The 144179-nt window shown below is 42.6% G+C and overlaps 2 protein-coding genes across 14 annotated transcripts in view; both read left to right on the top strand.

The window, feature by feature from the left end:
- The window catches only part of LOC126285452 (cytospin-A), a 1067624-nt gene extending 1040359 nt beyond the window's left edge, over positions 1-27265 (top strand). For 5 of the 13 annotated variants that reach the window (XM_049984846.1, XM_049984845.1, XM_049984842.1 and 2 more), the window contains 5 exons: positions 1683-1901; positions 12166-12414; positions 22970-23113; positions 24750-25024; positions 25111-27265. In XM_049984846.1, coding sequence (XP_049840803.1) covers positions 1683-1901; positions 12166-12414; positions 22970-23113; positions 24750-25024; positions 25111-25200 — 977 coding nt within the window. In that variant the 3' untranslated portion in view covers positions 25201-27265. The remainder of the gene's footprint in view (positions 1-1682; positions 1902-12165; positions 12415-22969; positions 23114-24749; positions 25025-25110) is intronic. The other 8 variants (XM_049984844.1, XM_049984841.1, XM_049984850.1 and 5 more) reach the window with 3 other exon arrangements.
- A 52089-nt stretch (positions 27266-79354) lies between these two features.
- LOC126284687 (uncharacterized) lies at positions 79355-140484 on the top strand. The gene is made up of 5 exons (XM_049983808.1): positions 79355-79418; positions 98464-98679; positions 124153-124313; positions 135575-135841; positions 139960-140484. Exons 2-5 carry the CDS (start codon positions 98475-98477, stop codon positions 140137-140139), a joined length of 813 nt encoding a protein of 270 aa, XP_049839765.1. The 5' UTR covers positions 79355-79418; positions 98464-98474; the 3' UTR covers positions 140140-140484.
- Positions 140485-144179: the final 3695 nt, after the last annotated feature.

Below are 144179 nucleotides of genomic sequence, written 5' to 3'. Positions count from 1 at the left end.
CAGTTTAGAAAAAAAGTGCCATGTACAACAAAAAAACACTGTGGACACACTAGCATCTGTTGACAGCAAAATGCGTCAAAGACAATGCAATACTTCTTAACAGGAGACTGCTTTCGATGTGGAGCCCACAAGATTGTGGGCCTCCCTTCGACGAGTCTGATGTTTCAACTGTTTACATTTCTAACACATTGCAGAAAAATTTTGTGAATGGTGGCTTTGGAAGTGATATTTTCAAAGTAAATTTCGTTTTACGCAAGATAAATTATGTTAAGTGTGAGAATGTGTAACAAATTTCTTGAAACTCATTCAAAACTCAGGTCTTCAAGGACCAACAACTTATAAAAATTTTGGGCCCAGAAAACCAGCCACCTATGGCATTATTTAAAATTTTAGTGGCAGATTTGTGTTTGATGTATCCTGTAGGGTAATACAGGCAAGGATCAAGCGTCAAGGTTAAATTTTCATATTCAATTTAGTTCTTTGAGTGCGGAGTGAGTTCTTTAGCAATTTCACACACAACTTGACTTTTCCACGTAAAAGTTGAACATGTATTCACCCAGGTAACCCATAAAATGTTCAGTGCACAGCAGTGAAATTTATAATTGTGGATGTCAGAAATATCCAACTCCTACTATTTAAGCTGTGGTCTAATCACACCCTCGGAAAGAAATGGCGAAAAATTTTTTGACGGCCTGTATTATATATGGGAGCTTTGCTTTTCTTGTAGCTACACTGTGTCTATATTACATTAAATCGGTTACTTTTCCTATCTGTGTGTTCACACTGCTTAACAGTGTTGTTGTATTGGCTGACTACACCACATGTGTATCTGCTGTCATTGATGGATGGAAAAAAAAAGAAGTAGAAGTAGTTCTGAGGTTCGATGCCGGTGTATGAAACCTTCACCATTCAAAGGACCAATAAATTTTACAGCTCTGAGGGAAAGTATACTGTCACTTAAGATGAAGAAAATATGCTTTCACATGGTGTATAGTGTATTTTCACCTGAGGAAAAGTGAATTTTTAACTGGGAAATCTGGTTTTTTCCCCTTCTGCATATACACCCTGAAATACCTTAGAGTACTTCTTTCTGGGTTGCACTCAGGTGACATGCCGAATATTACCTGAATTGGTTGGTCTTGGCTGAGACCATCTACTAGTCAGTAATGATATCCCACCTTTTTACTGAAAAAAGAAATATTGAGTTATGTGTCTGTTTAGTTGAGAACAGTGGTTTGTGGCTGTAACTTTTTTTGCGTTATCAAAATTCTAATTCCAAGGAAAATAAAAAGAATCGTGTGTATTGTATGAAGCATTCATAATTTTGGCGCTGCTATCTATGTTTAAACATTAGCTTAAGATGAATATTTGCGCAAACAAAGACATATTGTTGAATGCATTATCAACTTGAGAAAATTCTGTTCAGTTTTGTATATATTAGGTTAGCTCCTGTCCACACTAAAATTTTCAGTGGGTGACCTTTTAATTTTTCTCAGGAAGAGAGGTGGAACATGGGGTCATTAGTATGTGTGTTCTGTGTGTATTGCCTTTATCAGCGATTCATAGTGGCTTTAAATGGCTTTCTTGTGCATATTTAGTTGAGTGATTACATTAATTACAAAATTATATCTGTTGTCTTTATTGTTCTGAAATTTGTGCATTTCATACTGTGTGGATTACAGCAGCCACGCCAAAACCACCGACTTCAGCTACACTGGGAATTAGAGTGCCTACTTCAGCCATGCAAGAAACTGGCTGTCCGACATCTACTGTGACAAATAGTGTTCCACAGGAGATAACATTGAGAGGCAGGGAAATTGGAGTTTCTCGACAAGATAGCCAGATTTCTGTCAAATCTCTGATAGAGAGCATCGAGAATGCAACCAAACAGGCAAAAGGTGGTAAGATAACAATATTTTACACTGCCATTACTGTAAGCCTTTCATTGTTCTGTAGTGGTACAGAAATGCACTTATTGTTAAACATCAGTAGAAAGACTATGATGTATTAGTGGTATATTTCTAGTAGGACAGTGCAGCCTAAAATGGGCTCAGTTCCATATGGGACAATCTGATTTCAGGTTTGAAGTGCCAATGTCAGAATGATTTCGTCAAGGTGACCTAATTCATATCCAAGCTAACTTTGAGTTCAGTCACCTTGACTTTTAAAAGACATTAAACTCCAAATTTTATTCCATATTTCTTCACATGATTTTCTTCTACTTCCCTGTGACATGAATTTCCTTCCAATAAATCACACTTTTCTTTGTGTGTGTGTTTTACTTGTCCTCCTTCATTTGTATCAAATACTAATGCTGTTGTAGTTATTGCAATAAATATGAAGTGAATGAAATGCTCTGAAATAAAATTAGTGAATTAATTGGATTGTCGCCAATGAAGATGCAAGAACATGAAATGGGCTATTTCAACTTAAATCGCACAGATCATGTCAACTCGTGGTCATGAATTTCTCTGGAAAAATATATATATATTACATTTTACATCATGTGTGTTAAGAAATAAAGTATTTTCATTTTATCTTAATTTTTGTAAATGGTATGGCCTTTTGAGAAATGTATTTTTTGCAACTAACTCTTAAAACAGTAGAGAACAACAAAATATATATAACTAATAAACCAAAAGTACTGGAGGCCTGGCAGATATTTTGCGTTAAAGCACCCACTTAGTGCATTAAATTTAGTTGACATCCACACATTTATGGGCTTCCTTTAACTTACAAATTTAAGACGAACACATAAGGAAGTACAGTAGTGAGAGAGTGAAGTGTCTGAACTGTAAAAAAAAAAGACACAAGATGGTGGTGTTTAAGAAAAGTGAAAAACACTTCACAGTTGTTGGAAATCTGTCAGAGGTTTTGCACAAATTTCTTATTCCTCAAGCAACGGTATTAGCATCACATTCATTATGCAGGAATTTCTACATTCACTATGAAAAGAAATTTAGTGACAACCCACCTGAATATGAAACTGAAGAAGACAGTGGAGATGTTTATATTCCTGAGTGTATGAGAAGTTATAGATGGGTTGAATGTTAGTATTTCTACTGTAGCCCCTACTATGCCCTTTCTTAAATGTCCAAGAAAACTAAGAAGCACAAGAAGAATACAGTACGTAAAAAGAAAAGTGTAAGAAACTGACAAGTTTTACACAAGCAACAGCTTCAAAAGTTTATGAAGTGTGTAATGTAGATGCACTTGGTGCAGAACCTGAGAATAGTGGTATGTGGACAAAATGTGATTTGTGTTTCCAAAACCTAAATATTGCTATTTTGACAGCCAACTATACTGGAAAGGTACAGTTACTGAAATAGATACCAGGTAGCTACTCTAATCAGCAGATACAGAAATACATACACACTTCCTTACTTTATTTGATGTCAAAGGCTCATAAAATAAAGAACGAGAAAGGTATTTGGATTTGCCCAGATTCTTACTGTGCGCATCTGTTGCAAGATAATATGCTTACTGTTGCTCTGGGATGTTACCTAAGTGATGACAAAGATAGCAGCAGGCAAAGCCCTAACCAGGCTGATGTTACCTCTGTTAGTGAAAATGGTGAAAAAGGTAAAAAGATATGAGACAAGATCAATAAGAGAAGCATGTCTCCTAATGAAAAAGGAGAACCCCAGTTTAAAAACTGGTCTCGCAAAGCTCTAATTTTATGACCAAAATGAGTAAATTGCCAGCCAGTGAAGGAGTGTGCACATGGATTTATCCCACTAATAGTATACAGAGATGGACCTGATGCTTTGCTTCTGTGTATATGTCAAGAGCTGCATGATAAATGTTGATTGCAGGAGTGTGCAATGTGTCCTGGTACTGTTGAAGCACTACACCTTCAGGATATTGACAGTGATGTAACCTATGCATTGTTGAAGGGCAGAGGGTTGGCGAAGAAGACAGTAGAGCCAGAGAAGTTTGTTACGGAGGTTAGGCATTGTGTCATGAAAGGAATAGCTCACCATCACATCCGGAGGATTCAGAGACAGGCTGTAGCAGAAGTAAAATCACCCACATCCCAGAATACTACCACACTAGTTCTTCATTTCAACTTTCCTGACAACTGATCTTTGCAGAACGAATTTCAAACTTACCACTGGCACACATTATAGGTATCAATATTTACATGTGTTTCTCACTTCCTTGGAACATCTTACTGTTTTGCTATTGTCAGTGACGATCTCATTCGTGACAGTGCACATGTATGCTACTCTGTCAGCATGATAACTGATGACATAGCTTCTAGAGGCCATGCATTTCCTAAACGTGTGTGTGACTGATGGTGCATCATCTCATTTAAAAAGTCACTTTCAGCTTTATGAGCTTGATCAACACTGTAGGTCTCTGTAAACATCTTGCAATGAGATTTAATTTCCAGCATGAAGCTGTTGATGCTATAAGAGATGCTACTGTATTTGTGCACAGCACCTGTCACCTGCCACCCTACCTAAAACCTCTTTCCCCTGACTCACAACTTCTTCAGTTTCGAAGGCCAGACATACCAACAATTAAAGGGAACAGCCATGGGTACCAGGATGGCCCCCTCATATGCCAACCTATTTATGGGTCGCTTAGAGGAAGCCTTCTTAGTTACCCAGGCCTGCCAATTCAAAGTTTGGTACACATTTATTGATGACATCTTCATGATCTGGACTCAAAGTGAACAACTACTCCAGAATTTTCTCTCCAACCTCAACTCCTTTGCTTCCATCAGATTCACCTGGTTCTACTGCAAATCCCATGCCACTTTCCTTGACGTTGACCTCCATCTGTCCAATGGCCAGCTTCACACCTCCGTCCACATCAAACCCACCAACAAGCAACAGTACCTCCATTATGACAGCTGCCACCCATTCCATATCAAATGGTCCCTTCCCTACAGCCTAGGTCTTTGTGGCAAACGAATTTGCTCCAGTCCTGAATCCCTGAACCATTACACCAACAACCTGAAAACAGCTTTCGCATCCCGCAACTACCCTCCCAACCTGGTACAGAAGCAAATAACCAGGGCCACTTCCTCATCCCTTCAAATCCAGAACCTCCCACAGAAGAACCCCAAAATTGCCCCACTTGTGACAGGATACTTTCCAGGACTGAATCAGACTCTGAATGTGGCTCTCTAGCAGGGATACGACTTCCTCAAATCCTGTCCTGAAATGAGATCCATCCTTCATGAAATCCTCCCCACTCCACCAAGAGCGTCTTTCCGCCGTCCACCTAACCTTGGTAACCTCTTGGTTCATCCCTATGAAATCCCCAAACCACCTCCCCTATCCTCTGGCTCCTACCCTTGTAACTGCCCCCAGTGCAAAACCTGTCCCATGCACCCTCCCACCACCACCTACCACAGTCCTGTAACCCGGAAGGTGTACACGATCAAAGGCAGAGCCACGTGTGAAAGCACCCACGTGATTTACCAACTGACCTGCCTATGCTGTGAAGCTTTCTATCTGGGAATGACCAGCAACAAACTGCCCATTCGCATGAATGGACACAGGCAGACAGTGTTTGTTGGTCATGAAGATCACCCTGTGGCTAAACATGCCTTGGTGCACGGCCAGCACATCTTGGCACAGTGTTACACCGTCCGGATTATCTGGATACTTCTCACTAACACCAACCTATCAGAACTCTGGAGATGGGAAATTGCCCTTCAATATATCCTCTCTTCCTGTTGCCCACCAGGCCTCAACCTCCGCTAAATATAAGTTGCCCCCGCTCATACCTCACCTGTCATTCAACAACATCTTTGCCTTAGTACTTCCGCCTCGACTGACATCTCTGTCCAAACTCTTTGCCTTTACACGTGTCTGCTTGTGTCTGCATATGTGCAGAAGGATATGTGTGTGTGAGCGAGTGTATACCTGTCCCTTTTTCCCCCTAAGGGGATTGGAATGACTCCTTACCCTCTCCCTTACAACACGCATCCTTTCGTCTTTCCCTCTCCTTCCCTCCTTCCCTCTTTCCCGATGAAGCAACCATGGGTTGCGAAAGCTTGAATTTTGTGTGTGTTTGTTAGTGTCTCTATCAACATACCAACGCTTTCGTTTGGTAAGTTACATCATCTTTGTTTTTAGGCATATCAACATTAGTAACACACATGAAAGTCATAATTCTAAATGGAAGTACATTAAGGGAATTTTGTTTAAGAAAGAGAGAAGGGTGGTCTGCTGTGAAGCCTGTGGTAGGAATTCAGTTAAGCCACTACTGGGTTGCATCCCGGAGGGGCATGTACTTTGCAAGAATGGTTTTCCACGAAATGCAGCCTGTTACTGTATGTAAAATGCAGAGACCACAGCATACATTGTAGTGAGCCACTTCATTTCTTGTGTGTACAACAGCCAGTGGTGGGTGGAAAAGGTAATAACTGTCTCTCATGAGCTACAAGATACAGTTGTCTCCCTCATGCTCCTGCTAATGGTTGCAAATGGTCATCATGAAAAGATCAGTGTGCAGTTCTCATTTCCCAAGTAATGCTCCTGTTGGATCATCCTTGTCTGTGTGCAAATTCAGCTCTGCTATACAAATTCAATGACAAGGTTTATACACTCCGGGAAAAACCCGGAATTTTTTTCATCCGGGAGAAAACTGGAAAAGCCTTGGGGAATTTTTTTACAGTTCGGAAATTTTTCATTGTTTTAGACTTCAATTAAATTTTTGTAATGTTGACTGGTAAGAATTGATAAACAGCAAAATGTGTAATAAGGTTTATGACAAAGACTGTGGAATACTTCATAACAATAAACTGCTGCCGACGACCGTGATGTCACAGCTGTTTACATTAAGTTCATTTGAGCAGTTGCCTGTGGGCACACATGGATGCCCAGTTGAGTTTCATACGGACAGTACCTTCTTCTGCTTCCAGTTACTTGAAGTGTGGCTGTTAGCTGTATCAGTAGTAACAATAAGCAGTCAGGTGCTACCCATTAAAAATTTTTCTGGCACACCCAACCAGCCAGATCCATGCATGCGCATAGTAATCAGGGTTGCAGTGGGGAGAGGGTTAGTCTCCACGTAAGCAGTGTTTACGCTTGGTTTACAAGTCTCACATCAAATGAAAACAAAACTGTTTTCTTTGGTTGGGTACTGTCAAGTGAATTGAAATACATTCCCATAATTATAGAAGGCTAAAGTCCACATCATGTTGGAAGGCGGCCCAGTTTTCAGCCGTTCTGCACATCCCCCTCCATTAGCCACTAGCAGCCAATAATATTCATTCGCTTTCCTAGTGGCTAGCAGCGAGTTACAGCTAGACATCAAGAATCTCGCTCCTTCATGCTGCACTGTTGCCGTACTTCGCAACAACCAAGTTATTCATTCAGCTGTCAGTTTTTTGTATTCTCTTTTTTTTCTTGTAGCAGTATATGTGTGGAATGTGTATCAGTAAATGTTTAAGAGCAATAAAGAAAAAAAAGTGAAGCACTTATCAAGCAGACAAGGGGGAATATTTACTGCATTTATAACTTCTTCAAATGGGAACTTGAAAGCATTGACATTTGAAGACACAAGAACGGACTCCAGAACAATGTGGTGTCAGCAAGAAAAATGTAAGGGGAATTCTAAACGAAAGTGTCAGAGCTGTGTGAACCTTAGGAAAAGTTGGTTTCATGTTGCCTGTAAAGCATCGAAATCGCAAGAAACCTATAACACAAATAGATCGTTTCAACAACGATGTTTTAAAGTGCTCCATGTTAACGATGAATGTCCGACCTCACAAAAAGGTGGTACAGTTATGCAGGAGAAAATCGGCTACAATGGTAAGCACTTCGTCAATGTGAAGAAGTTTAAAATACGTTAGTTCATGATATGCTAAGAAGAGCATTTTTAGTTCAAAGAAGTGGCATAGGTGCAGCACAAACTACATCCCATATGAAGATTCACAATACAAGAGGATGATGTACTTACATAGTAATTGATGAAACGGGTCAATTAGAATCATTCCAGGAAGATCTGCTGGAAGATAAGGGATGGTACTGGCAATTCTAAAGTTTTCACAGGAATAGGTTGTCGGATAATTATTCTGCATGCTGACTCTCCTTCTGGTTTTGTTTCAGAGGGTAAACTTGTATTTACGTGTAAGAAACACGGCAGTGAATATTCGGAAATGAATGCTGTCAGTTTTGTGACATGATTCACAATTCTGGCATACTTTCTTTCAAAGTTGGAGGGAGGGAATGAAGTCTTTCAGCAGTGCAGTATTGAGTGTTACATTGTAGGCAATTTTAATTGATGGAAAGTCATAAAGAAGACCATGACAAAATACAATAACAATTTGTGAGTATCATCATAAAAAGAAAAATTGGTATACATATCCTACATCTCATTCCTGTTATAAAATGCTGTTAAACAAAATTAGGAATTGTTTTTGCCACTCGTGATATTGCGAAGTAATTATTTTGATTCAGAAATACATATTTTGCATGAACTTTACTTAAAATCAGTGATAAATCTAAATATTTTAAGTGTGCATGATTTTTTGACCTTGAGAGTAGATTTACATCTACCTAAAAATTTTCTCACACTTTTGTGCAGACAAGCATTGCTCACTGTGATTTACATTCTAAGTACAATGACCAACTCATGTACCATGAAATTCTTAGAACATTTTATAGAAAACAATTTCTAAATAAAAAAATCCAGGTTCTTTTAATTTTATGTACAAATATTTTGACAGTTCAAAAATTTCATCAATTAATGTCATAGCTGACAATTTCAGTCCTTCCATTTTATTATTTCTCAAGACAGTTAACATCCTGTGACTACTCATATTTTCAAAATATAATTTTGAAATTCGCAAAAGGTTACAAATTTATTTACTGCAAATAAATTCAGATCTCTTATCACTTTTGGTATGTTTATAACAATTTTTCAGTTTTTCCTTTTCATTTTCACAAGTACTGTCATTTAGAGAGGTCTGTAGTGTTTGAAAAAAATCATCAAAAAATCAAAATATTGCAGTTTTGGAGAGGTATAATGTGGAACTTCAACACACAGTTTCTTCAGCAAACTTTGAAATATTGATGATGTGACACATTCACTCTTGACCTGTATGAGATGAGATGAAGTTGCCCAAATCAGTAGAAGTGGTTTACACATGATAACGTGCAATGTATAGTTGATTGCATGTGCAGGCCTGGCCCAAACTTCCATTGTCATTGATGTTTCCACCTATTACTGCAAAATATTTGTTTCGTTGCAGGTTCAACATATCTGAATGCCTGACACGAATATAATTTCATGTCAGTATATCTTCATTGATTTCACACCCGTCACTGCATTTCGTTCGTTTAATACATTTAAATCATTTCATATACATACTTTCAAACAATAGAAAATCGGGATGGAATGTTACAATTATGAAAAGGAAAGTTGCTACTCACCATATAGTGGAGATCCTGAGTTGCAGATAGGCACAACAAAAAGACACTCGCAATTGTAGCTTTTGGCGATTAAGGGCTTTGCCAACAGCAGATAGACGCACGCCCCCCGCCCCCTCCCTCCTGCCCACCCCCGCTCCACACACACACACACACACACACACACACACACACACACACACACACACACACACACACACACGCACGCGCGAACACAACTCGGGCACACAACTGCACTCTCGGGCCACACAACTGCAGTCTCGGGCAACTGGCAGTGTGGTTTCAGTTGCCTGAGGCTGCAGGTGTGTGTGTGTGTGTGCGCGTGCGTGCGTGCGTGCGTGCGTGCGTGCTTTTTGTTATTCCTATCTGTGACTCAGCAGCTCTGCTATATGGTGAGTAGCAATTTTCCTGCTACATATATGTAGTTTGTGGCAGGGTGAACCTCATCCTCTACAGTCTATGTTCATCCAGTGATGGTCTCAGATACCACATAGTAGGATCTCTGGTGGTATAGTTGAGAAATTATAGATGGAAACAAATCAGTGACAATGAAATTTCTGGTTCGAGACAAATTTTCAGTTGTTACTGCATCGAAGTCAGGCATCAGTCAGTTAATATGAAAGTTATTTTTTGATATGAAACCATACCTGAAAAACATTCATGTTAAGTTTACAGTTATCATGTTGTATAAATGTACGAATGTTTTATTACTGAATTGGTTGTGTCGTTACATGTATAAAGTAAGGAATAAGTTGGCACAGTGTGTAGCATCTCCTTGGTCATTAAGCTACTTTCCCAACACCCACTCAGGGTTGCCACAAGTTCTGAAAATCAGGGAATATTGGGGAATCTAAAATGTGTCAGGGAAATTTGTACCCTGCTTCTCCCCTTTCTACCACTCCCCTCAGCTTGCAGTCAGTGCTACCACTTCTTGTTGCTAGCCTAGCAGCTGCTGATGAGAAACAGGGAGACATGAGGGGTGGTTTGTCTGGATCTGATTATTGGAGTTTTTTGAATCAGCAGCTGGAGACAGCAGTCGAGTGTGCGTTAGTTGTCTATGGGTGAGTGTGTGAATGTGTGTATGCTCTCATTTTATGACAAAGGCTATGACAAAAATTTAGTTGTGAGAGTGTGATTGTCTTTTGCGTGTGCCTGTCTGTGACTCGGTAATCATCTTTATGGTGATATGCTGCCTGTCCTCATTAGTATTGATTCTCAGATTATTTGTGCAAGTTATCTGTTGCATGGATTAACACTGTGGTCTCATTTCATAGACATGGTGTGCGTGACCGACTAGCTGGCCATATGAGTGAACTTTCAAAACTGCAGGCCACTTTCGTGGGTATCTAATAGATCAGGCCTGCTGTACTGAAGCCCATCATTTCCCACTAATTTGCAGCCTCTGGCTATCGTATCTAGTCTCGCCAATCTGCCCACAGCCTAGGTATGTGTATGTGTGGCGTAATGCAGTGAATTTTCGTGGTATATTCATGAAACCAGGACTGCTGTCCCCCTTGGCAGGCCATAGGTCACAGGTAATGGATTTCAGGAATTGCGAGAGTTACACCATAAGTACATTGTACAGAGCGGTGTTTTATAGATATTTTATTTATTCTAGTTATTTTGGGCGATAAGAAGAAGAAAATTGTACCAGTGGCTGGCACTTAGTACGCTACGTACTCACATATTTCTTGAAAGAAAAACTACACAGTACCTGTAAAATAATAGACATAACACAGTGGTTAAAAATGGACAATAAAGAACATAGTCTAACCAACATTTTATTGGCGGTCACCTATAGTGTTTGTTTACACAACTCTTACCTGCCTTATACACTTCTTTCAATGGGCCTACTTTTTTTTGTAAGGTTATTCCTGGAATCATTGAAGGTATTTTAAATCTGTTTTGGAACTCCAACAAAATGCGTATTTTTGTCACCAAATGTGTTTTGTTTTATTGAAAAATTAATGGCAGTGGTCTTATTGAAACATATATACCATTTGGCTTGCTTTCTCCATCTAAAAACAGTTCATTACAAAAGATGTTGATATTAGTGCTTCAGATTTTTGCACACATTCAGAAATACAGGTGTCCTTACATTTTTTGTCAACTTATGTCTTTAATTATCCTTGAGATCTCAAAATTTGTCAGGGAAAAATGATAAAATTTGCCTGGTAATCAGGGAATTTCACATGAGGAAACTTGCGACAACCCTGCCACTCTGTGTACATTAACTGATATTTTTCTCCTCTACTTCAAGATTGATTCTTGCTGTGTCATTCACCTTGAGATTCTCCACTTGGCTTCTCTAAAATAATTCATTATATGTGACAAATACTTAATGTATAATATTGTGTGTGTGTGTGTGTGTGTGTGTGTGTGTGTGTGTGTGTGTGTGTGTGTGTGTGTGTGTGTGTGTGAGTTTTTTTTTTTTTAAGACGTCTATGAGAAAATCAAACTGGGCCAGACAAAATCAACATTTGTCCACAATTTTCCAAGCTGTAGTGCAAAGAACTACTTCAAAACTAGTCCAAATTTTGTCCTGGGTCAATTCTAATGGTCTGCTAATATTCTTATGGAGTCAGTGATAGCACTGTTGTTTTAAATAATGTTAGACATATGTAATTGTGTCTGTCTGAGGACTAATAGCAAAGTGTAGATGTTGCTGCTACATTTTACCAGTTGTACCACATTTGAAGCAGTCATTTCATGTATAGCCACTGCAGTTGCATGTTTTTTCTTTTTAATGTAAAACTGATGAATTTCTCAGGTCCACGAAGCCGAAGTAGTTCGACATCTAGTCTAAGCAGCATAACAAGTGAAGTGAGGACTGCAACATCAACAGGCAATCCAAGTATGCCACAGACACCAAACTTCACTCGTAGGCATAATTCTGAAACAGATGCTGTGTTTTCTGTGAAGACGCCTCTTCGGGATCAACAACAGAGCAATAACCAAACTGTTGGAAACAATACAAACAATATGAAGGCTTCACAGAATAGGAGAAATCTAATCACTGGTGGGTAGCAGACCAACACTTTCAAGTCGTTATTTTTAGGTTATACTTCAAATGTGACTTGCTCATAAATTTCATTTCTGAAACTGCAACACAAATACATTCCACACAGAAAATTGTAGTTAGTTTCATCGAGAGCAATTTGTAGATGTGAATGTGTGTGACTTTTTATCAGAACGTGTCATTAAGTCTCTTAGAAAACTGTACTACCGCACAGTGCGGGTGCTAGCATGTCCACCACTGAGGCACAGGGGAATAGCAGATACACAGTTTCAAAACACTGAACTGAGAAAATACAGTTGTACACATGGCGTGCTTGTATTTTGTGAGAAATAATGTATTGCTTATCAGAATGTTTGCAGTGTTTGTCCTTGCAACCCATTATTGTAAACTGTGTTGTTCATCACGTAAAATCACTGAAACAGTAAAGTAACGTCTTTCTGTTTCTATCCTTCGCATGACTCTTATGCTCTGAGGTTATGTATCGCTGGTGTTGATTTCTTGCCATACGGTTGCTATGCAATAGTATGTGTATTACAGTTAACTCTAAACATTTTTTCTTTTTAGACAACACTTAGTTTGAAAGTGAAACTTGGTCAAAAAGCAGAAAAAGAAGAAGAAGAAGAAGAGATTGACAGTTTCAGTTGCAGATGTGGTCAGAACCGACTGCAGTGGACTTGTCCACGACATTGCCCCCACCAGAGAGCTTCCATCGTCTGAAATTTTTTGATTCAGAGCCCAATATTCCGGCAATCTTAGGATGGGAATGTGGGAATGAGTGCATGCCCCCCCCTCCCCCCCCCCCCCCACACACACACACACACATTAGCTTTCTTCACCTCTTATTTTGCTATTTTGTTACTGTCTCCCCACCCCGATGAGGTTCTTGACCCCTTCGTGCTCGTGTGGGTGTGGGCGTGCACATGCAAGCATGGGGCCCGATTCATTGCAGTACTATTTCTATTCTGTACTGCAGTTCCTGACCCCTCTAATTCCCCCACAAATTGTATCCTTTCCCAATCTTACAGCTTTTTACCTAATTCTTATCTTGGCATTCTCTCATGATCACCAGAATGTTTCCTAGATAAAACCTTATATTTAATCCTAACCAGTTTTGATATTTATTCTTTTCCAAATTTCAGTAAGTACAAATTGTGCAAGCAATGGCACTCAACATGGATCATGGGTATCTGTCTGGAAGTGATCAACCTGACACCCAGTTCTAGGAGAACTACGAGCCAGCCCCAGAAACTAATGTGGTAGCCAGCCTGTTGTGGTGTGGTCACCATGAAGCTGCACAGTTGTAGCCCCCTGACAGTGCAAGTATCTGTACCATTAACGTTCTAAAGGTACCACTAAGTAGGTGCCCGTCTCTATTGGGGCATTGGGTATCTGTGCAGCACTCACAATGACTTGCGGTTGTTGCCATGTCTGGGTGATTACAGTGGGGTGAACCACCCCCCTCTCCCTGCCCTCCAGTGAGAGTGAGTGTCACCAGACCAGTCTCCCATGTAGTGACTCAAACTGGCAGTTAGAAGACAGTATCTTCTAGCTGGAACTCTCAATTTGATGCTCATTAGCATAACCCCCAACTGTTCGTAGCTGTGCCGTGGGAGTAGGGAATACAGTGTCAACATGGAGAAACTATCTCACTACAGCATGTAGCCTGTGCTATAAGGACAGTGAGGCATTACTGATGACCAAGCTTTAGTTCTTCATCAAATGAAATGCAGGTATAAACAAGGTGGTGACAGCATTTCTAAAGACAAGGAGTGGCTCCCTTGTGATAGACAGCAAAACTGTGTACAGTTTTGAGCCTTACTTTTGTGGACTTCTCTGGGCAATATTCCACTTTATTTTACAATTCATGTAAGTTTAAACTAAACACAAGACATTATTTTTCACTGGGACTTGATATTACAGTCAGATAAAATATTATATTCCAACTTAGAATGATGGGGTTGCAATTCTTCCTCTGTATCCAGAAGGGGTTAAAGGATAATAGAGTTGACTTTGAAGCATTTTTCCAGTGTTCGATGAGAGCACACTTGCAGAAAAGGTGAAGATCGTGGTTCACTGCTGTGATGACAAACCTCATGTGCAAACCACCTGCATTATTTTGAGTGCTTCTGTTTCAAACACTGTCATCGTGATATCCCAGTGAACCTAGCTGTGTGAGTGTAATCACTATGACAGAATACCTTACATCCATCGAACAACTTCCATCAACAGCCATGAATGCCACCCCTCCAGCTCGCCCATGTGTACCATTTACAAGAAGGAACAGACAGTCCAAGAATACAACACCAAAAAAAGTATGAATGTTTTCAGTCTGTTGTATAAAGACCAGTTTAATGACAACCTTAGAGAGAAAAAAGAATATGTTGCCTATCCATATAACTTCAACCACTCACCACACTGCACTGCAACCCACTTTGGTGTGAGATAGTGACAGTTTTATCATCTCTTCCCTTAGCAATATTGTGCAGCCTGTAATCCCATCTTCGGTTGGTGAAGCATTTGTCTTCTGAAGTGTTGCATGTAGATGGATCATTTCGAAGGAACCCTCGTCCCAGAACCATGCAGACTCTTGAGTCAGACATCAGTGCAGGCTGTAGTGTTGCTAGCACATCTTCTGTTTTCAATCATAAATCAAAGAAATCTTCGCAGAGCTTGAAAACCTCCTTAAGATCAAAAGACAAGTTGCAAAAATTACTATAGTTGTATCCTGCAACTTGTATCTCCCTGTGAGATATGCATCTTTCTGTTAACCACTATCCTTAGACAAATTCCTACCATGCATAATGTAGGAGCTATGCCAGCCTTAGTGGATGTCCAATGAGGTCTGTGTGATCATTCAAACAGATGGTGGTAATGGATGCCCCTCCAATCATGCTTGAAAGTGGTGGCTGGCGGAGTGAAACTAGCATTGTATCACTATTGTTAGAGAGGGTGGAGACCCATCAATGGTGCTGGGTCATCAAATCGTGGGGTCTTTTGTTTACCTACCAGAGTGGTTGCCGTGAAGATGCTCCATTACTGGTCACTTGGTCAGATTGTAAGCAGCTTGCTTATATTAGTACGTGCTACTATATTTGTACATGTTTATTTGACTTTCATAGAGTATATGCACCACCTGGCACTCCACAGCTTGGAGGAGAATGGTGTACCCCACTGCACTGTGCTCAGTGCCCCCTTTTCCTTGTAGCTACGAACTGACTTGTGGATTCCATGAAGCTTATTTGATATTTTGGCTGTCCATTTCTTTGTATTTGACTTTATTTGATACAGCTCTCAATCTGTGACCCTCACAAGCATCAACTTCATGGAGTCATAAAAATGGCCTGGCCATTGCTTTCATTTTTCCTCCACTAAAACACAATCCCACTTCCTGTGGCAACTTTCCTGTAACAAACTGTTATGGCTACCCTGTAAACATAGGCTCAACTATAGTTGCACGTATAAATTGAATGTACTCAAATTTCTCTGTTGTACATATTGGGACGTGGATCACCCCACACTATTACTCGAACTTATTGTTCTAGTTTTACCACGACAGGTCTGTAGTTCAGCAGCACCATCACCATTGTGACTGTTAGACCAAGCTCCCTATTGTGGGGTTACTGATTGAATTCTGGAGACAGTATTATGTGAAGTTTGAACTAGTTTCCTTGTGGTTGTGGCATCACCATCACTCAACTAAGTTTTCACTGTCTGCCCATTCCTTAACCTGCCCTAATATGTTAGATTCTTTTTTTTGCTCAGGAACCCAGAACCCAGGACTCATAAACTGGGCTGGAAAACATCACTAGGTGTCTGTCTTTTCCTCTGTTTAACTGTATCATATCATTTCGCATGCACCTTCCTGATATGTACCTAAACTATGACAACAGATGGCTGTTAACTACAAATACAACCACAATGGAAGTATCGAATACATTCTCATGTTTTTATTACTTTGTTTTAGTGCTACTGGAGTGGGGATGAGATGGTTGAAGAGTTTGTCTCCCAGTGCTGAACCTGAGGGGTTCCTGCACTGCCTGCCCTATTTGCCAGCTCTTGTCTTTTTTGTTTTGCTTCATTTCAGTAGTCATTGCCTTTCTTATCTTCTCTATGCTTTCAGATCCTTCCCCTTCTACTTTCCACCAGTCTGGAGTGGTGGTGTTTATTACATCACTGTTTAATCCGTGCCACAATTTGGATGGGTATAGGGCATGGAGTTCTGTCTTGCCACCCGATGAGTGCCGAGGGCCCCTGTTTGCTCCCAAGCTTAAAAGTCGACCTGAACTGACATTCACCCATTATTGCTCCAAATATCTTCATTCTACATTTACAACGCACTATGGCAGTGTGACCAGTTGGACTTGACCTATAGCTAGCGACACTGCCCTTTGGGGTTTGTGTATCTCATTTGCCACCACCAGTGCGGTCTTCTTCACAGATGATTTCTCTCCATTCCACATTGAGAATTCTTCCTGAGATAAGTCAGACAGGATCACTGAGGGACTACAGACTACTCATTATTCAAATTATTGTGAACTACTTTTATTTTAGAAGGAAACCAGACTCTAAATCCACTCCTGTTGATGACACACTTAGAGAGTTGTCCAAAATGACAAATCACTAACATTGAATAGAATTTCATTAAAATGAAAATAGCAACATGTGCAAAAGATTCTGAAGTGATAAAGTTCACCTGCTGGTCAATTTTACCACAGCTTGTAAGCATTCTGATACTGAGATATAAACTGCTATATTGCAGGGTTCTGCCCGTGCTCATTTCAGTAGTTTAGCTGAATGCGATGTTGAATGTGCGGTTTCAACGACTGTTCTATTTTTCTCGTTTAGCTACACCATTTTGTTCAGGGTTGCAGTGTGGAGCAATCAGTAATTCTGTTCCTTTATTCATAAACAGTCAGTGAATTTCTTCATGTTAAATTCTTTGTGTCATTGTATCTAAATTGTTCAATGTTATATCTGTCTGTCTGAGCTTAATTTATGACTTATTTAAGTGCATCAGAATGTTCCAAAAAGAAAGTTCATCAAAAATTTGCTGAAATTGCCTTCAAAACAGTCATAATATTAAGTGTCTCTAAACGACACTCTTTTTATTGCTCCTTTCACATATGTGGTGTTTTATTTGTCAGCAACTGTATATAGGTTAACTTATACTTGCAAAGTATCATTGGGTTTGCAGCTGGATACTAAAATCAACTCGATTCAATATTTTGGCAGTCCTGTTGTTAGCCATCTTCAGAAGAACGCTGCTTCTGCTGCTGAGTCCCGCTGAGTCACATCAGGTTACCTTGTAATTTAAATAGTATTCTTTGCATCTTTTCTGATGTATCTCTCTTCTAAAATTAATCATGATAGCCTTTTATATTTCTATAAAGTTTCTTAAGTGTGTTTTTAAAGCTTTTTGTAATTTGACAGCCGAATCTTTTGTCATAAATTTTGCAGTGGTTTGGAGGGAGTCAGACAATTCACTTCATTATAATTTTTTGCACCAACAACATGCATGTTCACTCACTTGCATAAAAGGTATTAAAATTATTCATTCCATAACTGTACTATTCATTTATTTATCTAATTTCACTATCAACTGTGTGAAACCCTTGTAGACTTCTTGCCGCCTCAGTTCAGGGTAAAACCTCGAGCTTTCGACGACTATCTACATCGTCTTTATCAGGAGCAACTGACTCAAAACTGCTGTTGTGGTGGCCATATATAGCCCAAAGAAGATTTATAATTAATCAGTAATTACATCGTGCTGTTGCAGGGGATGTCAAAGTCTGCATTGATTGTGCCACCACTCCTGCTGGTAGCATACAGAGGGGGGGGGGGGGGGGCGGCAAGCGGAATAACATTGTTGTGGGTGGAGCTTGTATAGTACAAGTTTCTGAGTTCAGTGCTATCTGTGTTGTTGACTTGGCTTGATCTGTTTATCTGCAGTGATTGTTTTTGCTAGGGCAATTTTTTTCTCGTTTTGTTTTTTTATTGTGGCAAGTTTAAGTAAACAACATGCAGCTGCGAAATTTTGTTTTCTACTTGGTGAAAATGCTGCTGAAACTGCTCTAATGTCGGTAGTGCCTTACCAAGATGATACTACACAACATACTCAAGTTTACAGGTAGTTTGCTCAATTTAAAAATGGCAACATGTGGATTAATGACAAACCTCGCTCTGGACCTCCATCAACTGCACAAATCGACGAAAATATTGAAAAAATTAAAGAGCTGGTGCTCTCAGACTGAAGACAGATAATTCATCAATTGTCAGAGGTTAATTGGTTATCTTGGAGCTCAGTTCAGCGACACACTAAAATACACATGCACCACAGCCATCTCTGTTAGACAGTTTTTGTCTAAAAACGGCGTGGCTCTGATGCCCCACGTGCGTTACATGCCTGACATGTCTCCGTGCAGCTTTGTCTTATTTTCATACATAAAAAGGGCATGAAAGGACATTAATATGACAATTTTGAAGAAGTCAAGAAATAAAAGTGGGAGGAGCTGTCGGCCCATTTTAAAGATGACTAGAAAAAAGTTTCAAACAGTGGAAGCCATGGTGGGAAAAATGTGTTAGTCGTAATGGAGATTATTTTGAACGGGACAAGATTGTTATGTAAACAGTTTGAAAATATATAGCTCTCAGAGATTCTGGGCATCTGTGAACCACATGACGTAACATCCTCATTATTTTTTTCTTTTCCTAATTTTCAGTCTTTCAGCATTTCTTTATTCCTTCTCCGTGTTACTACTCCTTTGTTTCTCTTTTCTGTTCACAAAATACTATTGTTTACTTTGTGAGTTGGAGAGTGGGACAGATAGGTGCAGTTGGAGGTTAATCAGAGGGCGGGGGAGAGAGAAGGGGGTTAGCAGAAAAGGAGAGAAGTAAAAAGACTGTATGCATTGGTGGAATAGAGGGCTGTGTGTAGTGCTGGAATGGGAACAGGGAAGGGGCTAGATTGGTAAGGACGACGACTAATTAAGGTTGAGACCAGGAGGGTTATGGGGACGTAAGATATATTGCAGGGAGAGTTCCCACCTGTACAATTCAGAAAACCAGGTGTTGGTGGGAAGGATCTGTGTGACACGGTCTGTGAAGCATGCATTGAAATGAAGGCTATTCTAGTTGGCAGCGTCTTCAGCAACTGGGTGGTCCATTTGTTTCTTGGCCAGTTTGTTGGTGGCCAATAATGCAAACAGACAGCTTCTTAGTTATCGTGCCCAAGTAGAATGCAGCAAATGATGGCAGCTTAGCTTTCAGATCACATGACTGGTTTCATAGGTAGCCCTTGCCTTTAATGAGATAGGTGATATTTGTGACAGGACAAGAGCAGGTTGTGGTGGTGGTGGTGGTGGTGGTGGTGGTGGGAGGATATACAGGGCAGGTCTTGGATGTAGGTCTATTACAGGGTTGTGTGCCATGAGGCAGTGAGTTGGAAGCAGGGGCTGTGTAGGGATGGTCAAGGATGTTGTGTGGGTTCAGTGAGTGGTGGAATACCACTGTGGGAGGAATGGGAAAGATAGTGGGTTATTTCAGGGCATGATGAGAGGTAGTAGAAACTCTGTGGTGAATGTAATTCAGTTGCTCCAGTCATGAGTGGTAGCGACTCAAAAGAGGAGTGCTGCTATGTGGCCAGAGGGTTAGAGGCATGCAAATCTGTTTTTGTATTAGGTTGGGAGGGTAATTACTATTTGTAAAGGCTTAAGTGAGACTCTCGGTATATTTCGAGAGGCTCTGCTTTTCACTACATACAGCCAAAGGTGGATTTCTTGGTATGGATGGGTGGCAGCTGTTGAAGTGGAAGTATTGCTTGTGGTTTGTAGGTTCAATTTGGACAGAGGTACTGATGTAGCCACCTTCGAGGTGGAGTAACATCAAGGAAGGTGGCTTGATGCGTTGAGTAGGACAGGTGAAGTGAATGGGGGAGAAAGTGTTGACGTTCTGAAGGACTGTTGATAAGGTGCCTTCATCCTTGATCTACATCACATAGGTTTCATCAGTGAATCTGAACCCGGTGGGAGTTTCCAATTTGGGGTGTTTAGGAAGGATTCCTCTAGTTGACACACAAATAGATTGGCTTAGGTTGGTGTCATGGGTGCCCATAACTGTACCCTGGATTTTTTTGTGGGTAGTGCCTCCAGAGGAGAAGTAATTGTCGGTGAGGATAGGATTAGGAAGGAGGGGTTTGGTTTGGAATCAGTTGGGTGTTCAATAGCAGTATGGTCATGGGCTTTAAGGCTGTTAGAGTGAAGGGAGATGACATCAGTAGTGATGAGGAGGTCACCATGTGGTAAAGGGACAGGAACTGTGGAGAGGTGGAGGAAATGGTTGGTATCTTATATATAGGTTGTGAGTAATGGGCTGAAGATGTTGATCTATGAGAGCAAAGATTCTCTCAGTGGGGGCACAGTAACAGGCCACAATGGGGCACCTTTGTGGTTGGGTTTGTGGACTTCAGGAAGCATGTAGAAGGTAGGAGGGCGGTTAGTGGTACGGGTGACTAGAGAGGTGTACTTTGGAGAGAGGTTCTGGGATGGGCCTAAGGATTTGAGGAGAGTCTGGAGATACTGCTGGATTTCTGGAATTGGGTCATTGTGGCATGGTTTGTGGGTGGATGAATCTGACAGCTGGTGGAGTTCTTCTGCCAGATGATACGTGTGGTTCAAAACAACAGTAGTGGAGCCTTTGTCAGCAGGTAGGATTATAGAGTTGGTATAAGTTTTTGGGTGGTGGGTTGTGTATCTTTCTGTGGATGTACGGTTAGTCAGCATGTTCAGGGATTTGGGGAATGATAGTGAGGCAAAATTCGAGGTTAAGAAATTCTGGTAAGTTAACGGGAATTGATTTGGGGCCTGGGGAGGGGGGGAGGAATCACTGTTGGGTGTAGGAGTGAACAGAGTCGGGTAGGGTTCATCATCGGTTTTTTGGTTGAGCTTGATTGGTAGGGTTGATGGAGAAAACGTGTTGACACTGTAGGGATCGGAGGAGGAGAGAAGGTCTTCAACAAGACCTGCGTGATTTAATTTGAGGGTGGGGCAAAAGGTGAGGCCTTAATACTTCTGTGGGGCTAAAGCTTTTGGAGGAAAGGTTCATGCTTGTTTTTGGGGTCTGTTTAGGTCGTGGATTTCATGTGGTGGTGGAAGTGAGGGTGGGGTAAATGTAGTAGGTTTGTGAGACAGGGTTTGTTGACTAGGAGGGGATGTGGGGGAGGTTTGGAGGTTGTTGTAGATGTTGTGGAAGTGGTAGTCCAATGTGGGAGTAGGAAGTGAGCAGGTTGGAGAGTTTTTTGAGGTGGCGTAGTTAATGTTGTTCTAGTTCCTGGAGGTCAAGAGTTTGTGTGTGTTATGGGATCCAGGAATTTGGGATTGCATAGCAGGAGAATTTGGCAGATGGAGAGAAGGTATTGCAAGGAGACTTGGACCTGATTGATACAGTTTTGCAGGATTATGTTGATTGTGGGGTGGGGGCTAAGGGTTGGTGGAATCCGAACAGTTGGAGGTCATAGTCGAAGGAAGTGTGGCAGCCAGAGGTGGTTAATTTGATGGTAAGGCCATTTGGGTGGATTCCATGAGCCAAACTACAACGCAGGAACACTGTGGGGGACTGGGTTCTGGCTGGGAATAAGGGAATGTCTTTGTACTTTCTTTTTTACTTCTCTCCTTCTCTGCTAATCCTCTGCCCTCTTCACCACCCTCCATCTAACGTCCTGACTGCACCTAGCTGTTCCACTCTCCACCACACTCCTGTACGATCCCAGCAGCACTTTACCATCCTGCCACTCCTACCCTGCTACCATCCCCCTCCCCACCCCAGCCTCCTCCTTACCCCCAACTTGTTGCCTCTCCTTTAATGTCCTGCAGTTCAGTCTGGCTTCAGCTGCCAGAGACTGTGGTTATGTGTGTGCGAGTTGCATTTGCCCGAGTGTGTGCATGTGTGTATGATGTCTACTTTTGACAAAGACCTTGTTGGCGGAAAGCTAATTGTGTGACAGTATTTTTGTTGTGCCTTTCTGTGACTCTGCATCTCCTCTGTATGGTGGATGCTGATATACTTCTTTACCAGTGTACATAAAATTAACCATTTAAAACATTTTGTTTTTATGTTCATTAATTCATCATTTAGATCTAAAAGTAATGTATGCTTCTGTTGTGTTTCATTTGATTGCTTTAATTTTCTTTAAAATTATGTTTTGTTTGTTTTTAAGTGGTCTGGGCCCTGACTTCTTATAAAAAATTAAATTTCACCAGCAGTTTTATTAAATAACAGTGTACTTGTGGGATATGAAATTTTCTGTAAGAAACAAATTACAAAGTGCTTTTGTAAAACTCAAGATTGTTTCAGAATACAGTGGAATAGCAGGTTGTTTACAGTGTATCTCAACAAGTTTCTTTTATTACAACACAAATTGTTGTGTTATATTTTATGATCTGTTGTAGAACGTGTATTATACAGAAGGGATTTTGTTACATTTTGTTATATTTCTACTCAGCAAAATATACTGTTTTGCAATTCATTTATTTATTTTTTTACTTTTCTTTTTTATGTTTAGACAACACAAACAGCAAAGCAAATCTCTACAATGACAGCTTAAAGAATAACAAACCATTGGGAGATGTGGTACAAGCTAATCCAGTGTCAATCCTGGCCAACAAAACAATGGATTTTGTGAGGAAAAACAGTTGCAGTGATTTAAGTACGTTGGTTTCACATTTTATGTGTTAAATGCTAGTGCTCAATGTGAACAGGATAAAGGGTACCTCATTTTTAAAGATTTGTTACTTTGTAACAACTAGCAGAAAGTAGTTAAAAAATCCTTAATTTGTTTTAGTAAAATTACTTTTTAGTGATAAAAATAAGCTGTTGTGCTAAATAGGAGAATAACAGCCATGAATGGGCAAAAAATTCTACCTTACGTAGCCATATTTCCAGTTGTCTCTAGATCTTTCACTATTCATTTATCATCTATTAGTGAGCTGATAACGCTGCTTCTTCTTTTAAACACAGTTTGTGATGTCAGATAGAGGTTGCTTTAGGACCATTGCTGCTTGGAGTGAAGCAGTGACTGTTATGAAACATTTTCGTGATGCAGAAGAGGCTCATAATGCCAATGAAACTCATCTCCTCAATCAGCCGCCCCAAGCCAATATTCAGGGAATCAAAAAAATACCTGTTTGCTGCATCTATATATAATAGAAACTGTGCCAATTGTTAACCAGTTCTACTATATGTTTAAGAATAAAGTCTTTTCTCATTTATGATACATATTCCAGTGAAAACATTAATTTTACGAGCCAAAAATTGAGAAGGAACCTAGTGGGGATAAGATGTATGGGCACTGTGCTCTACAATGAATGAGCCCTATCACTTTGTGTAAATGGTAGTACATTTAGGAATAAAATTAAGAACAATTTCCTTAGATACTCCTTTTATTTAGCTGATGAATATCACAAGACCAATTTGTGTTAACAGATTGAATGCTTGTTATTGTAGTTTTTATTACTTTGAATGTTACCACTGTTACTAAATGGCAGTCTACAAGCCTGCCACCCAAGTTGCACAATTGTTGTTGGTCTGTGGTATATTATTTTATCATTCTACCTTATTTCATACCTTATCATATTTCGATGCCAAATTTTTGTATATCCATGTACATGTCTTGTCCTTCTTTACATTGTACAAAATATTTAAGTTCAACAAACTTTTGGTTAGCGACTTTCTTTTGCAAAATAATTTCATACAGTGTAGTTAAACAGTCTGCTGCATACAGTAGGGACAGTTAGTAATTATTTAAATTCTGAGACACTGCCAATGTCATGCATTACTTCCTAAATGAACTCTGGAAATCGAAATTGGTAGAAAAAGGGGATGAGAATAAAACTTATCTGGTAACAGGTAAAGTGTGAATACCAGGGAAAGGTGATACAGTAAGAGAATAAAATTTTGTAAAATGAATTGTTTTAGAATCTGAGGTAAGAAAATTTCTTGGAAATGAGTTATTATCTTTTTGTTCTATAGTGGAGTACAGTCTGGGGTGCATACCTGTGCCACATTAAACTTCACACTAATTTCCCTGATGTCATGAGTCTTTTACAGATAAATTGATCGATACATTTGTGTGTGGGTAGAGGGGTCCACTTAACCTTGTAAAGCAAAGGCAACCAATGAAACAATTGGCCTGCCTAGTAATTAGACTTTGCAGTGTGCAGTAGACGTGTTGTTCTTGAGACCTGAGTCTCTCTGTACCATGTATACATTTTAAATGCCACTTGGCAGCAACCATCAGCTTTAGTAGCTTTTTGTATATTTTACATTAGCAATTTATTTTACAGGTGAAAGAAAAGATCCTCTTTCAGCATTAACAAAAAATGGTGGCTCGAAGCGCAATGCTCTCCTGAAGTGGTGCCAGAATAAGACAGTTGGCTATAAAAACATTGATATCACAAATTTTAGCAGTTCATGGAATGATGGGCTAGCATTTTGTGCTATCCTTCATTCATACTTACCAGATAAGGTGCCTTATGACACATTGAATCCAAGTGAAAAAAGGAGAAATTTTTGTATAGCATTCGCAGCAGCTGAATCTGTTGGCATTCCTACAACATTGGTTAGTTGTGAAATATTTATTTATTTGCTGCCATATACTTCCACATATTATAATTATGAAATAATGCATGTACTTCATTTTTTCAGAATCTGTCCGAAATGATTCAGCTGGAACGACCAGACTGGCAGCAAATAATGGCTTATGTCACTGCCATTTATAAGCATTTTGAGACGTGAAATTAACTGAAATGCATCTTTTTATTGTTGTTCAGTGTTCTACAAAAGGAGATATTTTAATTCGTGATTTTATATATGAAGGCTCAAGAAGCATCTTTTCTGTTTTGGCTGTTGTATTAATGAATGTCTTGGACAGATTGAGAGATGTGACATTATCTGGTTTGAGGTGTTTCAGAAATTTGCTTCTTGTGAAATATTGAGAGAACAGAGTTACTAGTGACTATTAATTGATACTAATGTATTGTCCAAAGGTAACAAACAAGTAATTATTCACATTCCAAATGATTAATGCAGCTCAGAACAGTGTCTTCATATGTCAAATGCCTTCCCCCTCCCCAGAAATAAGGGAGCTTTGGACTTGAATCTGGATGTACAAAAGTGAGATTATTTCTCCTCTAGTGCTCCATAGTTAATGAAACTACTCTCTGATGATAGTGAACAAGTAGCTTAAAAAGCAGCAGTTAAGACATTCTTAGTAGATCTGTTCTGTTTGGTGAGTCTTATTAGAGAACACTCAGCATCACTGTTTTACTTAGTTTATTTATTGTGTACATTGAACGAGTGCAGCTGCTGATTGAAATGGATACAATATATTTTTAGGAACTGAATGTGTGTGTGTGTGTGTGTGTGTGTGTGTGTGTGTGTGTGTGTGTGTGTGTGAGAGAGAGAGAGAGAGAGAGAGAGAGAGAGAGAGAGAGAGAGAGAGAGAGAGAGAGAGAGAACCAGTGAGGTTTTAGTAATAGTAGCATAATATGACAGTAGAATCTTCATACATTCAAAAGCAGCTATATTTATATTATCTAGTCATAAAATTACTGCATTTTATAAATGACTTATATTATTGATGTCATTTTAACAGCAAGTGGTTTTTAAACTGTTTCCATAAATGTGTATGTAAATAATGTATTGTTGGATGTATTGATTTAAGAAATGAACTGATGAGAACTATTCAAAGAACTGGGAATTCTGTAAATTTTGATAAAGGCAATAACATAGGTGAAAATGATATTAAATCTGCTTCTGTGAGTAACATCATTTTTATTACTGAAGTGGAATATTATATCATTCTAAAACTGTTCCATATTTGTGTGTGCATCAGATTTGTGGCAACTTATCAGCCATTCTCTCGGAGCATTTTGTACATTTTGTAATGATTTGTAAGTGATGTACGATGAATGACTGATCAGTGTTCGGTTTATCATCGGTCTCATTCATGTAATTTTTATATATGAAAAATTATTTTGAAGGACTGTCTTGTAAAGTATCAGAACTTCATTTGTTTGTCTTGAGGGCTAGAAGTAGTTTATGTAACATGCTTCCATTTATCTGTGAACATACATTGTTCACTTTGATAAGAAGAAAACCATTGCTTTAGTGTACTAACTGAGAAATGATTCTCCACTCTGCATTGTTTTGCAGTTTCTTTGAGTTTCACAATAGGCGTTAATGTGTGTTGAACATGCCGTTCAATACTGTACACTTAATTTACTTCTGCCTGTAGGTAGTTTCTGCACGTTTTATGGCTTTTCAGTGAATGGAGCTTAAGCAGTAATATGTACAAGCAGTGCTATAATATGCTACAGGTTGTATACAGTAGGTGGAAGCAGCTTGCTCTTCTAAAACTGCCTGTAGTATTTCTTTTAGTCCAGAGATAAACAGATTTTTCTTCTGTTTGTAATGCTGGCTTGGATCTTTCATAATCCAATCTAAAGGAGCTGATAACTGCTCCCTTGCCCTCAAGAATGCCTGAAATGGATCACGTATGGAAAATGAAAAGATTTAAATATGTTGTAGCTGTTCGATTTTCAAAGATTTGTTGTGAGTTCCTAAACTACAGAAAGATATTTTATAGTAGTTTGTTTGTAATACATGTATTAAATTGTAAATATACTTGTTAGTCATATGTATTATACACAAATAAACATATACTGTAACAGTCATGATACAAAAACTGTTAAATGTGACTCCAATATTCCTTATCATGGAAATACTCTTCATTGAAGTCGTTAACGATGTCTTCAGTACCTCGAACTCCAAAGTTCCAAATAAAAATTGTTCACCTCTGCGTTTTGAATCTGGAAATCATTTCACAATTCAAGGGAATACTCTGAACAGAATCTTAGGCATTTATTTCGCTATGGTAATTGGGCAATCGAGAGATTGTTGCCTTTACAAGAAGATTTTGTTACACCAGTAAAATTTCTCTCTTTGAAAGCCTGAAAAGTATGGAGGCTGAAGTATTGCCTTACATACTACACCAAAACTGCTAGCAATATGACTATAGGGTACGAGGATTAGATGTCTATACAAATTATAAACATGTCTGCACGTATGTTCCACGTCTCCTCCTAAACCTCTGTACTGATTTCAACCAAATCTGGTACACATATCATCCACTGTCTGGAAAGAGTGACTGGTGGTAAGATCCACGCAAACAACTTGCACTGTGGCTATATAGATTACCATGTAGGTGGATATGTTCATTCTTCTCTAATTCTGCTGCTGCTACTGCTACAAAACCACATGTCCAAGTAAGGCAGTTAAATGTAGAAAAGGCAAATCAAAACCAGATAAATCCCCCTAGATGCTAAGGCTCACACGTTAGAACTCAACTTGTAGCTAGCACATGGCAAATGAGATTCATATTCACGAGAAGTTATTTGTGGGGTCACAGGATTACACTGGAAGATATCAGAAATACAGGAGCGAGTGTGATGTAACATTAAATTAGATTGTGCTGCTTCTGCAAGTACGAGGAATGTAATAATTGATAGTAGAGAAAAAGAAAATAATCTGATGGAAAATATGGAAAGGAATGGGAGAGTAAAAAACACATACACACAGTGAGTGTGTGTGTGTGTGTATGTGTGTGTGTGTTTTTCTTCATAATGATTATAACAAGGAAAGAAAAATTTAAAACAAAGAGAGGATGCATTAATGCATCCATCCATCCATAATGTCTGACCCACTTCACATGATGAACTTTCACATGCATTCCACCCATGTCAGTTTTCGCTACAAATTGTGATAAGTGCAGTATGCAAATTACACACTGTGTGCCTCTCAGCTTGGAGCCTCAAGTGTGGTTTGTATTGCTTGGTCCTTAAACTGGCCCTGGTTACATATCGATGTGTGGAATCAGCTGATGGAAACTAATTCTGTGCACTGTATTACAATCAGCTGTCACTATCTCATAGTGCACCCTTGGTCTAAGGGTAGAGTCTTTGATTAGTGATTAAAACGTTCTCGGTCCCAGGTTTGAAACCCATCACCACTTAAATTTTGAATAAAAATCATCAGCAGTGATGGCTGAAGTCTTCCAGCATAAGAAGTCACTGTTCTTCAGTCAACGGCTTTGTCAAAGGAGGTGGAAGAGTGGACAAAGATTCAAAGCCCTCCCTTGTCCTTGGGGTGGAAAACTGCCCCTAAAGGCAGAAAAATCAGCAATGATCAATGGCATAAGGATGAAGAAGGCAGTAGAAACCACTGCATTAAACACACACAACATGTATCCATAGGATATGTGGCCTATAATTGAAGAAGTGCTATGACGATCCCTCCATTGGCAAAAGATACCAGTTTGTTCCCCCCCATATGGAACTCTGGGAGGGGCCTGACAAGAGGGAAGTGACCATGAGAAAATGATTGAATAAACAGTGAAAGGATAATGTTCTGTGAGTCAGGGCATAGAATGTCAGAAGTCTGAATGTGGTAGGGGATCTAAAAAATCTGAAAAGGGAAATGCTAAGGGTCAAACTTGGCCATAGCTAGGGCTTAGTGAAGCGAAATGGGAAGAAAGTAAGGATTTCTGGTCAGATGAGTATAGAGAAATATCAACAGCAGCAGAAAATGGTACAATGGAAGTAAGATAAACTACAAATAGGAAGGTAGGGCAGAGAGTGAGTTACTATGAACAGTGAAGTGACAAGGTTTTTCTCATCAAAATCTGCAGCAAACCAACAACAACAACAACAGTATAAATGCCAATGTAGCAAGCCAAAGATGGAGAGAGAGAGAGAGAGAGAGAGAGAGAGAGAGAGAGAGAGAGAGAGAGAGAATGTGTGGGGACATTGAAAGGGTAATTCAGTATGTAAAGGGGAATGAAAATCTAATAGTCATGGGGGCTGGAATGCAGGTGTAGGGGAAGGAGTAGAAGACAGGGTTACAGGAGAATATGGGCTTCGTGCTAGGAATGAGAGACGAGAAAGACTATTGATTTCTGTAATAATAATACTGAATATTGTCTTAGAGAACTGCAAGAGAATGTATACTTGGAAAAGGCCAGGAGACACAGGAAGATTTCAATTAAGTTACATCATGGTCAGACAGAGCCTCCTAAATTAGATTCTGGATTGTAAGGCATACCCAGGGACAGATAGACTCAGATCACAATTTAGTAGTGATGAAGAGTAGGCTGAAGTGCAAAGAAAAGGGATATGGAAGTACCAAGGAATGAAGAGATATGCTTGAAGTTCTCTGAGGCTATGTATCAGTGGTCATCAAGCTGTTTTGCTTAACTGGACGTTGTAGGACAAAACCTCGGGCCGCATAGGTGTAGGGGGTTATAGTAGCCATTCAAATAGAACTTCAGTTTTTCCCAAATCATGGTTACCACTAACACATTTTGAATCTACATATTGTAAGGTATCACACCAAATATTTTTAAGTGAAAAAGAAAAATTACATGCTTTTTTTCAAAGATTTACCTAGTGACCAGTTTTCCATACCTAATCAGGTATTGTGGCCTGTGCCTTTGTAACAGGATCACAGGTTCGCATTTCGGATTGTCTAGGGGTCTTCACATTCTACCGTCTGAAGGAATACCAAGCGATTGCAGCTGACCATTTACTATTGGCTTTCATATTAGGCCAAATATAACACAACAGAGACGATTTTTAATAATATAACTTCAAAATTGTCATAAAGGGCAAGAGTGGTGGATGATATCTTTCTGGATAAAACAGATTAGAAGTCAGTTTTATTTGTTGTATTCTGGATGTTTTTTTGGAAGTAGCAAACTCTCATTAGGGTGAACACCTTACCTAACGAGTAATGTGGCCACTTTACCCGGTGCCCTGTTGCACTATTGATCCACAGAAGAACTAAAATAAATAATAAGGAATTGCATATATAGGCCAAACATCAATTTTGTAGAAAGAAAGCATTACTATAAATGAGTTATCTTATATCGGATTTGTGTTAGAACTAGTCTTCTCACTTCTCCACAAGCCAGCAGAGCAAAAACTATGCAATGGCCACTTCTCCCATCCTGGCCACTTCGCCCAATCTTCCCCCACCGATCTTACTATTAGTTGGTAACCTACAAAAACTAATATGTTTCCGAGACAATAATTGCAGCAGGAGACGTGATGATAAATGATTACAAGCTCTTGCGCATTCACGAATCCATGTTACTTCTGTTTGACATTTATACCATGGCAGCTGATTGCTGCTAGATGTGCACACTCCTTGAGTTGTCAGCATAGGGAGACGAACTGTGGAATATTTCCTCCTCTCACATCCGTTAACCCTGCAATGACCACACTACATACCACTCTGCCCCCGACGTAAGCCTCAAAATTTACTTGGCTCATGCTGGATTCACGAAGGTCAACTGAAATTAAACACATCTTAAAATATTACTGTCTCTCTAAGTATTTTTGTTATGTTATTAGACAAGAGAATACTCTTTTAAAAAGCTGTTGCAGTTAGTTGACGTTTTTGTGTTTGGCTGTTAGTTGCTTGATGCATTATATTACAAAATATGGCTGAGAGCTGTTAGCCACATGAATATTCAGTTTGAAGACCACTGCTATAGGTACTCCAACAATGAGTAGTTCATAGTGTGACGATGTTCCCTGCTTTCCTTTTTTGTTTGTTGTCCTCAGTGTCGACGTACTGGCTGAAAAAATATGGGGTGGAAGTGCAACTACTGTCTACTGTAAATGCTGTAGCAGACAGATGCACAGTTGCATTTCACAGTCGTCTATTTTCACTGTTCATAATCCCCAACATTACACAGTTACATGGCCAGTGCACTACCGTTTAACTTTCAGTAAGCCTCATTAATAGGTTGCAGCTGAACATTCACATACTGCTGCAATAGTTTACTGTTCAACATCTACGAGCAGTAAAAGCCTAACCACAAAGTTCACAGTTCTTGAAGAATAGAAAGGTACGTATGGAGCACACTCTGACACTGTCATTGTCTTAACACTTGGCCTAATTGTGTAACACTTCACAGTTAAGTTGAAGCATTGTTGTTCTACCCAACACAGGTTTCTCATCTGAAACTCGGCCGTGGACTGACTGTCTAGGAACCAAAAATTGGGCTCTTATATATCCTCACAATAATAGGCACTGAAACTGCCCATTGTTGGAAGTTAAATTTACAGAAATTACAATCAAAACTTAACTCATTAAATTAACTGAATACATCAAAAATTTGGTTCTTTAACAGTTTCTTCCACTACAAGATTTAGCCTGAATTATTTGCTTATATAATGAAATTAGCATATATAAGTACACAAAGGATACTTCGGATAAAACTGTTACTTACTTTGGAATTAAGAGCAGGCTTTGCTAATATGTTTACGAATATATCCAAATAGATCCTTTAAGAATACTGTTAGTTGTTCCTCCAAATGTTCATAATTAGGCAGAATTTGTATTTGTTTATAATTCATCAATAGAATTTAAGTTATGAAACAATTACTGAGTTCACCCTACAACAAGATACTAACTAGGTATAATTGAAATACATTAGAAAATCAATTACATACATAGAACTAACACACAAAATTAGATCTGGTGTTATATTCATTAAAACTGAGGGCGAACCTTTCTGTTTTATGAAAATGAAAATGGAGATTATACTTGGGTATGTTAATACACTCCTGGAAATGGAAAAAAGAACATATTGACACCGGTGTGTCAGACCCACCATACTTGCTCCGGACACTGCGAGAGGGCTGTACAAGCAATGATCACACGCACGGCACAGTGGACACACCAGGAACCGCGGTGTTGGCCGTCGAATGGCGCTAGCTGCGCAGCATTTGTGCACCGCCGCCGTCAGTGTCAGCCAGTTTGCCGTGGCATAAGGAGCTCCATCGCAGTCTTTAACACTGGTAGCATGCCGCGACAGCGTGGACGTGAACCGTATGTGCAGTTGACGGACTTTGAGCGAGGGCGTATAGTGGGCATGCGGGAGGCCGGGTGGACGTACCGCCGAATTGCTCAACACGTGGGGCGTGAGGTCTCCACAGTACATCGATGTTGTCGACAGTGGTCGGCGGAAGGTGCACGTGCCCGTCGACCTGGGACCGGACCGCAGCGACGCACGGATGCACGCCAAGACCGTAGGATCCTACGCAGTGCCGTAGGGGACCGCACCGCCACTTCCCAGCAAATTAGGGACACTGTTGCTCCTGGGGTATCGGCGAGGACCATTCGCAACCGTCTCCATGAAGCTGGGCTACGGTCCCGCACACCGTTAGGCCGTCTTCCGCTCACGCCCCAACATCGTATAGCCTGCCTCCTGTGGTGTCGCGACAGGCTTGAATGGAGGGACGAATGGAGACGTGTCGTCTTCAGCGATGAGAGTCACTTCTGCCTTGGTGCCAATGATGGTGGTATGCGTGTTTGGCGCCGTGCAGGTGAGCGCCACAATCAAGACTGCATACGACCGAGGCACACAGGGCCAACACCCGACATCATGGTGCGGGGAGCGATCTCCTACACTGGCCATACACCTCTGGTGATCGTCGAGGGGACACTGAATAGTGCACGGTACATCCAAACCATCATTGAACTCATCGTTCTACCATTCCTAGACCGGCAAGGGAACTTGCTGTTCCAACAGGACAATGCACGTCCGCATGTATCCCGTGCCACCCAACGTGCTCTAGAAGGTGTAAGTCAACTACCCTGGCCAGCAAGATCTCCCGATCTGTCCCCCATTGAGCATGTTTGGGACTGGATGAAGCGTCGTCTCACGCGGTCTGCACGTCCAGTACGAACGCTGGTCCAACTGAGGCGCCAGGTGGAAATGGCATGGCAAGCCGTTCCACAGGACTACATGCAGCATCTCTACGATTGTCTCCATGGGAGAATAGCAGCCTGCATTGCTGCAAAAGGTGGACATACACTGTACTAGTGCCGACATTGTACATGCTCTGTTGCCTGTGTCTATGTGCCTGTGGTTCTGTCAGTGTGATCATGTGATGTATCTGACCCCAGGAATGTGTCAATAAAGTTTCCCCTTCCTGGGACAATTAATTCACGGTGTTCTTATTTCAATTTCCAGGAGTGTAGTAATTAGTCAAAAATGAAAAAAAATATTAAGGAAGGAGATAGCAAAACAAGAGGGGAAATAAAATTATCCCAGCTTACTTCATCACAGTAGGCAGTTTGGTTGAGGAGAAATCAACATATCTAAAAAGGGCAATTGTAGAACCTGCAAAGAAAAACTTATGTACATAGAAGGTGACTGTTAAGCATCCATAGGTAACAGAAGAAATACTTCAATTGATTGATGAAAGAAGTGCAAAAGTACAAGTCACTTGGGAATGAAATAATCAGAAGTGCATGGAAGCTAAGGCAAAATGGCTGCATGAAATGAATGGGGCTTTTTTTTCCCCATTTCCAGTCAGCACTCTGTTCCTGCAGTTTGTTGGTTTTATTCAAGGTCACCTTGTATAATAAACAACTATGGGGGGTGCCACTCATTTTAAAACATACAATTCCAAGCAAAGTAGGTGTCAGGCACTGCCCTATTTTAAGAAAAATAACCATATCAGGTGGAAAGTACCAAATATGTTGAGCTGCTATCGGTTATGTTAAACAAGTAATTCACAGGCAAGTAAGTAATGAATTCTAAAGTGTGTCATCCAGGGAGAACTTGCCAGCATCAAAACAGACTTAACAAAAATGAGTGAAGCACAATGGTAGGAAACTCGGGGCAATCAAACCTTGCTACAGCGTAAGCTTGATCAACCCATCACGGAGTACATACATACATACATACAGAGAGACACAACTTGCTAGGAACTGTGCTGGAACTGGGCAAGGGATTAGAGCACTTCTAAGATAAGTTTCCACAGAAATAATGGATTAAAAGAATCCCATTGGTAAGTAAGACTGTGGGTCTTCCAGCCCCCCCCCCCCCTTCAGACAATCTAATACCTTCCTCATATAGATGTTCTTCAAAGCTCACGCTATAGTCTGCCATGTTATCCAGGTGCATAGTATGTAGGTGATGTCATTGATATCACTAAGACTCAACACCCAGATATCTTGCATGACTGCTGAAAAAAGAGGGTTTGGTAGCTTAATAAACTGAATCCACATACTTACCTGGCTACTGGCCACAATACGTTCCTGACTCTCGGGTACTTCACTCCCTTTGGGTAAGCTAAGAAGGGAACACACACACACACACACACACACACACACACACACACACACACACACACACACACACACACACACACACACAAAAAAAAAAAAACCCTCTAAAATGGCCTACATATAGTAATTGAGTTAAAATTGTGTCTTCTTTATGCCTTTGGTACTCATCTATGAACTCTTGTTGATTGTGGTGTACACACACTAAGTGAGAAATAAATGTAGAATTACTATTATTTTGGAAGACAAACCAATAGTTTATTTTTTTAAAGGGGTGGGGGGTGTGTGGGGATGGGGCATGTGCAAGTTCTCTTATGTTGCTGGACAGGTTGCTCCATTGTGGAATGCGTATAGGACAGGAGAATTTAGTGTTGAGTGTTGGTGATTTAAAGAGAGATTCAAAGTAGTTTGGAGACCAGTTTCTCATAAGTTTAGTAGATGCAGAAATTTTATGAATTAAAATAAACTTGTAGGGTTAGTGGTGAAGCATATTGGAATATTTTTACTTCCCCTCCTCCCCCCCCCCCCCCTGGGTCAGGGGTCATAAGAGGCGACTAACAGGAGTCTCACTCTTTTCATCCTTAATGTGATGGTCCCCTGTAGGTTTTTTACCTCCATTTTTAAAAATTTTCCGGAAGAGTGAGCCAGTTGGGTAATGGCGCCTTACATGGTGCATAGTGTCCACCGTGTGCTGGACTTCTCGCATCCTTTGCCGGCATGGATCTGCTCTTACGCTTGTTCTCCAGCTGTCGGATGAGGTCGCCCTCCTGGGTGTGTTTTCCTCCATTCTCTGTGCAGTATTGCTTTCTGCACTGTCGGCGATAATGGACTTCTTATCCTGTTATTGCCCTATATCCTGCACGGCAGCCAGTCCGTTGTGGTGGGGCCGCCTTGTACCAGGTTGGTCGTAGCCCCCAGATCACAATGGGATCACTCTGCTGATCCTGCGCCATTAACCCCCCCCCCCCCCCCCTACCCCCGCGCCAGAATGTTTGAGGAGTAGATGCCCATCCCGCTGGGGCATCAGGACTCCTGGCAATGGCCATCCTGCCAGGTGGCCTTTGCCGTGGCTGGGTGGCGCCCATGGGGAGGCCCCCTTGTCGGAGTGGGTGGCATCAGGGCGAATGACATGCCATGAAATTTAGTACATCTCTTGCTGGTGGTCAAACACCAGCAGTCTCTAAGCGATGAAGGTCTAGCTTCAAATGCTAAGAAATAAGATCCCAAATGATTCCCCCGCTGCCCCCCCCCCCCTCGTCCCCCTGGCCACACCATGGGAAGAACGCCAGGCTACAAACGGCAGTGAAGCATACTCGCCCCGGTACCTCTTATGTACAAGAGTTGATGGGGAATTTTTTTGTCAATGAAATCTCAGTTTGTTGTGGAGCATTAAGAGGACAAGTTTGGGGAGGTGGAGGGCTTGTCCAAAATGTGGTCAGGGTCGGTTTCGACCAAAACAGCATCCTCTGCCCAGTCACAGGCACTACTCGCCTGTGACAAGCTGGGTGGATGTTTCTGTTTCAGTCACACCCCATAAGAGCTTAAATATGGTCCAGGGTATTAGATTGCAATCAAAATTCCATGTGAAATATGACGATGAGCTGCGATCCAGTTTAGAGTGGCGAGGTGTCTGTTTCATCCAGCACGTCCACCAGGGTGCGAGGGATAATCAGATTGCCACTGGTGCCTTCATCTTGGCCTTTGAGTGTGACGTATTACCCGAGAAGTTCAAGGCGATGGTCTATCGCTGTGATGTAAAGACTTATATCCCTCCCCCAATGCGGTGTTTTAAGTGCTAGAAGTTCGCCCATATGTCTTTCCGCTGTAGTTCCATTGTCACCTGTCAGGATAGTAGACATCCTTCACATCCCAGTACTCCCTGTGCCCTGCCTCCCATCTGTGTCAAATGCGGAGAGCACCATTCGCCTTGTTCACCAGATTGCAGGATTCTCCAGAAAGAAAGAAAAATAATGGAATACAAGACCCTGGACCGACTGACCTACACTGAAGCTAAGAGAGAATATGACAGGCTACATCCTGTGCATATGACGTCAACCTACGCCGCCGCTATGACAACAGTTCTACAATCTTCCATTCCACCTCGTACAGCTCCCAGAACTGACAGACTCTACCTGCCCCTTGATGGTGGGGGGCACTTCCGTCCTTGTTGCCCCTGCAAAACCTACTTCAGTAGCAACACCCCACCCTCCCCAACCAATGGGGAAGTCAGTCCCCACTTCTCAGCCGGAGAAGCATAAGTCTTCTTCAGCTCATTTCGCCAGGAATGGATCCCTTGGGACACTCCCTTCCCAGGTTCCTACCAGTGGCAAAGCTGACACCTGCCAGTGGCTGAAGCAGTCACAGGTAGCTGGTCATAGGGCTTCACGGTCCTCCTCTGTTGCTGAGACTGAATCAGTGAAGGCCTGCCAGCCGCACAAACCTAAGGCGCAGTGAGAGAAACCTAAAATGAAAAAGATTGCCCAGAACAAAGGCACTTCACTGGCACCCACACCACCACTACCTACAAGCTCTGTGCCCGAGGATGACATGGAGATTCTGGCGTCCACTGACGACTTAGATCATACTGGGCCCTTGGACACAATGGATGTTAGTCGCACAGGTACTCATCTGGTGGCAGCAGGTGACCCTGAGGCATAGACTGCCTCATTGAGTGTTTCATGCCTTCCCAGTCTCCAGATCACGCAATCCTCCAGTGGAATTACGGCCGTTTTTTCCACCATCTGGCTGAACTATGGTAACTGTTAAGCGTTACACCTGCTGTCTGCATTGCCCTCCAAGAAACCTGGTTCCTGGCAATGCGGACCCCTGCCCTCCGCAGCTATAAGGGATATTAAAGGAACCGTAGTGACTATAATAGTGTGTCAGGTGGAGTTGGTGTCTATGTCCTGGACTCAGTATGTAGTGAACCTGTGCCCCTTGAAACCCCTCTTGAAGCTGTGGCAGTCAGGATAACGACGACGCAGGTAATAACTGCCTGCAATGTATGTCTTCCTCCAGATAGTGCAGGTATTGGCTGCACTGATTGATCAACTCCCTAAACCTTTCCTACCTTTGGGAGATCTTTAACTCGCATAACCCCTTGTGAGGTGGCGCCATGCTTACTGACCGAGGTAGGGAGATCGAAAATTTACCATCACAACTTGACCTCTGCCTCTTAATTACAGGTGCAACCACACATTTCAGTGTGGCACATGGCACATATTCGGCCATTGATCTCTCGGTTTGCAGTCCTGGCCTGCTCCCATCTACCCACTGGAGAGCACATGACAACCTGTGTGGTAGTGACCACTTTCCCATCTTCCTGTCACTCCCCTGGCATCACGCCCAAGTACACCTACCCAGATGAGCTTTAAACAAGGCAGACTGGGAAACCACCTCCTCTGCTGTCACCACTGTATCTTCCCCATGTGGTGCCATCGATGTTGTTGAGCAGGTCACTACAACGATCGTTTCTGAGGCAGAAAACGCGATCCGATGTTCTTTAGGGTGCACCCAGTGAAAGATAGTCCCTTTGTGGTTCCCAGAAATTGCTGAGGCAATGAAAGAGCGCCGGAAAGCTCTACAGTGACATATGCGACACCCTTCCCTTGAGCACCTAATAGCCTGTAAGTGGTTCTGTGCCCACATATGCCAGCTTATAAAAAGAAGAAAACAGGAATGTTGGGAGAGGTACGTGTCGACCATTGGGTGCCATACGTCACCTTCCCAAGTCTGGACAAAGACCAGACATGTTTTTGGGCACCAGACACCTAAAAGGTGTACCTGGAATTAACATCAATAGAGCATTATCTAGTGATGCACACGTGGTTGCTGAGCACTATGCTTGAGCGTCTGTGTCGCACCCTCAAACGGGGGATGGAAAGGTAAAGTCCTCTCGTTCACTACACACCACAATGAATCGTATAATGCCCTATTTACAAAGAGGGAGCTCCTCAACGCCCTTGCACATTGCCTGACACAGCTCCTGGGCCGGATCGGATCCACAGTCAGATGATTAAACATCTCTCGTCTGACTACAAGTGGCATCTCCTCATCATATTCAACCAGATCTGGAGTGATGTTGTCTTTCCATCACAATGGCGGGAAAGCAGCATCGTTCTGGTGCTGAAATCCAGTCAAAACCTGCTTGACGTGTAAAGCTACCGCCCCATCAACCTCACCAACTTCCTTTGTAAGCTGCTGGAACGTATGTTGTGTCGACGTTTGAGTTGGGTCATGGAGTCACGCAGCCTACTGGCTCCATGTCAGGGCGGCTTCTACCAGGGTCGCTCTACCACTGATAATCTTGGGCCCCTCGAGTCTGCCATCCAAACAGCTTTTTCCAGACACCAACATCTGGTTGCCATCTTTTTTGACTTACGTATAGTATCCAGCACTACGTGGCAACATCATATCCTTGCCACATTGTATGAGTGGGGTGTCTAGGGCCTGCTCCTGATTTTTATGGAAAACGTCCTGTTTCTCCATATTTTTCATGTCCAAGTCGGTGTTTCCCATAGTTTCCCCCGTATTCAGGAGAATGGCGTTCCGCAGGGCTCTGTGTTGAGTGTATCACTATTTTTAGTGACCATTAATGGTCTAGCAGCAGCTGTAGGGCCATCTGTCTCACCCCCTCTGTATTTCATTCTGCTCCACCAGTACTGGTGTTGCTGAGTGGCGCCTACAGGGAGTCATTCACAAGGCAGTCATGGGCTCTAGCTCTAGTTTCCAGTTTTCAGCCACGAAGTCGTGTGTCATGCATTTCTGTTGGCTTAGCACCGTTCATCGAGAACCAGTACTTTACTTTAATGACGATCCACTCACTGTAGTGCAGACGTATCGATTCTTATGACTGGTTTCGATACCCATTTTACTTGGCTATCTCACCTTCGTCAGCTTAAGTGGAAGTGCTGGCAGCACCTCAATGCCCTCTGCTGTCTGGACAACACCAACTGGGGTACAGATCACTCTACACTGCTGCAGCTCAGCAGAGCCCTTGCTCAATCCCGCCTTGACTATGGAAGTCAGGTTTATGGTTCAGCAGTGCCTTCAGTGTTGCGTTTACTCAACTCAGTGCACCACTGTGGCGTTTGCCTAGTGATGGGAGCTTTAAGAACGAGTCTGGTGACAAGTGTCCTGGTGGAGTCTGGAGTCCCTCCATTGTAGGTTAGGCATGCACAACCGTTTGCCAGTTATGTTACACACGTTCGTAGTTCTCCTGTGCATCCGAATTACCGCCTCCTATTCCCAACCATGGCAGTTGATCTCCTGCATCGGTGGCCCGTATCAAGGCTTACGATTGCGGTTCATGTCCGGTTTCTTCTCTCTGAACTAGAATCCTTTCTGTTACCAACTCCATGGTGTACACCTAGGCGGCAGATTCTCCTGGACCTTTTGCATGGCCCGAAGGACTCTGTTAACCCTATGGCTCTATGCTATCACTTCCTCTCGATTCTTGACATGTACCGGGGCCATGAAGTGGTTTACACTGATGGCTTGATGGCTGATGGTCACGTAGGCTTTGTGTATGTTCATGGAAGACGTATTGAACAGCACTCCTTGCCAGATGGCTGCAGTGTTTTCTCTGCAGAGCTGGTGGCCACATTTCGTGCCCTGGCGAGTCATTTCTCCTGTGTACTGACTCCTTGAACAGCCTACAAGCTAATGACCAGAGCTACTCTCGCCATCCACTGGTAGCACCCATTCAGGAGTCCATCTGTGCACTGGAACGGTCCTGTCATTCAGCAGTATATGTGTGGACACTTCAGAATCCCAGGCAACGAACATGCTGACAGGCTGGCCAAACAAACTATGCATAAACCACTTCTGGAGATGGGCATCTCCGTAAATGACCTGCATTCTGTCTTATGCTGTAGGATTTTTCGGCTTTGGGAGACAGATCGGCATAACAGTGTGCATAACAAACTGCATGGCATTAAGGAGACTATGAATGTGTGGATATCTTCCATGCGGTTGTCTCGCAGAGAATGTGTTGTCTTCTGCGGCTATTCATTGGCCATGCGTGGCTAAAAACATAGTTACTTCCTGCATCGTGAGGTCACACCTAGGTGTCGCTGTGGCTCACAAATGACGGTCTTCCACCTCTTGTTAGACCCTTGTTAGACTGTCCACTTTTAGCCGCTCTGTGATGTACTTTTAACTTTCCCAGCACCCTACATTTGTGTTGGGTGACAATGCCTCAACAGCAGCTTTAGTTTTACGTTGTTCCTGTGTGGTGGGTTATATAATTTGATGTAAGTTTTTGCGCATGTCCTTTGTCTCCGGGAAGACAACAGCATTGTGGTACTGGCAGCAGACAAAGGGAACTCCACTGTCATCTTGCAGCAGGTGTATTATGATGAGAAAGTACGCCAACTTCTGGAGGACCCTGCATACAGAATTCTGGAGTGTGACCCCACGGACAAGGTGGCCAAGAAGGCTAGTGCTCTCTTGAAGGAAACGGGGATGCCTGATAAGATCATCAGACAACTATGGGAAAAAGTGCCAGTGCCACCCACACTGTATGGTCTGCCTAAAATACACAAGGAGGGCGTGCCCCTACGTCCAATTGTCAGTAATATTGGGGCACCTACGTACATAACAGCCAAGTACTTGAAAGGTCTCCTGTCTCCGTATGTGGGGAAATGTATTCACCACATCCGCAACTTGGATTATTTCCTGCAATGTCTCAAGCAACTGCACATCACAGATTCGGACATCATGGTTAGTTTTGATGTGGTATCGCTGTTTACCAGGGTCCCTCTGAAGGACTCACTAGAACTGATTGCAGAGAAATTTGACGGTGCTCTGTTGAACCTGCTCAGTCATACACTGACATCCACTTATTCCCTGTACAGAAACCAATATTACGAGCAAACTGAAGGTGTAGCTATGGGCAGCCCACTGTCCCATGTGGTTGCCAACATGTTTATGGAGAGTTTTGAGGAGAGGGCATGGAGACAGCCACATTTAAACCCACATGCTTCTTTAGGTATGTGGATGACACCTTCGTGATCTGGCCACATGGGATGGACAGGCTCAATGAGTTTCTTGAACATCTTAACTCATGCCACCCTAATATCAAGTTCACCATGGAAATGGAGAAGAATGGCCAGCTGCCATTTCTGTATGTACTAATCCAGAGGAAAGCAGATGGATCAATTGGCCACAGTGTGTACCGAAAACCAACACACACTGATTTATATCTGCAGGCCAGTAGCTGTCACCACCCTGCACAGAAGAATGGGTTTCTGAAGACTTCGGTCCACAGAGCACGTGCCCTGTCAGAGAATCTACCTACAGAGATAGAACGTGTCAAAACAGTTTTCTCCAAGAATGGATACATGGACAGACAAATTGAGAGGGCACTCCAACCAGCCACTAGACCACAGATTCCTGAAGAAGACCAAGATGAAGCAAAGAAGGTGGCATATCTGCCCTATGCTGGCTGTATTTCTGCCAGAATCAGTAGGATCCTCCGTAAACACAATATCAAGTGTGTTTTCCGTCCAACCAACAAGATGCTGGGGCATGTCAAAGACAACCTGGGGTTACGAAAACCAGGGATTTACAACATACATTGTCAATGTGGCATGTCCTACATTGGCCAAATGACAAGAACTGTGGAGATCAGGTGCAAAGATCATCAGAGGCACACTAGATTAAGACAGGTGACTAAGTCAGCCATAGCTGAACACTGTCTAGAACTAGATCATGCCATGAAGTATGAGGATACCAAGATTCTAGCACAAACACCCAGATTTTGGGAGAGTGTTATAAGAGAATCGATAGAAATAAAAATGGCTGACGATCTTATGAACCGTGACACAGGGTACCAGCTAAGCAGAGCCTGGGATCTGGCTCTGGAATTGTTGAAGGAGGAATGGGGCCAGCTGCAACACTACACAAACAGAAGAACCAGAGACATGGAGATAGAAAACGAGCCCCTATTGGACTGCCAGGCGCACCAGACCAAAGATGGAACACCAAGAAGTGGGACTGGTGGGCGCGGACCGCAGAGGGAACATCCAGAGCTGCAGCGGACGAAAAACGGAGTGGCAACGCTCCAACAGGTCGTGGTGAGCGGATGCGGACTGCAGGCGGAACGCTTGGTACCCCAGACCGTAGACGAAACCCTCAGGAGTGGGTTTGGTGGGCGCGGACCCCAGAGGGAACACCTAAAACCGCATCGGACAGAAAATGGAGCACAAACACTCCAGCAGGTCGCAGAGAATGGGCGCGGAACACAGAGGAAGCGCCTGCGGCCCTTAGGTCGCAGAGAATGGGCGCGGAACACAGAGGAAGCGCCTGCAGCCCTTGGTGGAGGGGGAAGGCCATAGGCATAAATACTGGACGAGGTCCACTCGAGGAGCAGTCTCAGGTCACACCTGATGAAGGTTATGAGCTATGTGACCGAAATATCGTGCAAGTATGACTCTGATATCCGGCAGAACACCCGACAACCCAAGATGTCATTAGATCGCCGGGAAAGCCTGAAGAGTTACAATACTTGAGTTTGTCTAGCAGAATTTCATGATGTACACAATCAAAAGCCTTTGAGAGATCACAAAAAATCTCAATGGGTGGTGTTCTGTTATTCAGCTCATTCAAAATTTGATTGGTGAAAGTATATATGGCTTTTTCTGTTGAAAAACCTTTCGGGAAACCAAACTGACATTTTGTTAGTACTTCATTTTTACAGATATGTGAAGCTACTCATGAATATATTACTTTCTCAAAAATTTTGGATAAAGCTGTTAGAAGGGAGATTGGACGGTAATTGTTGACATCAGATCTATCCCCTTTTTTATGCAAAGGTATAACAATAGCATATTTCAATCTATCAGGGAAAATGCCCTGTTCCAGAGAGCTATTACACAGGTGGCTGAGAATCTTATTTATCTGTTGAGAACAAGCTTTTAGTATTTTGCTGGAAATGCCATCAATTCCATGTGAGTTTTTGCTTTTAAGCAAGTTTAGTATTTTCCTGATGTCAGAGGGAGAAGTGGGTGAGATTTCAATTGTATCAAATTGCATAGTTATGGCCTCTTCCATTAACAGCCTAGCATCTTCTAATGAACACCTGGATCCTACTATATCGACAACATTTAGAAAATGATCATTAAAAATATTTTCAACTTCTGACTTTTTGTTCGTAAAATTTTCATTCAATTTGATGGTAATACTGTCTTCCTGTGCTCTTGGTTGACCTGTTTCTCTTTTAATAATACTCCAAATTGTTTTAATTTTATTATCAGAGTTGCTGATTTCAGACATGATACACATACTTCTGGATTTTTTAATAACTTTTCTTAATGTAGCACAGTAGTTTTTATAATGTTTGATAGTTTCTGGATCACTACTCTTTCTTGCTGACAGATACATTTCCCTTTTCCAGTTACAAGATATTTTTATACCCTTAGTAATCGATGGTTTGTTACATGGTTTCTTTCGAGTATATTTAATTATTTTCTTGGGGAAGCAATTTTCAAATGCATTTACAAAAGAAATAAATTATATTTTAAATTGGCAGCAGGTTCACGGTCCAACTCATCCCAGTCTAACTACTATAGGCTTTCCCTGAAATTTGCAATTGTTGAATCATACTATTTTGGAGGACAGTTTAGTACTTCCGACTGGAGCTATGTCATATATTGTAACTAGCTGTGCACCATGATCAGAAAGACCATTCTCAACAGGCTGAGCATTTATCTGGTTAAACTTATCTTGGTCTGTAAAGAAGTTATCTATCACTGAGCTGCTATCCTTTACCACTCGAGTAGGAAAATCAATAACGGGTGTCAAATTGAAAGAACCGAGTAATACTTCAAGGTCATTTTTCCTATTACCCTCTTTCAGAGAATCTACATTGAAGTCCCCACAAATAATAATTTGCTTCCCCCTGTCTGACAGATAGCACAACAAGGAGTCCAAATTTTTCAGAAATAGATGAAAATTTCCCGATGGGTACCTATATACAGTTACAATTATAAATGTGCCTTTATTTAATTTAAGCTCACATGCACATGCTTCTATATGTTTCTCTACATAAAACTTTTTTATTTCTATACTTTTTTGCACAATGATAACTTTTAACATATATGGCAACTCCTCCTTTCTCCATGTTTTCTCTAATTACATGTGCAGATAGGTTATATCCACTTACATTTACCTTATCCATATCAGTAACAATGTGATGCTCAGACAGGCATAGTATATCTATTTCATATTCAGCTTCTAAATCTTCTAAACAAACCAGAAGCTCATCTATTTTATTCTTTAAACTCTCAATCTTTTGATGAAATATACTTGCATTATTTTTAATTATACTTTTATAGAGAACCTTTACTTATTCTAACATTTGCAGTAATATCCTGTCTGAGTTTCTCAATGTGCTTAGGCCTAGTTCCTGTACCAGTGGTCACATGGTGTTCAGAGAGGCAGATTATGTTAACTGGGTTGGATGACTTTAATTCATCAATACAATTACCTAGGACTGAGATGAAATTTCTGGTGATTGGTGAAAATTTATAATTGACAGCTGTCATTGGTGATCCAATGAGCTAGAATTGTGCTGTTTAATTTCTTTCCTAAACTGAAGATTTGTTTCAATCCTGACCTCTCGTAGAACTTGACGCCTTTCTGTCTTACCTATCCTAAAAAAGGTGCTGCTCCAATACCTGTAACTACTGGTATTTTACCATTCATGGCAGTGACTCCCCCCCCCCTCCCCTCCTTAAATTTCCTGCTATTACCCCAGCCAGTTTACCCTTCCCTTTCCTGTTGAGATGCAGGCCGTACCTGGTATAGTCCCACCTACTGAGAGAATCAACAGGAACCACACAAATATGAGCCTCCACACCCGACCCAAGCAGCCGTTCCAACTCCAAAATATCTCTTCCAACAGAAGAGTTCAAATGAGGCCCGTCATGGCGTCTCAGGACAGACTCAAATTCAACATTGGTGTGTTTCGATGCTGACGCAATCTTGACCAGGTCACACTCTATATTGTACTTAGGATCTCTGTCGATACTGTTCCCTGGCCCTCCCACAATAACCACAGTGTCTTCCCTGGTAAATCCTTTACAGACTGAACCTAAATCCTCTGTAACCTGATCCAGACTAGCACTTGGTTTGAAAAAAATTGTGACCTGGTATTCTGGTCCTAATGCCTCCTGCAGAAGTTGGCCTACACCTCTGGCATGAGAACTGCCTAACAACAAAACTTTCTTCCTTTTTGATGACTTTCCTACATTCTTTTTCAATTTCCTATTGAAAGTTTGTTGTGTCCTGTCTACACCTACACCTACATCCTATTCATGATTCCAAACTGTCAATCTTGGTCCACATCAGCCAGGTGGCAGTTGGTGTGACATTGCAACAGAAGAGCAATGGCGATTGGCATGCCTTGTCATTGTTTTCCTGCCTCTTGATGGAAACACAGTGCAAATGGAGCATTACAGACAGACTGTGAATTACCAGCCATTCATGCAGGAGTTAAATTCTTCAAAGAGTACCTGGAAAGCAAGCAATTTACAACTTATACAGTACATCCACAGCTTGTGGCATTCTTTCCCAAATGACAGACTTAGCATTGCCCCTTTGATGTCACATGACAGACATCGTAGCACAGTACTCCACAGATGTTAGACACACAAGTCGCATGAATTATGTTGGAGCTGATTATTTATCATGTAGGAGCACCAGTGTCAAGGCAGACTGCTGAGAGAAAATAGCAGTTGATCAAGATGAATACTCTGAATTGGCTTAGTTGTTGGCTAATCAGTCTCATGGTTTGGTGTTTGATAAAGTGGAGGGAAAAGAGATAGGACTTACCTTATGATGTGATACAAGGTAGGTTACATACTTACATTCCACTGAGACACAGGAAGAGATTTTTTGCACCTTTCATAATTTAGCACACCCAGGAACGAGGGCTTCAAATAAATTGCTGACACAAGGTCATATGGCCTGAAATTAGAAAGGATGCCCCCACTGGGCTCAATGTTGTTAACAGTGTCAGAAGAGTAAGGTCCATTTTATGTACTTAAATTTTGATTTGGTGGGACCTCTTCTTTGTTCTGAAAATTATAGCTACATTTTAACGATGGTGGATTGGTTTGCTTGTTGGCTAGAAGCATTTTTCCAGTATTTCAGCTGACACTGTGGATATGACACTATTGGTACACTAGTTTTCTCACTGTATTGTACCACAAATGATCATTTCTGACCATGGAAGATACTTTGAGGCTTGTCTGTTTCAAGAGCTGCTACAGATAAGCACTGCAGTCATGTTCAAACAACTAGTTGCCACCCAGCAAGCAATGCATTAGTTGAAAGATTTCATCAATCTCTGAAGACTGCATTAACGGCACATGACTCTCAGTGGATGAAAGCTTTGTCTTTGATGTTGTTAGGCCTTTGATCAGTGGTGAAGGAAAATCTAGGGTGTTCACCGGTAGTCTTGGTGTTTGGCTAACAAGTGTGCCCACGTGCTCATATACTGACTGACAAGTGTATAATCCTGCCTTCTGAGGAACAAATGTCCAATTTTGGTAAACAATTAAAAGAGAGAATGTCATGGCTCAATATGTATCCTCCACAACACCATGGCAACAAAGCATTTTTTGTACACAAGGATCTGACCACATTAGTTGTAGAACTACTGTAGAATATCACAAGTAAGTGTAGACTATGGTAGTTTTTGTAGGCAGTAAAAGTCATACCCACATTACCTAAAATTAGGTGTGTTGCATATCTACCAGGCACCACCTCATATCGATAACTTTGTTTATGAATGTGATCAGTGTATTGCTATATTGTCCTAGAAACTGGAAGTGGTGAACTGTCTAGAAACTGAGAGAGGATGTATAAAGGGCTGCATGACCTAGGAACATTTTTGTTCTATGTAGTCATCCTCCCACCTGTTACTTAAAAATAAGCAGTATTTATAGCAGAATTGAAGTTCAGTTCAGGTTTTATTCAAAAATTGTTTTGTATTGTGTAGCAGAGGTGCAGTAAAAATACAAATAATAATATAGATTTATCAAATAGAGTAGAAAATGCAATTTCCTTTTCAAACATTGCTTCAATACTTCATTAAACTCATGTAAAACAAATTTCTGTTACTCATAAACAACTTTCACATGCATCAATACATACAGGGAACTCTTACCTTTGATCACGATTAAGAACATTCTACATTAGTACAAAATAACAACAATAATTACATAGCTTTTTATGTTTGTGCATGTAAACTGCACTTGTATCAAAATTAATTCCTCTTTTTAATATAAAAGTGCAGAAGTTATGGAATCAACTAATTTTTATTACTTGTATAATACAATTTATATACTGTAATGACATAAAATACACAATGGGCTAACACTGAATGATGGGCAGTTCTAATTATGAGAACCACCAATCAACCAATCAAACAAATAAGGAGAAGTCATTGGCTCCCAGTTCCTTTCTTAGATATTCATTTATGTTTCTTTAGCTACCATTTACTACGTCATTTATCTACTGTACCAAAACTAATGACTCATAGTGTTGATAGAGCGCAACTCTAATGGAAGGCAATGACTCATTTTGTTGGATATGCTACTGACTCTAATGTTAGCTTTATATTTGCAACTGTGTGAATTTCATAAATGTTTAGAATTGAAAATAAAAGGTTTGCAAAATAAAGCCTCATCACATTGTTGACAGCAAGAAATATTACAGTCATGGAATATTGAGTTTTAGAATGAATGATCTAAGATCTCATTTTGCTGTGTCGTCTAATATTTTCAAAGGATTAAATACCTGTCACCTTGATTTAAATGACTGATAAGATCCAGAAGTTATACTTGGAGAGGGAATAGGTTTGATCACATAAGATCATGTTAATGTTTAGTTTCAGTGCAACTAAATGATGCTTATGATAATAACAATGATAATCGGACTTCGTAGAGAACACGAGAGTGCAGGCTTGACTTGTAGAAATGAAAATGTATAAACAATAATACATTGATGGTGTGGAATTGTTGTCACCAAACCAACCAATCCCAATGAATTTGACAGGCTGGAACATGTTTTATACAAGATCAGTGAAAAGGATCAAGTACATGGCTAAACAATGAAAACGTAGCCAAACTTATATCAGTTATTATTCAGGCAAGAGTGCAGACTGTAACAGATAGGTGACCTTACAATTTGGTGGTCAGAATGAGAGAGAGAAAGTGAGTGGTAACAAGAAGGAGAATTTCATATTTTGCATTTCTTAACAAATAACAGTAGGCCTACACACTTGTAAATAGGAAAAAAGATAGTAATTAATTACATAGAGAGAAATTCTGTTTCAATCTCATGATTCTATATCTGACATAGTTAAATATATTGATTCTGTACACTGCCCCCTGAATGGCAAAGAAAATGTCTGTTACATTTTGCATGTGTCATCACAGCAATTTGGGGCTCAATGTTTGGTAAAGTCTAATAATATTAGTGATTACAGCGCTGTAGTCAGTTGAATACATGGTAGCTTTTCTAGATAACTGATTTGTTTTGGATAAACAATGATTCATTATAATCAGTTATGGCTGACTATTGTGAAAGAATTGATTTGCTTTGTGTTGACTTTCAGGCAAGCCTTTTGATTCTAACAGATTGCTTAATGTTTTGGTAACAAAATATTAGACTTCATGACTTAATGTTGAAGTTTGTGTGCCCAAGACTATTATGGTGAGTATTTGTCCATGGGATTGCAGGCTATGTCCATTTCCTAAATCAGAGCAGAACGTCATATCCACCATTTTATTTGTTGATTAGTACTCTTGCATTGCGAACAAGTGGTGGAAGAAAGAACATCAAAAGGTATCACACCGTTTGAACATACAAATAGTGCCATAACAGTAAATGCAAAAGTGAATCCACATTTGGTAAAAGGAAAAACACCATGACATGTATCCAGGATTGACAGTACAGAACTGTAAAATAAGGCACACAAACATGAAAAAACGTCAGGCTACACAATGACTCAAACCACACAACTGACTGCAGACCACCAAATGGTAGGTAGAATACTGTGGATAAGACATCATAATGCCCTGCTGACACATTTGACGGAGTGCCAATGTGCCAATGCAATGACTGTGCTAATATTCACAACCAAGTGTCGCACAGCCCTTCGTATAAACACATGCTTATCTTGGAAAGTATGCATTTCTGCACTGATATTTAATGAACCGATTTTTCTTGTTTTTATGAGTACTATTACCTCTCAAAGTGTTCAACACTTTTTTATGTCTTCATAATTGTTTTTCTTTCCATTGTTTCTCACAGACAACATTGCAAGAACAACGTATCGTACAATATGTAGGATAAGTGCTCTGAAACAACGCTTACAATTTGTGTTTTACAGAAGTGAGTGTCAGAAATCAGGAGGTGTTGAAGATGGTGATGGCTGCATGATTTTGTTGATCATGATGATGAGGTACAATGGACTAGACCGTGGTCTAGGCAACGTTGTTAGTCATCTTGGTAATCAGGATCTGGACAGAGTTTGATGACAGGACAGCAGAAAAGTCATGCCATCATAGTTCAGGGTTCTACCTCATGACTCTATCAGACAGCCCTTGTCACTAGCTTACACACAACAGTTTTACAACAGAATCACAACTACCTAATGTACAACCTTCATCAGCTGTATGGAAAGAAAGTTCTTTGCCAATATACAAATAAATTTTTAGACAAATAAAAGTGACACATTAAACAGATATGAATTAGCATGGAGGGGGGGGGGGGGGGGGAATCTTTTTGTATAATTCCCGAAGAATCATTCAACGTTTAGCACAGAGTGATTTAAACCACCAATGCTGATAATGGATGAGTTCATAGAGCCAGAATCACTTTTCTAATTAATTTCCACAATAAGCACTACATACGTGTCACTGCAGAGCAGTTTCATAGTGTTTTAAATACACAGTTTAAATTAATAATGGTGGTGCATCAAGTATTCACAATGACAGTCAGGTCAACTGCCTGGTATGCAGATTGGTTTCCCATGCCACTGGGTTGCTGTGCTGGTTGCAATTCAACCAAATGAGTTTCTTAATGCAAGTGAATGTGTGTGTGAAATGGTCCAACATCACAACAAGAAAACTTCACCATGTTGCACTACACCAGAAGTGGACAGCAAATTGCTGAATTCATCTCAGTAAGTGCAAGAATCTTCATAGACCTTCCATCAGAATTTTTAGCCAAACACACAGCTAGTTTTACTGTGTCATAACTTTTCATGATGTACGTTCATCACTGTTCTATATCTCCGTCTTGTACGCACTAAGACAATATCCATCTTAGAAAGTGAAACCATTATATTACAGGCTATCTGTACATATTATTTACATGTGATTTCACGGTCTTGTCATGGACCTCAGTTATCTTGAGGATAGCAAATTACAGATAAAAATGTTTATAGAACTAATCACATACTTTCTGTAGGAATTACATCTATACTCCATTACAGAGATGAATTTGCTCTCAATAAAATAGTTTTCTTTCACTACCCTGGTCTGATTTTGTAAAACCTTAACATTCTCAATGAACCAACATTTGTGTAGTCTAAAACAACCTTGTCTCTACCTAGAACAAAATCAACCTTTGTGTATGATTGTGGATACAGTGCACTTTGTGGATAAAGTGACTGCTGAGTTTGTTAGCTTAGAGGATATCTCATTACACAATTCATTGTGCCTGGATCACATTTCATTATGGTTTTGTCATATTTGGATGACATTTCAGTAGTATACAGGGTGGAGAAAAATTGTGTCACAAAATTTTAACTCTGGATAGCTGACGCCAATAGAAACCAAAATTAATAATGTTGTGTAGGATGACAATGCCCAATTTTTAAACAATGGAGGCTTGGTGTCACATGATCCAATTGGCCATGGGATTGCACTGTTGCCAGATGCTCTGGACAATGCATGACTGTGAATGCTTTGCCTGCTGGAGATCACAATGTATCCATGGTGGACTGCACACTTGGTGGTTGCACGCCAGCCTTCCAGTCTGGGGGCCTGGGGATGAATCTGCTGGGATCCTGACACATCCATTGTAGTTCATGATAAGATGTACCGGTAACAAACCCATCAACAACTGTTAGTTCAAGTACAGAAAGCCTTTTACAAACTGTGTTGGCCCTGAAAAGGGCCCTTTTTGTAGCTAGGACATAGTTTACTTAAAGCAGGTGCTCAAAATGGCAACCCTCTAACATGACACAAGCTTGATACTGTCAAACGGTGTTTTGCTGAACTCCTTCAAAGATTCCTGGCATTGCCTTGATGTGATTGGCGGCATGTTGAATGCAATCCATTAATTCCTCTTTGTTTCTAGGTGGTTCGCATCTGGATGGGTGAGCTAGAACCTTGAAGAATCCCTACAGGAAAAAGTCCAGTGGCGTGAGGTCTGGCGATTGTAGGGACCATGTCCTACAAGTGCCTCTGCCAATTACCTGGCCATTGAAGAGCTCATTTAAATATTCACACACATCACCACTGTTATGTGCAATCACATGCATAGCTGTATGTCCAGGGGAACATCCTCCAACAGGCTGGGTAGAGTTTCTTGCAAAAAGTGAAGGTGATTTGCCCCAGTAAGTCAAGGAGGTAGACAGACCAGCCTAATAAGATGGTCACCCACAGTCCTTGCCTAAATGTAGAGCAAAAATCGTTCCTGGTGTCCGTGGATGTATGTGACTTCAGGATTTCCCCTTGCCCAGTAGTAAACATTTCAAGTGTTGTAAAGGCCATCCTGATGGAAGGTGCACTCATCAACAGACAAAGCAATGGTGGGGAAGTCGGGATCTTGCACAAGACATCGCAGAAACTACTGGCAAAACCCTAGCCTGTGTTCATAGTCCGCCACAGGATTTGGGTTTCGGAGAGGATGGAAACTAAATGGATGCTGGTCATCATCCCTCAAAACCTCCCAGATTAACCGATAACTGACCACCCTGTCATGTCCCACTGGTTGAGTACTTGTCATAGGTGCTTCCTTTAAGCACTTGAGAACAGTCTCCTCAAATGCAGCATCTTGTCATGTTCGAAGTCTTCCAGCATCACTATGAAATACCACTAATGAGCCTGTTTTGCCAAGTTGCCGGTGAATTGCTGTAAACATTTGCAGGTATGGGTGGCATTTTTCTGGGTACTGTTCCTCATACAACTGTCAAGCTTTGTGTGGATTACGTCGGCTAGTCCATAAACAAAAACCATATCTCATTGTTCTTCAAACGAATAGTGTGCTGCTATGCTTACTGTATGACTAAATTGCAGGTGACATGTGTGCTCCAAAGCAATGCTTACATGTGAATGCCTCTGATGTGAGGTGGAGTCAAACAGCAACACTTATTCAACACATGTACTTATCTCTTTGGGGCAGTGACGGGGCGAGGGACATTTGTATGAGTGAACCGACAAAGATGGCACTGCCCGTCAACTGATGAAGGTAACAGGGCTATCCCATGAGAAATTGGAGCATGTGGTCCCAAGTTCCTGTAGTTTAAAAATGGTGCATTGTCGACCTACACAACATTAGTAATTTTGGTTGCTACTGGCATCAGCTATCCAGGGTTAAAATTTTGTGACAATTTTTCTCCACCCTTATTTCACTAGCATATATGAAATGTAACCTTGTGGTTGGTAGATTATGGTGAGGTACACTCCATGTGAAATCTGTCATCTTAATGTGTGTGTGTGTCAGCTTTACCTTTGAAATAATGAAATAATCACCAGTTGCTTTTCTTGAAGCTGACTACTTTAGTGGTCCTGCTATGCAATACAACAAGACTGTGATGTCTGACTTCTTCACCTTCTGCAATGGAAGCAGGTGCTGGAAGAGAGCTTCAATCTGTCCAAGATACTAAATGATGTAAACCAGTTTTCAATAACTCATCTGTACTGTAACAGCAATGTTTCCACTGTACAGTTACTTTTACAATGATGAATGATGCAGATTGCTCCTAGGCTGTAGCTTACAATATATTGTAACTTGTTATCTCTGACGCTTTGGCATTTGACAGCCAGGTCATCATGGTATTTAACTACTCTGATATTCAACTGTTTGCTCATTTACATTCCTGCCAATGCCCTCTTTTCTCTTAGACTTCCAATGCCCACCAAGCCGCAAAGCCAAAGTGTAAGTGAGCCTCCTCAGCTGGTGGAGAAGTGGAATCACTATCACACCTTTTCAATATCCAGAATTAGCAACTTTTGCAACCCATTTGCACATTCGTTAAACCAAAGTACACGTAGTGGGGTGTTCCATTCTTTATAACTACCTGAACTACATTCTCAGTCTCCACAAACATCCTTTGTTGGCCTAAAAAGATAGAGGTGTGACATGTTATTCCATAGAGTCCCATGTTACACCACAGATCCCCTCACTCAGACAAAAGTTTTTGTGTAACCCAACTTTCTTAACTATGTACAACAGTGATAACAAAAATTATTCTTTAAATAATGTTTCTCTTTATGTCCATTATTATTATTTCCAGTTATCTCTGAAAATAAATCTGCATCGAGAAATTCAACTTTTTCAGACAAAGGATCGAGTTGTATCTGACATACTTCATTCAGAATATTTGTATGTGTTCAACTGATATTCCTTTGTACATTACATTTCATAATATAATAAATTATGTTTTCCAGTTTACATTTTTATGATTCCTTTAAGTGAATTTCTGTGGAAACATTGTTTCTTTCCAGTAGAGAAGAGTCACACTGCTTAATCATACTATATTATGGTCACTAACATGTAATTGTGTTCTCTTTAATTTGAACTTATAGATCACAAGAGCTCAAGTTTTTCACGTGTATTGAGGTAGAAAAATGACTAGGTTCAGGTCTACTATCAGGAGCATGCTGACATTTTAATTTACAGAACTCTCTACAGTTTCACATCTCAGATTTGTGGTAAGTCAAGCCTATGCAAAAACATGAATGCCTACCGAGTTAATTCTATTAGCCTTTAACTGTTTTGGGGAACACTCTGGTAGTGTGACTAATAGTCACTGCCTGTACTGCTTCCCACTTCCGTAAGAGCTGTGCTTGCACCCTTTTCTATGGGCAGATACTGTGTAAATACCTTTTTATCCCTTCAATGCGAGTGTCCCTCTATTCATTCCTCTACATAAAAAAGTTCAAGTCATTCCTTCTGTGAATTCATCTGACTTAGGTGTAGGTCATTACTTCCAAGGGTCCACCTATGCTTTAGTTCTCCAGCACCTATACCCCATCTTCAGTTCGTAACAGCATACACAGCCTCTGACCCTTATCTTTACACCTCCTGGTGATGAAGTTTCCCATAACAGCTTGACTCTATCTGGCTACTCCAACATATGTTTCCTGACTACTCCTCTCCAATGTCTACTTATGCTTCTTGCAATATTATAAATTTCCTCCCCATAAATACCATTTGTTAATTGTTGATCACATGCAAGTTACTCACTACCATTTAATTAAATGGTTTATTGTTCTTTATTATCACAGTGACCACACTCCACCAGCACTAAATATCCTGCGGATATACAGTTTGATGGGAAAGAACTCTATTCTTCACTTCTTGAGATACATACTTACAGTATCTATTGAAAGTCTCTTCTCAAGTTCTATTGAGAATAACTCTAAGTTTGCTCTTATGGTGTATTTACTCTTCTCCATAATTATAAGATAAGAAACATCTACTTAGTGCCACAAATATCCTTCAGGTGTGCTATAAGGTTTATAGTAAAGGAATGAAGGTAGCCTTTTTACTAAATTTCAAATCATTTATTTTCCAGCACTCTCTTTTCAGGTATAACTTAAGTATCCTATACTACTTTTGCTCATCATCTGTTAAGCACTTCTTTAATACTCTCTTCCTCCCTCCCTCCCTCCATCCCTCCCCCCCCCCCTCCTCTCTCTCTCTCTCTCTCTCTCTCTCTCTCTCTCTCTCTCTCTCTCTCTCTCTCTCTCTCTCTCTCTCTCCAGAGATAATAGCATGCTAAACTATGACAGCCCAATAATTTTTTCTCCAAACTATATCTGTTTTCTTTTTCTGATTTACATCACCACATCATAATACCCTTCAGTTAGGGAATAATTTCCAGTTCCTCAGTGAACAGTATGATAGCACAGTGTAAGACAGGATTCTTTGTATCACTGGTTAGTGGAAGAAGAAGAAACTGCTCCAGGGAAAACAAAACGTGAAATACTGAAACAGTTAACTTGGGCACCTGATGGATGACAAACAGCCAAATCTACAAAGATCACAGATTATTCTGCAGGTTTGAATTTATTTAACATGGCAATATTGGATAACTCCTCCTCTTGATCCATCTCAGTCTTTCCTCCAGTTCTCTGACTGGACTGTGAAGCATGCTATATCCATAATGATTTATAATGCCCTCTAGATTAACTACTATGACCTCTTCCCAGGTTGGGAGAAAAGATATACCTTAAGTCTTTACTTTCTATCTCTTTCTATAGCTGACATAATTATCTTGAGAGTTTCAGCATCTTTATTGATGTTTAAAATAACTCTGATTTGTTGTTCCATCTCCAATGCACATTTATAATTAGATTACATGTTTCGAGTACTCTGATATGTTTTTCTCAGTACACAAGGTGGGATGCTGATGTACCTACTTGGATCTGAAGATGATCCAGAGTGATTGTAACATGTAATATAGTTAATGATGTGCAACTGAGAGTGAACAATAAATGAGAATTATCTTAAATTCTATCTTTCTGTTAAATAGTATCATTCTTTCTAGTAATTACAAGGCATCTAGATAACATAAGATGCCTGATACGGCACAGAGTTAACTGATAATAAACTTTGTTGCTTTAATTAGTGTAAATATAATGTAAGGTTAGCCTCAGACAATCCATAAGGCACACACTCTTATTGCCACAAACCTCAAAACACAAACACACATCAGTGTCACTACATGTACTCACATTATCTCCAGATATGCTTCTTTCAAAGCTCGTATCAGTGTTATTGTAATTTTTATATCTTAAATGTTTTTCAGAAATGATTGCCTTTTGCTGTAGACTTTTATAAGCGTACTGGGATACAGATATTATTTTTGGTGCTCCTCTGTATTTCCCACAAAAGTAAGTGTAGCGCTGATAGGTTCCACTTTTTCCTGTACCTTTTGTTCAACTGATCCCTCCAAACTACCTGAAGCATTTGGGTTGCCAATTACTTCACCAAATTCTTTACATCGTTCACACACATCTGCTCAGCCCCATGAACCTGAGATTTGATTAATTAATGTTTAAGTTCATCATGCAGCTCTTTAAACTGTTCATCTACTTTGTTTCCTACTAGGTTACACTGTTTATCTATTTCTGTCTGTAACTTTGTAGGCAACTTCAAAGTTATGTTTCCACATTAGAAATTTTATCTACTTTTGCAGTTATATACCAACTGCCATGCTGCAGTGGTAACACCGGTTCCCACCAGATCACCGCAGTTAAGCACTGTCTGGCATGGAAAGCACTTGGATGGGTGACTGTTCGGTCTGCCGAGCTTTGTTAGTAAGCAGGATGCACTCAGCCTTTGTGAGGCAAGGTGAGGGGCTACTTGACTGAAAAGTAGTGGCTCCAGTCATGAAAACTTACTATGGCTGGGACAGCAGTGTGCTGACCACATGCCCCTCTATATCTGCATCCTATAGGTCGAGGATGACATGGCAGTCTGTCAGTAGTGTTGGGCCTTCCGAGTCCTGTTCAGATAGAGTTTAGTTTTTATTTGCAGTTTCTTTAATTACTCTGTTTGGTTCTTCATGACAACCATTATCTCCTCCATTTTGTGGGTAGTAACCAGTATACAATATAGGCAACAATATATTTACTTAATAACACTGAAATACTGTGTGTCTGTTTTGATACTAAAGCACAAAATGTGTGAAATGTATTTCCACAACACTTCACAGACTGAATTTCTAAACAAAAAATCTCAGCCTATGGCTGTTTATTGTTAATCTAATTGGGTGCACTGGTCTCGGTGATGTAGAGATGAGCATCTATGTACTCGCAGGCTGACCAGCCGCTACGATGCAAAGAGGAGCAGCACTGTTATCCTGCTTATTGACTGCCACAGGGATGCCCTCTGAGATCATTGTTGCCTCTATAGTCTTGAAGACACAATGCGGATTTCACCCAAGTCATCTGTGACATTTTCTCCACACACATGCCAAAGGTTGTTTAAGCACATGAACATCTATCACTGAGACCCCTTTATTATGGTCAACTGTTAGTCTTTTCTCAGCTTTTGACATTACTTTGCACTCCTTCAGTTTTAACGCAAAATTAGTTTATTTCTTCTTGATTAATCAAATTAGTCCAGGCAATGCTCCCTTCTTTCTGCACTACTAATTCACTTACTGCACTAGGACGCTGAAATGAAGTGTAACCTTGTAGTTAGTTGGCTGTGGTGTGGTAAACTCCATGTATGATCTTTCACCCTGATGCATGTGTGTCAGTTTTACCTCTTACCTAACTTCCTGTTGCTGATCTCGAAGCTGATTACTTTCGTGGTCCTTCTGTGCAGTGCCACGAGATCATGATCTCCGACTTCACTCTCTGCAGTAGGGGTAAGTGCTGTAGAGAGCTTCAATCTGTCGGGTGGTTGGTTGGTTTGGGACAGGAGATCAAACATCAAGGTCATCAGTCCCATCAGATTTGGGAAGACTGGGGAACTAAGTTGGCAGTGCTCTTTCAAAGGAACCATCCTGAGATTTGCCTGAAGTAATTTAGGGAAATCATGGAAAAACTAAATCAGGAATGCCAGATGCAGGTTTGAACCATCATCCTCCTGAATGCAAGTCCATTGTGCTAACCACTGCACCAGCTTGCTCGGTGCTTCAATCTGTCCATCTACTAAATCACATAGACTACTTTTCAATAATTCTTTTCTATCATAACAGGAACATTTCCATTGTACATTTGCTTTTACGGTGGTGAGTGATGCAGATCAATCATAAGTTGTAGCCTCCAGTATAGCTTATAAATAAACTTGTTTCTTCAACTGTTTGGCCATTTACATTCTTGCCAGTTCTTCCTTTTCTCTGAGGGTAACACTTACTTCATAAGACTTTGCAGTATCGAGACTCACAGGAACTGCTATCAACTTTGCAACAAGGAAGAATAATATGTTATGGTGCCTCATTTCACTCATAGGAATTTAAGCTGTTCTCTTAGGTTCCTGCCTAACCACGCACTCAGAAATAGCCCAAAATTTATTTCATCCTTTGTTCTCTAATGAGATAGAATTAAAAATAGTATTGTATACTGCAGAACATAATTGTATTACATTCATAAGAAAATCCCAGAATGTGTTAACAATGCAAAGATGAAAAAAAACTGCATGTAGCAGGATGTGAAACTACTTCCTTCAACTTCATAAATGACAGTATCCATTATGCTAACACTTAATCATGTAGTATTAGTTTTCTGTCTTAGGTATCATAATATGTAGCTTATACTGTTGATTTGCATGTTTGTGATAAATTTTCAATGCGCCATTTCTTGAAATGGCATAATGCAAGTTACAATGCAAGTGTGTTTCATGCTTAATTTGTAAATTGTTTATGATAACAACTCACTCTCGAGAGAGCACTCTTATATGGAAGCATTAAGCACCGATAAATCATAATCTGAAATTTAATTGTAAGAATAATGATAATAAATAGTACCAAAAATTTGTTTTTATAAATCTCTGATACGTGTGTACGAAGTCTTATGGAGGCCCTTATCGAACACTAATGAAAGTCAATAGTAGTTCCTCCAGTTACTGATATTGAGCATTTTTGCAGAGTTTTGTGAAATGAGTATTATCCTTTCTTTGAAACTTCCAAGGCACCATCGAGCCACAATGCCAAAATATAAGCGAACCTCCACAGCAGGTACAGACATGCAACTGCCACCGCACCTTGTCAATGTTCAGAGACAGCAGCTTTCGTGCCCCATCTGCACATTTGTTAAACCAAAACAGTCACAGCGGGATGTCACACACTTAAAAACTCATACTAGTTTGAAAGGATGTATGAATAAAATTTAAACACCACCACACATGAGGGTTAAACTAAAACAGCAGATAGTAAAACAGAACTTAAGTAAATCCTGAGCACCAAATAAATTCCACATAACCAGCACAAATAATATGCATGAATTACCAACAGGGCTCAAACTGACAGTTAGGAACTAGACAACCTGTTCTTAATAATTGTGACATAAACAGTTTTAGCAATGTAAGTTAGCTAAGTTGGAACTGGTAAACCCTTTAAATGGTATCAAGATTAGCTCAAACCTAAAACTAAGTAACATACATAGTTTAGAGAACCCAACAACACAGTGGATAGCTCTGAATAACTGTTTGTATAGTCTACATACTAGTGCATTGACAATACAAGTTCAGTGTACACTGGCGACTACTGCTTATTAATCTCACATTACCCATGAATACTGTAGCCACAAACAGCAGAGTTCCAAGGCCATCTTCCACCAAATGTGAGGGACATGCTCCTCTGGCATATACATGGTGGAATAGAGAATCGCACACCCACACTGCGCAGGGTAGCCACGCGGTCTGAGGCGCCTTGTCACGTTCTCCGTGGCTCCCCCATCAGAGGTTCGAGTTCTCCTTCAGGCGTGGGTGTGTGTGTGTTGTTCATAGTGTAAGATAGTTTAATTAGTGTGTAGACTTGGGAACCGATGACCTCAGCAGTTTGGTCCCATAAGACCTTACCACAAAAATTCCAATTTTCCACGACCCACTCAAACTCATATCCAACTTCAGCAAACGCTCATGGCATCATGTGCCACATGATTGACAGCACTTCTCCGTTGATGGCCAACCCGCAGTTGTTGGTGATAAACGACTAAGGGGAGCCTCATATGCCAAGCCATAAAGTCAAGTCGACATCGTGGAGAGCATTCGTGCCTCATGGTGGTACGTGAAGGAGGTGTTTTTTAAGACACACACAGGCAAAGAGTTTATACTATGTTTTGGAGCTCATATCGAAGGACTGCCTGGGTCAGTAACGGCCTCCCTTTTTTTAGTCACTGACTCATCAGTCTTCTGGCTGGTTTGATGAGGCCCACCACGAATTCTCCTCTTGCTCTGCCCTCATCTTCGAGTAGCGCTCGCACTCTACATCATCAATTATTGTTGGATGTATTCAAACCCTACCTTTCCCTACAGTTTTTAGCCCCTACAGTGCCATCTTGTACCATCGAGATAATTTCCTGATGACTTAATACGTGTGCTATCATCCTGTCCCTTACTCTTGTCAGTGTTTTCTATATATTTATTCCTTCGCCGATTCAGGAGAGAATTACCTCATTTCTTATCTTATCAGTTCATCTGGTCTTCGGCATTGTTATGTAGCACCACATCCCAGACGCTTCGATTTTTTTCTGTTCCTGTTTCTCCACTGTCCATGATTCACTACCATAGAATGCTGTGCTTCAAACACACATTCTCAGAAATTTCCTTCTCAATTTACCGCCAGTGTTTGATACTATTAGACTTGCCTTGCGCAGAAATGCCTTTTTTGCCTGTGCTAGTCTCGTTTTTATATCGTCCTTTTTTCACCTGTCATGGGTAATTTTGGTTCCAAAGTAGCAGAATTCCTTAACGTCGTCTACATCGTGATCCCCGATTTTGATGTTAAGTTTCTCGCTGTTATCGTTTCTGCTACATATCATTATCTTAGTCTTCTTACAGTTTACTCACATTCCATATTATTTATTCATTAGTCTGTTCATTTCATCCGACAGATCGTATAATTCTTCTTCACTTTCACTGAAGGTAGCAATCTCATCAGCGACTGTCATCGCTGATATGCTTTCACCCGGAATTTTAATCTCACCCTTGAACTTCTCTTTTATTTCCATAATTGCTCCTTTGATTGTCGACTGAACAGTAGATGCTAAAGACTGCATCCCTGTATTACCCCTTTTAGTCCGAGCACTTCATTCTTAGTCTTCCAGTCTTATTGTTCCCTCTTGGTTCTTATATTCGTACATATTGTTTACCACCCGTTTTTCCCTATAGCAAACTCCTATTATCCTCAGGATGTTGAACAATTTGCGCCATTTTACTTTGTCAAAAGCTTTTTCTAGGTCGACGAATACTACGAACGTGTCTTGATTTTTCTCCAACCTTATTTCTATTATCAAGCGAAATGTGGGAAATGCATCTCTGGTACCTTTATCTTTCCTAAAGCCAAACTGATCGTCATGTAACTGATCCTCAATTTTCTTTTCCGTCCTTCTCTATATTAATAATGTCAGCAGCTTTGATGAATGAACTGTTAAGCCGGTTGCCCGATAGTTTTCGCACTTTCCCTAGCTATATTTGAAATTTTGATATGTCACCAGTCTCATAAATTCTACATAGAAACTTGGATAGTCATTTGGTTGTCACTTCTATCAATAATTTTAGAAATTCCGGTGGACTGTTCTCTAACCCTTCTGCCTTATTTGGTATCAAGTCTTTCAGAGCTCTTTTAAATTCTGACTCTAATACTGCATCCCCTATATCTTCCATATCGACTCCAGTTTCTTTTCCTAACACGTCATCAAACAAGTTCTTCCCCTCATAGAGGTCTCGAGTGTAATCTTTCCACTTGCCCGCTCTCTCTTCTGCGTTTAATGGTGGGATTCCCATCGCTCTCTGAATGTTTCTACCCTTGCTTCTAATTTCGCCGAAGGTTCTTTTGACTTTTCTGTATGATGAATCAGTCCTCCCGACGATCGTTCTTTTCCGATTTTCGCCTTGGTTGCCCTACATTTGCTATTTGCTATTCATTCCTAAGGGATTTATATTGGTGCATTCCAGTCTTTTCCCGAAAAGTTTCGTACTTCGTCCTTTCGTCGATAAACTGAATTAATGGCCTAAGAACCCCGTATAACACTGTACAGAGGTTTGGTGGGTGTTGCGGTTACTTTGAGGAAAACTTGCTCTTACAAGAAGCGTGGAGCGTCCGACCAGGCGACAACATCCAGGGTCCATTATCGGTGATCCTGTGTCCTCTGCTGTCTTGATGAGGGTCAACTTGGGGACACGTAGTAATCGTCTGTTGCTGAGCTCTGTGTCCAACAGTGTGCCCTGAACGCTGTGCTCTGAAACACCTGTGCCTGCACGAGCATTGTACTCTGTCGTCAGATCTATTACAAATCGCCACCTATTCTGCTTTAAAGAATCAGCAGCTCACCGACCTCCATGTTCTGTAATGGGGCGTGGACGTCTAACACCTTGTCGTCTATTCGGAGTTTCACCAGTTTTATACCACTTTCCATCTATTCTCACGACAATAGCATGTAAACAACCGACCAGCGTTCCTGCTTTCGAAATGCTCCTTTTCAGACGCCGGTCCATAACAAGGCGGCATTTATTAGATCGCTTACGTCAGTCGATTTCCCCATTTACGACCCGCTTCGTCGTTAGAATTATCATCCATTCGTCTTCGGTCCGTTTACATATAGGCTGGCGCGGATGAAAGCAGCCCATGTATGTACACTCATGCTCATAAATTAAGGACAATGATGATACATGGTGAAACAACGCTCTGGTGGACGGTTTGCGAGTTTAAATCGCCTTGGGGTTTGACCATGCAGTGCATTTGGCCTGTGATCGTCGCTCGATGGCGCTGACAGCAGTCTACATACGCAGAGGTGTGTTGGTGCATGTCAGACTACGGTGCAACGAGTACGTGTGTAGACGTTTTCAGACGTGCTAATGGTGACTCTGTGTTGAAAGTGGCTCAAAGAACACATATTGATGACGTTATGGGGGGTAGAATACAAGGGCGACTGGAGGTTGGTCAAACACAGCAGCTAGTAGCATGGGCCCTCCGCGTGCCACAAAGTGTGATTTCAAGATTATGGCAACGATTCCAGCAGACAGGGAACGTGTCCAGGCGCTACAGTACGGGACGTCCACAGTGTACAACACGACAAGAAGACCGACATCTGACCATCAGTGCCCAAAGACGGTCACACAGTACTGCCAGTAGCCCTGCTCGAGACCTTACCGAAGCCACTGGAACGGTTGTCTCCAGACACACAGTCTACAAACGACTGAACAGACATGGTTTACTCGCCTGGAGACCTGCAAGGTGCATTCCACTGACCCCTGGTCCCAGGAGAGCCCGTAATGCCTTGTGTCAAGAGCACAGAACATGGTCATTGGAACAGGTCATGTTCACGGACGAGTCCAGGAATAGTCTGAACAGCGATTCTCACTGAGTTTTCATCTGGCGTGAACCAGGAACCAGATTCCAACCTCTTAATGTCCTCGAAAGGCACCTGTATGGAGGTCGTGGTTTGATGGTGTGGTACAGCCCTGCATGTCTTTGACAGAGGAACTAACAGGTCAGGTTATCGGGATGTCATTTTGCACAAGTATGACTGCCTTTTCAGGTGTGCAATGGGTCCCACCTTCCTCCTGATGGATGATAACGAACGGCCACACCGAGCTGCCATCGTGGAGGAGTACCTTGAAACAGAAGATATCAGGCAAATGGAGTGGCCTGCCTGTTCTCCAGACCTAAACCCCATCGAGCACATCTTGGATGTTCTCAGTCGACGTATCGCTGCACATCTTCAAACCCCTATGACACTTCAGGAGCTCCGACAAGCACTGGTGCAAGAATGGGAGGCTGTACCCCAGCAGCTGCTCGACCACCTGATCCAGAGTATGCCAAACCATTGTGCAGCCTGTGTACATATGCATGGTGATCATATCCCATATTGATGTCGGGGTACATGTGCAGGAAACAGTGGCATTTTGTAGCACATGTGTTTCGGGACGATTTTGTCAACTTATCACCAATACCGTGAATATAGAGATCTGTGTCGTGTCTGTTCCCTATGTGCCTATGCTATTAGTGCCAGTTTTGTGTAGTGCCACATTGTGTGGCACCACATTCTGCAATTACCCTTAATTTATATTCCTCTCAACAGCGAGTAGTTCGCCTTCCGTAATGTTCGCACATGCATTGACAATGCGCTGACGCATGTTGTCAGGCGTTGTCGGTGGATCACGATAGCAAATATCCTTCAACTTTCCCCACAGAAAGAAATCCGGGGACGTCATATCCGTTGAACGTGCGGGCCATGGTATGGTGCTTCGTCGACCAATCCACCTGTCATGAAATATGCTATTCAATATCGCTTCAACCGAACGCGAGATATGTGCCGGACATCCATCATGTTGGAAGTACATCGCCATTCTGTCATGCAGTGAAACATCTTGTAGTGACATCGGCAGAACATTACGTTGGAAATCAGTATACATTGCACCATTTAGATTGCCATCGATAAAATGGGGGCCAATTATCCTTCCTCCCATAATGCCGCACCATACATTAACTCGCCAAGTTCGATGATGTTCCACTTATCGCAGCCATCGTGGACTTTCCGTTGCCCAATAGCGCATATTATGCCGGTTTACGTTACCGCTGTTGGTGATGTAGCGTTCTCAACACCGACGTTTTAGAGATTACCGATTCTCGCGCAATTTGTCTGCTACTGATGTGCGGATTAGCCGCGACAGCAGCTAAAACACTCACTTGGGCATCATCAGGTCGTGGATGACGTTTCACATGTGGCTGAACACTTCCTGTTTCCTTAAATAACGTAACTATTCGGCGAACGACCCGGACACTTGGATGATGTCGTCCAGGATACCGAGCAGCATACATAGCACACGCCCGTTGGCATACATCAACACGATATCTTCCTTTTCCGCAATTGGTAAACGGTCCATTTTAACACGGGTAATGTATCACGAAGCAAATACCGTCCGCACTGGCGGAATGTTACGTGATACCGCGTACTTATACGTTTATGACTATTACAGTGCCATCTATCACAAAGCGAAAAAAGTGGTCCAACTAAAACATTCATGTTTATTTACGTACTACACGAATATGTAATAAAAATGGGGGTTCCTATTTAAAAAAAACGCAGTTGTTTTCCGTTTGACGTATGGCAGCCCCATCTAGCGGGCCAATCATAGCGCCATCTGGTTTCCCCCTTCAAGCAAGACAAGTTTCGTTCTTTGTAGTTTTTTCGTTTGACGCTTATTTTGTGAGATATTTGGCCCAGTCACGATCAATGGACCACCCTGCATATGTATGATGACAGTTAAAGAATGTTTAGAAATAATGAAATTTTATAAAATATGTATGGTTGTAAAGAAAGATGTGTACATTGAAATCCGGTTAATGCTTAGGGTATTTGTAAAGTAAAAAATATGTAGGGAACGCCCTCCGCTACGGAAGTGGCTTGGCGCACGGTAAAAGGTGGTTTTGCCGGTCGATCTGGGCGGCTACTTGGTGGGACGGCTACGCAGTCAGTGGTTAGCCGTTGTGCGGTAAACACCGAGGGTACCAAGGGAGGCATTTGGAAGCCGATTTATATGGAAATTTGCCTCGGGTGTAGTTTCGGCTGCTGTTTGGTGCTCTTGGTATTAGAGAATGGTTCTAAAACGATAAAATTCCGTCGCCAAGAAGAAATTGTAAAGAGCTTTCAACATCAAGAGTGTGAGACCAGTTAGCCGCCACCTTGCTTGCCAACACTATTGCACCACCTCTCTGACAACTTCAGGAACACAGATATGTAGTATAGCATGGACCAGTATATTTGTGTGAGTGTTTTTCAATAATAATTCAAGTGCTATAAACCTGTGTTTTAACCTTAAAGTTATCGTAAACATGAACTGATGCAGGATCCCATCCTAAATGTGCAGAAACCGAATACCCTGTTTCTAACTAAATAGTGACTTGTTGCCATATTAAATGTGCTAAAGTTCAGTGCCAGAGGGTGTGAATGTTGCTGTCTAAAATACCTGCTTCACCGGTGGTGAAAAAAGCACATAAATTGAGCTATTATGAAACTAAAAAATGGTTCAAATGGCTCTGAGCACTATGCGACTTAACATCTGTGGTCATCAGTCGCCTAGAACTTAGAACTAATTAAACCTAACTAACCTAAGGACATCACACACATCCATGCCCGAGGTAGGATTCGAACCTGCGACCGTAGCAGTCGCGCGGTTCCGGACTGAGCGCCTAGAACCGCAAGACCACCGCGGCCGGCTATTATGAAACTAATTTAGTATTGATTGTTACTATGAACTATTTGTTGAAGTTAATTGAGGTTTGTGTTTGAGTAATTTAATTTAAAGGATAAAAATATAAACTATTTAAAGTGGATTTAGGAATCAATGGTAGTGAATTGCACTTCGGTTTTGAAATAATCACAGAGTTACCTGGAGAGACAGTATCATTTTATGGGCCCATTGCAGTTTTTCTCATGTTAAACATATCATTGGGATATTTGTTGTTACTAAAGAAATCTGATGCATTCCCATAAATGAGAGTATAAAAAGTGGCTATGTAGTATTAATCAATTTCAGTTGTGGAATTTATAAGTTAGTTAAGTCAGAGCTCTTTTCATGCCCAACTTTAGTCCAGCGTTTCATACAGTAACATCGCAGAGCTAGGTTGATTAATGATTGCAGTAGTAACTATTGTTATTAAGAGGGAGGTACCATTTATCATCCTCTGATTACTGATTTGTGCAAATGGTAAATACTGCTACCTACAACTTAGTTCGCCCGGTAGTCATGTGTATCCAGTGCACTATTCAAAGGGAGTGTTAATGAAAGTCACTTTAGCTACTGATATTCAGTTTCCTTGAACATAATATTTCAAATTATTATGCCTTATTAGGCTGGCGAACGTTTGTTACTTCATTTGTATGCACTTCTCTACTTTCATTAACCCAAAAGTGAGGTCTGTTAAGATTTCTGTTGATTTGCGATATATACGAAATTACTATTTGATACCCTCTGTCCATTAGGTACACACACGGTCAAAACACTAAAAATCCTCCCAGAGGCTAACGCAGTCTGTGAGTATAGCGTTATACTTGGCGCAAGCTTGCAAGAAAGGTGTTATAACTTTGGATAATGGGGATGAAATCATCTTCCAAAACCTTTTCGTACCATTCGATAGTCACCGTGCCATCAAAGAATATCGCACAAATTATTCCGTAGCTAGACATTGCACACCACACAGTCAACCATCGAGGGTGAAGAGGCTTCTCCATCGCGGAATGCGGATTCTCAGTCCCCCAAATGCGCCATTTTTTCGTATTGACGAACCCATCCAAATGAAAGTGGGCTTCGTCGCTAAACCAAACCATAATGCACCTACTAATTCCCATCATGCCCTGCGGCCAACAGTGCAGTTTGAACGACCTAACGCAAACTGTTCAGAAGTTTGTTTCATATAGTTCAATAATTCTGACCGTGGAGTATACTTGCAAGAGCAATAAGGAGGCCACTTTGTACACCCGGTAAATACCTCCATTCTGTAACATCAGCTCCTCTACACTTCACTGTAGGCACTACACGAAATGGTAGGTAATGTTTCCCAGACTTTTGCCGGATCCAAACTCTTCATTTGGATGACCACAGTGTGTAGCGTGTTTCATCGCTACAAATTACTCGTTTTCAGTCATCCAGTGTCCAGTTGCGTCGCTCTGTACGCCACCTCATCTATCGCTTACCATCACTTAAAAAAAGCACTCCGTCGTCAGGCCACGAGTGGCCTATCGGGACCATCCGACCGCCGTGTCATCCTCAGTGGAGGATGCGGATAGGAGGGGCGTGGGGTCAGCACACCGCTCTCCCGATCGTAAGAAGGTATTCTTGACCGAAGCTTCTATTATTCGGTCGAGTAGCTCCTCAGTTGGCATCACGAGGCTGAATGCACCCCGAAAAGTGGCAACAGCGCATGGCGGCCCAGATGGACACCTATCCATGTGCCCACCCCGTCCGACAGCACTTAACTTCTGTGATCTCACGGAAACCGGTGTATCCACTGCGGCAAGGCCGTTGCCTGTCGCTTACCATGGACTACATAAATTTGTGGCTTATGAGGATCTGCTCGACCATTCTACCCCATTCTTTGTAACTCCCTACGAAGAGTCATTGTGCTGAATGGACTACTGGTACCACTTCGGAACTCGTCGAGTGATTCCTTCTGCTGATCTCATGCAATTTTTTACGACGAATCTCCGCAATGCTTGACGACTTGACGACCCCGGTAATCTGTACATCAGCTCTGCCTGCTCTTGTTTAGCTGTGGCTGTTCATTCACGTGTCTTCTTCACAACCGCGCCACCAACAGTTAGCTTGAGCAGCGTCGGAAGGGTTGAAAATGTCCCTGTTGGGTCTGCTACTCAAGTGTAATCCAGTGACTAGTCCACTTTCAAAGTCTGTGAGATTTTCTGATCGACCCATTCTTCTGTTGACGCTCCTGTGCTGACAACACATTAGTGCCCACCTTCTTTTACGCTGGTGAGTCCACCTCTTGTGACATCAAGTGGTCATTTCCACATTATGTAGCGATGTCTGGATATTCTGGACGCATCTTCGGTGGAAGTCAGAGCCATGACGCCCTGCGAAGAAATCGTGCAGTTTTCTTATGCGTGAATGACAGAAACATTTCAGACATACCGCTGCTCAGGCGTGCAGAATGTAAGCGCTAGGGACTGTTTAGAGCCATTCGATGAATCTGAATGTGATTTAAAGTGGCATAGGGTATTTATGCTTTTCCAGTTCTCCTGTTTCACGCTCTCCTGTAGCGTGTGAACAAGGGCATGTGACATTGACACATACGTTAATAAAACAGTTAATGGCCTCTGTAATACCCCCACTTTCACAACACCATCAGTACCACCCATGTACCATTATTCAGCGCTTTAAAAATGCATTTGTACAGGGACAACCATTCATCGACTACTAGGCACCTGTGGGAAAGATAACCGCTCCAACACCATACAGCTAAGTGGCCTATTTGGAAAGTAAAGCCCGATTGGTCGCAAAATGGAAACCACAGTGAACATCCAATGAAGCTTTGCATATATGTGTTGGGCTCTGTCTCTAGTGTTCCCGTCGATCGCGCCACGTCGCTATTTTCAGTTTTGAGCTCACAGTGAGCACGTAAAGATGCCTAGAAAATAGTGTCTCCCTCCACGTATGAGGGCCTGGTGACAGATTTAGCCTGATGTCATGCAGCACTCATAACACAACTGTCATGCGTTTGCTTCTTGAGGACAGGTCTCGGCTGCACTCTGCAGGGGCAATGAAGATGCTCCTGTGGCATATTCGATTGGGAAGTGTTTGATCACTCATAATTCTTTTCTTTCTTTTGCTATTGCCTTTATCCCACTCTGTGCACAGGCTCGGCAGGGTTAAGTACGGATATGGCTTGGTTACTTGTTTGGGGTGGCCGGATGCCCTTCCTGCCGCCAACCCATATCCCCTGGGACGGAATGAGTGTACCCTAGCTGTCTGTGTCTAGTGTAAATCGTGAAAGAGTGTGAATGTGTTTCAAATTTCTGCGAACCGTGTAACTGAGGTGGGATGTGGGGACTAGCCCGGTATTCACCTAGGAGGATGTGGGAAACTGCCTAAAAACCACATCCAGGGAGGCCGGCACACCGGCCGTCGTCGTTAATCCACCCGGCGGATTCGATCTGGGGCCGGCGTACCTGCCCAAGTCCAGGAAGCAGTGCGTTAGTGCTCTCAGTTATCCTGGTGGGTTTTGATCACTCATAATACAGCCCATTATTTGCTCCCCCTGAGTTACACCTCTGCTTACATAAACCGCTGGCTATGAAGAAAACATTTTTGTATATGACAAAGTTGCATGGGTGGCGCTGAGGGTGTTTCCGAACTGGATGGTCTTAGACGCCTCCGTTACCATTTTATTTACACACACGTCAGTATCACCACCCCCCTCCCCGCCCCCGCCCCCGCCCCCCTCCCCCCAATGATAAGGTCACAGGAGGGCGTGAAGCAGGAGGCCTGAAAAAGTGTAAAGACCTTTTGGTGCTTCGGATTACTTTCAGATTTCGCCAACTGGTTTTGAAATGTCGCTAGTGGTTCTACCCTGTACACCAGAGCAAAAATTGCGGTCGCACTGACTCCAATGCGATACGACCACATTCAGTGGGGTTGCTGTTCCTCATTGTCCTTAAAGAAGGGTTGAATCGTCCGTTGGGTGGTGGGGGTGGCTGTGGGGGGATCAGCAGTGTCAAAGGTTGTCAAGAACGTCGTCCTGTTGGTGATCACACTGCTCACAGTCGTTCTCAACAACGAAATGTGTGAAAATCAACCCCAAGGAAAGGAGTGGTTTCATTGACGCCCTTCATGCCACCCCATAAGGCCTTCTCGTGTCTATTCTGAGTGTCGGTGCGTCTTAAATTTTCCTCGTCCACTCCTAAGTGTAGGCGTTCCGGTGGTCCCGGTCGCCTACGGTGGACTGGAAGCCGAGTGGTGACCTCTCCAGTTGACAGGATGCTAGGAAATGACTGTGGACGCGTCAAAAACGCCAAAGAAACATTATTAATTCATGACACATTCATGCTGAGTACAATGTGGCCCGCGTAACACAGGCTGGCTGAGCTTGGTGATATCAACGACCTTCCCGAGCCCTCGCTGACTCGGAGCGATGACACCAGCTCCGGGCCGCACCAGTCTCGCTAGCGCAGCGCCACGTGCTGTGATGTAGCGGTGGAATGCCCTTACTTAAGCGGCGCGTGGTTGGCAGTGCCCGGCCGGCCGGCCGGCTGGCCCGGCGGCAGACAGCGGGCCGCTGCGCGTTGGAGGCTCCGGGTTGGAGTCCCGGCACTGTTGGCACGAGAGGCGTTCTCGTAGTGCGGAGTGTACTCTATCCCACCCCGTCTTCTTCCCTGCTCCTTCTGGTGGCTCGTCCGCGGTGGACGGGCGGAACGGGCTGCAGTCCCCCAGCGTCGTCGGCTCACCCGGTTGTGATAGCGGATGCACAGGGCCTACGCCCCGCACGATCTCGACGACGGCTCACTGATGTGGCCAGCATTGGCGGCGAGCGAGTCTGCCGCGATGTCTGCTAATCCTGGGTTGATGATTGACAGCAGCAGCAGAGAGGACCGGAGCCGGTACTGTCCCCTCACGTCTGCTGCCGGATGGGCCACCCTTTCTGCAGCATCTCCTCAATAAAGATTAACATGGCGATCACCGAGCTGAGCGCTACGCAGCGTCCCAGTACACATCTAACTGCGAGTGCCTTGTTGCTATCAAAGCTGGCTTATTTAAAGGAAGCACGAGCGACGCCCTGACGTCATGCTCGTTTGTAATAACCGCATTCGTTCCACTTATACTGCCGATTTATCTGTCGTTCTCGCTCCTTAGGTGTTCTTGTGACAGAGTTACGTGTTGTTACAGCAGACTTACGCGAAGTTATGAAATGCAGTACAGCTGACGCTATACCTCTGTCTTACACTCTACGAAAGTCTCCGTCTAGCGCAAACCCGTGTGCTAAGCAATTCTCTCTCGCCTGTTGTGTGTAACCAGGCCGCTGCCCTTGCGTGACGACACATTCTGATATATGTGCAATCCTCTTACCTCTTGGCTAACCTGCTGCCTCTGGCTCTCGGTATAGGCAACGAAACTTCGACAGTATTCCACGTTTCCAACTCTTTACCATTCCGCGACACTACATAAGGAAAGCACGTGGTTTTATGCTGGGCGTCGCGTCTCTGACTTCCAACTCAGAGGCGTCAAAAGTCTTGTGACGCGTCCACAGTGACGTTGGGCAGAATTGTGGTAAATATTGTCGCCAATGTGACATCATTAACCCACCTAACACCAGCTCCTCAGCTGTGGCCTTTTTTCGCATGTGTTGACATGTTGCTGTAGGAAACGTCGCCGAGCCCGAGAGCGAATTTGCATGATGCCACCTTTCGCACCATTACTGCGGAATTTTACACGCACTTTTGCGTCACAGTTGGGGAAAATGACTATGTTTCAGAAAGCTGGTCCTTTAATTCTTCTGCGCAGTGTATAAATAGGCTTTCCCGACGGACCTGTTGCAAATATACTTCTCGGGTTTGCCACCAGATAGCAGTGCGCACATCGCACAGCATTCCATCGGTACAATTGTTTGATATCTTCAGCTGGTGGTAGTTGCCGTTGTCACTGCTGCAAAACGCGACTGCTGGTAACCGCGCGACAGTCTAAATTTATTAAGTCATCAAAGTTTATCAGGCCAGTAGGAGGAAATACGCATGCGCGAGAAGGTTCTCACACCTGGATGAAAGCGGCCCTCGTAGTGCCCCCCGTCTCGAGACGCATTAAGGCCTTGCGTGTGTGCGCTGTGGACAACGACTGTCTTGCTGTCCTGTGGTCAGAAGCTGAGTTAAGTCTCTGCAGTGCGCTACGTCCGGTCATGAAACGGTAGTTCTGTTTCTCCCGTTTTAATTTAATGGCAGCCAGCGTTGGATTCCAGGCGGCTGGCAATTGAAAATCTGCATACCTATTGATAAGATTGTCCGCCGTACGGATGTGTATGACCGCCTTAAAAATCGCAGTTCCAGTATGATGAAGCTGAGGATAAAACCTCAGTCCTCTTGTAAAACATGCGCCGCACCGTGTTCAGGAAATGCTCCACTACCACTGATTTATCAGGTTGAATAGGCGTGTATGATGATCATGTCCAACACAGCTTTCTTGCGCGGTTCGGTACGTCTGCTCTAAGATTTCCCGCATTGGCATGGGATCTTTTATACACCACGTTTCCTAAGGCCAATATTGTCTTCGACGGAACACAACAAATTTCTCGATTTTGCTGGTGGACGAGTAACACACTTCCTGTCGTGTCTCTTGAAGACGTGCCGCCAAAACAAGCCAAGAACGTCATTGTAGTGGGTGCCTCCCCACCTTCATTTACATCCCTGCATTGAACTTGCTTAGAACAAAGTGCAAAGCGTATTTGTCTTTCAGGATAGCCGTTATGTTGGAAACCGTTCTTAGGTGTCTGAGACTGCGTACGCTTTATGTACCAGAGAACTTGAGAGTCTGCCGCGTTGTGCAATATAATGACCGCTTGTGGTCTGCGAGTTGGTTTGGGATGGACACTGTCTCCCAGTGTACCGTCTACACTTTTTTCTAACCGTGACATCATCACTCCCATGGTGAATTGAATATTCTAGTGGAGCGAGTTCAGTTACTGGAGAAACATAGGTAATATCTCTATTCCGTGGGGCCACATCACAAACGTATCATCTACATATTGCCAGGAGCAGGAAGAAGGGAGACTTTCCGTCTGAGGTGATTTTTGCTCAGTGTCTTCCATAAAATAGTTGGTCACGATGGGACACAAAGGACTTGCCATGGCGACTGTGTCCAGTTATTCAAAATGCTCACTATTAACTGGGATATACGTTGAGGCAAGGACACATTAAAACAGTGACACAGTGTCTTTCTCAAACTTGCTGCTGATAAGCTCATATAGGCCTAAGTCCTGCAGAGTTACTTTCGTAAATAAATACACAACGTCAAAGCTAACCAAAGTGTCCGACGGTTGTAGCTTAAGTGTCTTCAGGCGACCTTTGAAGTCCTCTGCATTCGGGATGTCATACTCGCATTTGTCTACGAGAAGCGCCAATAGTGAAGTAAGATGTTTAGCCAGGAAATAGTTAGGAGCTCCAATGTTGCTCACTGTCGGGCAAAGAGGAGTCCCATCCTTGCGTATCTTCGGTAAGCTGAACGATATTGGGAAAACTGCAGCCTGTTGGCGCAGGCACTTAATGACTTTAGTCAGAATAAAACTCTTGTTGAGAAGATCTGAATTATTTCTCATAATCTTCCGTTAGATCCTCTCTGAGCTTCCGATATGAAGGATCATTGAGCGATGCCTTTGTCTTTCTGTTGTATACAGCTGCGAGAGAAGGGAGGTGGCAACAGCATCTACCAACACCTGAAGATGTCAGTGGCTTGTATGAAATATGTGGTATTTGTACAATATCATCTGGCGTTAAACCCAAGAAGTGTATCTGCAGTCAGTTGATTATTTTCAGTTGTTTGTTAATGAACAATTATAGTCAGTTTTCTGCGAGATCAACCTTAAACATGCTTGAACAGAGAAAAGTTGAATGACCTTATAATTGGGCAGTTATTATAGAAACTAAGCCCTCTATCTTCTTAACTGCTCAGTCTTCTTCCAAAGATAATTTTATATCCAAATAAACTAAAAGTTCTTCATTAAACGAAATAAACAATAAGGTCCGCTGCACATTGTTACGAACGTTATGACGCGTGGAAGCCTTCCTAACGATGGCGCAGCACAGACCAACCCTCGCTCGCACTTCGATTGTCCGAGCACGGTCAGGAGCGCCGGGCGGTTTGGCATCGGCTGATCGCCAAGCGTTGCGTTTGTAACATTGTGTGTCGGGCTCGTTTGGTTTACGAAGAAAACCACAGGATACAGACATAAGAAAAGCATTGGTCGGTATGTCTATATCTCCCTTCGGCGTTTCTCTTTATTTCTTCTTATCATCATTCGCACTTACGTCACTAGTTTCCTAAGGGCCTCAGTAGTGCGTTCTCTATTTCATTGCTAAAAAGCCGTACAGGCCGGACTTGTATATATTTGGCTGGGAAAAACTGTAAAAAGCCGAACATAACAGGTTAAAGCGTGGCATTTGTCAGGGCATTTGACAGCCCTAGGTCCAAGATGAATCGACACCAAGAAAAGGATTACGTTTGATTCGCATTTTAAAATATTTTCGAATATGTAGAACCGTTATTAAAGTCCTGTTTCGTCATAGAACCCCTGTTTTTTTTTACTAAAGTATGTTTTAATACAACGTTCTATAAATGAAGAATGAACTCTCAAACAGCGATTATGCTTTCACATTTGCTGTAGAATATTCTAGAACAATGAAAATTTGTGCCGCACCGGGGATGGTAGTGGAGTGCCTCTCCAGACACGTCTAGCAAAGTACTTATTTTCGGCCGGCCGTTGTGACCGAGCGGTTCTAGGTGCTTCAGTCTGGAACCGCGCGACCGCTATGGTCGCAGGTTCGAATCCTGCCTCGGGCATGGATGTGTGCGATTTCCTTAGGTTAGCTAGGTTTAAGTAGTTCTAAGTTACAGGGACTGATGACCTCCAATGTTAAGTCCCATAGTGGTCAGAGCCATTTGAACTTATTTTCGAGCCAAAGCTTTCCCGTTGATTTCTCTCCTCAACACTGACAATGAGAACCACCACCACTCCGTTTAGTAAAGAGACTGGTCTTCGCAGCAACCGTTGCTGGCTGGCCATTTCAAATGGCTGACAGAGGTTGAATTTCTGTGAATCAGGATGTCTCCCGCTCTTCCGTTTCTAGCACACAATGGCTAACCAGCTCGCTCCCCCCCCCCCCTCCCCCTCCCCTACCCTAAAGAAGACAGCGGTTCCCCACGGCAAGAACCAATGGCTAACGCCTCAGGATCTTCGCTTTCGGTTTTGATCGCTGCTGTGGTAAGCATGACAAACATGACGTTCTTCAGAACATATTTTGCAACGTCTTTGCGTTTTGGTTGGAGAGAATAGGTACTCCTTTTGATTAGGAAACTGCATCATTTAATTCATCATGCGTTCTGATGCGTTTAAATACGGTGTTTTCTAAATTAGTGAGCATAACGATGCTGATATTAATTTAATTCCTCGGTGTAAGCAGGCTGACGATTTCAAGTAATAAGTTCAAGTTTTCGTCCGCTCAGCGAGTGTTATAGCCTTTAACGATTAGCTCGTAATCTTGAAATGAGTTGCGTGTTTACCTCTCGAGATTTGAGTTTTGTTCCTTTGTTGCCGCATTACGGACTGTTGCAAGGCTCGGCCGCCATGTGTCTACAAAGCGAATGTATCGCAAAGATAGTTAATCAGTGGGATGAATAATTCTATGCAGAATGAACCCCAATTTATATAACGATTTTCAAATATCATGGAAGTTCCGGAATTTATTAAATTTGGTGAGAAAGCTTTGACTTCGACTCAAGCCTCTCTGTACCATGACCTCTTGCTCCTGTGTTATTCAGTCGTAGTGGAGGAAGTTTTATTCCTTTCTGTTACCGCATTGCGTGTGTCTATTGTAATATTAATGTGGGACTGTTCTCGTTTCCTCCGTGGATTCGTAACTTTCATGTCATTACCTATGAGACCATCTCCACTGGTACACTTTTTTAAAAAAATCTTATGGGATTTAAATGCTAAGGTCATCAGTCACTAAGCTTACACCCATGAGAGAGGGAGGACTCGAACCTCCGCCGGGACCAGCCGCACAGTCCATGACTGCACCACCCTAGACCGCTCGGCTAATCCCGCGCGGCGCTGGTACTCTCTTATAACTTAATTTAATCCTATCTTCTAAAAATTAAGAAGTAAATAAATTTTATTGCTAATCAAATGTTATGTCACGTATTCCACATAAGTAATAAATTCACAATCTTAAGTAGAACAGCCTTTCAAATGTTTGCCCTCGCCCTGTACTGAAACATCCTCTAAATATCCCCAAAGGTCAACTCAGATAATGACTGAAACTTCATCTTGAGGTCTCTCGAACCATATACTTTCATTACATTAAGGTATCTATGGCCAGGTTTCTGGCATGCTCACCCATTTCGTTCGCTGCTGGGGTACTGTTCCAGTGCTGTTCGAAAGCCTCTGCAATGATGTTCGAGTTTAGGGGAAATGAGGTGTGAGGGGGAATTTGGATTGAGGAGGGAGGCGTGATAGGGTAGTACGTGCAGTTGAGCAAAGCCACTGTGCCAGGGAGGTGTAGTGGTTAGCGCATCTGTTTACTGAGCGGGAGACCTGGGTTCGAATCCCAGCTTTAGTACAAATTTTCATTCGTCGCTTCAGTCTGCGTATATACATCATAGATGTTTGAGACTTCTAAAGGTTTCCGGAACCATATACACTTCTGGCCATCAAGATTGCTACAGCACGAAGATGACGTGCTACAGACGCGAAATTTAACCAATAGGAAGAAGATGCTGTGATAAGCAAATGATTAGCTTTTCAGAACATTTACACAAGGTTGGCGCCGCTGGCGACACCCACAACGTACTGACGTGAGGAAAGTTTCCAACCTATTTCTCATATACAAACAGCAGTTGACCGGCGTTGCCTGATGAAACGTTGTTGTGATGCCTCGTGTAAGGAGCAGAAATGCGTACCATCACGTTTCCGACTTTGATGAAGATCGGATTGTAGCCTATCGCAATTGCGGTTTATCGTATCGCGACATTGCTGCACGCGTTGGTCGAGACCCAGTGACTGTTAGCAGAATATGGAATCGGTGGGTTCAGGAGGGTAATACGGAACGCCGCGCTGGATCCCAACGGCCTCGTATCACTAGCAGTCGAGATGACAGGCATCTTATCCGCATGGCTGTAACGGATCGTGCATCCATGTCTCGATCCCGGAGTCAACAGATGGGGACGTTTGCAACACAACAACCATCTGCACGAACAGTTTGACAACATTTGCAGCAGCATGGACTATCAGCTCGAATCCGTGGTTGCGGTTACCCTTGACGCTGCATCACAGACTGGAGCGCCTCGATGGTGTACTCAACGAGGCCCCTGGGTGCACGAATGGCAAAACGTCATTTTTTCGGATGAATCCAGGTTCTGTTTACAGCATCATGATGGTCGCATCCGTGTTTGGCGACATCGCGGTGAACGCACATTCGAAGCGTGTATTCGTCATCGCCATACTGGCGTATCACCCGGCGTGATGGTATGGGGTGCCATTGGTTACACGTCTCGGTCACCTATTGTTCGCATTGACGGCACTTTGAACAGTGGACGTTACATTTCAGATGTGTTACGACCCGTGGCTCTACTCTTCATTCGATCCCTGCGAACCCTACATTTCAGCAGGATAATGCACGATCGCATGTTACAGGTCCTGTACGGGCCTTTCTGGGTATAGCGACTGCTGCCGTGGCCAGCACATTCTCCAGATCCCTCACCAGTTGAAAACGTCTTGTCAAATGCGGCCGAGCAACTGGCCAGTCACTACTCTTGATGAACTGTGGCATCCTGTTGAAGCTGCATGGGCAGCTGTACCTGTACACGCCATCCAAGCTCTGTTTGACTCAATGCCCAGGCGTATAAAGGCCGTTATATCGGCCAGAGGTGGTTGTTCTGGGTACTGATTTCTCAGGATCTATGCACCCAAATTGCGTGAAAATGTAATCACATGTCAGTTCTAGTATAATATATTTGTCCCATGAAAACCCGTTTATCATCTGCATTTCTTCTTGGTGTAGCAATTTTAATGGCCAGTAATGTAGTTTCATTTGGTTAATGGTTGTTGCGCATCATTTAGTAATTAATATTCACTATCGATAACTTGTCAAGTCGGTCATCTTTGGCTGTGTCGTGATGCCAGCTGTTTACGGTGTGTGTATCTGTGTATTTTTTTTCTTTCTACATATGCCGTATTATTGTTCGTGGCTAGCCTAGCTCCACCTATCGGTGGTTAAATTTACCTACACAGAACTCTGCCGTTGCACTTTGCTTGGAAAGTAACGGATGTGTTCACCTGTCGAAATATCAGCGGCTGTCGAAGACGTCACCTGGCTGCATTCCTGTAAGTTGTTTGTACTTTCGTTATGCTGAGCAATAGCCCGTGCACTTCATTGGCGAAGACCGACCGTATGCGGTTAACCTTGCGAGGTAACGAAGTATGTAACATCACACCACGTGACACACGGCCGCAGAAGTGTATCGAATTCTGTCCAGATAGGTGTCACTGCGCAAGAAAACCACGAACGCACACCGGTTGCATGACTCCCGGGGCAAGGCTAAGGTGCTGGGTAGAAATCTCTGCGACTTCCTCAGGTTCAGTCATCGAGCTACTTCGTGCTGTTCCTCATCTGGTAAGTCAACCGTGCCACTGCAGGGCTTCATATCACTGTTTTATCGCTTCCAGTTTGTCGGAGCTCTTATGGACTTGTTCTGTGTATTTTGACAGTATACAGGGTGAAAAGCATTTAAACCGACCAACTCTGGGAGGTTGTAGGGGACATCAAAACAAATATTTTTCCCTAATGTCGTTTTTTTCCTATGAGGAGTATTTAAACCGGTAGAGGAAGATTTCTCTGGCGGCGAATTAATTAAACCAACAAACACTTTTCCATTTTTTATGACCAAGAGGCAACACATTAACCCAACCCAATTTCAATTACAGTAGATTTTCAAAAATGCCTCCATTGATACGTAAACAAAGGCTACACAGTCGGATCATTTTCTGTCTGACACGGGCAAAAACCCCAGGAGATCCTGAACTGTTCCTGCTGCTGCTGCTGCTGCTACTATCCGGGCAACCAGATCCTCTTCTGATGCAACAGGAGTTGCATAAACACGGTTGCGCATCTCTCCCCACACAAAGAAGTCCAGAGGAGACATATCTGGGGATCGAGCAGGCCATGGTACAGGACCACCTCTGCCGATCCACGTTTCTGGTAACTGGTCCAGGAATCGATGCACACGACGACTGAAATATGCCGGCGCCCCGTCGTGTTGGAACCACATGCGTTGTCTTGTAGGGAGCGGGACGTCTTCCAGCAATTATGGCAATGCTCTGGCTACAAAATTGTAATTGTGCCTGCCATTTAATGGCCTAGGTAGCAGATACGGCCCAATTAAACAGTCCCCAACAACACCGACCCACACATTAACGAAGAACCGCTCTTGATGAGCGCTAGCAACTGTGGCATGTGGTTTATCCTCACTCCAAACATGCGAATTGTGCATGTTGAAGACTCCTTCACGCCCGAACGTTGCTTTATCGGTAAACAACACAGAGGACGGAAATGTAGGATGCATTTCACACTGTTCCAGGTACCACTGCGAAAACTGTGCTCTGGGTGGATAAGCAACTGGTTCCAGGTTGTGGACACGCTGTAAGTGAAATGGACGTAACAATTGCACTCGAAGGACTGTTCTTACATTCGTCCCCATGTTACGTGCAATTGCACGAGTGCTGATTGAAGGATCCCACTCCACATGCTGAAAGACAGCTTCCTCAAATTGCAGCGTTCTTACCGTGCGACAGCATCCCTGACCAGGTAATCTGCTAAATGACCTGGTCTCACGCAGACATTGGTATACAGCAGCAAAGGTCGTATGATGCTGGATTCGGCGATTAGGACATTGTTGTTGTTAAACCGGCTGTGCAGCTCGTCCATTGTGGTGCGCTATGTAGTACGAACCAACCATATCAGTGTACTCACTCCAGGTGTATCGCTCTTTTAGTAAACAGAGACAATGCACTACCACACTGGTGGACAGCAGTCGCCTAAAACTGAAGAGCGTAATACGCCCTCTAGCAACTGGAGTTCTTAATACGGCCTCTAACAACTGAAGAGCGTAATACAGTCTCCACCGGTTTAAATAATCCTCATAGGAAAAAATTACATTAGGTAAAAATATTTGTTTTGATGTTCCCTACAACTTCCCAGAGTTCGTCGGTTTAAATACTTTTCACCCTGTAGAATAGACTGATTGAAAAGTCGCAACACCAGAAAATATTTAATGTAGAGTAATGAAATTTCGTTAATACATTTGTTTAGGTAACATACTTAAATGATTAATACGTATTGCAAGATCACAAGTTAACGAAAGTGCGAGATAAGCCAGCCGGTGTGGCCGAGCGGTTCTGGGCGCTACAATCCGGAGCAGCGCGACCGCTACGGTCGCAGGTTCGAATCCTGCCTCGGGCATGGATGTGTGTGATGTCCTTAGGTTAGTTAGGTTTAAGTAGTTCTAAGTTTCAGGGGACAGATGGCCTCAGCAGTTAAGTCCCGTAGTGCTCAGAGCCATTTGAACCATTTTGTCAGCGCTATTCCCCCCTCGCTATTTGTTCGTGGTGTAAAAGAAGTTCACAGATCAGAAAAGAAAGCCTAGCTGTCTATTGTCACAAGCCTTTCAAAATGAATGGGAACGACAGAAGAGAAAGATAAGAATTCTCAATATCTGTTATGTCATACACAGTCACATAATCAATGTGAACTATTTGCTAGGGAACGATATTACAACACCATGCAGAAAGAATTTACTTGACCATGAAAGAGAAAAAAATTACAGCGGTCGACAGGCGGGATTTACTGCTCTGTACATCAAGAACCACTCTTTGCTAAATTTGCAGGCACGGAGAATGTGATAAAATTGGTGGTACGCTTAGTAAATTTTCTAAAGCCGCACGCTGTATTCCACTGTCAGATGCAATACTTTTCGATGGAACTGACCGAACTTTATGGAAACGTTATACTGTGTATTACGGCAAAGTACATTAGTTAAGTCAAGGGCATGCCTGGAACGATTTTTCGATTTAAAAGCCGCTATTGTTATGAAGGAAAAAGGAGAGCAGGAGCGAAAATTACATCCGGAGCCGGTTGCACACTTTGCATTTTAGGTGAACTTGAGCCCGCGCTGCCCGCAGAAAGACATTGCAAGGTGAGAAACAACGTATTTCTGGTTAGATGGGGATGCGTTTAAAAAGAAAACAGCATTGTGGGAGGGACTAATTCTGTCAAGAAGCACCGTTCATTTCCCTAAACTCACTGGCGTCAAAAGAAACGAGAGTTCTGGAGAATTCTTTGTGGCCTTGAAAGGATTACAAGAAAAGTTGTATAACGTTTTGAGGACACTGCCATTCTTACATCTGTTTTCAAGACCGTTTGCCTGTTCATTTTAAAGCGCCCCTGTGCATTTGCAGATGGGACTGACTGATATTCAGTGTACGATGGACGTTCAATAAGTGACGCAACACTTTTTTTTCTAGGCCAGTTTCAGCTGAAAAAATGCAGAACATTCCTGCTTCAGACCCTAGTTTTATGACTTCCGAAAGGTGATCGCGCTTTACGTAGCAGAGAGCTGCCAATTTCTTTTAACGAAAAACCAGGGCATCGCAGATATTCAGTGGCGCTTCCAGAATGTCTACGGAGACCTGACAATGAACAAAAGCACGGCGAGTCGTTGGGCAAGGCGTCTGTCAACACTGAAAAGTCGGGCAAAACTGTCCGATTCCCCGCGTCCGGCAGGCCGCACAAAGCTGTGACTCCTGCAATGTTGGAACGTACAGACATTCTCATTCGAGGTGATTGACACATCACATTCAAACACCTCGGTGCACAACTGGACGTATCTGTTAGCACCGCTGACACATTTATCCACCAACAGGAGTACTCTCAGGAGATTGTCCGCTGGGTTGCTCACCACCTAACGGAAGATCTTAAAGAGCAACGGAAGGCCGTCTGGTCGGAATTGTTTGCATGTTAAGAGGCTGATTGCGACAATTTTCTTGTCGAACAGCGTGACAAGAGATGAAAGATGTATTCATCACTTTGAACCAGAAACAAAACGACAATCCATGAATTGACGCCATCCGAAGAAAAAGTTCAGAACCGCAAACTCAGCCGGTAAAGTCATGGCGACGGTGTTGTGGGAGTGTGAGCAAATTATTCTGTTTGATGATGATGATGTTTGGTTTGTGGGTCGCTCAACTGGGTTATTCTGTTTGATGGCCTTCCTCACGGTGCAACGATCAATCCGAATAATATTGTTCTACCCCCAGAAAATGAAGAAACAACTTCAGCATGCTTGTCGCCACAGAAATACAAACGAACTTCTTCTCCATGACAACGCAAGACCCCACACAAGTCTGTGTACCTGAGGGAGCTCACGAAACTTGTTCCTCATCCACCATGCAGCCCGGAGTTCGTACCCTCCAGTCTCCATCTGTTTGCCCAAATGAAGGAAGCACTCCATGGGAAGCAGTACATGGGCCATGGGGAGGTTATTAATGCAGCCAGTGGTTGTCTCAGACGTCGACCACTGGAGTAGTACCATGCAGGTATGCAAGTCCTCCCAGTAAGATGGCGTAAGGCAGTCGCACCGAACGGAGCTTATATGGAAAAATAAGGGTTTGTATCCAGAAGCGTGGTGAATAACGAGGAATATCTCTTACTTTTGAAGAAAAGTGTACCTACAGCAACAAATACAGCCAGTAGTAAGTGAAAAATATGATAAAATTTCACATGTAAAACAATTAATTTTGTTATGTTTTTGAACTTCCACTGCTTTCAGTGTGAATTCTGAATTTTTCCTGGTCATACTGACGAAGTTTTATGAATTTATTTGTGAAAGTATAGACAGTGGAAATTAAAAGTCCTGTGGTGCCTCTCCAGTTCCAAGTCAGCCCTTTCGACGCCCTACCCCCTCCCTCCCCCCCCCTTAATGACGTCTGCCCCCTCCTCAGACGTTTGCGTCGGCGATACTTTTTCAGGGCAGCACTGTAACTGCTGCCGTTCACCTAAAACAGTTTCGCTAACAGCACTCTTCTCAGTTGTCATACTGTTCACTCACGCTATGTTGTCATATGACAGCGTGGATGTTATAGAATCATACAAACGGTGTGCAGCGCCAGTTTTCCACCTGGTGACCGAAATTAGGAATAATTTTTGTCCAGCATAAATCGGTGCCACCTTAACGCTTTAGCATGTCTACCAAGTTTCGCTGCCATTACATCCCACACTGGGCCTTCCTGAGTAGCGGGACATTAATTATATAAGCACCCGATTTAATACAATATGGTTTAGAGTTTAGCTTCTTCAAAGTATACACGCTTTTGCCCTCAGAACAGTTGCACAAACTCTTGATATTCTGGAGATAAGATTTTTGTAGTGTTTTTGCAGATATTTCAGTCCAACATGTCGCTAAATTATTTTGTAGATCTTCAATATTAGATGATCTCACTTTTCTGACCTCCCTGTCACATTTATCCGGTAAGAGGTCTGTGGGATTTAAGTCAGCTGACCGACTTGGCCAAATTATATTCTTAAATTCCTCACATTTCTCTTTTATACTGACATACCCTCCGCACAATTTAGAAGCACGTTCGTCATCATTGCCCTTCTGCAGCACTACCCCACGACTAATAAGTCTCTTGCCACATGGAAGTGCATTGTTGATCAATATCCTGTGACATCCTTCCTTCTTTAGCACTCCACTAATTCTCACTAGATCACTGGCTTCGTCGCTCACAATCATTTATACACTATGATCGAGTATTAACCATGTTTAACCGTTGACGTCACACACTGACTCTTCATATGTTCTCCACGAAGTCGACGAACAAACATTCTACAATGGCTTCCAAGTGTTTCAGACTTAGATTCGTCCGTAAATACATCTTGGACCACTGCAGCACGCTCCAGCATTTATGTTGTTGTGGTCGTTGCAATCTTTTTAACTTACTTTATTTGGGTATTAAAGGTTTTCTCTTGAGACAGAGACTGGAGTTGCTCGCGTACTACACTCCTGGAAATGGAAAAAAGAACACATTGACACCGGTGTGTCAGACCCACCATACTTGCTCCGGACACTGCGAGAGGGCTGTACAAGCAATGATCACACGCACGGCACAGCGGACACACAAGGAACCGCGGTGTTGGCCGTCGAATGGCGCTAGCTGCGCAGCATTTGTGCACCGCCGCCGTCAGTGTCAGCCAGTTTGCCGTGGCATACGGAGCTCCATCGCAGTCTTTAACACTGGTAGCATGCCGCGACAGCGTGGACGTGAACCGTATGTGCAGTTGACGGACTTTGAGCGAGGGCGTATAGTGGGCATGCGGGAGGCCGGGTGGACGTACCGCCGAATTGCTCAACACGTGGGGCGTGAGGTCTCCACAGTACATCGATGTTGTCGCCAGTGGTCGGCGGAAGGTGCACGTGCCCGTCGACCTGGGACCGAACCGCAGCGACGCACGGATGCACGCCAAGACCGTAGGATCCTACGCAGTGCCGCAGGGGACCGCACCGCCACTTCCCAGCAAATTAGGGACACTGTTGCTCCTGGAGTATCGGCGAGGACCATTCGCAACCGTCTCCATGAAGCTGGGCTACGGTCCCACACACCGTTAGGCCGTCTTCCGCTCACGCCCCAACATCGTGCAGCCCGCCTCCAGTGGTGTCGCGACAGGCGTGAATGGAGGGACGAATGGAGACGTGTCGTCTTCAGCGATGAGAGTCGCTTCTGCCTTGGTGCCAATGATGGTCGTATGCGTGTTTGGCGCCGTGCAGGTGAGCGCCACAATCAGGGCTGCATACGACCGAGGCACACAGGGCCAACACCCGGCATCATGGTGTGGGGAGCGATCTCCTACACTGGCCGTACACCTCTGGTGATCGTCGAGGGGACACTGAATAGTGCACGGTACATCCAAACCGTCATCGAACCCATCGTTCTACCATTCCTAGACCGGCAAGGGAACTTGCTGTTCCAACAGGACAATGCACGTCCGCATGTATCCCGTGCCACCCAACGTGCTCTAGAAGGTGTAAGTCAACTACCCTGGCCAGCAAGATCTCCGGATCTGTCCCCCGTTGAGCATGTTTGGGACTGGATGAAGCGTCGTCTCACGCGGTCTGCACGTCCAGCACGAACGCTGGTCCAACTGAGGCGCCAGGTGGAAATGGCATGGCAAGCCGTTCCACAGGACTACATCCATCATCTCTACGATCGTCTCCATGGGAGAATAGCAGCCTGCATTGCTGCGAAAGGTGGATATACACTGTACTAGTGCCGACATTGTGCATGCTCTGTTGCCTGTGTCTATGTGCCTGTGGTTCTGTCAGTGTGATCATGTGATGTATCTGACCCCAGGAATGTGTCAATAAAGTTTCCCCTTCCTGGGACAATGAATTCACGGTGTTCTTATTTCAATTTCCAGGAGTGTATTTACTTGAGGTGCAGTACGATTCCTCTGACGTTTACTCTGAACACGTATGAACTGATCTTCCCTGTACGATGTTACTCTGGGTCTTTCAGTTCGCGAAACACTTGCAACGGCACCTGTTGTATTGGAACTGCCGTGTGGGTAGGGCCTCCCGTCGGGTAGACCGTTCGCCTGGTGCAAGTCTTTCGAGTTGACGCCACTTCGGCGACTTGCGTGTCGATGGGGATGAAATGATGATGATAAGGACAACACAAAACCCAGTGCCTGAGCGGAGAAAATCTCCGACCCAGCCGGGAGTCGAACCCGGGCCGTTAGGTATGACATTCAGTCGCGCTGACCGCTCAGCTACCAGGGGCGGACACCTGTTGTATTGAACAGCTGACCTGTAGATTGGTCTACGCCAGTTTCCATAGTATTTGTTCTACTAGAATAGCCTTCTTGGTGCAGGGCTACAGTAAAAAAACATTTCTCAGCTCCAGTTTCCTGCTTCCTTCCCATTGAGAGGTAAAGTCGTACGAGCCAGATCAGGTATACAAACACACGGCTAGACGCACACAATGTGCTGTGAAGTAATCTGAACTGATAGCTACACAGACAGCTGAAGGAATGAGTGCTATTCGAATGGAACCATCTTAGGTAAAGGCACGTCTGTCTTTATAGTGTATAGAGCATATGTAAGTGTAAAACTATGTAATCATGAAACTTTGCTAAACATTTTTTCCAACCTAATCAGTTCATGTATCCAGGCCAGAGAGGCTGCTACGTCACACTAATAACTGGGTTCATACTGCTATGTTCTTTGCAAATTTGACACTATTTTGTAAACGCAGGAATAACGTCACGTACCCTATCAATCGTTGAACTGCCATTTCGTTTCCACCTCCCCTTTTCCGTGCGTCACTTTTTCTGCCAGGCAATGCGTCTTCGCGTCAAAAAATAAGTTTTTTCAAAAGTGATGCACGAAACCTCACTGTGGACTCTCAAACTGATTGGTCAAAAGCTATTTCCACGTCTAAATTGTGCTGTAGCTGTACAAAACTCACGAAACAGGCAGCACACTAATATTTGACATTTACTTTTAAACCATAATGAGGCTATTCACAAAAACGATCCTGATCGTCCATGTAACTGAACAAAACACATGTTTTCTAGAATGGTATGCTAATCAGGCAAGCAGTGACAGCTGACACAAACATGCATTCTTGCAAGAGAAACTCTCCATCGCAGCCCCCTCAGATTTAGTGGTAAAACGGCCCACTGGATAGCCCATCAAAAACTGAACACAGATCAAGCATGGAAACAAGAACAAAGTATACTTGAATTGTGAAAAAAGAAGCAAAATAGTAACAATGAACGACCCAACTCAAGATGTGCAACATCGAGTGACTGCAAGAATCGTGGCGTCGTGGTTGTGTGGACACAGTGTTAGATCTCTCTCGTGCCTAGTTTTCCACAAAATTGTAATTTTTTTTTCTTCCGGCCATTGACGTGCCTGTTCTACTTCCGTAGTCTCGGGATTGGTCTTGCTATACATTGGTTACAGAAGATGAGTCATGTGGTAAGAATATATTACTATCGCACGTAAATCTGATGAATAGTGACAATAGACGAGACGCCGATACACCTCTCACAGAAATGAAAACCTCAAATAAAAGAGTGTGAACTATATTACAACAAAAGAAATCAACAGTCAAAACTTCCAAAACTGAACGCAAGATTTGTAACATGTGGTACTACTTGTGTGGAACAAATGGAAGGTACATGAGATTGGAAGTCCCTTCCTTACATTTTGCTGTTCCCTACGACTCCATCAAGGCCCAAATAGAAATCTGAATACAGCGAACAGACACGTCAATGACCAGAAGGACAGTTCATAATTTTGTGGAAAAAGAAATTGGGACACGAGTGTGATTTGTACATTACTGAATTAGCTCCGTAGTCCATCACCGTGACCACTTAACCACAACGCTATGTTTAGTCCCATTCGCTCGATGTTACACATTCTTGAGCTTGAACTTTTCACTGTTACTATTTTGCTTCTTTTTCCACGGTTTAGTACACCTTCTTCCTGTTTTCGTGCTTGATCTGTGTTCAGTTTTTGACAGACTATTCACTGGACCGTCTTACCACTAAATCTGAGTGGAATGCGATGGGGAGTTTCCCTTGTTAGCTACTGCTCCGTAAGTGCCTGCTGCTGGAACAGTCAAATGTTGCAATGTTATTACCACGTCTCACCTTATGCCTAAGATATAACTGTGAACTCTGAAATTAAGCGCCACAATGCTAAACCGTCTCTAAGAACATGAAAACATCAATGTTTCGGTGTTAATCCTGCTTGAGACTATGTTATTGGTGATACACAATCGAACTTCCATTACTGAAGTTTCTAAAAGTTTTTCAGTAATGTTTCACCTAACCAAGCACCATTTTTCAGAGAAAAATAAAACTGATATTTCTGCTTGGCTAAAGTAGATTTATTTGCTGGCAGAAATGTTAAAGGAGAAATGGGAGACTGATTTTCTTAAGAGACAGCCACTGGCAAAACATCTTCTCTGTCGGTAAAGATATTTCTATGATATTCTCGGCATGTGAAAAGGTTCCATTATCCTACTTCAATTCTTGGGAAGTGACATACTAACATAAATGTCAGCATGGGGTTGGGAGATTACATTATTAATCAGTTTACTCATAGAAAATAGCAACCATAAATTTATAATTTACCAGAAAGTCTCCTTTACTGATACGTTTACGCCAGCTCCCTCTCAACATCCAACAGACTACAAAGTTGCAGCATTCAAGCCCATGAGCCACCGTCTCCTTTATATCCCCATGTTCCAAGAAAACATTGACCAGGAACTTAATGGAATAAAACCAATAGTTACAAATAATTAATCTGAATTCAACATTATTTCCAACATACTCAATAAAACGAGATGAAGGCAGAGCTCACCATCTGCAGCATCTTTGACAGAACCGACTGCGGACCTTTGGTGCAGAGCCGGGTGGAGGGTCTGAATCAGAGGCTCAGACGGTTTTGCGACCGTATTGGCTGCAGATTCCTTGACTTGCGCCATAGGGTGGTGGGGTTTCGGGTTCCGCTGAATAGGTCAGGAATTCACTACACTCAGCTGGCGGCTACACGGGTAGCGGAGGCTGTGTGGCGTGGACTGGGCGGTTTTTTAGGTTAGAAGGCCTCGGGAAAGTGCGGGATGGGCTGCAATGTCAAAGGGTGCTTGGCAATTACAGGACGTGCTTGGATCAAGGAACAGTCGGAATTATAGTTGTAAATTGTTGTAGTTGCGCTGGAAAAGTCCCTGAGCTTCAAGCGCTAATAGAAAGCACAGAAGCTGATATCGTTATAGGTACAGAAAGCTGGCTAAAGCCTGAAATAAGTTCTGCAGAAATTTTTACGAAGTCTCAGACGGTGTTCAGGAAAGATAGATTAGGCAGAATTGGAGGTGGAGTGTTTGTGTCTGTCAGTAGTGGTTTATCTTGTAGTGAAGTCGAAGTAGATACTCCGTGCGAAGTGGTATGGGTGGAGGTTATACTTACAGCCGAATTAAGTTAATAATTGGCTCCTTCTACCGACCCCCAGACTCCGATGATACAGTTGCGGAACAGTTCAGAGAAAGTTTGAGTCTCGTAACAAATAAATGCCCCACTCATACGGTTATAGTTGGTGGGACTTCAACCTACCCTCGGTATGTTGGCAAAAATACTTGTTCAAAACCGGTGGTAGGCAGAAAACGTCTTCCGAGATTGTCCTAAATGCTTTCTCCGAAAATTATTTCGAGCAGTTAGTCCACGAACCCACGCGAATTGTAAATGGTTGCGAAAACACACTTGACCTCTTAGCCACAAACAATCCAGAGCTGATAGAGAGCATCATGACTGATACAGGGATTAGTGATCACAAGGTCGTTGTAGCTAGGCTCAATACCATTTCTTCCAAATCCATCAGAAACAAATGCAAAATAATTTTATTTAAAAAAGCGGATAAAGTGTCACTAGAAGCCTTCCTAAAAGACAATTTCCATTCCTTCCGAACTGACTATGCGAATGTAGACGAGATGTGGCTCAAATTCAAAGATATAGAAGCAACAGCAGTTGAGATATTCATACCTCATAAATTGGTAAGAGATGGAACGGATCCCCCGTGGTACACAAAAAAGGTCCGAACGCTGTTGCAGAGGCAACGGAAAAAGCATGCGAAGTTCAGAAGAACGCGAAATCCCGAAGATGGGCTAAAATTTACAGACGCGCGAAATTTGGCACGTACTTCGATGCGAGATGCCTTTAATAGGTTCCACAACGAAACATTGTCTCGAAATTTGGTAGAAAATCCGAAGAAATTCTGGTCGTATGTAAAGTACACAAGCGGCAAGATGCAGTCAACACCTTCGCTGCGCAGTGCCGATGGTACTGTTATCGACGACTGTGCCGCTAAAGCGGAGTTATTGAACGCAGTTTTCCGAAATTCCTTCACCAGGGAAGACGAATGGAATATTCCAGAATTTGAAACACGAACATCTGCTAGCATGAGTTTCTTAGAAGTAGATACCTTAGGGGTTGCGAAGCAACTCAAATCGCTTGATACGGGCAAGTCTTCAGGTCCAGATTGTATACCGATTAGGTTCCTTTCAGATTACGCTGATACTATAGCTCCCTACTTAGCACTCACATACAACCGCTCGCTCACCGATAGATCTGTACCTACAGATTGGAAAATTGCGCAGGTCGCACCAGTGTTCAAGAAGGGTAGTAGGAGTAATCCATTTAACTACAGACCTATATCATTGACGTCGGTTTGCAGTAGGGTTTTGGAGCATATACTGTATTCAAACATTATGAATCACCTCGAAGGGAACGATCTATTGACACGTAATCAGCATGGCTTCAGAAAACATCGCTCTTGTGCAACGCAACTAGCTCTTTATTCGCACGAAGTAATGGCCGCTATCGACAGGGGATGTCAAGTTGATTCCGTATTTCTAGATTTCCGGAAAGCTTTTGACACCGTTCCTCACAAGCGACTTCTAATCAAGCTGCGGAGCTATGGGGTATCGTCTCAGTTGTGTGACTGGATTCGTGATTTCCTGTCAGGAAGGTCGCAGTTCGTAGTAATAGACGGCAAATCATCGAGTAAAACTGAAGTGATATCAGGTGTTCCCCAGGGAAGCGTCCTGGGACCTCTGCTGTTCCTGATCTATATAAATGACCTGGGTGACAATCTGAGCAGTTCTCTTAGATTGTTCGCAGATGATGCTGTAATTTACCGTCTAGTAAGGTTATCCGAAGACCAGTTTGAGTTGCAAAGCGATTTAGAAAAGATTGCTGTATGGTGTGTCAGGTGGCAGTCGACGCTAAATAACGAAAAGTGTGAGATGATCCACATGAGTTCCAAAAGAAATCCGTTGGAATTCGATTACTCGATAAATAGTACAATTCTCAAGGCTGTCAATTCAACTAAGTACCTGGGTGTTAAAATTACGAACAACTTCAGTTGGAAGGACTACATAGATAATATTGTCGGGAAGGCGAGCCAAAGGTTGCGTTTCATTGGCAGGACACTTAGAAGATGCAACAAGTCCACTAAAGAGACAGCTTACACTACACTCGTTCGTCCTCTGTTAGAATATTGCTGCGCGGTGTGGGATCCTTACCAGGTGGGATTGACGGAGGACATCGAAAGGGTGCAAAAAAGGGCAGCTCGTTTTGTATTATCACGTTATAGGGGAGAGAGCGTGGCAGATATGATACACGAATTGGGATGGAAGTCATTACAGCATAGACGTTTTTCGTCGCTGCGAGATGTATTTACGAAATTTCAGTCACCAACTTTCTCTTCCGAATGCGAAAATATTTTGTTGAGCCCAACCTACATAGGTAGGAATGATCATCAAAATAAAATAAGAGAAATCAGAGCTCGAACAGAAAGGTTTAGGTGTTCGTTTTTTCCGCGTGCTCTTCGGGAGTGGAATAGTAGAGAGATAGTATGATTGTGGTTCGATGAACCCTCTGCCAAACACTTAAATGTGAATTGCAGAGTAGTCATGTAGATGTAGATGAAAAAGAAGCAATAATATATACGTAGCAAGCCACATCTCTACTGCATCCAAAGAACAACACAGACAGACCATAAATGAAATGATGTAGTTTTTTATATGTAAAATTAACAGTAGGATACTCAACATTTTATAGGTGAAAAGTTTCACTATGTTTTTCTATGTCCCACAGTCAATAGGTAGATGCGTCTTCACTTCAAGAGACAAGCAACCACCCATAATCAAAAGTGTAGTTTACAAGATCAACTACAAAGTGTGTCAGTCCTGCTGTATTGGACAAACCGAGAAGACAATCTGTGCTAGACTCTGAGAACACCGCAGAAGCTGCAGATTCATCCAGTGCTGGACATTGCTTAAACTGAAACCGCAGTTACGTAATCGATGTAGAAGTCTTACACATAGAGGGGAAGGATGTTATTCCCACTCAGTCAGAAATATTAGAAATTAAAAAACAGATGGGTGTAGCCTAGGGTCTTAATTTCATTTTTTTAACCTGGGTCATTATGATAAGTTTAGGAAGAAACCTGGTACAGTTAAGGAAGAAAATTGGATACAAATTGTATTGACAAAACTTAATAAACATAGAAGTTTACCTTTGTATCATGGATGTACTCAGGTGATTCCAAACGATGTTTTACAGCTATTCTGCTGCACTGTCACTGTAATTTTCACTTTTATGTTTTTTTAAATCAAAACTTGCGTCTTTGGTTGAATATTCATACGATATTTCTTCGTCTTAGCGTGCTTCACAATTTCAGACTTTCCACCAAGTCCAAACGCAAAGTTAGATTTGCACAATGCACATCTACAGTTTCTCCGTAGAAAGTGATAAAAGCAAACTCACTTTTTATATCGTTAATAAAATTACACTTTCGTTTTGACATCATGAATTGATACTAGCTACACCGTAAAACGTTAACAGTAAATAAATTAAGTTTCTAGAGCAAATGGCACTTGCTAACGCATGTACTTCCACAGGGCGCAGTATATAGCGAATCAAACATCCAGTAGCGTAAAATACTTAAGTCTAGTAGAATCACAGAAAAGTGGGAAATTTGATAGTCCCCCAAGAAAACTTTCGACACACCACTGTGCTGGGAAAAACGGTACGAATGGGCACTCCAGTGTAGCTCCACATTTACCATTTATTGAGCAAACTCAGTTTAGTTGTTCACCCCTTTGAGCCACTGCTATAGCCTCTAAACAGGAGCAGGACCTTGGTGCCTACAATCATAAGTAGCTAATGACTCAAATTCCCATTCCTGTGCCAACATCTCTGCCCCAACTTACGTTTATTTAATAGATATTGTAAAATATGTCCTAACGAAAGTTGTAGACAACAAATTTAACTTCGTCAAAATTTGCAATGCAGATGTTTTTATAGCTCAAGGAGCATAGATTAAGAAGCTGATGTTCACGTTCACCTGCTGGAAGCCCTGGAAATTAACAAACATCTTGCTCACAGTCTAGATCTATTCCTAAATGACCAGACACAGCTCAACACTTCCCCTCTCCTAAACTTCTAATAATCCCCTCTGTTCTTCATTACTTTCGACACTGTCTGTTCCTACACATTCCCATTGTCCTGTGTTCATCAAGTTCTTTTGTTTTATTGAAGTTGTCTGTGTATTCCACATATACTGCAGTTTCAATTGTTAACTATTACTTGTATTACTGTCCATGTTTAACACCCCTTGTAGTTGTCCCATCAAATATTTCTTATATTTTACTTGGTTCATTTATTTAATGCAAACTGTTACATAGCCACAGTTTGTAATGTAATGTCAATGTTAAATTGCAGTACCACCACACTCTCAAACATTGCATTTACTGTATGTTCCCTCAGACTCCTCCATTTTCCCACATTTATTTATTTCTGTTTATCTTATTGAGATTGCTTAAGTTCCTTATGTATTCTGTAGTTACATTAATAATTGTTTCTTCTTGTAATTGGTTTGTGTATCACTCTTCGTGTCTTATACCTCCTGATGTAGCCTTGTCAAGTACTAATTTAATTTAATTTAATTAGTTTTGTTTATTAATAAAAACTGTTATGTAGGCATTCTGTTCCTATTTTGTGTTAAAGTTTTTCCTGTCTACTCATTTTTGTTTATTTACTGCTCACATTTTTACATTTTCATTGCATTACCACCACACTGTCAAAGATTTTACTTACTATATGTTACTGCTGAAATTATAACCTGAAAGCTGGGTAATACACTAACAATAAAGTTTATGAAACCAGTGGAAAGGAGCGTTTCCTATAGATTTTTAATTACTTTTGATACTGAAAACACCTGCTGTTATCAGACGAGATACTGGCAGAAGTAAAGCTGTGAGTAGCGGGCGTGAGTCGTGCTTCGGTAGCTCAGATGGTAGAGCACTTGCCCGCGAAAGGCAAAGGTCCCGAATTCGAGTCTCGGTCGGATACACAGTTTTAATCTGCCAGGAAGTTTCACCGGCTGTTATGTTTCACTGGTGTTCTATACAGTATAATGACGTCACATTTTCTGATGCTTTAGTACAGTAAACTGTACTAAAACTGATGGGTTGTGACGAGATCATTAATGCATTACATTATTTAAACTTCCTTTTTTATAATACAAAAGGATAACTTCGCATTACATGACATATGAAATGCTTATATACAACACAACATGGTGAAAAACAATGATGGCTTCTGCACTTGGATCGATATCTCTAAAATACAATCTTTATGCCAAATTACTTATTAAACCACATGAAGGTTTGATGCAATAACTTCCAAGTATAATTACAAACTCTGATTTTGGACAAAAAATCGATCATGTACCAAAATGAAATTATTTAAAAAAATGTAATAAGATTTTGTACTGTAAACACACATATTGCTACCATTGCAAGCTCCTTCTGTAACATTTGAAAATACGCATGGAAGGGATGAGAGCACTACTAAAAAAACTTACAGGATAAGCTGCATTTGTGGAGAAGCTTTGTTCGATCTATGTGTAATGCATTAGAGGAACCAAAATACATAAATACGCATGGGCTCTACTGCTCATCTTACAGCTTAAAACGTGCTCATCGAAGAGAGTAGCCTGATCTTTTTACCAAAGTACATATGCATTTACACATGGAAAACCACATGGCATTTCGATGAAATTGCATACAGAACACTAGTAATACGGAGTCGTATAGGTAAGAAATTAGGGGTGCTATGTGTTCAACTACTTTTCAAAGTGAGACAAACAATATACTGACTCCATGACATTGTAATAACTTTATCTTGCAATATTAAATGTTTGTCGCTTTCTGCTGATAATGTTAACTTATGCTCTCACACAGCGCAGACTACATGATACTCCACCCTATATGCATACCCATGTTATAGCAAAATTGTAACCAACTGCGCTAGATTAGAACACAGTTGTAACAAATTGTTTCAGACAGTACTATATTACAACAAAACTGTAGCGAATTGCTCTCACTATGCTACAACAAAATTCTTGTCATAGAAAAATTGTAATAAATTTTATCATACATCATGTTACAGCAAAATCGCAACAAATGCTCTATTCACCGCACTGATGCAGCAAAGTGGTAACCGATTACCTATGTTATAGCAAAATTTTTACAAACCGCTCTATAAATCTTCATGTTACCGCAAAATTGTAACAAACTGCTCCAAGTTGCATCAAAATTGTAACAGTGTCCACACATTGCTATATTACAGAATAATTTTAATGAACTGCCCCTTTTACAGTAAATTTATAATAAATTACTCCATACATCCTGATGTTGCAATAAAATTGTAACAGGCTGCCCCATAAATCATGTTACAGCGAAATTGTAACAAATTACACCATTTATTGGCATGTTACATGTTGCATTGCCCCATGCATTGCTTCGTTACAGAAAAAATGCCCCTATGGGGCGAGGAGAATGAAATACAAGAGGCCATCAAAAAGTTTCCTTTGGAAGGCTATACAGTCCAGAATAGGTACGCCAATTAGACGAAATAGCTCTGAGCATTGAGACAATCGTCCCAAAGACGCACCAGGTTGAAGATAACCGTTTGGCGAAACACCGTGTCCTGCTGCATGAGGAAACCGGTAACTGCATGAGGAAACCCGTAACTGCACATCCTCGGCCGACAGGAATCATCGACTGTTCAAGGGCCTTCTTAGGGGACTGCAGGAGTGATAGGCGCATGGGGAGAGATCATGACTATAGGGCGGGTGTCCGAATGTCTCCCACTTGACCCTGTAATTGATGGGGCTTGCCTTCCAGATCGACCGGCGTCATATGTCGAATCGCGCACCCCCCGTACTTGCTGCTCTGTACATATTCTTCATTCCCCGATGTTTGTCCTTCAGTAGGAAAGAAAAGGATAACAGCTCGTTGGTTCTCTTTCGGCCTATCTGGTAACAGCGTCGCCATAATTCACTTTCCCAGACTTGCTTCGCGCATGTTGGAAAGGCATGAATGTTACATTTATCAATTGTGTACATGTCGGTGCTTTCATACCCATATCTGAGTCGTGCTACGTCGCATATATACTACTAGCCATTAAAATTGCTACACCAACAAAAAATGCAGATGATAAACGGGTATTCATTGGACAAAGATATTATACTAGAACTGACATGTGATTACATTTTCACACAATTTGGGTGCATAGATCCTGAGAAATTAGTACCCAGAACAACCACCTATGGCCGTAATAACGGCCTTGATACGCCTGGGCATTGAGTCAAACAGAGGTTGGTTGGCGTGTACAGGTACAGCTGCCCGTGCAGCTTCAACACGATACCGCAATTCATCAACTGTAGTGACTGGCGTATTGTGACAAGCCAGTTGCTCGACCACCATTGACCAGACGTTTTCAATTGGTGAGAGATCTGGAGAATGTGCTGGCGAGGGCAGCTGTCGAACATTTTCTGTATCCACAAAGGCCCGTACAGGACCTGTAACATGCGGTCGTGCATTATCCTGCTGAAATGTAGGATTTCGCAGGGATCGATTGAAGGGTAGAGCCACGGGTCGTAACACATCTGAAATGTAACGTCCACTGTTCAAAGTGGCGTCAATGTGAACAAGAGGTGACAGAGACGTGTAACCGATGGCACCCTATACCATCTCGCCGGGTGATACGCCAGTATAGCGATGACGAATACACGCTTTAACGTGCGCTCACTGCGATGTCACCAAACACGGATGCGACCATCATGATGCTGTAAACAGAACCTAGATTCATCCGAAAAAAATGACGTTTTGCCATTCCTGCCCCCAGGTTCGTCGTTAAGTACACCATCGCAGGCACTCCTGCATGTGATGCAGCGTCAAGGTTAACTGCAGCCACGGTCTACGAGCTGATAGTCCATGCTGCTGCAAACGTCGCCCAGTTGTTCGTGCAGATTGTTGTTGTCTTGCACACGTCCGCATCTGTTGATTGAGGGATCGAGACGTGGCTGCACGATACGTTACAGCCATGCGGATAAGATGCCTGTCATCTCGACTGCTAGTGATACGAGGCCGTTGGGATCCAGCACGGCGTTCCGTATTACCCTCCTGAAACCACCGGTTCCATATTCTTGTAACAGTCATCGGATCTCGACCAACGCGAGCAGCAATGTCACGATACACGAAGCATAACAACAGCGTTTCACCAGGCAACGCTGGTCAACTGCTGTTTGTGTATGAGAAATCGGTTCGAAACTTTCCTCATGTCAGCAAGTTGGAAGGAGTCACCACCGGTGCCAACCTTGCGTGAATGCTCTGAAAAACTAATCATTTGCATATCACATCATCTTCTTCCTGTCGGTTAAATTTCGCGTCTGTTCACGTCATCTTCGTGGTGTAGCTATGTCAATGGAGAGTAGTGTAGCAACGACCTCAGTCAAAAATTTTTTGATGGCCGTTGTGTCAACAAAGAAAAAAAACGTGAGACAAAAGGGCCAGTAGTGACATCAGCACCCACGGCACACGTGTGTGATACCTCCCATGTGTTTCGGTATCTGATATAGAATGCGGGGTAGAATGCAGGGATATGGAGGGAATGATAAAGCTATGAGTGCAGGGGGTGGAGAGGGGAGCGGGAATGCACCTTGATGTTTGATCATAAGGTGATGACGTTGCAGTGTGTGTGACGATGCTGCGTCGGCTAGCGTTGCTGTTTGTGCTGGAGCTGACGGTCTGGGATGTGGCGTCAGCAGATGGGCCACTGGTGCAGAAGTGCTGCGGCCAGCAGGAGCTCCTTGACGCCGGACAGGTGTGTCGCAGAGCAGGAGCAGACGCCAGCCAGGACGACGACGGCGACCCTTGGTGGTGGCTTCCCAAGAACGCTGTCAGTCTCAGTGAGTGCCGCTGCTGCCCACTGCCGCATGTTGCCATGTTGTCCAGCTCTTCAAATCGCTGTGTATGCTGCATCAACTGTGAAACATAGGTTTTTCCAAAAATATTCATCCCGTTTCATCAATGAGTAAATTTCAATATACCCATATGACTATAAAGTTTTTATATTCAAAGGAACCACCCAATTCTTCAAGGGCACCGCCACGTCAAAGAGCCCAGAATGAGATTTTCACTCTGCAGCGGAGTGTGCGCTGATATGAAACTTTCTGGCAGATTAAAACTGTGTGCCGGACCGAGACTCGAACTTGGGACCTTTTCCTTTCTCGAGCACGTGTTCTACCATCTGAGCTACCCAAGCGCGACTCACGCTCCGTCCTCACAGCTTCACTTCTGGCAGTACCTCGTCTCCTACCTTCCAAACTTTACAGAAGCTCTCCTGCGAACCTTGCAGAACTAGACTCCTGAAAGAAAGGATATTGCGGAGACATGGCTTAGCCACAGCCTGGGGGATGTTTCCAGAATGAGATTTTCACTCTGCAGCGGAGTGTGCGCGGGGCGTGAGTCGGTCGTGCTTGGGTAGCTCAGATGGTAGAGCACTTTCCCGCGAAAGGCGAAGGTCCCGAGTTCGAGTCTCGGTCAGGCACACAGTTTTAATATGCCAGAAAGTTTCATATCAGCGCACACTCCACTGCAGAGTGAAAATCTCATTCTGGAAACATCCCCCAGGCTGTGGCTAAGCCATGTCTCCGCAATATCCTTTCTTTCAGGAGTACTGGTTCTGCAAGGTTCGCAGGAGAGCTTTCGTAAAGATTCCAAGGTAGGAGACGAGGTACTGGCAGAAGTAAAGCTGTGGGGACGGGGCTTGAGTCGTGCTTGGGTAGCTCAGATGGTAGAGCACTTGCCCACAAAAGGCAAAGGTCTCGAGTTCGAGTCTCGGTCGGGCACACACTTTTAATCTGCCAGAAAGTTTCACCTCAAGGAGTGTTTCAGAGTTTACTCTGAAAACCTCGCTATCCTTTACAATTCCGTTCTCTACATGATTTACTTCCCAGAGCCGTGAAAAGCATTCAGAGTCCTCCACTTTCTAAAAAATACATTACTGCATCCTCACGGACCTCACACTACCGACCCGTCCACCTCACGTCAGTCTTCATGTGGAACCTTGATAACATCCTCATATAATGAATCCATCAGCGTCTTTCAACACTACTACCAGACCACAACATTTACTGTGGCTTTCGTACCAGCTGTTGGATTAACGACTAATTTTTTTACTACATGACTTCACCTCCCAACTATTAAATAAATAAAAGTCCGCCATATTAGTCTCCCTTGATATCCAATAAGCTTTTGGCCAGAAATGATGTTCTCGACTGCTCTTCAGCGACAAACGCTTACATTCCTAGTAAACTATACTCACTGTACAGTATCCTCCCTTCAGACCGTCTTACATGTTGGTCCGAGAACGGGCTCGCAACCCGAACTACACGCCACTGTTAAGCACTAACGAAGGACTGGGTACCTTACTTCGATTGCACATAATTCATTAAGGTCAATCCAACACATTTATTTCAAATAACATAAATGAAGTTACATTTGAATCTGTATGACATTAAACAGGAATAAGAAAAACAATTTCAATATCAGCTGATTTAGTGCGTGAAGTGCGAGTTAAGCCAATAACCACATAAACTAAACAATTCTCCGTAATTCAAAAGTAAGAGAAAAACAAAATTGAATCAATACACCCCACTGACAAATATCCAAAAAACCTTACAGTACTACTCAAAAGAATACACTGAAGTGGGGAGCAGTCATTCACCTGAAAGGACACTTCAAAATGAGTCAATAACACAGCTGCGTGCCCCAGAAACTGCAAGACATTAAATATACTTCATTAGACGAATAACAAATACTCATTAACATTTCGCCACTCCTGTTTGAACTGCAGTGTCCCAAAGAAACAGGCACTTATTCTGAAAGAACAATTTTTTTATATTTTTAAATTACAGCATTATGGAAGTCTAAAAGATGTCCAATAGACCCCCCCCCCCCCTCCCTTTCGGATGAGGCACAAATCCTTCCCCTTTCTAGGCGGAGGCTGAGCCAGAAACACAGAATGTCACCAAAACACAGTTTTGCTGTGAAATCTTACTGGACACCCGGAAGCAGTAACGAAGAAGGGGTCGGCACCCACAAATAACACAGGCTAAGAGTCAGGCTGGGAGCACATCATACGAGAACTTGTTGACACTATGCTCACCACAAACTGTAGACATTCCGGCCGAACAGCCGCTTGCGGTGGCTGCCAGAAGGACGAAGCAACCAACAGGCCCACGCCGTTCTTCTCACACAGGCACCTCAACTTGTACAAACATCTAGGCCAACACCGACTCCGGACTCCCCTCTCACTGCGAGGCTTGGCACAGTTTATATGAAATGCCTTCCAGGCAACCAGTAACCGCCGCAGGAGTTTCAAGATTAGCAAACAGCCCCAGCGTAACTGACATCACACACGCGCTTACGCCCGAGCTACAACTCCGCCAGTCTCACCGGCCACCCCAAACCGACTGCCTCTCGCCGTCGCGCGCGGCCCAGCCGAAAATACAAAGATGCTCATGCCCGAGGACGCGCCAAAGATAACAAGTCGATCGCAGATGATCGACCAGCGATCTGGCTCACATGTGTGAAGCCGGGTTCACACACGCAACGAAACTATCGCCACAAGTCAAGTCATTCTGAAGTGGCGCTGTGAGCTACCGTTCACACAGGACGCCACTAATTCTTCGTAAGCGCGCAGTTTGCAAAATGGCGTTACCTGTATCAGCTGATTAGATGGCTGTACATATTACTAAATAAGATGTTTTGGAAACATAATAAATGTAAAATATTACTTACCAAAGGTTTTCTCGTCTCTTTTGCCTCACTACATGTTTTAAGAACCGGTCTGTAGCTTCAAACCAAGCAAGGCTGGGGTTATAAATACTGTCTGTAGACGCACTACTCTTAAGTGATTTCAGTACTTTTTTATGTTCATTCATGTAAGCATTTCGAATGCTTCGAATTTTTAACTTTGTTGTAGCTACATCAATCCCAGGTACATATTCACGCATACTGTTTACTATTTCAATTAATGCACAATCTCTCAAATTTCTGTCTTTGTATAATTCGCTTTTGTGGTTCCAAAGGCATTCTCGTTCTTGATACCCATCCAAGAATCTCAAAATTGTCGCTGTTGACCTTTTTCGACATATTAATAACAAACGCACAAACAAAACCACTATTTGCGAACGAATACGCACTAGAAAGGTTTGGATCCAGCCACGAGGTAGCAATCAAATGACGTTATTCGATTGTGGAGATGGCCAAATGGCGCAACAAAGTAGAACCAAGTTCAACTTTTTGTGGCGTGACAAAAGTTGCGCTTCTTAAATGGCGCCAGCGAGAACTAGGAGATCACACATGCACTACAAAGCAACTGCAGTACGCCATTTGCAGTGGCGATACTTTTGTTGCCTGTGTGAACCCGGCTTTACAGTCAACCACATGGTTCCACATCTTTCACCCCACAGCCAGTGTGACTCCAGGCACCGTCATGTCCCTCGTCCATTACATCCTGCACAACGTAAGCGCTCCCAGATCAATCCCTTCCCCCACGAATCTCCTGCAGTATGCTGACGTCATCGCTTGCCTGGCTCCCTTCATACTCTCCAGTTTGTCCATACCCCCTTCAATATCACTTCAATCTCCTGATCGTGTGCAGTAATATGCAAAAACTGCAAGTAAGTCCACAGGATAGGCAACCCACTACCTTTGTTTGGAACACTTGGTATGTATTTCATAGAGATCTACACCTCTATATGTGCCACAGACCCACCTCTCTCACTAACACAGTTAAGTATTTAAGACCAAACATTGCCAGCAAACTAATATGAACTACATACACATCTCCTTACATAACACAAAGGCTGAAACTGATAAACCGACTCATACAGTTATAGTTGTTGGTGACTTTAATTTACGCTCGATATGTTGGCGAAAATACATGTTTAAATCCGGAAGTACGAGTAAAACATCATCTGAAATTTTGATAAACACATCCTCAAAAATTTGTTTCGAGCATTTACTTCATGAGCCCATGCGAATAGTAAACAATTGTGAAAACACACTTGACCTCCTAGCAACAAATAATTCTGAAGTGATTATGAGCATCAAAACGGATACAAGGATTAGTGAACACACGGTTGTCGTAGCGAGACTGAATATTGTAAACCCCAAATCCTCCAAAAATAAACGAAAAATATATCTCTCCAAAAGGCAGATAAAAATTCACTTGACACCTTTCTGAGAGACAATCTCCACTTCTTGCAAGTTAACAATGTAAGTGTAGACTAGATGTGACTTGAATTCAAAAAAATAGTATAGGCAACAATTGAGAGACTTATACCAAATAAATTAACAAACGACGGTGTTTATACCGCTTGGTACACAAAGCGAGGCCGCACATTGTTGTAGAAACAACGAAAAAAGCATGCCAAATTTAAACGAACGAAAAATCTCCAGGATTGGCGATCTTTTACAGAAACTCGAAATTTAGCGCTGATTTCAATGCGAGATACTTATAATAATTTCCACAACGAAACTTTGTCTCGAAACCTGGTAGAACATCCAAAGAGAATCTGGTTATATGTAAAGTATGCTACCGGCAAGACAGAATCAATGCTTTCTCTGCACAATAGCGCGCGACTGCTACGGTCGCAGGTTCGAATCCTGCCTTGGGCATGAATGTGTGTGATGTCCTTAGGTTAGTTAGGTTTAAGTAGTTCTAAGTTCTAGGGGACTGATGACCCAGATGTTAAGTCCCATAGTGCTCAGAGCCATTTGAACCATCTGCGCGATAGCAATGGATATACAGGGTGATTCAAAAAGAATACCACAACTTTAGAAATGTATATTTAATGAAAGAAACATAATATAACCTTCTGTTATACATCATTACAAGAGTATTTAAAAAGGTTTTTTTCACTCAAAAACAAGTTCAGAGATGTTCAATATAGCCCCCTCCAGACACTCGAGCAATATCAACCCGATACTCCAACTCGTTCCACACTCTCTGTAGCATATCAGGCGTAACAGTGTGGATAGCTGCTGTTATTTCTCGTTTCAAATCATCAATGGTGGCTGGGAGAGGTGGCCGAAACACCATATCCTTAACATACCCCCATTAGAAAAAATCGCAGGGGATAAGATCAGGGCTTCTTGGAGGCCAGTGATGAAGTGCTTTGTCACAGGCTGCCTGGCGGCCGATCCATCGCCTTGGGTAGTTGACGTTCAGGTAGTTACGGACAGATAAGTGCCAATGTGCAGGCGCTCCATCCTGCTGAAATATGAATTGTTGTGCTTCTTGTTCGAGCTGAGGGTATAGCCAATTCTCTAACATCTCCCGATACTGTAGTCCAGTTACAGTAGCACCTTCGAAGAAAAAGGGACCAAAAACTTTATTGGCTGAAATGGCACAGAAAACGTTCACCTTAGGCGAGTCACTTTCATACTGAGTTGTTTCCCGCGGATTCTCAGTGCCCCATATACAGACATTGTGACGGTTGACTTCCCGTTAGTGTGGAAAGTTGCTTCATCACTAAACACAATCTTTGAAACGAAAGATTCATCTGTTTCCATTTGAGCAAGGATAAAGTCACAGAAATCGATTCTTTTAATCTTATCAGATGCAGACAGTGCTTGAACCAATTTCAGACGATAAGGTTTCATAACTAACCTTTTTCGTAGGACTCTCCATACAGTTGATTGTGGAATTTGCACCTCTCTGCTAGCTCTGCGAGTCGATTTTCCTGGGCTGCGAACAAATGCTTGCTGGATGCGTGCTACATTTTCATCACTCGTTCTCGGCCGTCCAGAACTTTTCCCTTTGCACAAGCACCCATTCTCTGTAAACTGTTTATACCAACTTTTAGTACACCACCTATCAGGAGGTTTAACACCATACTTCGTTCGAAATGCACGCTGAACAACTATCGTCGATTCACTTCTGCCGTACTCAATAACACAAAAAGCTTTCTGTTGAGCGGTCGCCATCTTAGCATCAACTGACGCTGACACATAGTCAACAGCGCCTCAAGCGAACAAATGTACAACTAAATGAAACTTTATAGCTCCCTTAATTCGCCGACAGATAGTGCTTAGCTGTGCCTTTTGTCGTTGCAGAGTTTTAAATTCCTAAATTTGTGGTATTCTTTTTGAATCACCCTGTACTATGACGATAGTGGTGCCAAGGCAGGTTTACTAAACACAGCATTTTGAAATTTCTGCACCAAAGAACACGAAGTAAATGCTCCAGATTGGAATCAGGAACAGCTGCCAAGATGAGTAACTTAAAAGTAGATATCCTCGGACTAGTGAAGCAACTTCGACAGTATGCTGATGCAATAGCTCCATACTTAACAATCATATATAACAGCTCGCTCGAGGAAAGATCCGTACCTAATGACTGCAAAGTTGCTCGCTTACATTCAAGAACGGTAGTAGAAGTGATCCACTAAATCACAGGCCCATATCATTAACGTGGATATGCAGTAGGATTTTGGAAGATATATTGTGTTCGAGCATGGTGAATTACCTCGAAGAGAAATCTGTATTGACACACAGTCAAACTGGATGTAGAAAACATCGTTATTGTGAAACACTGCTAACATTTTACTCACACAAAGTGTTGAGCGCTGTTTGACAAGGGATTTCAAATTGATACCGTATTTCTAGATTTTTAGAAGGCTTTCGACACTGTACCACACAAGCGGTTTGTAGTGAAATTGCATGATTATGGAATATGGTCTCAGTTATTTGACTGGCTTCGTGATTTCTTGTCAGAGAGGTCATCGATTAAAAAGGTAGTGATTTCTGGAGTTCCCAAAGGTAGTGTTGTAGGTCCTCTGCTGTTCCTCACCTACATAAACGATTTAGGAGACAATATGTCCAGCCGTCTTTCCAGAGTTATCGTCTAGTAAAGTCATCAGAGAATTTAAAAAATGTAAAACGACTTAGGAAAGACATCTGTCTGGTACTAAAATTGGTCCATTGAGTCTAAATAATGAAAAATGTGAGATCATCCACATGAGTGCTAAAAGGAATCATTTTAATCATTGATTACATGATAAATCAGTCAAATCTAAAGCCGTAAATTCAACTAAACTTCTAGGAATTACAATTACGAACAACTTTAACTGAAAAAAAAACACGTAGAACGCTAAAAAATGTAACAGATCTACTAAAGAGACGCTTGTTTCGTGCTCTTTTGGAGTACTGCTGCGCCATCTGGGATCCTTACCAGATAGGATTAACAGAACACATCGAGAAAGTTCAAAGAACTTGTATTATCGTGAAATAGAGGAGAGATTTCAATCAGCAACTTTATCCTCCAAATGCGAAAATATTTTGTTGATGCTGACCTACATGGGTCGAAACGATTATGATAATAAAATAAGGGAAATCAGAGCTCGCGCGGAAAGATATAGGTGTTTGTTTTTCCCGCGCGCTCTTCGAGATTGGAATAATAGGGAATTAGTGCGAAGGTGGTTCGATGAACACTCCACCAGGCACTTAAGTTTGATTTGCAAAGTATCCATGCAGATGTAGACGAAGTAATAACAGGATGCACCTGGGGTATTAGATACTACTACCATTATGCTCAACTATAAACCTCTCTCATTCATTACGTCCCATCTAATGCCAACATTTCCTGGATCTCTACCTCACCTAAATTCTGAATATCTTTTGAAATCCCAGAAAGACAAACACTCTGTGTCGCCTTCCGCACCTCCCAACCTACCTTAACTAACATCCTTGGAAGCTGTAGCCGATATTACATTTCTCATTAATGACAATTACGTTGAGTACATCTTTCCAGTCTGCGTTTTGCAAACACATCTTCATGCCCTCAGTTCCTCTTCCACTTATTGTAGTTTAACTACAAGTAATTACACAATGGCTTTGCAAACTGAATGTGTTTATAGAAATGTTATCAATAGCAGCATTGCTGTTTTCCATACCTCTGAATGTAAAAGATACGAAGGAGAGTTATATTCTATGAGGTGACAGGAGACTTAAAGAGTAGCTGTAGATTAAAACTGCACTAGGCTACAGTGTACACGTTTCTACCCCACTAATCGCGTGCTTTGGCCAGAGTTGGCTATGGCTAAGCAGCTCGTGCATGTGTAGAATGTGTGCAATACAGCCGCCTTGCAAGTCTCCTAGACCTGCGTTTCTCAAACTTTTGTTTTCTTTGGTGGTAAAGTTCGCTCCAAAGTTTCGCGACATCACTGCATGTGATTTTTTTTCATAGATGAAAAAAACAAACACCTAAAGTACACACTGTAGATTTTTTAAATCATGCAACTGCTATGAAAAAAAATTACAAATTTATTATGCAAGAGTCTTCAACAGGAAATTTTGAACATGAACATGAGACATGAAATAAAACAAACTTATTAAGCAGGAACATAACGAACTGCAATCATATAAAGTACACATAGCACATATTTTGTTAATGTAAGAACACTATGATGTACACATGTCAGAAACTAATCAGGTAGAAACACATGAACACAATACAAACTTATGAATCAAACAGGAGATAAAAAAATAAATGTTAACATTAAATTACAAGAATACATAAAACTAGTGAGACACTTGTCCCTAGGGTTTTTTGCAAAGTAGATCTATGCGTGTAATAAATCTTGACAAACTCACTCTCATCTCGTCTTCCACATGAAGGAGGCGACACCAGTAGCTACATTTTGTTGTCATCAGTGTAGAGAATCAGACTCGCACAAAGTCAGGCTTTGAGAAGGACAGTAAAAGAAATACTGCTTTATTAGCGATGTCCGGATTTTCACTTTCGGTTGAGATCCATAAAACATCGACAGCATTTTCTTTCAGTTTCGATCTGAGGACTGTATTCAATGATACTGTCTATAAGTTGGTCTTCTTCGGAGCTGTTCAATTCTGCTTTCGATACATTTTCCTCATCAGGTGCAATCAACAACTGCCAGCCATAGTCAAGATCGAGGCAATGTATTTGGATATCCACTTCTGTATTCAGGTCACTTGATGAGGTAAAACAGCTGGAAAAGCTGCTAGGTCATTCTCTTCGATGGCCAAAATCCAAATGCCGAGTTTATTCGAAAATGAGCTGGTTTTGTCACTTGATGATATGGTCGTTAGTAGGGAGACAATACTGTTTCCAGAACACATTGCGGGTTGCCTATATCAGGGGAACATATACATTCAGGAGCAAACCTGTTGTTCTCTTTTGATTGACAGGTCGCTAACATATTGTTCTTCTAAGAGGATTATGACCCCCGGGGATAGACCATCCTTTCGATTGACAGGTTACCCCACCCATACCCCTCCCCCTCCTCCTCCCCCTCCTCCCGCTCCATCCCTCCGGGTACCCTCCTCATCGATGCAAGCACACTTTTTATATCCATTTGATAGACTAATTAATTAAGTAGATCAGTTAATTGACCCCTTCTGGAAAACTCCCCAGCCCTACACTCCCTTTCCCCACCTGGAAATTGGCGGGAAAAAGACTCAATTGATTGACCACTTGAATGGAAGTCGACTGCACTGTGTGGAATATTGTTTAAACAATTGAGGAAATGTGTGGAATGTTATTCATTTAAACAATTTATGAGATACAAGGTAGTGTTTGGAATAAAGTTTATTTATTTACTTGAAGAATTTGCCAGGAAATCGATCGCAGTGTGTGGAATATTGTTTAAACAATTCAAACAATGTTTGAAATATTGTTTATTTGAACAGTTTACGAGATACAAGGTGATGTTTGGAATATAATTTATGTATTTAGTTAAAGAATTTGTCGGGAAATTGACTGCAGTGTATGGAATGCTGCGTATTTAAACAATTTACAGGATACAAGATGGTGTAGGGAGTGAAGTTTATTTAAAGAATTTGTCAGGAAATCGATTGCAGTATTGAATATTTAAACAATTTTGGCGCTTTTTTTATTATGATAGTGCATGGAAACGTTGAGTAGGCTTAGTTTATAATTACAGCCAGAGTCAGAGATGTTAAGGCTCTTATTATTTGTTTTCCTCACCTTTCGAAACACATTGGTGTTTGAGCAGAGATGAGAAAACCAGAACAATTATATATCTAAAATTTCATTACATATTTCGAAATCCTCCGTCACTTTCTGCATTTGGACAAATTAATAGAATCTCAGAGACAAACTATTTTGTACAGATCGAGAAACATACAGTAGTCACGTTGCACTGATAGCTAAACCCTGCAAAAGTGGTCTACAGATCATGAATGGAATGAAGTGCAGTATAGTAGCCACTGTTTGGGGTCTCCTGTGAGTGTGTCCATTGTCAGGTCACCACTGTGAAGGTCAAATCGCCCAATGCCATAATTAAAGATCAGGTTACGAAATACCACTGACCACCACAGACTACATATCAGGCTCCTTTGACGTTGCAGTCCCCAAACAGATCATCAAGTGGCAGGTGGTGGCATTCAGTTGATCAGGAAATAACAGACTCACTTCCTGTCTCTGTTTCTTGCTTCTATAGAATTGTATTCTGAGGGAACCCAGGCCCACAGGCTCATACACGCTTGGGATGGTCAGCAGACAGATATTTTTCTATTATTGACTGGGTCAGCTTTTCTGGCAATTCTTGAAAACACATCTCAGAATGCTGTTCAACCTCCTGGTATTCACCCCAGAGACATTGAAGTGCCCATTCCTCCTGAGGAAGACAGCACAGCTTTTGCGACTCTGGACAATGGTTACGAATATGATTCCCGAGCTGCAGCGGTAATCAGGCGTTTTTTCGTTGTGGTATGATCTATTGTCTCCCACCTCTACAAGAAGAGAGAGACATCGCAATGAAATCATCTGTATTACCCAATTTCTAAAGCGATGTGTAATATTAAACTAATATTTACAGCTCCTCTGTCCTGACATTTGACTACGTTAAGAGACTTTGTATGTCATGACGTATCTGGATTTGACTACGTGAAGAGAGTTAGAAAGTGAAGAGGCACCCTGTGACAGAGATAGAGCGTGCTCTTAGCAATCCATCATCAGCCAAATATGAGTTTAATATTCTAGTCCTGTGATGCAGGATGTAATAGAAACTGAGCCGATAAGAACAGACTTTTTTACCTGATGAGAGAATTCTTAGGGCAAATCCAGGCTTTGCCATAATGTTGTACAGGATTTTCAAACTAAGAATCAGCATCTAACATTACTTTAGCGACGTAAAAACACATTTATGCTCCGATTTCTTCCGCCCTCTTCTTTTTTTCTTTATTGTATTTTCATTCCCCATCCCAATATGGACAGAGGAGGGTTGTCAGCGGTACAGTCGGCCGCTCTTCAGCCGAGTGACAGTATAAACAAAAAGATGAAATGAGAGGCATAAAAGGCGATAAAAAAGGGGGACAGAAGAACACAATAAGGGAAGACAGTGGGGGTTAAAATAGACATATGCAAGGAGACATTCATTGTGGGACAGTTAAAAAAGTCCGCATAAACATAAAAAACACAGTTGGCGATTTGCAGAGCACATAAAATTCGCTGAAGTCACATCCATGAGTTAAACGTTGGCCATAGCAGTAAAACACATCAGAACGATGTCACTTTAAAACCACTGCATGAAAAGAAGCGCACATGATGATGAATAAATGATGAATAAATACTGCTGGGAGGGACCTGCTGAGGGAGGGCAGGCCTGAGGAAAATCAGGGAGAGGAGGGTGTTTGGGGGGAGGGAGGCTGGAGAGGATGGGATGAGGGTAAAGGCAGACCGGGGTCGGACTAAGGGACAGGAGAGAGGCTGGGTGGGAGAGGAAGAGAGAAGGCAAGTCAGGAGGGAGTGCAAAGATGCAAAAGGGATGCACAGGAAAGAAAGAGAATGTAAGAGGGAGGAAAAAACCGCTCAGGGGAGGAGAGAGGGAGACCTTAGGAGGGGGAAGGGGGAAGGAGGCGTTGTAGTTGGTAGGAGGGGTAGATATTAGGTTGAAACTCATCATCCGTGAGAGGTAAGTACTGGAAGATACGTTGGTGGAGGGTGTGGAGATAGAGAATGGGACACAACGGTAAAGGTGCAGCAATGAGATGGGGGTAGAGAGGATAGGGGACACCAGGGGGTGTGGTGGATCGAGCCTGTAGGTGATGAAATGGTGTAAGTGTGTTCAAGGGAAAGGAGATAAGGTCATAGAGAATCCGTGTGGGGGATGGGAGGTGGATATGGAAGGTGAGGTGAAGTGCATGTCGTTCAAGGATTTAGAAGGTTTTATAGAATCTGGGTGGGGCAGAATTCAAGGCGACACTAGCATAACAAATGATGGGATGGATCAAGGATTTGTAGGTGTGAAGGATGGTGTAAAGAGGCAGTCCCCATGTCTGGCCAAACAGGAGTTTTGGGGGACAGAGTTTACTGTGGGCTTTGTGTTGGATTTTAAGGAGATGAGGAGTCCAGGTGAGGTGATGGTCAAGAGTGAGGGCAAGATATTTCAGAGTAGGAGTGAAGTGAATAGTACGATCAGATATGGTAAGGTAGCCAGAAGGAGGGGGTGGTATGACCTATGATGAGTGACTGGGTCTTGGAAGGGTTGATGCAAAGGAACCACTGGTTGCACCAGGTGGTGAACTGGTCGAGGTGGGTTTGAAAGGTACCTAGGGACCATTGAAGGGAGGGATAGAGAGCCAGGAAGGCGGTGTCATCAGCAAATTGGAGGGGGGAAGAGGTGGTGGCTGTTTGGGCATATCTGCATGATTCAGGAGATAAAGGAAGGGACAGGGGCTTGGGGCATACTGGTGGTAGGATACAGAGTACAGTTGTTGGCATTGTGGATGTGAAATAGGAGGGATGATGGGAGAGGAAGCAAGAAACGAGATGAACTAAATTGATGGAGTTTAAAGAACAGCCCGGGATGTTATACACTGACATAGGCGTTCTGGAGGTTGAGGGGAACAAAGATAGTGGAGCGATGGGAGTTAAGTTGGAGCAAAGAAGATTGGTAAGGTTAAGGAGCTGGTCAGCTGAGAAGGAGGGCCAAAAGCCACTCTGGGTAAGGGGTAGGAGGTGGGGCTCGTTAAGGTAGTGATCAATATGGCAGGAGAGATGGACTCTAAGGCCTTACTGATTAGGGAATAGGGAGGTGAGGCATATGGGAAGATAGGAAGAGGTGTCAGAGGGGGGTTTCTTGGGTTTAGGGAATAGAAGGGCATGGGAAGTCTTCCACAGGTCAGGGTAAAAGCCAATGCAGAGGGTGACGCTACACGAGGTAGCAAGGAAATCCAGGAAGGGGGTGAATCCTTGAGGTGGTGATAGGTTATACGATAGTGACCAGGCTCAGTGTTGCATTTGGAGCAGAGCATGAGTTTGATGTTGTGTGCAGCATTGGGAGTGTTTATGTCTGGGGGAGTAACTGATCCAAGTACTAGAAACTAGGGGCGAGTTGGGGGATGGATGTATTTGAGCATTCAAAGTCTGTGGTGAAGAGGGAGTAATCAAAGTGAGGATCGTCGAGAATGGGGGAGGTGGGAAGCAAAATGGTTACGCTTACTGAGATTGTCAGGGAAGGGGCATTCGTTGTTGAGAAGGGGATATGCGGGGTGGGATGTTTACCAGTGTGGCAGTGGAAGGCAGAACAGAATCTGGAGGAGTTGACAGGGAGGGCAAAGTTGACTCATGTACATATTGGGCACCAGGTCCGCCATTTCTTTGCTGTTAAGGGGTTGCAGAAGTGTCGTTGTAATTGCTGGTGGCAGAGGACAGTATCCCAGTCACGGGTGTGCAGGAAGGAATGGTAGAGCCTGTGGGATTCACAGAGAAGCCTATGGAGGAAGAGTAGGGCCGTGAGGGTAGATAAATTTGGTAGGAACGTGGGCCTCCACAGCGTCTTCTGGAGGAAAGAAAAGGCGTGAGCAATGTCAGCGGGATTGTGAAATGTAAGTGGGTGGCTTTCGATCTGTGAGGCAATGGACTCCCAGCAGGCATACCAGTCAGCACAGCGGTAGTGGTGGATGGACTTCAGAAGGAAAGCGTCTTCCTTCTTCGAAAATAAAGAGAGGAATCTACATTTCATGTGAGAGATTTGAGGTGTACGGACAAAACAAATACCCCTCTCAGACATGATAGAGTGGATTTTTTAAAGTAGATAGTCTATCTCGGCGCAGAATTGCAGTTGTAGCTCTATGTCCAAGCCACAGCTGCATGTTTCACAGTATGCTAGGAGTTAGTGAATCTCATCCACGGCCAGTGCAGGCATGATCATGAGGGTTCAACTGACTGGAAGCCATGGCTTAGATTGTCGTAATGTCTCTGGCTGGTCAGTTATTCAGGTACATTCGGTAGATGGTGGAGGACTACACTGAAGATGACTGGCCAGTTTTTTTGTCTTGAGATGCCTTGTTCAAGTAAGATAATGAGCACGATACATGCAAAAATTAGTACATTGTATTTCCACATTACTGTTGGCTAGCATACAACTTTGAACTGTAAGTAGATATGAGTGTGTTTCATTCCTGAGTACTGTTGCTACATGATCCCTGTATATAGGGAGCACGGACTTATGACAGTGGGTCACTGTCCTAATAGTATTACCCATTTTTATGTCCCTTCCAGCAGCAACTATTTGCTTGTAGATTGGCAGGAGGCTACTCCGTTGCACTTCAATGATAGTTTGCTGCCCTGTTATTATTATTATTATTATTATTATTATTATTATTATTATTATTATTATTATTATTATTATTATTATCCTTCCCACATAGGACTATTTGCTAGACTAATAGCGAAAATATCCTCTCTACATCCAGCAGTTACTGATGAGAGTGGCTAGAGTGACTCTCTAGCACTTGATGAATGTGCGAGTACACCTCCATGACTCCCATGCTTCAAGCTGGGTGAAAAAATTTAAATTTTGCGGCTCATTTTCGAATTTCCCGCCAATTTCTGAATTTAATGTGAACAGGAGTAGGGGCGTTAGACAGCGCAAGTATTATAGGTCGGTCATATTGGACTGTGATGTTGTAGTTAGACTGCACCAGTATTAGAAATGTGATTGAATGAAGAGAGTACCCAGTAACCTACATCCTTCCACACCAGCGATAAACAAGTTCATTTTTTAGAAATAATGAATATTTTGTTACTAATTTTATTATTATTATTATTATACCATTATAATGTGCTCTTCAATGCAATGAAATTAGCATTTGAATTTACAGCAGAATTCAAATTTATTAAGAAAAAGTTAATTTGCCCCTAATTTCGAATTTACTGTCATTTTTCCAGGTGTGAGAGAGAAGGGGAAATGAATTAATCAGTTTAATTAATTAGTCAATTAATTTGATATAAAAATGCATAGAACCTTTCTTTTACCATCCAAACTTCAAAGGCAAAGGTTCCAGGTTCAAGTCCTGGACTGGCACACAGGTTTGATCTCTGAGACGGAAGGGCTGGGGATTTCCTAGAGAGGGAGGGGATAGTTAAGTGATTAATTTAATTATATAGTCAATTAATTTCATATCAATTTCATGTCGAATTATGGCAGTAAACAAAGGTCAATTCGCATATCTCTACTAAGCTAAGAAAATTTAGCGGAAGAAAGGACACTTGTACTAACCTCAGTCACCCGACCGCCACCTCCTCCTGAGGATTTGTGGGAAAAGGACTTGGACATGAGTCTCTATTTAATCATGTTCATGCAGAACGGCCATCTAGGGTCTTCACCACAAGATCCAGACTCCAACTGACTTAGTACACATGGCCACCACCAGAGGGTGCTCTCATCTGTGATATAATCTAAGATGGCGGCAAACAGTGTGTTCAACAAGAACTTCAGACTCCAACTGACTTAGTACACAGCGCTACCGCTAGAGGGCGCTACTGTGACGTCAGCTGATGACACAAGTACCGTAATCCAAGATGATGGAAAACAGTGTGTTCATCACGAGGCCTAGTGCATATTGACAACACCAGAGACCCCTACCATGGACGTGGAATGAATTTTTGCGACTGCCACAGCCACCTGGACTTGGAAGGACATAGTTGAAGTCTTAATGACGATCCTCAACTGACCACCACGTCCCCTTACCAATCCATGTTGTCGGGCTAATATACACTAATGTGCAGTAACATGCACTAACGTGTAGTAACATGTACTAAAATGTACTAACGTGCACTAACATGGACTAACGTGCACTAACATGTACTAATGTACACAGTACATGACGTCATCCAAGATGGTGAGGAGGGGGGGGGGGAAATGGTGTGAAAACGACTCTGCCAATGACGGACATAAGTTTTTATTTTCCAAGAAATGTCTCCACCATGAGGTCTAGACTCCAACTGACCTAGTACACATTACTGCCACCAGAGGGTATTGTCATCCCTCCTGTGGCCTAATCCCAGTAGGGTCTGTAGGGTGCAAATGGTGTGAGAATGACTCAAGCTGCACTGGGCTGCTGGGAAGAGTAAGGAAGGGGTGCCCTCTATTTATTTTGGAACATTTTATTTAGGGATGGAGTATATTTATCACACTGACACAAAACACTCGCCCTGATGTGCTTGGGTTCACAATACACAGTCTGTAGACACACAAACACTCCTGATTTACAGAAATAATTTCAGTACAGATCTGCAAACTGCTCCTAAATAATGCAGCACAGTGATGTGTACACACGCTCGGTACTCGTAAACTGTCCAAATAACGCAAAGCGCAGCCTACAGACCCACTCGCAAAATAATGCAATCAACACCACAAACACCGTTCGCCATCCCCTGTCCATTAGGGTGCACAGGAGGTTAGTGGTAACCCCTGCTAAGTGATGCAGCCATCAGCTGTCAAGCCACACACAGACGCCAGTTAAGGTCCTGCACACCTGAGGTGGTGGCGCCCATTTCATACCTGACACCAGAGAAATTCCTATCCACAAAAGTGTTCACCTAGACACATGTGCTGACACGACCGGCCAGGGAAGCACGCGCTGTCACAGTCATGAGTTGCTGCCGAGCCCAGGTGAAAGTTGCATCTACTTTTAGGTGTACAGCCACTGTTATACTGACGTTACAAAACTCCAATGCACAGCTTCCATATGTGGGACACATCCGGGCAGCACATGTCTTTAGCGTTGCAAAATTTCTTTATCTGTGCTGGGGCCCCACTACAGCTTTGCATCATCGCGCCAGCATCGGTGCCTAGGTGACTTCTATATTGGATGAAGTTAGTTGAGCTTTAGTAGTTCGTAATTTTTCTGTGTTTGTGGTAGATTATAATGATGATAGCATGTTGGGCTGACTGATTTGAAGAGACATGGAACTGCTTTGGGCTCTAGTATCTGTATCTAGTGTGGAGACATACCACATTGCGCGCATTTCCACCGAATGCTCAAAACACGGTACTGTTGCAGTAACTCAGGTCGTTGTTTCTACATGGTTTGCAGGAGGTGGTGGATTTGTCTTTATGTGACTCAAGCTCAGTTCCAACTTAAATTGGAACGATAACATGTGGAAAGTGGTAGAAATGGGAAAGATGCTAGATGTGTGGGGGTTGACTAAAACCACTTTGGAATTTTACTATAGCAGCTAGGTTTGGGAAAGGTGACTTGTTTCGAGATATGAGAGTGCCAGAAATATGACTGAGTGGTGGTTGTAATACTTAAGGAATTGTCAATAGGATCCAACACAGGTATGTGCTTGAATGGAAAGACCCATTCCAAATCATGGACATCATTTTTACCAGATAGCGTTACACTAGAGATCTGAGAAACTAGTGTACATTTTCTTACGTCCTCAATTGGCACGTCATCTACTACTACTGTTGGTGTTCCTTCACAATCAGTAATCACTTATACCTCAGTGGATAAGTCACGGAGCCTCTGATATGGTGTCGAGACAGAATGCGTTACAAATACTATAGAATTATTGGTTTGAGTGTGTGGCAAATACTACTTACATACTACATTCCTTAGCCAAATCACTTTAAAAATGTGGTAATTTTATCACGAGGTTGCATCATGGGCTACGTGTTGGTCTGATAAGACAGATTGATACGATCACCATCACAGTATTTGTCCAGAAAAAACCACCTCATTCAGAGGTAATGTCATACCTCGATTCGTAAAGCGGGTATTGCTTTTAACATGGATACTTGTGTGCACTTGTAGAACCAAGATCGCTTGTGACAGTAACATGCAGTAGTTGTTGCGATCTCGATTTTTAACATCTGGCCGATTACGTCTCTCTTCTTACGACAGAGTGGTAACACTCGCAGGAAGAAATCTAAGAGACATGCCCACCTGTCGTTGATTTTTGGTCAGTATTATTTCGTATCATAAGCAATCATCTATTGACGAAGTATTATACTTAGTAATAGGGGATGCGTGATACATTCACATTTGAGCATCAGGTTTATAAAGTAATTGTTTGTGTAAAGGAAATGACTATGTCCAATCGTGAGGAAGGTACATATATTTCCCTTTCCAGAGCCACACCCTTCAGCAGGGTGTATTTCGGATACTTCGCCGTTCAATTGAGACAGCGGTTGTAGCATTTAATTGTAAGTATAAGTATAAAACATATAGGTGACCAATTTTCTAGAATGATTCCGTGTGTGCATGGTCTGTGGTGGGAATGATTCACGTTTCCCGTTAACGGTAGCGTCCGTGCGAATGCAATGGCCTGTTGGCATGTATGAATGTATCTGAGTAAACTTTACCATCCTCTAGACGACTGAATAGCGAATTAATACTTAGTATGTGTTGGATAGCTTTCGTGATCAAGTGGAAGTTTGAGAATGAATATGGGGGTGCGTTTGCGTTGGAGTGTTATTCTCTCCCACGTAAATTGTTCGGTTGACAGCTTCTGCAGATTTCGCGCCTATATTTAGTTGAGAGAAGATCGATTGTAGGGTGTGCATCTAGCAGGTGAAAGAGATGTTTGCTTTTTCTCTAGACATCAGAAACACCTTAATTGGCTTGTAAATTATATGGATGATTTGGAATCTGTTACAACAGCGATTCGCGGGTGGAAATATCATTTTTTATCTGTTTGTTACCAGTTACTCAGTGGTTTGTACAGACACAATTTCCAGTCCATATCGTCGAAATTATGGTGCGTGAGCGATCGGAGGCTAGTGCTGTGTGCTTGATATCGATAAGAACTGCGAAAATGATATAATATTATGGTGAACCATACGAAAATACTTATGTTCTTGTATTCAAGCTCCTGTCATCAGTGGGAGAGTAGTATATCTGAGTAGGAGTATTTCTGTATTTGACGATGTGTATGGCACTTTGCGAGGTTAGTTGTCGCTGCAATATGGCGATCAGTGTAAAATAATTTATTGTCGCTGAAAGTATCGTCTGTAGAAACTGTAGAAAGAAAGAAAATTCAGACGGTGCTTCCCTAGGACTGAGGAGCATTGTGTCATATAGCCGGTATGAGTAACTGCTCTGTTGTGTAAAATGTGTATATATTGCACTGTAAAGTTACTGTGGCTTATGTTGTTTAAAATGTATATATATTGCATTGTAAAGTTACTGCTGTTTATGTTGTGGCATGACTAGAGAGGATGATTGTGTGTCTTATAGTGAGGTACATATAGATTCAGCACATCGTTAACCATGAAAGATTTTTTTGCATGGAAAATTATCTGTGCTATAGATACTGAGATTGGTTCCAGAAGCAAACTGTCAAGAGGAGACATTACCTCTACATGGATCAGTGTCAAACTGTAGCAGCAATCGTAATATATAATTGTAGTTACACTGGTAAATACGTTCCTGGCTTCCAATATCCTTGTGAGTCTCGAATGTATTTGATGATCTATAGACAACTTTAGGGGTTTAACTGTCAATGCACTTAAGCGATCTGTGAAAAACAATTTTACCACTGAAAGACTCGTCTGCAGAAAGAAAAGGTGGATGGTGCATCGATAGTGACGACAACAGTAATTCGTGGGGTAAATTCGATAAGAGCCAATCATAATGCTCGATTTATTCACATCCTTTGGTCTGGGATATAGGCGCCTCTACATAGCAGTAGAACATTTGCGTATGTTGAGAGAATGAAGGGTAACAGGTGATGGAGTGGGTAGCACGTTAGGTCCGCCAGGAAGACTGCATTCGACTTCTGCGTTATTTTCGTAAACAGGTTCTATACGGGCAGGAATTTTCGTTCATACAGGCTGAGACATCAAGAAAGCGAGCGTTAACTACACTCCTGGAAATTGAAATAAGAACACCGTGAATTCATTGTCCCAGGAAGGGGAAACTTTATTAACACATTCCTGGAGTCAGCTACATCACATGATCACACTGACAGAACCACAGGCACATAGACACAGGCAACAGAGCATGCACAACGTCGGCACTAGTACAGTGTATATCCACCTTTTGCAGCAATGCAGGCTGCTATTCTCCCACGGACACGATCGTAGAGATGCTGGATGTAGTCCTGTGGAACGGCTTGCCATGCCATTTCCACCTGGCGCCTCAGTTGGACCAGCGTTCGTGCTGGACGTGCAGACCGCGTGAGACGACGCTTCATCCACTCCCAAACAAGCTCAATGGGGGACAGATCCGGAGATCTTGCTGGCCAGGGTAGTTGACTTACACCTTCTAGAGCACGTTGGGTGGCACGGGATACATGCGGACGTGCATTGTCCTGTTGGAAAAGCAAGTTCCTTTCCCGGACTAGGAATGGTAGAACGATGGGTTCGACGACGGTTTGGATGTACCGTGCACTATTCAGTGTCTCCTCGACGATCACCAGAGGTGTACGGCCAGTGTAGGAGATCGCTCCCCACACCATGATGCCGGGTGTTGGACCTGTGTGCCTCGGTCGTATGCAGTCCTGATTGTGGCGCTCACCTGCACGGCGCCAAACACGCATACGACCATCATTGGCACCAAGGCAGAAGCGACTCTCATCGCTGAAGACGACACGTCTCCATTCGTCCCTCCATTCACGCCTGTCGCGACACCACTGGAGGCGGGCTGCACGATGTTGGGGCGTGAGTTTAAGACGGCCTAACGGTGTGTGGGACCGTAGCCCAGCTTCATGGAGACGGTTGCGAATGGTCCTCGCCGATACCCCAGGAGCAACAGTGTCCCTAATTTGCTGGGAAGTGGCGGTGCGGTCCCCTACGGCACTGCGTAGGATCCTACGGTCTTGGCGTGCATCCGTGCGTCGCTGCGGTCCGGTCCCAGGTCGACGGGCACGTGCACCTTCCGCCGACCACTGGCGACAACATCGATGTACTGTGGAGACCTCACGCCCCACGTGTTGAGCAATTCGGCGGTACGTCCACCCGGCCTCCCGCATGCCCACTATACGCCCTCGCTCAAAGTCCGTCAACTGCACATACGGTTCACGTCCACGCTGTCGCGGCATGCTACCAGTGTTAAAGACTGCGATGGAGCTCCGTATGCCACGGCAAACTGGCTGACACTGACGGCGGCGGTGCACAAATGCTGCGCAGCTAGCGCCATTCGACGGCCAACACCGCGGTTCCTGGTGTGTCCGCTGTGCCGTGCGTGTGATCATTGCTTGTACAGCCCTCTCGCAGTGTCCGGAGCAAGTATGGTGGGTCTGACACACCGGTGTCAATGTGTTCTTTTTTCCATTTCCAGGAGTGTATTTTTGGGATACTATACAATTTTCGCGAGGTCGACTCAGTTTTCGTTTTCTACATAGTCATGTGACATGAGTATAAGATGAGAACATTGTTAGATGTGCTTGGAAAGGTTTGTAGCTACTCTGTCATCAACGGTAAAGACATGTGCTGCCCGGGGGTGTCCCGCAAATGGAGGCCAATTCTTGGAGTTCTGTGGCATCAGTATATCAGAGGCTGTATACCTGAAAATAGATGCATCTTTCACCTGCATTCGGCGGAGGCTCGCGACTGAGACAGCGCGTGTGTCCCTAGCCAGTCGTACCAGCACCTGTGTCAGGGGGACACTTATTTGGATGTCAAGTATGAAATGGGCGCCACCGCCTCATGTGTGTAGGACCTTAATGGGCGTCTGTGTGTGGTTTGACAGCTGATGACTGTGTCACTTGGTGGGGGTTGTGCACTAACCTCCTGTGCACCCTAATGGACAGGGGATGGCGAACGGTGTTTGTGGTGTTGATTGCATTATTTTGCGAGTGGGTCTGTAGGCTGCGCTTTGCGTTATTTGGACAGTTTACGAGTACCGAGCGTGTGTACACATCACTGTGCTGCATTATTTAGGAGCAGTTTGCAGGTCTGTACTGAAATTATTTCTGTAAATTATGAGTTGTTTGTGTGTCTACAGACTGTGTATTGTGACCCCAAGTACATCAGGGCGAATGTTTTGTGTCAGTGTGGTAAATATACTCCATCCCTAAATAAAATGTTCCAAATTAAATAGAGGACACTCCTTCCTTACTCTTCCCAGCACCCCAGCGGAGCTTGAGTCATTCTCGCGCCATTTTCGCCCTGCCGACAACAAATTGGTACTAGGTCACAGAAGGGATGACAAGAACCCCCTGGTGGCAGTAATGTGTACTTGGTCAGTTGGAGTCGAGATCATGGTGGAGACATTTCTTGCAAAATAAAAACTTATGTCCATCATTGGCAGAGTCGTTTTCCCGCCATTTACCCCCACCATCTTGGATGACGTCACGTACTGTGTACATTAGTACATGTTAGTGCACGCTAGTCCACGTTAGTGCACGTTAGTACACATTAGTACATGTTACTACACATTAGTGCATGTTAGAGCACGTTAGTGAACATTAACCCGTTATCATGGGTTGGTAAGGGGAAATGATGGTCGGTTGAGGATCGTGGTGGAGACTTCAACTATTTCCTTCCACGTCCAGGTGGCAATCGCAAAAATTCATTCCAAGTCCATGGTAGCGCTCTCTGGTGTTGTCAATATGTACTAGGCTTCATGGTGAACACACTGTTTGAGGCCATCTTGGATTACGGTACTTGTGTCATCAGCTGACGTCACAGTAGCGCCCTCTGGCGGTAGCGCTGTGTACTAAGTGAGGTGGAGTCTGGAGCTCTTGTTGAACACACTGTTTGCCGCCATCTTGGATTATGTCACAGATGAGAGCGCCCTCTGGTGGTGGCCATGTGTACTAAGTCAGTTGGAGTCCGGATCTCGTGGTGAACATCCTAGACGGCCATACTGCATGAACATGATTAAACAAAGAATTTTGTCCAAGTCCTTTTCCCACGGATCCTTAGGAGGAGGTGGCGGTAGGGTGACTGAGGTTAGTACAAGTGTCCTTTCTTTCGCGCCATTTTCTTAGCTTAGTAGAGATACGCAAATTGACCTTTGGTTACTGCCGTAATTTGAACTTTGCGCCAGTTCATAGGAAGGAGTGGCAGTCGGGTGACTTAGGTTAGTGGGGGTAGCCCATGTGGCTTATCTTCCCACGATTTTCTTAGCTTAGTAGAGATAACTGTGATGTGATGCATTATCCTGTTGGAATTTGAACTTCCCGCCAATTTTTGTGGGAGATGGGGTTAAGTTAGTGGAGGTAGCCCAATTGACCTTTTTCCCACCAAAATTCAAACTTCCCACAAAAAGCCACAATCTTGAATGACTACACGCCTCCATCTTTGATGTTGTCATCACCATCATCTTGGATACATCTGGCAACAATGAAAATTGGGGCTGAATGCAGGTTGTCCCAGTACCCATGGCGCGTAAAGCTGTAGCAAGATTAGAGAGAAAAAACCGCTGGGACCTAAGGATTGAAGAAATGTGTACTGTCTCGCTTGCCCCTTGTCTTGAGTCTTTCTATGTTACCTGTATTTCATTTTGTGCCACGCAAAAGAGAAAGTTATTAACTAATAGACAATAAAGAGTGCAAATTTTCTGAAGAGTTCTTATTCTCCTAGTTTCAGATAATACCACCCAGTATTTACTGTGAGTTTTTCTAAGGGGGTAGGACGTCAATCGGGCAGATGGGTAGCGGGAGAGGCACCACAGGACGTTTAAATTTCTGCTGCCCGGAATGTAGCTTTGATGACTTCCATTACAAAATATACACGTTTGAATTCCACAGAGCGAAATACAGTGACGTGTGATAGTAGAAAGCTGTCTGAAGAGGTGTGGCAGAGCACTTTGTTACACTTACGACGAAATAACATGTTCTAGATTTCCTCGAACATATATGTTTTACATATCAAAACCTTCAGAAAAATATGCGCCACAAAATGAATATATTTTTGAAAAATCAAGTTTTTTTAAATTTTTGACATCCTACCTCAAACGCACGGAGGGGTGGGGGGCACCATCAAGTTTTTGCCCTGGATCGGAAATATCGTAGGTGTGGGGCTGGTGGTACCACGGGGCACGAGTTGACCTGAAGGTGTTTCATCTAATTTTTCATTTCATTTCTTGCATACCTAAGAACTTGTTACCCAGTATTTTTAAACAGGTCACACATTTAAAATTGTCATCACATAATAAGATAAGTGTTTCATATTACAAGCATATATTACATACACCAAAGAAAATCAAAGTAATAATAATTGCTACAAAGAAAATTTAGCAAAATATGAAGTGCAGATTTGTGAAAGAAAATGGAATGTGTTAAGTAAAATTGTTATTAATTTAGAAGAGGATAAAAGAAAGACAGGAAAGGATATATAAGATGGTTACTTGCCATTCCTAACGATCGGAAGGGACAGCCTTGGAATTTCACAGAGCCTTTTCCATTTTATTTGCCATTAAAAATTTTGTATTTCATTTGACTGTGTGTTAAGGATAATTATTTACTGTTGTATATACTGAACTGTGTGTATTGATTCTATTGTATTGTTAGTTTCTTAAATTACTTATAATTTTAAGTGCCAGGGAACAAATCTGAGTCACTGTTAATAGACAATTAAAAGTAATTATTATAATCGTTATTACTGTCAGTTCTGAGGGGCTTGCCAGGAAGGCAGATCTCGGAATGGGGTCATCGAGTTATCCATTTTTGCCCAATATTTTCTTTATTTGTAAATTTGCATGTAGTAGTTTTTGTATGCATTTCTATCTCTAATATTTCCTTACATAATAACGTAGGTTTGTAGCTACGTTTGTGTTATGTGTTACTTCTATTTCATCTTCTGCTACATGATATTTCATTTTATGTGTCATGACTGCTGTCGTTTAACATGTTGGTTATGTTTAGTTTGGGTACGTTTCCATGTGGCTTTGCTCTTTCGTGTTCTTCTTCTAAAATTCTCGAAATACTGGTCACTGTCCTGCCTGCTGGTCTGAATTCCTAAGGGAGTTGCGTGTGCAGTCTAGTGTCGTCTTGCCTGTGTATGTCAGATGCAGTCTGGTACTACATATTCGGGATAGCTAATTTTTATTCAGTGCAGGTGTGTTGGATAAGGACTATGTCCAATTAGGAAATGTATCATTCCGAATATGTCGGCGCATTGTTGCAGACGACTCGCCGACCGATACGGAAGGTGTGAAGCGGGCGCTGTCCGGCTTGAGAGCAGTGTACAACACGACGGCACCCTGTGGCCAAGACTCGCGCCTCGAGCTGGTCAACTTGCCGGGAGAAGACATGGACGAGTTCCGCTTGCACATTGGACATCAACAAGTAAGTGGCCGCAGCAGACTGATTTTACAATACAATTATACAGACGGAGTGCGATGTTAGGCAATTTAAAAAAGTGGAAGAGCTGGTACAGGGTTTGGGCAAAATATGGAAACACTAAAAACACAATATCTAACCATGCTAACACAGTGCAAGAAAGCCGTTGGCATTTAAGGGGGAACGTTCATGAAAAACGCACACTATTTCAAAAATGAACCACATCCACAGTTTTCGAGATATGGCAATGAAGTTTTGTACTACGCTTTACATGAAAGTAACACCTTTACATATAAAACCCTTTGATTTTATATATTCAACTTTTTTCAATGGAATTTGAAGTTTTATTTTCAAAAAATAGTGTATGTTACTTTTTCTCAGAAAATATTCAAGAGATTTCTACAAAAAATTCTCTGTTTCATCACTTTACATATTGTAAGCTTATCTCATGAGGTTTTTTTGTATTAGGTCAAATAGGAGAATTTTCATAATTTTTTAATTATAATTCCACAAGTACAATTTTAAATTCATGCAAAATTCCAAGCACTTTGCCCCATATCTCAGCTTACAATTACAATTTCAAAATTACCTCTTGAGACAACGTTTATTAGGTTTACAGAAATATGTGTACACAATTTCATAATTGTAGCATTTATAGAATCTGAGAAAAAGTTACATAAACTTTAAGAAACAAACTTTTCGGGAAACGCAATTTAAAGTTCAACCTAACTTTTTTCCTTATGCCACTTCTTCAGAACGCACCACATTTGAACACTGGGTCGTCTTTCCCTTCAAGGCTTCTCTTCTGGTTTCTTAATGTCTGTCTTCTTTCCTTTACCAGGTCTTCAACTGACTTTTCAGCTGCAGAGACGCGTTGTAAATCTATTTTTCTCTGGATGTCTTGAGTAAAATTCCTATCTTTAAGCCCATTCTTTCTAATCCCTTCATCCTCACGATGTTCCCATCATTAAATACCAAACCTTCATCATAAGTTGCAATTCTGACAACTGTAGCAGATGCAAATATGTTTTTAGGGCATCGTTTCCATATGAGTGAATTTAGAGACTCATTTGGATATTGGGTTTTGCTATGAACACACTTTTTGAGAAGTTCAGGATCGGGCAAAGATGATCTATGAAACCAAAGAGTATGTATCACGGTCTTCTAGATGTATCCTGCACACGTTTGGTTGAAAGTAATACACAGAATCGTTGTTTACTGAGCTGGTATTGAAGTGCTGCTTCAAAATGCGGGCATGGCAGGGAGGCTGCGTTGCACTTTTAATTAGTTTTCAGGCACTTTGGATGCGATTTTAACATTGAAGCTTTGGGAACTTATTGTCCATGAGTTTTACTAACAAATAAAAAATAAATTGAAAATTGACATTTTTGGTCAGTTTCATCAGTTTCCCACTTAACACATTTTCCAGTCGTCTCCAAATGTATAAATGCAGCTCCTGTATGGATTTCAAGCCAATCTTACAGCATGCCTCCTGCAAAATAGTGGGACGTTCAGGTAACGATAAGGGAGGCGGATAGCTGTCGCGCACCCTTTCTCCAAAGCATACCACAGATGCTCAATAATATTGAGATATGGTGACTGTGGTGGCCAGGGGATACTTCAGAAGCTGTGCTACCCATTAGCACTCACATTCCAGACCATAAACATTATTTACGACTGGGTCAGTAGAAGCAGTGGGCAAAGTCGGTTCTGGCGCAGTTCTGATATCAAATTAATTGTTTGTTGTTGTTGTTGTTGTGGTCTTCAGTCCCGAGACTGGTCTCATGCAGCTCTCCATGCTACTCTATCCTGTGCAAGCTTCTTCATCTCCCAGTACTTACTGCAACCTACATCCTTCTGAATGTGCCTAGTGTATTCATCTCTTGGTCTCCCTCTACGGTTTTGACCCTCCACGCTGCCCTCCAATGCTAAATTTGTGATCCCTTGAGGCCTCAGAACATGTCCTGCCAACCGGCCCCTTCTTCTTGTCAAGTTGTGCCACACACTCCTCTTCTCCGCAATTCTATTCAATACCTCCTCATTAGTTATGTGACCTATCCATGTAATCTCCAGCATTCTCCTGTAGCACCACATTTCGAAAGCTTCTATTCTCTTCTTGTCCAAGCTATTTATAATCCATGTTTCACTTCCATACATGGCTACACTCCATACAAATACTTTCAGAAACGACTTCCTGACACTTAAATCTATACTTGATATCAACAAATTTCTCTTCTTCAGAAGCGCTTCCCTTGCAATTGCCAGTCTACATTTTATATCCTCTCTACTTCGAACAACATCAGTTATTTTGCTCCCCAAATAGCAAAACTCCTTTACTACTTTAAGTGTCTCATTTCCAAATCTAATTCCCTCAGCATCACCCAACTTAATTCGACTACATTCCATTATCCTCGTTTTGCTTTTGTTGATGTTCATCTTATATCCTTTTTTCAAGACACTGTCCATTCCGTTCAACTACTCTTCCAAGTCCTTTGCTGTGTCTGACAGAATTACAATATCATCGGCGAACCTCAAAGCTTTTATTTCTTCTCCATGAATTTTGATACCTACTCCAAATTTTTCTTTTGTTTCCTTTACTGCTTGCTCAATATACAGATTGAATAACATCGGAGTGAGTGTCCAACCCTGTCTCACTCCATTCCCAACCACTGCTGCCTTTCATTCCCCTCGACTCTTACAACTGCAATCTGGTTTCTGTACAAATTGTAAATAGCCTTTCGCTCCCTGTATTTTACCCCTACCACCTTCAGAATTTGAAAGAGAGTATTCCAGTCAACATTGTCAAAAGATTTCTCTAAGTTTACAAATGCTAGAAACGTAGATTTGTCTTTCCTTAATCTATTTCCTAAGATAAGTCGTAAGGTCAGTATTGCCTCACGTGTTCCAACATTTCTATGGAATCCAAACTGATCTTCCCCGAGGTCATCTTCTACCAATTTTTCCATTTGTCTGTAAAGAATTTGCTTTAGTATTTTGCAGCTGTGACTTATTAAACTGATAGTTCGGTGATTTTCACATCTGTCACACCTGCTTTCTTCTTGAAGTCTGAGGGTATTTCGCCTGTCGCATAAATCTTGCTCACCAGATGGTAGAGTTTTTGTCAAATTAATTATGCAAATTAATTAAACTGATCAATTAATTGCCCCTTAACTCCTGATGACGTTATGCGTTTTCCCTGTCCAGCACGTGTCCATTTCCCCACCACTCCTATGAGAAATCCCACTCACTCCTATGATGTCACCCACTCCTCACGCTCTTCCACCCTCTCCTCGCCCTTGGAAATGGCAGGAAAACTCGCTCAGCCTGTGTTGGGTTGTCGGACTGGGAAGAACATACAATGGTAGGCTAATATAGTGTGCATAAGGCATAATTTAAACAGTTTGTTTAAGAGTATTGTTTATTTATTTCTGAAATACCCCTCGTAATTGATGCTGGCGTTTAAACAATTTAGATTATGTGTGGAATATTGTTTATGTATATCTAAAATCACAATATACCTTGAAATTAACACTGGTATAGGAATACTGTAATTGTTCATTTACAATGCGGAATACTGTTTAAACAATTTGGGCAATGTAAAACAATAGCACTACCGTTTTTTATTCTAATAGAGAAAGGAATCACATAATTACACTTTCACAGAACTTGCTAAGCATATCTGAAAAACTTTCTCATCCATAGTCCATCCACCAGAGTCGTGGCCGCCGGAAGTGGCCAGTGTCCAAGATGCAGCAAGCACAGGGCTGTGCTAAGAACTTTCTGTTGTCCAGGAAATACTGCAGCCTTCCTCCTCCCTGGCGTACTTTCTTTCTTTGTGACACACCGATCATGGCACATGAAGCTGGCACTAGACCAGAAACCATGCTGCCTTCCTTCCTGGGACACTTTCCTTGCTTTTCTGAGAAATACCCCAACCTCTCTTTGTGGCACACTTCGTGTGTTTTGTGCAGGAAAACACTGCTGCCTTCCCCCTTGGCACACTTTCTTTGTGCCTCACATGTGGGAAATACCCCAGCCTTCCCCTGAGGGATACCGCCGTTCGCAAGAAATGGGGAAATGCCTGACTGGGAATCGACCAGAAATTCTGCTAATGTCAGTAAATTGATTGGCTAATTAACTTACAGTCACGTGATCGTGACTGTTGAGACCCTCATCTGCCTCTCCATCATAGAAGAAATGTAAAAGTAAGTACTCATTACATTTGGTTGCCTGCAGCGGTTTCTCCTCAGCCTCTTCTCTGTCAAGTTCCCTTTATTTATTCAACTCCGCGTCATTGGCCTGTGAATGCTTGTTGTTCCTTCTTTTTTTCCTTCTTTGTCCCTTGGCCTCTTGTGTATGCAGACTAGCAGTTACATCCGGTGTGTCTGGACCAGCAGCAGCAACCATCGGCTCGTCATGACCTGCAATGAACTCCGGTTTGTCAGGACCAACAGTGGTAGCAGCAACATGGCATCCTGTAGCGCATCTGGCTAGCATGTTGGAGCAGCACAAAGAGCTGCTATTATCCATCCCACTCATTGATATGTATGTCTGCAGCTCATCGTCTAGTGGTAGCATTCTCACTTCTCGATCACAGGGTCCCGGGTTTGATTCCCGACGGGGTCAGGAATTTTCACCTGCCTCAAGATGACTGGGTGTTCTTGTGTCGTCTTCAACATCATCATTCATCCCCATTACAGTCGGAGAATGGCAATGGCAAACCACCTCCGTTAGGACCTTGCCTAGTACAGCGGTGCGGGTGTCCTGCATTGTCCCCTACGCTCCGTCAAGGAGTATGTGACTTCATCATCATCATCATCATCATTGATATGTGTAATGAAGACAACCGGATAAGTTCCCAATTCTCAGAAGAACTGTGTTGGGGGTCCTCTACTCCGAGGTGCAGGTCAGTACCGGTCTCTGACATATGCACCATCGCAGAACATTCTGGTGTTACTACAGGGAAGAGTGTTGATGTGGTGGATGAGAACCTGCTGATTGCTCCCAGAGCTGTACGTCTTTTCACTTCAACTTATATTTAACAGCCAGTGGTTCAGTGCGCTTAAATATTGGAGTAGAAGCATCAATGGACAGTATCTGGCGTATGTAAGAGATTGAAAATGCATCAAGAAGTGTGAAAGTGCAGTTTACAGAACTGGAATGGGATGAACTGTGTTATGCAGAACACTACATCAATCAACAAATGATCCCAGAGTATTCTCCATCTCCGGACATTTACTGTGCTGGTCTCACGGTATGTATAAAATCATTGTACGATGAAGTGACACTCATGGTGAGATCTGGAGATCGATAGATTTATCTGCAACACTCCACCATAACAAACTTGTTCGGCCTATTGATAGTGCTATACCTTGTGTTGGAAAGACTGAACTGTGGGCTGTTATGTATTCAAACTTAATAGTGGCAACTATTTATTTACAGCTCGTACAAAATAGATACGTGTTTCAAAGTTTTACTGACCTTCAAAGTAGTCACCAGCATTGTGTATAACCCGTTGCCAGCGATGTGGAAGTCGTAGGATACTTTTAGCGGTGCCTGTTATGTTGACAGTTCGAGCGGAGCGGTCTATTGCCCGGCCAATTTGTAGCAGTTCTGAAGCGAATGCCATGAAGTTATTCCTTCAGTTTAGAAATTGAGTTGAACTCACGGGGGTTTACGTCAGGGGACTGCAATAGGTGGTATAGCAAGGTAAAGCACTCAGTAGCCCCATCAGTCAAACACATCAGTAACAGCTTGCACTGTGCGTGCTTGAGCGGTGTCCTGCAAAATGATGGTCAGGTGCTGCAGAAAGTCTCATAACTTCTGTGTCTAAGCTGGTCGTACCTTGAGATCCAAAAATGAACAGCATTGAGACAGAAGGTTCATCTCTAGCAAGAAACCATATGCTTCAATATTTCTGGTATCTCAACTGCAGATTTTCACCGCTCATTTAACTTTAGGGCTCTGTATCTGAAAATGAACAAAAATGGACTTGTACCACTATTGAAATATGCCCTTCATATATACTTATGTCTTCTGGCCAGAGGCAGTTCGCTCCGCGCTCTTGTATGTGCAAATGCTTAATACAGCTCCGTTAAGTGAAGTTAGTGTTCGTTATTCACCTAATTACACCTTCTTCTACGTGACAATATAAATTAAGGTATAGCCATTGTAGTTCGGTTGGTAAGATGATTGCGAAACGGCGGCAACATATATTTTTATTATTATTACAAGCATTCATTTTTTAAATAAAAGTCCATTACACACCGAAACTTGACGTAAACAGTATCATGGCCGGGCGGGTGAACCGTCAGGACTTTATTGTAAGTGACTGGTCCTGTGATGGTGTGAAAGAAGAGCAGATGAAGAAGAACAAGAAGAAGGAGACGAATGGAGTACTCCTACCCAATAACAAAACTGCAATTACTATATGTCCGTCCAACTGTGGCAAGACAAATATTCTCATGTCACTACTAACACACCTGGATGGAGTCTGCTTTGAGCATGTATATGTATTTTCAAAAACACTGTTTCAACCCAAATACCAGCTCCTGCAAAAGATACTGCAGGCTGTTGATGGTGTAACACACACACAGCATCTGGTCAAGAAAGTAATATTACCACACCTGAGAAAGTAAAGCCAAACACAGTGTTCATATTTGACGATGTTGCTGTGGAAAACCAAGATCAAATGCTACAGTATTTCTGTTTTGGTCGCCATATGAGTATTGACGTATTTTATTTGAGTAACATATATTCCAGAATTTTGAAACAGTTGATGAGGCATAATGAAAATCTCATTATAGCTTTCAGACAAGACCGTTTGAATTTAAAACACATTTACTAGATGTGTGTAGGAACCGAGATGTCATTCAATTATTTATTAAATATATGTGCAGATCGCTGAAATCACACACAGTATGGGTTTCTTGCCATAGGTGAATTAAGAAAACTGAATGACAGTAGGTATAGATGGAACTCCCAGGAGTTTATATACGAGAGTAATCTCAAAAGTAAGGTCTCCGATTTTTTTTATAAGTACATAGACCAGTTTGTTTCTGCAAGGGTTTAAATCAGTGTACAGCTTGAACGTTTAACTATTTTTCGACATAATGCATTTTTGTAGGACCCTTGGCAGTTTTTGTATGCCCATGTCATACCAGCTCGCCGCCCTACTGTTCAGAAAGTTGTGAACCTCTTCTTTCATCTCGTCGTCGGAGCTGAATCGTTTTCCGGCCAAATGTTCTTTTAACCTAGGGAACAGGTGATAGTCACTGGGCGCCAAGTCAGTTCTACAGGGTGGGTGAATGATTATGTTCCACTGAAACTGTTGCAGGAGAGCAACGGTTTGCCGAGCGATGTGTGAGCGAGAGTTGCTGTGGAGAACGTGTACGCCATTGCTCAACATTCCTCTTCTCCGTTTCTGAATTTCCCGTTTGAGTTTTTGCAGAGTCCCGCAGTACCTGTCAGCATTAATTGTGATCCCAGTGGGCATAACGTTGACCAGCAATACCCCTTTCAGATCCCAAAAAACGGTTGAAATGACGTTACCGGCAGACTGTGTTTGATTGAATTTCTGCTGCTTTGGCAAAGAAGGATGCCACCACTAGCGTGATTGATGCCCAGGTTTCGTCACCCGTGACAACTGAGTCCAGAAAGTTGTCGGCTGCAAAGCGGTGAAGAAATGCGCGGTAAGCATCAACTCGTTGCCGCATGTGGTCTCCAGTCAACATGCGTGGCACCCATCTTGCGCACACCTTCCGGTAGTTCAATGTTTCCGTCATAATTCTGTGAGCGGTGCTTCGGGAGACCCCAGTAACCAACGTGCAGAGATCATCCAGGGTGATCCGCCGATCTTCACACATGCTTTGCTCAACCTTCAACACTGTCTCCCCAGAAATTGACGGTCTCCCTCTCCTTTGTTCGTCGTGAATTGCGGTCCGACCAGCTGCAAACTCTCTACACCACTTACGAACATTTTTGACATCCATGACGACTCACCATACACTTCCGTCAAATGGCGATGGATTTCAATCGGCGTAGTGCCCTTTGCGTTCAAAAACGGAATAACTGCGCACAATTCGCACCTTGCGGTAACATCCAACGGGAGCTCCATTCTCAACGGCTGCCAACCCAAGACTGAGCGCCTCAACGCGGCGTGCGCATATTTACACACAGCGCGTGAAGTACTCTTCATAACAGTGTGACCAACTGCCACACAAACAGAGTTCTGTACTTATAAAAAAAAAGGAGACCTTACTTTTGAGATTACTCTCGTATATGTAGCTATGAAAAAAGTGATGAGTATGTCAGTATACAGCACATGGACAAGTTAGCATGTATGTCAGGCTCTCAGTCCAAGAGGATAGTTGAGCATACACAGAGAATGCACCTGTACAAAGATGGAAAACTTAGGGAGCTGTGGACATATGTCCAGACTAATCAACGAATTTGATGCAAGCGTTAAGGAACTAGAGAAGTACATCTGCATCATTCTGAGAAAGAAAGTAGACGACTTGGCTGTAAAGATTGATGGAGTTGAAAAGAAAGTACATTACGTAACTGTAAAGCTTGAGCGAAATGTATGTATATAAGGTGCAGCTTGTGAAGCATGTGAAGCAGATGTCAACTAAGCATAAGGTAATCTCTGCACGGAAGGCCCTTCAGGAGAAGTTACGGTTGCTCAGGCTAGGACATTTGGATTGAGAGCAGACACTGTGAGAAACGTTCAAAATCTCACTGAACTCTCAGCGAAATTGCTCAACGATGACGATGATGCTATTGCCTGTTTCATTAACCCTCACAGCGACCCCAGGATAGACAAAACACTCGGTGTCAGTAGTGAAAAACAATACATTGTTGGGCACACAGCCTATAACTTTAAATGAAAAGACAATACAGATAGGTGATAGGGAATTTCAAAGAACACCAGGTCTACTGAACCTCATTTCCCTAAAACCCTAAAAAACACTAAAATTGCCACCCCAAGATTAAAAAAAAATGGCTCTGAGCGCTATGGGACTTAACAGCTGTGGCCATCAGTCCCCTAGAACTTAGAACTACTTAAACCTAACTAACCTAAGGACATCACAGACATCCATGCCCGAAGCAGGATTCGAACCTGCGACCGTAGCAGCCGCACGGTTCCGGACTGCGCGCCTAGAACCGCGAGACCACCGCGGCCGGCCCCAAAGATCTGGAGATGTATCGTGAAATACTACAATTGACTGGTGTACACAGTAATGCAGAAAACCAACGCAGTGGCAAATACAAAGACATTATAAAGCTGTTATTATTAGGCTGTCGGTATGTCAGAGGTGATGGTATTGACATTCGGCATAAAAATGTCAGCAGTCCGCCCCCTCAGCATATATACTACGACGATCCCAATGAGATAACATATTTACTACGACTGCTTATGGCATTAGCTGCTGCTGGCAATATCACTCATTCAAGTTAGGTTGTCTCAATAATTTCAAAGCTTAGAGAGAGAGGTAGAATGGAGAGACAGTTGTTTGAGAGCTGCACGAAACAGCACACAAAACATACCGTCATAGGCATGTTATGATTAAGGTTTGGATGACGTACGGTAGGCTGATCTTGTAGATGTGAGGAAATATTCACATGAGAATAATGGATTCAAATATGTTCTAATGGTTTTTGATACATACTCCGAATCTGGGGAGAGGTGTCGGGATGGTGTTTGAGTGTTTGTTGCACACAAGGACGAATCGATGCCTGGATAACCTCCAAAGCGATCATCGTGGGGAGTTGTAGAATAGGTATTTCAAGGCTGTGACGCAGCGGTATGGAATACATCGCTACTCAACTTTCACCAACCTGAAGGCGAGTATCGTGCAACTTCTGAACAGAGCAATAAAAGATGAAATGTGGATGTGTTTTAATCTTCGTGGCTCATGCACAGGGAAACATATCCTTCCAAAAATAATTGCACAGTGTAATCGAACCAAACATAGCACAATAGAAATGAGGCCAATCGATGTTCATGATAATGGAATCATGGATACAGTGTACTACCACATTAAAATGCTGGATCCACGAAAACAGAAATTTAATATGGGTGATTTGACACATATCTCAAAACACAAGACAGCATTTGAGAAACATACCTTCCAATCTGGTCGAGTGAGATATTTACAGTTTCCAAAGTGCAGAGAACAAATCCCATAACTTACATCTTAAAGGACAGAAGTGGTACTGAAATTTCAGGATGCCTTTACACCGAGGAAACGCAGAAGAGTGCAGAATGATACTGCTTCTCATAGAGCGTGACATAAGACAATAAGACATAAAAGGAATAGAGCAATAGTTTAATGGCTTTTGCAACACAAAACAGCTGTATTGATGCTGATGATTTTGTCATGTAATGGGCTGTACAGAGCACAACCAGCACAGTAGCACAGTGAGCGTGATAGGAGACGCATTATAGGAGACGGTCGTATTTTCGACAAACTTTCCATTGAATTGCACATTCTGGGGTATAATTACTATAGAACTGGAACAAAGCTTCAGAAACGTTTGGCTCATGGAGATACGAGGATTAACCTGCTTGACGAGGCATATTTGGTATATGACATTGAATACGCGCAACATAGAGGTCTCCCAGGAGGTCACGCTGCAGATAGAATTTTAGCTGACAAAGCGAAGGCAACACGTGCGAGAAAGTATATTGGTATAGGCCAGTGCATTGTGGCATTTATAATTGATAAAACCACGCACGATGAATTTAATTTGGGCTTAGAGATGATGAATTTCAAGAAAGTTATGAATGATGCAAGTCGTGCACTGAAGAAGAAGAAAACGATGAAGAAGGAGAAGGGACGCTTAAAAACCAGTATCCTGACCATACATCGGAAATGCTGATTCACAGATAGGCACAACAAAGAGACTGTCGCAAATACAGCTTTCGCCCATTAAGACCTTCGTCAAAAATAACTACACACACACACACACACACACACACACACACACACACACATACACACATACACACATAGACACACTCTCTCACTCACGCAAACGCAACTCGCACACACATGACTGCAGTCTCAGCAACTGAAGAGACTGCAGTCATGTGTGTATGAGAGTTACATGTTTGCGTGTGTGTGTGTGTGTGTATGAACATATCCACCAACCTAATACATCTACTCGTTCCACATCTTTGAAGACTCGATTCGTTCCATATCACCTTCTCTCGTGGTGGGGTGCACGCAGCACGGTGAATGAATGAACGGATGACTGCGCAGGTGCACCTGGAGTTGCTGGTGCCGGACACGTCCCCAGAGGGCGCTCTAGTGCCGGCGCACTCCTTCTGCGTGGACGGCGTGCGCGTGGGCAGCGAGCTGCTGCACGTCGCCTTCGCCTGCGTGTGCGCAGGGCCGGCGCCCTGTGTGCGCAAGTGCTGCAGGGATTACCAGGCCTACGACCTCCCCGGCGGCGGCGGCTGCGTCTTCGTCACGGAGGAGGAAGAGGACCGCGACCCCAGCAGCGGCCACTGGCGGCCAGCGCCAATGGTCAGTGTTTCTGGTACTCGTTTGAGACGCCACACCCTCGAAGGGTGGCGAACGAGTCGTAAAACAACCGTTGACTACCGTACACTATCACAAGTGAGCGTAGACTACGGTAGGTTTCCTTGTACACTACTGGCCATTAAAATTGCTACATCAAGAAGAAATGCAGATGATAAACGGGTATTCATTGGACAAATATATTGTACTAGAACTGACATGTGATTGCATTTTAACACAATTTGGGTGCATAGATCCCGAGAAATCAGTACACAGAACAACCACTTCTGGCCGTAATAGCGGCCTGGATACACCTGGGCATTGAGTCAAACAGAGCTTGGATGGCGTGTACAGGTACAGCTGCCCATGCAGCTTCAACACGACATCACAGTTCATCAAGGGTAGTGACTGGCGAATTGTGACCAGCCTGTTGCTCGGCCACCACTGACCGGACGTTTTCAGTTGGTGAGAGATCTGGAGAATGTGCTGGCCAGGGCAGCAGTCGGACATTTTCTGTATCGAGAAAGGCGAGTACAGGACGTGCAACATGCGGTCGTGCATTATCCTGCTAAAATGTAGTGTTTCGTAGGGATCGAATGCAGGGTAGCGCCACAGGTCGTAATACAGCTGAAATGTAACGTCCACTGTTCAAAGTGCTGTCAATGCGAACAAGACGTGACCGAGACGTGAAACCAATGGCACCCCACACCATTATGCCGAGTGACACGCCAGTATAGCGATGACGAATACACGCTTCCAATGTGCGTTCACCGCGATGTCGCCAAACACGGATGCGACCATCATGATGCTGTAAACAGAACCTAGATTCATCGGAAAAAATGACGTTTTGCCATTCGTGCACCCAGGTTCGTCGTTGAGTACACCATCGCAGGCAGCGTCAAGGGTAACCGCAGCCACGGTCTTCGAGCTGATAGTCCATGCTGCTGCAAACGTCGTCGAACTGTTCGTGCAGATTGTTGTCTTGCAAACGTCCCCATCTGTTGACTCAGCGATCGAGACGTGGCTGCACGATCCGTTACAGCCTTAGGATAAGATGCCTGTCATCTCGACTGCTAGTGATACGAGGCCGTTGGGATCCAGCACGGCGTTTCCTATAAACCTTCTGAATCCACCGATTCCATATTCTGCTAACAGTCATTGGATCTCGACCAACGCGAGCAGCAATGTCGCGATACGATAAACCGCAATCGCGACAGGCTAGAGTCCGACCTTTATCAAAGTCGGAAAGGTGATGGTACGCATTTCTCCTCCTTACACGAGGCATCACAACATCGTTTCACCAGGCAACGCCGGTCAACTGCTGTTTGTGTATGAGAAATCTGTTGGAAATTTTCCTCATGTCAGCACGTTGTAGGTGTCGCCACCAGCGCCAACCTTGTGTGAATGGTCTGAACAGCTAATCATTTGCATATCACAGCATCTTCTTCCTGTCGGTTAAATTTCCCGTGTGTAGCACGTTATCTACGTGGAGGTAGCAATTTTGATGGCCAGTAGTGTAGCTTTAGTCTGTTAAGATTTAACAGGATTACCTGTACATTTGGTGTGTTGCATACCTATCGGGCGTTACCTAATTTCGATCTCTTTATTTGCTTATGAGATCAGTTTTGTGCTAGATTCCCCTAGCAGCTGCAAGTTGTGAACTGTTTAGAAACTGAGGAGGTTATATAAGGGGCTGCATAACCTATAAAAAATTTTTGTTCTACATAATTAGCCTCCTGTCTGTTACTTTAAAAAATTGCAACTGTTAATATTTAATTCAAACCTTGTTAAAAAATTCTTAATTGGTAACATGCAACTTAGGGATGTTGTAGTAAAAAAAAAAGACGATATAGGTTGATCATATAACTCTAGAAAATGCAATTTCTTCGAAACAAGGTAAAATAAAAAACTAAAAAAAAATAATAACAAAACGTGTAGAACTTTGCTTCAGTACTTCATCCAGCTTATATAAAACATGTTCCTGTTATTCAAGGAAAACTTTCGTACTTATCAATAATAAAAGGAAACGCTTGCACTTGATCATGATGAAGAACGTTCTATTGAGTACAAAAAGAAATAATAATAATATACATTTTTATATTTGTGCACATAAATCGTACTTGCATCGAAAGCAATTGCTGTGGTTACATAAAAGCGTAGAACTTCCGTGGACAACTAGTTTTTATTACTTATAAAATGCAGTTGGGCTGTCCGGCTGATCCTGGCAGAGGTTCGAGTCCTCCCTCGGGCATGGGTGTGTATGCGTTTGTCCTTAGGATAATTTAGGTTAAGTAGTGTGTAACTTACGGACTGCTGATCTTAGGAGTTAAGCCCCATACGATTTCACACACATTTGAACATTTTTTGGACAAAATGCATTTCATATTTTGTAAGGCAATAGAATACACAAGTGGCCAACAATGAACGATGTGCGGTTCTAATTATGTGTAAAACAAACGAAAAGCCCGAGAAGTCGTTGGCTCCCAGTTTCCCTCACACATTCATTTATGTTTCTTTTCCTACCGATGCTGTCGATACTACCGGTAATTTCACAGTAGCAAGAGCGAGAACTCACCATCCTTACTAGCTTTACACTCCAGCATGCTTCAGTAAGAGAGAACGAGTCGACGAGTATGAAGCAACCGCAGCGCCACAGTTCTTAGACGTCGAACTCACGGAACAGTGGGAACGAAAGAAGCCCGGTAGCATTGACATAACAGCAGGAGCCTGACTTGTGAAGTATCCAACCCGCAACATTACCCTCGTACTCGCCCCCATTCTGCTCTCCAGTGGGGAGTCGGTGTTAGCTGGGGGTTGCCGGCCGCCAGTGTGAGCGGGCCGTGACGAGAGGCGATAGAGAGTAATCAAACTACGGAAGAGGATGGCAGTACTTCGGGAGCAGCAGAAGGCAGAGACACGCAGTATTCACAGCAAAAGGTCAAACTGCGAAAGGGAACTCGCTACAGTTTGTTTCTGAGTGGTGGGAACGAATTCTGTTTGGCTGAAGACTGGAGGATACGCAGTTTTCTTTTATGGTAATTGGCTAACAGAAGGCACTTGGGGCTAACTGAACTGTACATTTCAAAGTGTGTAAAGGTATGAAGATATTAATTAGTGGATATAAAAGAGGAACTACAGTATTAATTTTAAGGCTTTTCCTTGTTGTGTTCAGATAAAATAGCAATTTGGAAGCAAAACTGAAAATATGCTAAGATTTTGGTTACTTATACAGGCTGAAGAATCCGCTCCCTCCTTTTGCAGAAAATAACGGAAATGAAGGCAATGCACCACACCGCAGTGTCTGTTGAGAGGTATCTAGCAAAGTCCAACATCCCATTGTTAGACTACCCACCTTATCCACGTGACCTAGCAGCATGCGCCTTTTATCCGTCCACCAAGGCCAAATCTTCATTAAAAATAATAAGACTGCAGTCTGCTGAAGCAGTGAAAGAGGGAGCAGCACGCGTCGTCAAGGGGCTCACAGAGGAACACTTTCTATCAATGGAAAATTCGCATGGAGCGTTGTAATGATAGACGCGTGGAGTATATTGGTGGTGGCATTAACTAAATATGTATGTTTTCGAAACGAAAAGTTTTACAGCACTAGTTCTGTTGTTTCGTAGCCACACCTTGTGCTGTGCCCTGGCACCACTTAATATAGTCCTCGAGGACGTTGCATTTTTCTTTTTTTTTTTTCGGGCAGTGTACAGTTTCACTCGTATGTTGGGAAACCAGGTTAATGTTCGTAGTCCAACTGCTTTAATTGTTTACACACACGCTCACGTTGAATTTATCCTGGAAAAGCGATAACGCTTAGCTGTGTGTAGTGGCCCCGCGGTTAGAAGCGCCATGCTGCTGATCGCACGGTCCCTCCCGCCGGAGGTTCGAGTCCTCCCTCGGGCATGGGTGTGTGGGTGTGTGTTGTTCTTAGCATAAGTTAGTTTAAGTAGTGTGTAAGTCTAGGGACCGATGACCTCAGCAGTTTCATCCTTCAGGAATTCACACACATCTGAACATTTTTGATAACGCTTATTAATTTGCATTTAGCGAAAGGAGTGTTATAAGCTTTGCGTCAAATGGTATTGTTGCCGACTGGTTGACCAGGAGACGTCTTGTGTGTGCAGGATCCCGAGGCGAGTAGATCGTACTTCCTGCTACGCAACAGCAAGCCCAACTGCACCGTGTGGTCACGCCGTCTGCAGAGCAACACGGACGACTTCCGTCTCCGGGAAGACGGACATCTCCTGGTGAGGAAACCAGTCTGCCGGACACTCGTTTTACCCATTCATTTGGCCGCAACGTAACTTTCTTCTCATTTACGGACCATTGCGCTGAAGGAGGAGGATGAGCTGTCTGAGAGCATCTTGTTGCTCCTTTCTGTCTATTTAATATTTTAATATTTTGTTAAAACTCATATTCAGTTGATTTTTGCAAAATATTACAATGAAACAACGATTTAAAATTATAGTTTTGTTGCTGTTATGATGATAGGTTTTACAGCTGCAGCTGATTCTTTCTATTGATATGTAGTAGGTTTGTTCTTTCCTGTGCTTTCATGGTGACTGTGCTTGTTATTAGAAACGGTGTATTCCACTTTACAGTGTTTCCTGTTGTGCAGCTCCGCTGTGATATATTTCTTTCAGTGTGTTTCTTAAATCTAATATGTATATAAATGATTTAATACTTAAAAACTAAAATATGTGTGGTCTTTGTTACTCAATGATTACCTAATTGTAACAGATCACAGATATGTTGCATTGTCTAAATACGAGTAATGGTGCTGTCGCCATTTGACCGTTAATCAATTTCTTTCTGGTTACACTGTTTCATTTTCGACTTTGTGGCAATTTTCAGATGATTACTTAACATTCTTTAGAAATAAATGAATAGTAGCTGTGAGAATAGGGGGGGGGGCGTGCATAAAATATGCTATATAATGGAAACTGATTAAAAATTGCTGCTTAAACAATTAAAAAAGAAATTTTGAAAGAATAATCGAAAGAAATATGAAAGGACTCATACTCTGAGGGAACTTTGACTGGAATTAGTATCAGCAGACCTTCAATATTCAGTACATATATTCAGCATTTAACTTTACATACTTCTTTTTCTTGTTACTGCCATTGTGCATAAAGATTAGAAGGACAATGTTGGTTCCGGATCGCCCCTCCTCTGCTCACGAGAATTCTTCTTGTTTGCTTCGATCCTCTTGATGCAGAATTCCCAGCGCGGGCGAAATGATGAACAGAATATGAATGTACGAATAAACTTTGCTTTCCTAATAACTTTCTATAACACGTCTTTAATGTACAATTGGAATACACATTTTTTAAATAGTATTAACTCGGCGGGACTCGTAATACTAACTAATTTGAAAAGCGAAGTAACTGAAAATGGCTACAAAGCTAAAACTGTTGTGGTGTATCCAGGAGGAAATAAATAAGTCGAGTGGAGAAAATGTTATCATTTGAGTAATTGGTTAAAATAATTTATTTATTTTTTGTAGTATGTGTGAGATATTTGTGCCTTGGTATTGTTAGGGATCATTATGCGTCAAGTTCATGCATATGTTCTAGGGTGGATGAAGGTGAAGGGAGTTTACGATGGCGGTGGTGGTGGGGGGGGGGGGGGGGGGAGGGGAGAAGAGGTGGTTTCTTATCTATGTGTATAGATATCATTTCGTGATCTCTTAGGGATATAATTATAAATGACAGTTCAGGGAAACGTGCCGGTGTTATGCGATGGTTATAGCTAGGTACATGTATTTTTTTCTGTTTGCTGAAGGCCGGTTCACTTATGCTGATTTTGGTTACTATATCCTAAGTCAGAAAGCATGTCCAACACTTTGGTCATGGTTTTTCTAACTTCAGTTGTGGAATGTAGTCCGTGTTAGCCTGTGTGGCCTGTGACCGGGTGTTATAGGGGCTAACGGATGACAAAATGTCTTTCTAAAGATGTGCGCCCATGATGCATTTATGCATAAAGATTTTGTCTTGATCGCACTTCATTTGTTCTAATTACGCGTTTCGGCAGACTGCCATCATAAGATCAATAGCTTAACCAAGTACTGTCATGTACTATCTGACGAAATACTTTGTACTGGTTGTCTCAGTTACTGATCTAATGACGGCAGTCTGCTCAAATAAACAAATGAAGTGTGATCTATACAGGAAAATATAAGAGTACTTCAGAGATCTTGAGAGGCAGCCATCTTCATGGCGTATATAGGTATAGCATATACAATTATGGTCATAAATTAAGGATAATGCTGATACATGGTGAAACAACGCTCTGCTCGGCGGTTTCCGGGTTTAAATCACCTCGGGGTATGACCATGCGCTGCATTTAACCTGCGGTCGTTGCACGGTGGCGCTGGCTGCAGTCCACATACCCAGAGGTGTGTTGGTGCATCTCAGAGTACGGTGCTGCGAGCAAATGTGCAGTCGTTTTCAGACGTGCTAAAAAGAACAGACATTGATGATCTTATGAAGGGTAGAATACTAGGGCGACTGGAGGCTGGTCAAACACAGAAGATCGTTGCACGGGCTCTCCGTGTGCCACGAAGTGTGTTCTCAAGATTATGGCAACGATTCCAGCAGAGAGAAAACGTGTCCAGGCGCTACAGTATTGGACGTCCACAGTGTACAACACCACAAGAAGACCGATATCTCTCCATCAGTGCCCGCAGACTGCTTGCGTAACGGCCAGAGGTGGACCAATGCGGCACTGACTTGCTCAATTTGTGAAGCTCTTTCTTCTAAGTATGTTTAAGTATATCGTACAAACATACCGCCGTTTGAGTCTCTTACAGATTCCCATATGGAGTGATAGACATTCCTGGGGTTGTGAAGCAGCTGAATGGGTTGAAAATAAATAAATCGCCAGGTCCTGATGGGATTCCAATTCGGTTTTACAGAGAGTACTCTACTGCATTGGTTCCTTACTTAGCTTGCACTAATCTCAAATCTCTTGTCCAGCGTAAAGTCCCGAGCAACTGAAAAGAAGCGCAGGTGACGGCTGTACATACGAAGGTCAGAAGGACGGATCCTCAAAATTACAGACCAATATCCTTAAAAACGGTTTGTTGCAAGATTCTCGAACATATTCTCAGTTCGAATATACTAAATTTCCTTGAGGCAGAGAGGTTGCTGTCCATGCATCAGCACGGCTTTAGAAAGCATCGCTCCTGCGAAACGCAACTCGCCCTTTTTCACATGATATTTTGCGAACCATGGATGAAAGGTATCAGACGGATGTCATATTCCTTGACTTCTGGAAAGCGTTTGACTCGGCGCCCCATTGCAGACTCCTAGCTAAGGTACGAGCATATGGGATTGGTTCCAAAATATGTGAGTGGCTCAAAGACTTCTTAATTAATAGAACCCAGTACATTGTCCTCGACAGTGAGTGTTCATCGGAGGTGAGGGTATCATCTGGAGTGCCCCAGGGAAGTGTGATAGGTCCGTTGTTGTTTTCTATCTACATAAATGATCTTTTGGATAGGGTGGATAGCAATGTGCGGCTGTTTGATGATGATGCTGTGGTGTGCGGGAAGGTGTCGTCGTTGAGTGATTGTAGGTGGATACAAGATGACTTGGACAGGATTTGTGACTGGTGTAAAGAATGGCAACTAACTCTAAATATAGATAAATGAAAATTAATGCAGATGAATAGGAAAAAGAATCCCGCAATGTTTGAATACTCTATTAGTAGGGTAGCGCTTGACACAGTCAAGTCGATTAAATATTTGGGCGTAACATTGCAGAGCGATATGAAGTGGGACAAGCATGTAATGGCAGTTGTGGGGAAGGCGGATAGTCGTCTTCGGTTCATTGGTAGAATTCTGGGAAGATGTGGTTCATCTGTAAAGGAGACCGCTTATAAAACACTAATACGACCTATTCTTGAGTACTTGGGATCCCCATCAGGTCGGATTGAGGGAGGACTAGAAGCAATTTCATAGGCGGGCTGCTAGATTTGTTGCTGGTAGGTTTGATCATCACACGAGTCTTACGGAAATTCTTCAGGAACTCGGGTGGGAGTCTCTGGAGGAAAGGGGGCGTTCTTTTCGTGAATCGCTACTGAGGAAATTTAGAGAACAAGCATATGAGGCTGACTGCAGTACAATTTTACTGCCGCCAACTTTTATTTCGCGGAAAGACCACAAAGATAAGATAAGAGAGATTAGGGCTCGTACAGAGGCATATAGGCAGTCATTTTTCCCTCGTTGTGTTTGGGAGTGGAAGAGCGAGAGAAGATGCTGGTTGTGGTACGAGGTACCCTCCGCCACGCACCGTATGGTGGATTGCGGAGTATGTATGTAGATGTAGATGTAGAAGTAAAT

The sequence above is a fragment of the Schistocerca gregaria genome, chromosome 8 (genome assembly GCF_023897955.1).
Source record: "Schistocerca gregaria isolate iqSchGreg1 chromosome 8, iqSchGreg1.2, whole genome shotgun sequence".
Lineage (NCBI taxonomy): Eukaryota > Metazoa > Arthropoda > Insecta > Orthoptera > Acrididae > Schistocerca > Schistocerca gregaria.
Note: the sequence above shows the minus strand (reverse complement) of the source record. Positions and strands in the feature narration are given on the sequence as shown.

Coding starts and splice junctions, on each gene's coding strand:
- LOC126284687 (XM_049983808.1), top strand. CDS start 98,475: ATGCTGCGTCGGCTAGCGTTGCTGTTTGTGCTGGAGCTGACGGTCTGG. Junction 98,680..124,152: donor CAAGAACGCTGTCAGTCTCA/GTGAGTGCCGCT, acceptor GCATTGTTGCAG/ACGACTCGCCGACCGATACG. Junction 135,842..139,959: donor ACTGGCGGCCAGCGCCAATG/GTCAGTGTTTCT, acceptor TTGTGTGTGCAG/GATCCCGAGGCGAGTAGATC.